At 45.1% G+C, this 144179-nt stretch overlaps 1 protein-coding gene across 1 annotated transcript; it reads left to right on the top strand.

Moving 5' to 3' along the window:
• Positions 1-16100: 16100 nt before the first annotated feature.
• On the top strand, positions 16101-102202 carry LOC141055800 (uncharacterized). Its single transcript, XM_073552513.1, has 7 exons — positions 16101-16598; positions 45135-45277; positions 45407-45586; positions 45661-45784; positions 45868-45965; positions 52977-53067; positions 98920-102202. The coding sequence occupies exons 2-7, from the start codon at positions 45206-45208 to the stop codon at positions 100428-100430; spliced, it is 2076 nt and encodes a 691-aa protein (XP_073408614.1). The 5' UTR covers positions 16101-16598; positions 45135-45205; the 3' UTR covers positions 100431-102202.
• The last annotated feature ends 41977 nt before the right edge of the window (positions 102203-144179 follow it).

Here is a 144179-nt window from a genome sequence, read left to right on the forward strand (position 1 = left end):
GAGTAACAGCAGGAACCAAAGTATTAAATGGAAGATTAGGAATAAATAAATAGTTTGCAAAAATGGACTTTGGGATGTAAAACTTTGTTTGGACTGTGAGGCAGTGACCAGTGTCATATGTGAGGGTCACTATGTGTCCCCCAGGATGCACTCAGAAGTGTATTAGATCCGCTGCAATGCCTTGGCTCACAGCAAGTTGCCTGTGAGTCACAAGGCAGAATAAAAGTGGGTGTGAACTTGGTCAAGTTATTTGACCAAGGAATTGTTCAGGAAAACCAAGTATGGGCTTTTATTTTTGAAACAGACTGCAGGAAGGTAGGGGGGCCGGTCCGTTTCCTCCAGCCCAGATCTTATAAGTGGCCCATGGCCACAGAGTCTGAAGGAAAGGAAAAAAAGACCCTGCAAGAGGGTTTTGGGTGTGTCAATTTTGGTCATGCAAGCAGACAGAGTAGTTGGTCTGCAGAGCACTCCCTTGCAACATAGGGCCAAGTGGAGCCAAAGGGTCTGGCACCCCTTGCATACAAGGCAGTGCGGTTGCTCATGGCAAAGAGTAGGGGGTGGGAGTCTAAGGCCTGAGCCTGCCAAGGTGGAAGCCATTAGCAACTGGTGTAGACCCCAGACTAAAAAGCAGGTACTTGCATTTTTAGGAACTGCTGGATACTATCAAAAATTTGAGGATGCCCTTTCAGCGTTAAAGACCACCCTCATCACTGCTCCTGCCTTGGCTGCCCCTGATTATAAGCGCAGGTTCCTCATGCAGACATATGCATCCACCCAGGGCCGGCGTTAGGGGCAGGCAGATCAGGCAGCTGCCTAGGGCCCCTGCACCCCCAGCGGCCCCCAGCTAGCGGCACATCATGCAGCCGCTATGGGGCCCCTGTGAGGCAGGGGGGCCCGCCTGCCCCCAGCCCCGACTCCCCAGCCGCCGTTCACAGAAATGATGGAGGAGAGAACGTCAGCTGATGCTCCCTCTCCCATCATTCCCTGCTCTACCTCTGACACTGCGGGTGTGCAATGACTTCATAGCGCAATCAGTGTGTACAAGGCAGAGCAGGAGACTGGAGCCGGGAGCAGCGCAGGTGCGAGGAGAAGATGAGGAGAGTGTTTTTTTTATGCAGCAGTGAGTACTGTACCATGTACAGACCATGCAGACCACAACCCCCTCACATGGCTGAACCGCGTATCAGGGGACAATGGAAGATTGCTGTGGTGGAGCTTGTCTTTACAACCCTACAGCTTCTCCTTCCAATACAAGCGAGGAAGCCAACACCAGAACGCCGATAGACTGTCTCAACAAGAAGAACCATAGACTCCCCAGGCCAACCTACCCCTGCCACTGTACAAGGAACTATAAACAATTGAGCAATGTGGACTAAAGTGAGCAGGCCAGAGGTCTGAGTAGACCTCATGGCACGCTCGCTTATTATGAGGGGGGAGAGGATGTGATGGTGTGATATGCTATGTGGATATCATTTTGTGTATATTTCTATTTCACTGATTTTCATAGTGTTTTTCTTGTTGCCTTGTATGTCTGCAGCCTGACTATATCTATGTCTCTTGATGACCCCCTGTAGTATCTTAATCCCCCAGGCACCTTTGTCAGGCATGGGAGGCCTGAAAACCACCCCAACCCATCTGACTACTCCTGGACATAGGGAGGGGGCTGGAAAGGACAGGAGGGGGGAAGTCAGTTCCTGTGTGCAAAGCATCATGGAACACAGAAAGTCAGAGAGAAAGGGAAGCGTATGGACTTTTTATCGGCTGGCTGCTAGATTTTTGGACTCTCTTCTCCCTGGACATTTTATCATGTTACTGAACTGCATACGTGTTCTGGACTATTGTATCCTCAGTGTAGTGGATTGTTCATGGAGCCTTCTAATTTTGCCTATAATAAAGGTCTTGGGATTGTTCACACTTCCCTCGCTCTGTTGATTGTGTGATACCGGAGAAGGAACCCGTGACAATGTACTTCTGAAAGCCCTGGTCAGATTGGAGACACCAGATGAGATCATAGCCTTTTGCAGGTATAGTGGGCATACACACAGGTTATTTGGATCAGCTGCAGTACAATTAGATAATAGAAAAAGGGTAGCATATGGTAATAAGTAAGTGTATTAAGTGATCAATGACAGTAGCTTAAAGGAACAAGGAGATTTACGAGCTCTAATGGAGTTTGGGGAAACAGCCTCAAAGTCATTACATTTAACTATTATATGCCTTGTTCTTCAATATTATAGTTTTTCTCCGCAGTATGATGTTATCATGTATACGCCCCTTTGCTGCAATGTGCTTTCTTTGTCTGTATCATGTATAAAAAGCCCCTGTTACTGTTGTTCGGGGCCATAACATTGCCATTCTGCTGCCATGCCACCAGATATCCCAGCATCACTTTGTTTGTCTGGACTCTTGTTGGTGCCTGCATGCTTTGTCACACTGACTCTCCATGAAACTGTTCTGTTGTGAAATCTCCGAATAAACTGCAGTCTCAGCTTGATAAGAGGATTGTCTACATATTTTTCCCGGCTCTTCCAGCTCTCAGTAATTACTTTTCTTACAGTATTAAAGCACTGAAATAAACTGTTTGATGATATTCTAACTTAGGGAGAAGCATTTGTACTTTTAGAAACAACATTGGCTGTGCCAGACTACAACAAGCCCTTCATGTGGATTTCTTGCCCAACTCGATAGGAACACTGACTCATTATTGTTATAGGCCATTGGCGCAAAAAGGCTACCTCAGACAGACTTTGCACTAGCCACTCCATAGGAATTCTGGCCTTCACCTTTTATACCTTGTACAGGGCGCTACAACAAGGTCCACTGGATTTCATCCATGGAAGAGCTGATGGCTGGAGGAGCGAACCAGAGCCTAGAGCAGACAAGGTAGCAGGGTAAGTTTCAAGAGGGCAGTTATGATAAAGAATCAAAAGACAAAGAATGTTCAGTGGTCACACAACCGAAATTCAATAAGCAAAGCAGGAGCAGATAGCGCAAGATAAAGCCAGAGAAGAGGAATTATCTGGCAGTGAGATTAAGAGGTTTAAATAGATAACAGCCTTACCCAGGGCTCATAGAAAGGAGCTAGGAATTAACTGGGTCGCCCTCACACACCCAGGGCAGCAGGGTACTCGGTACCGGGCCGGTGTCAAGGTGGGAATGTGTCACAGCAGCGGTGACCTGGTCCTTGGCCCTGGGACCCCAATATCAATGACGGTGATGTGAATGGTGTTAAAGTTTATTAGAATAGTTTGTGATGCCACCCGTGGTGTTTGGCAAGTAAGATGTTGAGCCAACGCTGCATGCAGATTCGCTGGGACTGATGGTGTGGTGCAGCAAAGATGGTGTAGCTCCCCACAGGTGGAGCTGTAGTCCCAGGGCAGTGTAGGTGCAATGGATGAGGAGAAGCGCAGAATGGTATAGATGTTGTTACTCAGGTGTAGTGGTGCGGGAATAACTGGAGGACACCAGAGTATGCGGTTCCAAAGCTTTACTCACTGTTTGCAGTTCACTCAACTGCCTGCCTCCGTACCGTGTTCTCCAGGTCAGGGCTCCAGCCAACCTCCAGGCAGGATAGGATTCTCCCTTCCACACTCCGCCAACATGTACCTTACTGAACGACTCCTCCAATGCGCCTTTAGGTGTGAAGCACTCCAGTACTTAGTTACCCTGGAATGCCTCTCTCTAGGTGTTCCTAGACTTTACTTGTATGACAGACAGCTGTAGCCTGCTTCGGGGACTCCTCACTGCGTCCCGGCTCTCTATTCAGTTGCTGTTGTGTCCCAAGTCTATGATGGGAGCAAGGCATTAGCGGCTCACTACTCCGGTGTCTGTTGCCGGACATAAAGATCCAATCAACCTCGGAGACCAGGCCCCGGCCTTTGCGCTCTCTGGACTGGAAGGGTTCTCTATCTTTCTTCAAAAACACTACACCTTAGGAGAAGGTGCAGTACCTCTGTGGCGACTGAAGCCTCAGGGGCGCCAGATAACCCCATAGCTGCCTGACTAAGCAGCACCAATAGATCCAAGAATTAAACAAGACAGTTGCTCCGCATCATCTGCAACAAAGACACGGCGCCTCTCAGTGACCGAAGTGGAAACACAGGGGACAAGTACTGACCTGGCTGTTACAATTAGATCCAATAATAAAAGGTTCCTCATTCTGGATTCAAGCTATGGCTTCACATAAACATAGTTACGGACACCCATTTATGATACAAACATCACATTTAGTCACTGATTTGCTGCCCCTGGTTTGTGCAAAACCTCTCTGTGCTGCTAGACTCACTAGGTATGATGTTAGCATCTGAACTCCCTCTGACAAAGAACACTTCTTCTGACTTTGCTCTTCACAGCCCGTAGTTAGGCAAAGTTTGTCTCTAGTTACAAAGACCCTAAGACAGTCTGCAGGAAATGGGTATCTCTCATTAGCTGAAAATAGATTGTTCCCAGTGGGAGAAATTTAATAGTATGCTTGTAGTTCTGAGAACTTTTAATTGCTAACAGCAATGAAATAAGTGGTTACACAGCAGCTTTCAAAACTGCTTTGGTGTCATCATCAGGCATGTATAACAAAGAATCTGAAGAAACACATATATACATTATATATAAGTAAAGCCTTGGCCAAAAGTGTTGGCACCCTTGAAATTGTTTCAGAAAATGACGTTTTACTCCCAGAAAATTATTTCAATTGTACGTTTTGTTATACACGTTTTCTTGCTTTGTATGTATTGGAAAATGACAAACAGAGGAAAAAAGGCAAATTGGACATAGTTTCACACAAAATACCCAAAATGGGCTGGAATAATTGTTGGCACCCTCAACTTAATATGTGGCTGTGCCCCCTTTAGAAAAAATAACTGCAATCAATCACTTTCTGTAGCCATCAACAAGCTTCTTAGACCTCTCAAATGGAATTTTGGACCACTATTCTCTTGCAAAGTGCTCCAGGTCTCTCATATTTGAAAATTGCCTTCTTTCTATAGCAATTTTAAGATATCTCAACATGTATTCAATGGGGTTCAGATCAGGACTCATTGCTGGCCACTTCAGAACTCTCCAGCGCTTTGTTTTCTGGGTGCTTCTTGAAGTTTGTTTGGGGTCATTGTCCTTCTGGAAGACCCATGTGCTAGGACGCAAACCCAGCTTTCTGACACTGTGTAATACATTGCAACCCAAGATTCTTTGCTAATCTTCAGATTTCATGATACCTTGCACACAGTCAAGGTATACAGTGCTAGATGCAACAAAACAACCCCAAAACATCTTTGAAACTCCGCCATATTTTACTGTAGGTACTGTTTTCGGTATTCAGTAGAATGATTTGCTTTACCAAAATGCGCTATCTTGTTCTCATCTGCCCATAAGATGCTTTCCCAGAAACATCTTGGCTTACTCACATACATTTTGGCAAACAGCAGTCTAGCTTTTTTACATCTCTGTATCAGCAGTAGGGTCCTCTTGGGTCTCCGGCCATAACGTTAAAATTTTATTAAAATGGTGGAAAGTTTGTGCTGACACTGATGTAACCTGAGCCTACAGGACAGCATGAATTTCTTTGTAACTTGATTGGGGCTGCTTATCCACCATCCTGTGTTGCAATGATTCATCAATTTTTCCCTGCCATCCACGTCCAGGACTATTGCAAAAAAAGTGGGGAGACAAAAGCGCAATAGGGTCTTATCCACGTTAAAAGGAAAAGAAGTACTAAGAAAATTGCTCACCTGGTTAGGATGAGATAGGAGCATGTAGAGTCTATTTAAATCATGGTGATGTCTGTATATGATGTGTGGTATTTCCTGACGAAGGGGGCATAGGATCCCCAAAACGCATTGAATAAACCACTGTGAATCTGTAACATTCTCCTGGAATTTATCCTTGCGGCAGCGCGGAGTTATACCACAAATTCCTATTGAATATATATCCATGTCCAGGGAGATTAGCTACAGTGCCATGGGTTCTAAACTCCTTGATTATGTTGCGCACCATAGATAAAAGGAACCTTAAGATCTCTGGAGTTGGACTTGTAACCTTGAGATTGTGGTTTGACTGGCTACTAAAGGTAACATCTTGCATCTTTCATCCAGCCACTGACATTTCTGGATTGTTAGGCATGGGGAAAGCAAAAGAATTGTGAACGGATCTACGGGAAAAGGTAGTTGAACTGTATAAAACAGGAAACGGATACAAAAGATATCCAAGGAATTGGTAATGCCAGACAGCAGCATTCAAACTGTGATTAACAAATGGAAAATCAGGAGCTCAAAACCACGGTCAGGTAGACCAACAAAAATTGTGTCCACAACTGCTAGGAAAATTGTTTGTGAAGCAAAGAAAAGCCCACAAGTAACAGCTGAAATACTGGACTCTCTGATAGCTAGTGGTGTGGCTGTTTCAAGATGTACAAGAAGGAGGCACATGAAGAAAAATGGGCTGCATGGTCTATTCGCCAGAATAAAGCCATTACTAGGCAAATGCCACAAAGTATCACGCCTACAATGAAAAACCGCACAGAGACAAGCCTCATAACTTCTGGAAAAGATAATTTGGAGTGATGAGGCTGAAACTGAACTTTTTGGAAACAACTATAAACGTTACATTTGGAGAGAGGTCAACAAGGCCTATTGATGAAAGGAACACCATTCCTACTGTAAAACACAGAGGTGGATCACTGATGTTTTGGGGATGTGTGAGCTATAAAGGCACAGGAAACAGTCAAAGTTGAAGGAAAGATGAATGCAGCACGTTATCAGCAAATACTGCTGTGCATGGGACGTACTTGGCCGATCCAACACTACAGCGATCCAAAACACATGGCCAAGTCGACCTGTCATTGGCTACAGCAGAACAAAGTGAAGGTTCTGGAGTGGCCATCTCAGTCTCCTGACCTCAATATCATTAGCCACTCTGGGGCGATCTCAAGCGCACAGTTCATGCTAGACAGCCCAGGAATTTACAGGAACTGGAGGCTTTTTGCCAAGAAGAGTGGGAGCTTTACCGTCTGAGAAAATAAAGAATCCCGTCCACAACTACTACAAAAGTCTTCAAACTATCATTGATGTTAGAGGGGGCAATACACTGTATTAAGAAATGAGGTATGTAAACTTTTGATCAGGGTCATTTGGATGTTTTGGGTTGTCATTATGATTTAAAAAGAGAAAACACAGTAGTTTGACAATAAATGGCCTCACCCAACCACTAACCATGAGTGGAGAAAAAGTTTTGGTGTTATCATTCATATTCTCTGAAAAGAGGCCAAGAAAGCAAAAATTCTGCTGGGGAAAAAAAGCTAAAAACGCTTGCAAAACGCTTGTGTTTTGCAGGAAAATGCATGCGAATTCCGCATACGTTTTACCTGCGGTGGGGAGTTGCGGAAATGCTGCGGACATTTCCGCAGCATTTCTGCAACGTGGGCACATAGCCTAAGTGTAGCTTCTGCAGCTCTTCACATTGGAAGGATAAGCTTCTCTTGGGGTATCAGAGGACACTGAGCTTCTGATCATATTATTTCCAGTCAGTCAAGTTTTTTAGCAGTTTTTTCTCAGCACTTCAAGTACACGTCATACACAAAGCTCTGAACTCATCTGACACACTTGGCTACATTTCGCACAAGTTAGCTGTGCTACATACACATTATACACACACGGCTTCGCTCTATTCACTATACACGTCATAGACACAAGCTACTCTGCTTTCTACATGTCATATAAGCCTGGCTATGGTTCATACATGTCGTTCAAACGCAGCTCCGCTCCTTATATGTTGCTCACACACAACTCCACACACATTGTACACATAGGGCTTCACTCCGTACATGTCGTACACATGTGGCTCCGCTTAGTGCATTTAGTACACATGAGGCTTGGATTCATACACACGCCTCTTAGACACAGCTCCGCTCCGAACATCTCGTACACGCGCAGCTCCGCTCCGTACACCTCATACACGCACGGCTCCACTCCGTACATGCACGGCTCCGCTCCGTGCACCTCGTACACGCACGGCTCCGCACCATACATCTCGTACACATGGCTCCGCACCATACACCTCGTACACATGGCTCCGCTCCGTATACCTCGTACACACGGCTCCGTACACCCCGTACACATGCGGCTCCGCTCCGCACACCTCGTACACATGCGGCTCCGCTCCGCACACCCCGTACACACACGGCTCTGCTCCGTACACCTCGTACACACGCGCTCCGCTCCGTACACCTCGTACACACCCGGCTCCGCTCCGTACACCTCATACACGGCTTTGCTCCGCACACCTTGTACACATGTGGCTCCGTACATCCCGTACACCTCGTACATGGAGCGCCCTCACTTACCAGGGCCGTGGGGTACTCGGTACCGGGCCGGTTGATCTTCTCAACAGGGGGTTGTCACGGCAGCAGTGACCCGGTCCATGGCCCTGGGGCTCCATTGCAAAGGGGGTTGCTTCAGTGTGCTGATGGTGGTGAAAGTTTATAAGTGATGCGTGACGCCACCTGTGGTGTTCGGCAATAGAGATGTAAGCTGACGCTGCAGACAGGTCCTCTGGGACAGATGGTGTGGTGCAGCAGTGATGTTATAGCCCTCCACAGGCAGGGCTGTAGTCCCAGGGCAGTGTAGGTGAAGTGACACTTAGATGGTGTAGTGTCAGGCGCAAGGGATGTAGCAGTGCTGGGCAGGTTGGCGCCGGAAAAAGCGGAGGACACCAGGGCATGTAGTTCCAAAGCTTTACTCACAGTCTGTTGCAGGTACAGGTGCCCGCATCCGTGCCGTGTCCTCCGGGTCAGGAGCTCAGCCAACTTCCAGGCAAGATGAAGTACTCCTTTCCAACACTCCGCCAACATATGTGCCTTTTCTGAATGTCTCCTCTTATAGCGCCTAAGAATGAAGTACTCTCAGTACTGAGTTACACTGGAGTGCATCCTGTCAGATGTTCCTATGAACTCTACTTGTACGGCAGACAGCTGTAGCCTGCTTCGGGGACTCCTTGCTACTAAGTCCCGGCTCACTAATATGTTGCTGTTGTGCCCCCAAATCTTGTGTGGGAATTAAGTGGTCACTACTTCTATTCCTCCAGTGACTGCTGCAGGACCATTAATATCCGTACAACCTCGGGGACCGGACCCTGGCCTTGCGCTTAGAACTTGAAAAGGGTTCTCCTCTAACCCTGGTCCTTGCTCTCTTATTCTCCTCACGTTCCGTGCTAATCCTTCTTTCCAATGGAGAATCAAGCTTCCCTTCCCGGTCTCTTTCCTGTGCCAGCAGACCCAGATCACTGTGGCCTGCTGCAGCACTTCCTTCTTCCATCCCTCTCCCGGGGATCTTCTCTGTCTCACACTCCGTCCGTCTACATCCTCACTCTCTGACCAAGTGCAAGGACTGACTGACTGAACTCAACTCTTCCCGCTCTTTTAGGTGAACTAAACTCCACCCACCTCCCTGCACGTTTCGTGTTCCAAGCAGGGAGCCACCAAGGGGTGCTATGCTACACTCCAAGCAGGGAGCCGCCGAAGGTGTTTTGCTACACTACTTTGTGGTGTGGGGTGCAGGTGTTGGAGCGTGGTCAGGTGTCTCCACCTTACCTGGATGGTGGGGTACCACACCTCAGGAGGAGGTGCAGTACATCTGTGGCGACTGAACCCTGAGGGGCGCCACATACCCCCCGTTAAACACAGCACGTCCGTGGGCTGCAAGGAAAACAAAGTTGACAATACAGGAACATACAAAATTTTGTAATGCAAAATAAACAGTTTTTATCTAATCTTCTCAATATGAGAGGCACAGTTTCTTGAACGTTGCAAACAATTTTTAACTAACTATCTTTAAAGTTATGCTTCCTAATTTAAAGTACTATTTCAAGCATTATCACTTCTTCTTACACATTTTCTACTTTCTCTTATTAACCCTAAGTGACAACCGTGGATGCCTGGTTCATCACCTGCATTTCTCAAATCTTCATCTTTATTCGAATTTCTTTATTAAAACATTCCTATTAGTCATGGCTATTAACTAGATTCTATATAAAAGCTATTCTCTATCAATACTGTCATAAGGCACATTATAAAATACTTCACAATAATTCTTGTAAGTGCTGGACACCGCTCCCAGCCGGCATCTCTTGCAGTGTCCTTTTGGTAGGAGCCATGCTCCACGATGAGGTAGTTTTTATTCATAAAAGACCTATGTAAAACCAAGAGAGAGCACCTAAAGAGGTGCAAACTATTTACAACAAAGTTCTGGATCACTCAGCGTCCATGATCTCCATAGTTCAAGTGTAAAGGCTGCCAATCAAATTAGGCAACAACTGGGAAGAAAACAAAAATATGATAACAAAAAGAAGGCACAACGGTGCAAATACCCTCCTGGGTAACGAGAGTTAGTTTAAGTCGACATTATGGCTAGTTGTTCCCTCCTGGGGTTCTGGAAGCTGGTTGCTTGGGCTGCTTCCAGGGGAGATGCTCTGAGTGTCCACATCCTGGTGGGTTGATGAACTGCTGCTCTGGCCCTTGGTCCAACATCTGGTGATGCCGCGGCCTGTTGGCGTTGGTAAGAGGCTACATGGGGGGTTTTGCAGCTGCGGTCAAGGGAACTCATGATGCACTTCAAGATCCCAAAGCTGCCAAGGCCTTTCCAAGTCCTGAAGGTGTCGGATAGTACGTGCCTGCTCCAACCGTACCTTTCTCAACAGGGCTTTCTTCCACTTCCCCATCTCCGTCAGCCTGGTGCTCCCGGATGACTCGTCCAACACCCCCATTTCAAGCTCTAGCAGGCCAGCCTCCGACAATGAGAATTCAGGGGGTAGTCCGTTGGGAGGGCCTGCATCCATACCTGGTAGCTCCCGGCGATGCGGCCTCAGGTCCGGCACAAGCCCGGTGCGGGCCCTGGTGGCAGCGGTGGTGGAGATGGCCGACCAGGTAGATATCGGAGACGGTGGTGGAGCAGATGGCGGCTACGGGTCCGCAGGGGTCTCCGGTGGGACCTGCGCGGCCGCGCTAGGTCCAGACGGGAGCTTCTCTTCCTCCGCTTCAGCTCCCAAAGCTTCACACAGCAGCGGTGGTAACGGAGAGATGACACTGGACACTGCCGGTGACATTTCAGCAGTGTCAGACGCTACATGGTCTTCCTGGTGGAGATACGGTGTAGCGGTGGCAGGTACCGGTGACACGGGTACCGCGGGTGTAGGCCCCTCCTGGGTGTGCTGCAGATTCAAGGTCCACAAGGCTTCCTGCCTCAATCGCAACCAGTGCGTCAGCTGGGCAATCTCGCCCTCCAGCTGCTGTCGGTTCATCCAGGAAGCCGGGTCGGAGCCTTCAGTCATGGCGCCGGGGAGATTCAGCTAAGCCTCCTCGCGCTCCGCAGGCCTCTTCCCTTCTCCTTCCAATATGGCGTTCTGGCGTCCTTCTTCCTGCCTCGGCTCTTTTCCCGCCACTGGCTTCCGCTCCTCCTTCTGGGGGTGGCGTCTTCTTCCAACTCCTCCATACCAAGCCAGTATACGAACCCCAAGGGGGGTTGACCATGTTGCTGTTGCATAGAAGTTCAGACAGGGGAGGCCCAGGACAGTCCGCGCTCTTTTCTTAGGACCACCCATAGTGTCACGCCCTTCTTCACCGCGCTGGCGCTAGGTCTTCTGCACATTTCCAAAAGTTTTAAGTCCAACAAATCTCAGGCACATAGAACCCAATGGCATCGGGTCTCGTCATCCTGTTCGTGACACCAAGTTTTTGGAGCGCCCTCACTCACCAGGACCGTGGGGTACTCGGAACCGGGCCGGTTGATCTTCTCAACGAGGGGTTGTCATGGCAGCAGTGACCCGGTCCGTGGCCCTGGGGCTCCATTGCAAAGGGGGTTGCTTCAGTGTGCTGATGGTGGTGAAAGTTTATAAGTGATGCGTGACGCCACCTGTGGTGTTCGGCAATAGAGATGTAAGCCGACGCTGCAGACAGATCCTCTGGGACAGATGGTGTGGTGCAGCAGTGATGTTATAGCCCTCCACAGGCAGGGCTGTAGTCCCAGGGCAGTGTAGGTGAAGTGACACTTAGATGGTGTAGTGTCAGGCGCAAGGGATGTAGCAGTGTTGGGCAGGTTGGCGCCGGAATAAGCAGAGGACACCAGGGCATGTAGTTCCAAAGCTTTACTCACAGTCTGTTGCAGGTACAGGTGCCCGCATCCGTGCCGTGTCCTCCGGGTCAGGAGCTCAGCCAACTTCCAGGCAAGATGAAGTACTCCTTTCCAACACTCCGCCAACATATGTGCCTTTTCTGAACGTCTCCTCTTATAGCGCCTAAGAATGAAGTACTCTCTTTACTGAGTTACACTGGAGTGCCTCCTGTCAGATGTTCCTATGAACTCTACTTGTACGGCAGACAGCTGTAGCCTGCTTCGGGGACTCCTTGCTACTAAGTCCCGGCTCACTAATATGTTGCTGTTGTGCCCCCAAATCTTGTGTGGGAATAAAGTGGTCACTACTTCTATTCCTCCGGTGTCTGCTGCAGGACCATTAGTATCCGTACAACCTCGGGGACCGGACCCCGACCCTGCGCTTAGAACTTGAAAAGGGTTCTCCTCTAACCCTGGTCCTTGTTCTCTTATACTCCTCACGTTCCGTGCTAATCCTTCTTTCCAATGGAGAATCAAGCTTCCCTTCTCTGTCTCTTTCCTATGCCAGCAGACCCAGATCACGGTGGCCTGCTGCAGCACTTTCTTCTTCCATCCCTCTCCCTGGGATCTTCTCTGTCTCATACTCCGTCCGTCTACATCCTCACTCTCTGACCAAGTGCAAGGACTGACTGACTGAACTCAACTCTTCCCACTCTTTTAGGTGAACTAAACTCCACCCACCTCCCTGCACGTTTCGTGTTCCAAGCAGCGAGCAGCGAGCCACAAAGGGGTGCTATGCTACACTCCAAGCAGGGAGCTGCCGAAGGTGCTTTGCTACACTACTTTGTGGTGTGGGGTGCAAGTGTTGGAGCGTAGTCAGGTGTCTCCACCTTACCTGGATGTTGGGGTACCACACCTCAGGAGAAGGTGCAGTAGCTCTGTGGCGACTGAACCCTCAGGGGCGCCACATACATACGCGGCTCCGCTCCGTACACCTTGTACACACACGGCTCCGCTCCGTACACCTCGTACACAGACGGCTCCTCTCCGTACACCTCGTATACACACGGCTCTGCTCTGTACACCCCGTACACACACAGCTCCGTTCCGTACACCTCGTACACACACGGGTCTGCTCCGTACACCTCGTACACACGGCTCTGCTCTGTACACCCCGTACACACGCGGCTCTGCTCCGTACACCTCGTACACACGCGGCTCCGCTCCGTACACCTTGTACACACGCAGCTCTGCTCCGTACACCTCGTACACATACGGCTCCGCTCCGTACACCTCTTACACACACGGCTCCGCTCCGTACACCTCATACACACGCGGCTCTGCTCCGTACACCCCGTACACACACGGCTCCGCTCCGTACACCTCGTACACACGGCTCTGCTCTGTACACCCTGTACACACACGGCTCCGCTCTGTACACCTCATACACACGCAGCTCTGCTTCGTACACCTTGTACACACACGGCTCTACTCCGTACACCTCGTACACACACGGCTCCACTTCGTACACACACGGCTCTGCTCTGTACACCACGTACACACACGGCTCTGCTCTGTACACCACGTACACACACGGCTCTGCTCTGTACACCACGTACACACACGGCTCCACTCCGTACACCTCGTACACACACGGCTCTGCTCCGTACACCTCGTACACACGCGGCTCCGCTACCTACACCTCGTACACACGCGGCTCCGCTTCGTACACCTCGTACACACGCGGCTCTGCTTCGTACACCTCGTACACACGTGGCTCCGCTACGTACACCTCGTATACACATGTGGCTCCGCTCCGTACACCTCGTACACACACGGCTCCGCTCCGTACACCTGGTACACACACGGCTCCGCTCTGTACACCTCGTACACACACGGCTCCGCTCCGTACACCTTGTACACACACGGCTCTGCTCCGCACACCCCGTACACACACGGCTCTGCTCCGTACACCCCGTACACACACGGCTCCGCTCCGTACACCTCGCACACACGGCTCTGCTCTGCACACCCCGTACACACACGGCTCCGCTCCGTACACCTCGTACACACACGGCTCCGCTCCGTACACCTCGCACACACGGCTCTGCTCCGTACACCCCGTACACACACGGCTCCGCTCCGTACACCTCGTACACACACGGCTCCGCTCCGTACACCTCGTACACACACGGCTCCGCTCCGTACACCTCGTACACACGGCTCTGCTCTGTACACCTTGTACACACACGGCTCCGCTCCGTACACCTCGTACACACGCTGCTCTGCTTCGTACACCTGGTACACACACGGCTCTACTCCGTACACCTCGTACACACACAGCTCCACTCTGTACACCTCGAACACACACGGCTCTGCTCTGTACACCACGTACACACACGGCTCTGCTTTGTACACCACGTACACACACGGCTCCACTCCATACACCCCGTACACACACGGCTCCGCTCCGCACACCTGGTACACACACGGCTCTGCTCCGTACACCTCGTACACACGGCTCTGCTCTGTACACCCTGTACACACACGGCTCCGCTCCGTACACCTCGTACACACGCGGCTCTGCTTCGTACACCTTGTACACAAACGGCTCTACTCCGTACACCTCGTACACACACAGCTCCGCTCCATACACCTCCTCGTACACACGCGGCTCTGCTTCGTATACCTTGTACACCCACAGCTCTACTCCGTACACCCCGTACACACACGGCTCCGCTCTGTACACCTTGTACACACACGGCTCCGCACACCTCGTACACACAGCTCTGCTCTGTACACCCTGTACACACACGGCTCCGCTCCGTACACCTCGTACACACGCGACTCTGCTTCGTACACCTTGCACATACACGGCTCTACTCCGTACACTTCATACACACACGGCTCTGCTCTGTACACCACGTACACACACGGCTCCACTCCATACACCTCGTACACACACGGCTCCGCTCCGTACACCTTGTACACAGACGGCTCTGCTCCGTACACCTCGTACACAGACGGCTCTGCTCCGTACACCTCGTACACACACGGCTCCTCTCCGTACACCTCGTACACACGCGGCTCTTCTCCGTACACCTCGTACACACGTGGCTCTGCTCCGTACACCTCGTACACACACGGCTCCTCTCCGTACACCTCACACACACACGGCTCTGCTCCGTACACCTCATACACACACGGCTCTGCTCCGTACACCTCGTACACACGCGGCTCTGCTCCGTACACCTCGTACACACGCGGCTCCGCTCCGTACACCTCGTACACACGCGGCTCCGCTCAGTACACCTCGTACACACACGGCTCCGCTCCGTACACCTCACACACGCGGCTCCGCTCCGTACACCTCGTACACACGCGGCTCCGCTCCGTACACCTCGTACACCCACGGCTCCGCTCCGTAGACCTCGTACACACACGGCTCCGCTCCGTACACCTCGTACACCCACGGCTCCGCTCCGTACACCTCGTACACCCACGGCTCCGCTCCGTACACCTCGTACACACACGGCTCCGCTCCGTACACCTCGTACACACACGGCTCCGCTCCGTACACCTCGTACACACACGGCTCCGCTCCGTACACCTCGTACACACACGGCTCTGCTCCGTACACCTCGTACACACACGGCTCTGCTCCGTACACCTCGTACACACACGGCTCCGCTCCGTACACCTCGTACACACGGCTCTGCTCCGTACTCCTCGCACACATGGCTCCGCTCCGTACACCTTGTACACACACGGCTCTGCTACATCCCCCCTGTAAACCCCTCCTGACCCCACACAGAAACTTCCCCTCATCCAGCACCATGACAACCAGCACAGCAGAGTCCTGCATACACTGAGGCCCCTGATCATGTGACCCCTGACTCCTCCCCTCCTGTGACCTCATCCCAGGTCCTGTGCGCACAGAGCAGCCATATATGTGGAGTGCGGCTCTGCAGGTGGAGGTAGGTGCTGGGGCCCCGTTATTCTCTCTCAGGATTAGCTGCTGGTCACACTCGGCCATTTTTCCTCCCCATATAATAAATGCTCTTTACCATCTCTGTGCTGTTCCGTTCTCCATGTTTCCCCCCTGAATACACACGTTCTCCCCCGGTTGCTGATTGCTGGGGTCTGACCTGTGACCCGGAGACCCTGAGCTCGGGCTCTGGGGGTCCGGGAGGTTTGTGCTCGGCCTCCGCAGCATTAGGGGAATCTGTCCCCACATCGGCCCTGTGTGAGCCCCTAATCTGCGGGTGACAGACGCTGAGGGCAGGGACCCCCGGGCTCCTCACGTCAGATGCTTTGTTGTTGATAAATCATCTTTTATCCATTTGTATAACTGACGTCTTCCAGGCTCTGGGCGGGACATTGCCCGGAAGATAACTCCGCCCCCGCCATTCATCTCCAGGTATCTCGCCTCCATCAGCGTCGCTCCGTCCCTGTGACGTCCGCTTCTTCAGAGGGAATCTCACGTGGACGAGATTAATATCTTGAAAGGTGAGACTTACAGACATATTGTCACTGCATTTTTTAAATTTTCTTTTTAGATGTGTTCCTTTTAGTTTACCGTTCTATTCTCTTTTATATCAATGTCTTTTTTTTGCAGTATAGCCTAAATGGCTGCCTAACAAAAACACGAAAAGATTCTAGCTTAATTAAAGTGACATTCTTTATTAATGTATATTAAAATAAAAAAAAAACAATGAAAAAACGATAAATAGGCAAAATGACCAAAGTGAGGAAAGGACCTCCTGAGGGGGATGGGACAGAAAACAGGATCAAATGAGAGATACGAATGAATCCAAATCCTATGGGTTATTCATGTATGATTGCCCAAATAAATATACAAAGTGCCAAATACAATGGAAACAAAGACAACATTCCTTTAAAGGCTCAGACTGGCCCATAGGGCAACAGGGGAATCCCCCAGTGGGCCCCTGTGCAGACCTGGGCCCCCAACCCCACTGTATGAGAAGTACTTGGCATAATTCAATTGATTCTGTACAGAAAAAAGCAGCATCTCATCAGTCAGTAACCAAACTACCCAGTTTATTATATAGAGATATACGGTAGGTAAATTTGTGAATGAGGGAAGTGTAATAATTGTATGTAGGTGAAACGTGGGCCCCCCAAGGTCAATGTTACTGGTGGGCCCTTGGCTCCCCAGTCCGACACTGGTATCACCATAGCATATGCTTATCTGCCTATGTTCAGAGTCAGTGGAACATGAATCAAGCTGAGCAGAGTCCAGTAGTAGAAGTTACAGCCGGACCAGCCCAACCCCTACGCCGTTTCGCATTCAAGCTTCTTCCAGGGGGGTGTCTCAAAGGCAGGAGAAAGCAACATTATATAGCGTACTGCATCCAATCAAGAATACTAAAGAAGAATATCCTACAATGTCATCGGTGTACAGGACCCACGTGGTGCGGAGAAAGAAGGAGGGAGCTATATAATAAAGCTATGATTGGTCGGCGCATGACCCGCTTGCCGCATACCTCTCAGCCAAAGGAGACTTCCGGATTAATGCCCCGTGACACACAAGTGGAACGCAAGGGGGTCAACAGAGGCGGCACGTCCTGAAATCCTACCGGTGCGGAAGGCACGCGTGCGCTCCTCTAACTGAGGCTGCCGGAAGTGGAATGCAAATAAGAATTCCCAGCTGACACAGTGTGACGTCCGCGATGTAGCAGATACGGCACCCATCGAAAAAAAAGTAGAATATATAAATCTATATTTACTACCATATTAAAATAGTAATAATGGATCCTAATAAAGAAAGCATAAACATGTGATGGAAATAATTAGTGAAGATAGAGGAGGTTGTGTTAGTAAAGGTAAAAATCAGAGTAATGAATAGTTATTTCATTATATAGTGTTTTAATGTAACCTAAAGAACTGAAACACGATTGGTGACCGGATAGTGAATCAAGCGAAAATCTATTATTTATTTGGTATACTATAGTGCAAATGTGCAAGAAAAAAGTGCCAGAATAGAAAGTGCACACAGTGCAGTGTATTACATCTAATATTGCGCCTTACATATCGAAAAAAAATTCAGGTGCATGCAAAATAGCGTAGCATTTATTCAATAAATTATTGTAAGGACAAAGAAAAATATATACCAATAAGAATACCGTAATTGAAAAGTAAAAAAAAAATATAGTAACTAGATGGTGGCCCGATTCTAACGCATCGGGTATTCTAGAATATGGCTAGCGGGAGACTGACGGTCAAAAGATGGTCCAGGACGATCCACCACGATCGGCGATCTCACAGCTGGGGCCTCGTCACTGCTGCGTGTCACACTGAGGCTAAGTTCCCACGTTGCAGAAATGCTACGGAAATTTCCGCAGCATTTCCGCAACTCACGACGTAGGAAAAACGCATGCGAATTCGCATGCGTTTTCCCTCGGAAAACATGCGTTTTTCACGCGATTTTCGCTTGCGGAATTCAAGTGCATTCCAAGCGATTTGAAGCATCGCTTGGGAATGTGATTGACAGGTTGGTCACACTTGTCAAGCATAGTGTTTGATAATTGTGATCAACTTTTTACTATTGATGCTGCCTAGGCAGCATCAATAGTAAAAGATAGAATGTAAAAAATATTTTTAAAAAAAGGTTATACTCACCTTCCGACGGCCCCCGATCTCCTCTCCATGCTCCCGGCATCTTCCGGTCCCAGTATTGCTTAGCACGAAGGACCGGAGATGACGTCACTCTCGCGAGAGCGCGACGTTATCAGCGGTCTTTCGTGCAAAGTATTACTGGGACCGGAAGATGTCGGGCGTGTGGTGAGAGGAGGGAAAGAGTCCGGGGGCCGTTGGAAGGTAAGTATATCACTATATTTTATTTTAATTCTATTTTTTACAGGTTTATGGTACCCAGGGCCCGGACGAGAGTCTCCTCTCCTCAGGACCCTGGGTACCATCCGCACATTGAGCGCTGTGCTGGTCATGTCCCCTGCAGCCTGTGTCAGAGCGTGGTCTGTGTTGGCACGGTAATAAATTGTGTTATTTCCAGCTTTACAGAAGGACAATAACACCATAGAAATGATAAGAATAATAGGCCTCAGTTACCACAAAGAAAACTGTGGCTGATAGCCACCAATCACAGCTCATTTTTCATCTTTTAAACAGCTCTGGGACAGCGTGGCGAGTTTTGAGTGGCGACTTTTGTGTTTGGACTTTTATGTGGCGAGGTTGGTGTATGTGTGGTGAAATGTGTGCTGAGGTTGGTATATGTGTTGAAGCACGTGGTAGTGTGTGGAGCATTTTGTGTGTGTGTTCATATCCCCATATGTGGTGAGTATCCAATGTCAGGGCCCCACCTTAGCAACTGAACGATATACACTCTTTGGCGCCATCGCTCTCATTCTCTAAGTCCCCCTTGTTCACATCTGGCAGCTGTCAATTTGCCTCCAACACTTTTCCTTTCACTTTTTCCCCATTATGTAGATAGGGGCCAAATTGTTTGGTGAATTGGAACATGCCGGGTTAAAATTTTGCCTCACAACATAGCCTGTGACGCTCTCGGGGTCCATACGTGTGACTGTAGCTGCGACGGTGCGGATGGCAATCCCGGACATACACACCCACATTGAGCTTTATATATTAGATTGGCCAAGTAGATAGTAAATATTCCAATTCATAATAATCAAAATAATCAAACGAAAAACCTACTATTTGCTACCTGAAAATAATTAAAAAAAAAAAGATAAAAATAATTAAAAATAGATAAGTGAATAAATTATGTAGTCAGAACAATTCCCTAATATTCCAAAGGGGGACTATTCAAGCCAAAATAATAAAACAATCCGTTCGAGATCATATTCTCTTTTCCAGTCCATTGTCTTCATATATTCAGCCCAATCTTTCATACACAACAGAATTTTCTTTAAGGCCTCATTCACACATCAGTATTTCTTTGATCAGTATTTCATCAGTATTTGTATGCCAAAACCAAGAGTGTCTTCAAAACAAAGAACAGGAGTCAGTCTTTCAATTATATTTTTTCTCGGTAAGTTCCATTTGTGGCTTTGGCATACAAACAATGATGCAAAATCCTGACCAAATACTGACGTGTGAATGAACCTTAGGGCTCATACTCACTTGCGAGAGACTCTCACGATTCTCGTGTGAGTCTCTCGCATGAAAACCTGGCACTGCTGCCGGCACTTGGACCAGCACATGCAATAGGAGGTCCCCTCCTGAGCCCCATGGTGCCTAAACCGCAGTAACTGGCCACAAGTTTGGCATTTTTGTAGTGGGAAGAGAGCACTTAACAATTTACGGGGTGTGTATCGACAGAAGCACAAACTGGGCACAATGTATGGGAGCTCTACACTGTAAAGGGGCACAACGTATGGGCATTAAACTGGCATATTTTCAATTCTACCAAATAAAGCCTGGCGTGGATGTTACAAAACAGTCACTGCCGCTGTAGATGAATTCATTGAGAGGTGCAGTTTCTACAATGGGGTCACTTTTGAGGTTTTTCTGGTGTTCTTGCACCTTCGGAACTCCACAGAGGTCGCCACAAACTATGCTAGCAAAATCTGTGATCCAAAACCATTTGGTGCAGCACAGCATTCGGGAAAAATTGCGCAATAAATTATGGTGTCCAGTTTCACCTATTAATCCTTGTGTACCTGACAAATTTGCAGCAGATGCAAAAATTAGATTTTTACCTCTAGAATGTCATATTTCCACATCTGAATGTGTCCAAAACGCTCACTACACCCCTATATGAATTTATTAGGCAGTGAAGTTTCCAGTATGGGGTAATCTGGGGCGTTTATGCTGTTCTGGCACCTCAGGGGCTCAGCTATTGGTGTCCACAATCTATTCAAACAGAATCTGCGTTCTAAAAGCCAAGTAGCGCTCCTTACCATACGATACTTGACATATGCTCAAACAATAGTGTACAACCACATATGTGGTACTGCCACATTTAGTGGAAATTGCAAAAAAATTGTGTGGCTTCTATTTCTCCCAAATCCCCTTGTGCAAATGATAAATTTGGTGCTAAAACAGTATTTTGGTGGAATTTTTTTTAATTTTCTCACATGTAAATGGTATAAAGTTTTGTGACTCACCTGTAGGTTAAAAATGTTTTGTGGGGGGGGGGGTTCTGCTGTTTTCACATGTCAGGGGCACGCCAAATGCGACATGGCATTCACAATCAATTAGAGAAATAGCGCTCTTTCCTTTCCAAGCCCTGCTATGTGGCCAAACAGAAGTTTTCGACCACATATCTTCACGTTCAGGAGAAATTGTGTAATAAATTATTGGGTCCGTTATCACCTATGATCCATTGTGAAAATTACAAATTTTGGGCTAAAACAACATTTTTTGAAAAAAAAAAAATGAAAATTTTCAATATGATGACATAATGTTATCACATTTTGTGTAGTACATGTGTGTTCAAAATGCTCACTATACCCTTGTATAAAATCCTTGAAAGGTGTAGTTTCCAAAATAGGGTCATTTGTGGGGGATTTCCACTGTTTAGGCACATCAGGGGCTCTCCAAATGTGACATGATGCCCCCAAACCAATCAAAGTCTCCATTCCAAAACGTCGCGCCTTCCTTTCCGAGCCCTGCCATGCACCCAAACAGTAGCTTTCCCCCACATATGGGATATCGGCGTACTTAAGAGAAGTTGCACAACAAATTAGAAGGGGTTGTCAGCACTGCTACAGTGAGGAAAAGAGGATCGGAGCATTGTGATAGCGCTGTCTCCCTGTGAAGGGGTTGTCGACCCCTGTGAAGAGGGTTGTCAAAGCTGTTGCTGTAAGGGAGAGAGAATCAAAGCATTGTCATAGTGGTGGCTCCCTGTGAATGGGTTGTCAGCTCCATGTAAAGGTGTTGTCAGAGCATTGTTAAAGCACTGACACAGCCATTTGGATGGAGCTGTCCAATCAGCTGGTCTCTATATATCACAGTGCTTGGTGAATGTGCTTCAAGGAGGAAGAGGACGAGGCGGGCCTACTGGATACTGGGGGTTGGGGTCTGTTGTGACATCACCGACCAAACTCCAGACAGGAAAACTCTAGTTGGGTTTTCATCAGCTCCTCCAAAATTAGGAGTGAGGCTGGTCACATGACTTGTTTGTATCTAGGCAACTGAGCAGAATGCTGACGGGGAGTAAATTACAAACTGTCAGCATTCTGCAGCCTAGGTACACACACAAGTTATATTGATCCCGGATAACCACTTTAAGGTCAAAATTGGCTCTGTCACTAAGAGGTTAAAGGTAATCTGTCACCCCATTTTAGCCCTATCAGCTGCCGGCACCGCCATCAGGGGCTTATCTATAGCATTCTGTAATGCTGTAGATAAGCCTCCGATGTAACCTGAAAGATAAGAAAAACAAGTTAGATTATACTCACCCTGGTGTCCGATCAGTGTAAAGTACTGCAGTGCGGAGGCGCGGGACCTCTCTGACCTTTCCCGGCGCCTGCGCACTGCAGTACTTTACTCTGCCCTCAACAGGGCAGATAAAGTACGCCTGCGCAGGAGCTGTGGCAGAAGTAAGAAGGAGGACGTAATCGTATGAAGATGGGAGGCGTCGGAACGGACCGCGACACCCACCGCACTCGAATGCGCCTCCCGGTCAGTATAATCTAACTTGTATTTCTTATCTTTCAGGTTACATCCCCCTGATTGCGATGCTGGCAGCTGATAGGGCTAAAATGGGTTGACAGACTCCCTTTAATTTTGGAGATAAATTCACAAGCTAGTAACATCTCTTCCTATATTTGGGGCGAAAATTTGGGGTGAAAATGGGGCTGCATCTTATAGTCCGAATGTAGCTTACCAGGAAGGGGGCGCAGTGGTGGAGTTGGAGTTGCAGGAGACAGGGTAGGTGCTGCAGGAAGCCAACAGGAGAAGTGGGGCTCATCATTGAGTCAAGATATAAATGTGCATATGCGCTGCCTCGGGCGGCCATTTTCGTTAAGTACACCGCTGGAAAATCAATGTACAGAGTAGACTCCGCTGTTCCCTCATTGCCGACATTTTTTTTGAAGCCCAGGGACCGCACCATTGCATAACTGAGACACCTTCTCCTCCCAGCCCCACTCCTGCCTAGGGCTATGCAGTTGGTAAGCCAAACTTATGACTCCTCAATTTCCACGACTCTGACTTCACAACACTCAGAGCACTCTCAATTCCAGCAATATTTGCGTTCAAAGTCATGGTGCTCCTTCCCTTCTGAGCTTTGCCGTGCGCCCAAACAATAATTTTCCCCCCACATATAGGGTTTTCCATACTTAGGAGAAATTGCACAACAAAGTTTGGGGTCCATTTTCTACTGTTACTCTTGTAAAATGAAATGAATTTGAGGCTAAGGTAATTTTTTGGGGGGTATTTTCTGTCATATAGCCCCTCAAAGTCACTTGAAATGTGAGGTGGTCCCTAAAAAAAAAAAAAAAAAAAAGGTTTTGGAAATTTTGTTGGAAAAATGAGAAATTGCTGATCAACTTTTAACCCTTCTAACTTCCGAACAAAAAATTATGCTCTAGAAGTGATGCAGATGTAAAGTAGACATGTGGGGAAATGTTATTTATTCACTATTTTGTGTGATATAACTTCCTGGATTAAGGGTATAAGAATTAAAAGTTTGAAAATTGTGAAATGTTCAAAATATTCACCAAATTTAACAAATAAACGCAAGTCATAGCAAACAAATTTTGCTACTATCATGAAGTACATAAAAAGGTGTGAATAAACCAAAAATGCAAACTAAAATATATTAAAAAGAAATTTTTATCATAACACTATAAAAAACAATGCCATTGACATAAATAGTATAAGTATCAAAGTTAGCCGTAAGATGGTGCCACGAGTAGTTTACAGGCACAATAAATAGTCATGCATGCAGTAAATATAAACAGAAACCCACACATGAGATGTGACAAAGAGAAAGATGGTGAGTGGTAAGCAGTAATACAAGGTACAAATGAGGTAACCATAAATCATGTGGTGTGTCTCAGAACAAAGGTGGGCAAATACAAAAGGTACATGGGGTTAAATATTTACCAGCAATATACTGTGGCGCCAGGAGTCTCTACGTACGTAGCCAATAAGAATCAATAAACCGGAGAGTTCATAGGGGAGATGTGTGCCACCAGTGTTGATTAGCGCATGGGGACCCCCACTGCCCGCCCATCGCTCTCATTAGCCAGAGCGTCACAGAGGCATCCCGATCACATGACCCGAAGCCGCGCCCACGTTGATCACGTGAGCGGACCTCGGATCTCATCTACCCTATGAACCGTCCGGTTCATTGATTCTTATTGGCTACATATGTATATATATTGATGCTAGTCTCATACTTTAGACACACCCCGGAAAGAAGGCTTGTACGCCGTAACGTACGTAGGGCCATCTTATGGCTTACTTTGATATTTATACTATTTATGTCATTGGCACTGTTTTTTTTTGTTTTTTTTGAGTTATAATAAAAAATACTTTTTAATATATTTTCCTTTGTATTTTGGTTAATTCATACCTTTTTCTGTATATGATTTCTATGTTGTGGTGTAGAACCATCTTTTGTCCTTCATTTTTCACACTGGTTTTTACTTCTGAATTTCACATGATGCTTCATTTTGTTTATATCGTGAAATACAATATGTCACGAAAAAACAATCTCCGAATCAGTGGATCCGTTGAAACGTTCCAGAGTTATTACCTCCATAAAGTGACAGAAATGTAAAATTTGGATCCTGAGGGGGCGTGGCCTGGATCTCATACAGGGAGGACGTGTCTTATGGCAGCTCCCGCTTCCAGCCACAAAATTGCCTTATTTGGCCCGGACGAAAGTGGCAAAAACGAATTTTAGAGTGCCCCGGGCTTGGAGAAGAAGGTGGGGGCGGTGGGGAGAAGAGAGGGGCTGCTGCTCTCCGCCGTGACACCGGAGCGCAGAACGGCCTCGTGGAGGGTGCTGCAGCGCTGGAGGGAGACGGGCGCCATCTTTACATCCCCCTGAGCACAAGGCCTGGAAACCGGACCGCAGGAGACCCTCGATAGAGGCGTGAGACCGCGGAATAAGGAGCGGTCTCGCCCGTTGGAGCAAAAGGCGGTGAGAGGGAGCCCCCGGTGAGCTGTCTGTGGGGCCTGCAGGGGTTACTATCGCTACGTGCGGTGGAGGAAGGTGCTGGCTCTGGGCCAGACGGGTTGTTGACGGCCCCCTGTTTTGCTGAGACATTTCCCAGGGACTGAGTTGTTTTTGGAACGGGGGATATCGCTCTCCCCACATAGAGGTGCTGCTGTCTGCAGATTTATGCGACCTTGGTGAGGAGGACATTGTGTCTTTTCTGAAGCGCCGCGGTGGGGAGTTGGCGTTACCCTGTCCCTACCGGCTCCAGTAGATCCCCACGGATGTTTCCATATATTAACCCCTCACCCTCCAAGTTACATGGGGTTATTTTCATATAGTAAAATGCTCTACTAGACTTTTCTTGACGCACGGGTGGTAAATTAAAGGCACGCTTCAATTAAGCAAAATGGTCAAAACTAACAAAGAGCGTGCAAAACCGTTGGCTGCAGAGTCGTATCGAAGCAAACAGGGTGAAATGGATAAATTTTTGAAAAATAAATCTGCTTCGTCTAAGCCTAATGCTAAAAGGCTCCCTGCAGAGGTTGTGGAGGAGGAGCATGTCGAGGACTCCGACTCCAGTGATGATGCTTCAGGCAGCGATGTCACTCAATCAGACTCTGGGAAACTTTCTAGATCGTTTTTTAAAAAATTATTAGCACAAGCTATAAAACCATTAGTTAATGAGATATCTGGTATGAGAGCGGGCTTGCTACTCATTGGTAATAGAGTGGAGTCTTTGGAGTCCTCTCAGTCCTCTATCATTAGCCACTCCAATGCCATGAGAGAACATCTAGACTACCACAGAGCACAGCTTAACAACTCTTTTCTGGCCCTCGAGGATCAGGAAAATCCGAGTCGTAGGAAGAACATACGGATAAAAGGCTTGCCTGAAAGTGTTTCCACAGAAATATTAGAAAAATCTACGAAGGAGATCTTCGCCCTCTTAATCCCACAAGAAACATGTGATCGAATTGTAATAGAAAGGGTGCATAGATCACTTAGACCAAAGCCGAAGCCAACGGAACCTCCGAGGGATGTGATTTGCGGCCTATTGAGCTATTTGGATACCAATGCTATTTTGTCTGCCTCAAGAGACATTAAAAATCTTTTTTATGAGGGATCTGCTATTCATCTTTATCAGGACGTTGAGCCGTCAACCCTTGCAAAAAGAAGAGTCCTAAGGCCCCTCCTGGAGGTAATACGCTCACGTAAAATCTTATATAAATGGCTGTTTCCGTTTGGTATATCTATACAAGGAGATGGTAGGCAAATAATGGTTCGGACCCCTGAGGATTTAACCAAAATATGGGACGCTTTTGGCATTGCCCCTATGGATATTCCTTCCTGGCTACCTTTGGACATGGATCATCGCACACCTCCCCCTGTCCATGCTTTTACTGGAGGGCAGGGTGACTGGGTCTTAGGAAAGAAACGCTTGACTCCTAAAAGAGGGAAATCTGGAATGGAAAAGGAGATACCCCCCCTGAGCTTTCTTGTGCTTCTTTCGGTTGCATTTTTCCAATACTGGAGCCGGACCCCTCGGTCCACTCGGACATGTTCTATCTTATTTTAGCTTGCTAAGTTTGACATTTACTCAGGTGTTGATATCATTCAATTGCCGTATAAGTTAACATGTGCCACTCGTGTGTCAAAAATGTTATTTCCTGCTCTGTTATGGGAGGTATGTTTGACTCCCTACCTCTGCTACAGACAGGTAGTTGGTTCTTGTTATATTTCTCTTGTTTTATCTTAATAATTTTTAGGTTTTTTGTTATTTTTTTCATCTCTTTGTTTTTTTTTAATTTCGGTGGTTTGATGACAGAGGAATCTTTATTATTACTTCCTTTACCAAACTATGGGTGATAAGGTGAACTTCGCCACTATGACAGTGGCCTCGTATAATGTAAAAGGCTTACGCTCCCCGAGTAAGAGAAGCCAAGTAATGAATCTTTTGCATTCAAAGAAGTCTAGTATAGTTTTCCTGCAGGAGACACATTTTAAAAAAGGGAGAGTCCCGGATATGTCTAGATCTCGCTACCCGACCTGGTATCACAGTGCGGGCGGTTCAGCGTCAAGTGGAGTGAGTATTGCTATAAAGAAAAATGTTCCCTTTATTTTGAGTGATTGTTTATCGGACTCAGAAGGCAGGTACATTATAATTAAGGGCTTTTTGGCCAACACTAAGATTACCCTGTGTAATTTATATGCCCCAAATAGGAACCAGATAGGTTGGCTGTGTAAAACAATGAATGTTCTAGAACTTTTTACTGAGGGTCTGTTGTTGGTGGGAGGGGATTTTAATGTATCTTTGAACCCAGCCTTAGATACTTCGACGGGCAGGTCGGCTCTTTCTCAAAGGGCGCTGAGAAGATTACACCTTTCATTACAAAAATTGCATCTGATAGACCCTTGGAGAACACTTTTTCCTTCGGGCAGAGATTACACTTTTTATTCCCATCCGAATAATAGCTATCATAGAATTGATTACCTATTGATACAAACAGCTAATCTCCAATTACTTAAAAAAGCTAATATAGATATCATCTCTCTCTCAGACCACGCTCCCATTTTTCTTGACATAGAGATAAAAACTCTACCACGGCCGGCTGGGTCATGGTCACTGAATGAGACACTATTGGACTCGGATTCCCACATTGAAAAACTGACAAACACTCTTGACTTCTTTTTTCAAAATAATTTGCACTCAGGCCCGCCCTTGCCTATGGTATGGGAATCACATAAAGCTGTAATGAGAGGGGAATTTATAGCCCTAGGCTCCTATTTGAAAAAAGAGCGAACAAAAAAGGTTGTGTCTATTCTACATCAAATTAGTTCCTTCGAGAGACTACATAAGAGATCTCAAGTAAATAAAACATTATCTGAACTGACAGATCTGAGAACCTCATTAAAAAACCTTTTAAACATTCAATCAGCAAAAATTTACATGAGAAGTAAGCAGAAGTTCTATCTTCATGGCAATAAAAGTAGTAAGCTTATGACATCCCTACTTAAGAAACAAAAAGAAAAGACGTTTATTAGACAACTCAGAGCTTTAGATGGCTCTTCAATTCTCGGGACTGCAGATATTGCCAGGGAGTTTAAAACCTTTTATGAAAATTTATACAATTTAAATACACCGGATAGCATGCAGGAGCCAGTCACAGCCTTGGCAAAAATAAAAGAATTCTTGACCTCGCTACATCTCCCTAAAATAACTCTCGAAGGTCAGTCCTTGTTGACTGCCCCAGTTACCCCCAAAGAAATTTTAGACACTCTTTCTACTATTCCGAACGGAAAGGCACCGGGTCCAGATGGTCTTCCCATTATCTATTATAAAAAGTTTATAAAACCACTGTTACCTCACCTAGTGTCTTTGTTTAATTCCTATTTAGAAGGCCAGCTCCCCCCTAGACAATCCTTAGAGGCATACATCACAGTCCTCCCTAAGGAGGGTAAAGACCCCAACCTATGCGCTAGCTACAGACCAATATCACTGCTTAATGCAGATATTAAGATGTGGGCTAAAATATTAGCGGGCAGATTAAGCAATTTCTTACCTAAGCTAATTCATGCAGATCAAGTAGGCTTTGTAAGAGGCAGGGAAGGGAAGGATAATTCTACTAAAGTCATTCAGTCTATAATGTTTGCTAAGACTCGGGGTATGCCCTTGATGCTCCTGTCGACGGATGCAGAGAAGGCTTTCGACAGAGTGAGCTGGAGGTTCATGGAACAAGTAATGATTAGGTTTGGCTTCCCTCCTCAATATATAACCAGGGGAAGAGTCTTGAGGAGATCATTTGCATATTCCCAGTGCCTTCTGGGATAAGTGAAGAGTCTCCGCGGGCTCAACGATCACTGGGTTTTGGCCGTTGCAGCTGAAAAGAGGAAATCGGAAAAACTTTGGCTCATCTTTCATCGTTTTTAAGAAATCTCAAGATGGAAGAGGCCAGGAGCCATTTGGTGAGCTGCATTTCTTGCTACATGTTCACAGATTTACCAGTGGAAAAGCCAAACTTCACATGCCACAAATGCAAGCTTGTGTCCCTGTTGGAGGAAAAGTTGCAAAATCTCGAAGAGAGGTTAGCTACGTTGAAGATCATTAAGGAAGGTGAAGAGTTCTTGGACAGAGCAGAATTATCTCTTCATGTTACAGAAAGAGAAGAAATTCGAAGTGCACCTGAAGAAACAGAGGAATGGAGACATGTGACCCAGAGAAACAGGAGGATCAGGAGGCAGTCAGTACCCATACTGCTCAGAAACCAGTACCAGGCTCTCACGCAGGAAAACGATGAAGAAATACATCAGGATAAGACTTTGCCCACAAACAGCAACCTTGTACGCCTTCAGAGTCCTCCTGGATGGAGAAAGAAAAATGTTGTGAAGAAGAAACGGAGAGTGGTGGTCATGGGGGATTCCCTGTTGAGAGGAACAGAGGCCGCTATCTGCAGACCGGATATAACTTCAAGAGAAATGTGCTGTCTTCCAGGTGCAAAAATTAAAGATGTGTCTGACAGGATATTAGGACTCTTCAGACCTACAGATGACTACCCATTCCTGCTACTACATGTGGGGACAAATGACACCGCAAGAAATGACCTGGAAACCATCTGCAGAGACTTTGAAGACTTAGGCAAGAAAGTGAAAGAACTGGGAGCGCAGGTGGTCTTCTCTTCCATCCTCCCAGTGGATGGCCATGGAACAAGGAGGTGGAATAAGATTCTGCAGGTGAACAACTGGCTACGTCGATGGTGCCGTCAGGAACGATTTGGATTTCTGGATCACGGAGTGAACTACTTATACGATGGACTACTTGCTAGAGATGGGGTGCACCTTACGAAGACTGGAAAGCATGTATTTGGAAGTCGCCTTGCTACACTTGTAAGGAGAGCTTTAAACTAGAAAAACATGGGAAGGGAAGCAAAAGACCAGAAAAAGCCATACACCTGACAAATGCTATTGAGAACTCTGCTATTAGAAGTGGAAAGGAAGAACAAAGACGAAAGAATCTAATCAATAAAAATATTGGAGAAAGAGAAACCAATCACAAACTAAAATGTTTCTATACTAATGCACAAAGCATGGGCAACAAACAAGGAGAATTGGAACTACTAACACAGGAAAAGAAATATGATGTCATTGGAATCACTGAAACTTGGTGGGACAATACACACGATTGGAATACAAGACTAGAAGGATACAACTTATTTGCAAGAAACAGACTTGATAAACGAGGAGGGGGTGTCGCATTGTATGTTAGAAACGCGTATATCTGCACAGAGATTGAAGCTTCAGAGACTGGGAGTTCTGTGGAAACTGTTTGGGTAAGAATACAAGGACAGAACAATAGAAAGGACACCATTGTAGGCATTTACTACAGGCCGCCTGTGCAAGCTGAAGATATGGATGAACTCTTTATGCATCAAATGGCCAAGTTCTCCAAAAAATATGACATAGTTGTCATGGGAGATTTCAACTATCCAGACATTTGTTGGGAATCTCTCTCAGGCAAAACTAACAGGTCAAGGAAATTCTTATCCTCTCTTGCTGACAACTTTATCTTCCAAAAGGTAAGGGAGAAAACAAGGGGAACTGCTACCTTGGATCTAATCCTTATAAACAGGGAGGAAATGGTTGAGGAGGTAAAAGTGGCTGGGACCCTAGGAGGTAGCGACCATGCTATTTTAGAATTTTGGATAACTAGAGGCGGAAGACCTGTGAAGACTCAGACATCAAGGTTAGATTTCAGAAAGGCAGATTTTAAAGGATTCAGAAAGAGAATTGGAGGGATCCAATGGCTGGATATCCTTAAAGACAAAAATGTCCAGGAAGGATGGGAAATCTTGAAAAATGAAATTCTCAATGCACAGTTGTTAACAATTCCGAAAAGAGGGAAGAATAGGAAGCATTTAAGGAAACCAGAATGGATGAACACAGAACTTAAGCACATGCTAAAAAGGAAGAAAAAAATGTTTATAAAATGGAAAGAGGGAGGCATATCTAAAGAAGAATATAATGCTGTCTGCAGAACCTGCAGGGAACAAATCAGATTATCTAAAGCTGAAAATGAATTGAGGCTTGCAAGAGATGTCAAAAGCAATAATAAAGGATTTTGGGGATATGTCAAAAGTAAAAGAAAAGTCAAAGATGCTATAGGATTTTTACAGGATGAAAATGATGAAATGGTAAGACAGGATGTTGAGAAAGCTGAACTTTTAAATTCCTATTTTGCATCTGTTTTCTCTCAGAAAGGAAATGTAACATCAACTGTTATTCACTGTCCTATTAAGGGAATAGAAGAATCCAGGATATCTATAAACAGAAAGATAGTGAGGAAACACTTAGCTAACCTAAATTAATTCAAGTCTCCAGGTCCAGATGAATTACACCCCAGAGTACTGAAGGAGATAGCAGAAGAAATTTTCGAACCCCTCTCCATAATCTTTGAAAATTCTTGGAGAACAGGAGAAGTGCCAGAAGACTGGAGAAGAGCAAATGTTGTTCCTATCTTCAAAAAGGGGAAGAAGGTGGACCCAGGCAACTATAGGCCGGTGAGTCTGACTTCTATACCAGGAAAGATCTTTGAACAAATTATTAAACAACATGTGTGTCAGTACCTGGATAAGAATGAAGTGATTAAACAGAGTCAGCATGGGTTTGTAACTAATAAGTCATGTCAGACTAACTTAATTTCCTTCTATGATGGTATCACTGATTAGGTGGATCAAGGAAATGCTGTAGATATAGTATATCTTGACTTCAGCAAAGCATTTGACAAAGTCTCTCATACAATCCTTATTGAAAAAATGACTAAGTATGGAATGGACAAGGCAACTGTTAGGTGGATTCATAACTGGCTTAGTGATCGGACACAAAGAGTGGTTGTAAATGGCTGCACATCCAGTTGGAAGAATGTCTCAAGTGGGGTACCACAGGGCTCTGTCCTGGGCCCTGTATTGTTCAACATCTTTATCAACGATTTATATGAAGGAATTGAGGGTAAACTGATTAAATTTGCTGATGACACAAAGCTAGGAGGGATAGCTAATACTAGAGAAGAGAGAGAGAGGATTCAAAAAGATTTAAATAAACTGGAGAAGTGGGCAGCAACTAACAGAATGGTTTTTAACAGGGAGAAATGCAAAGTACTACATCTGGGCAATAAAAATGAAAAAAGCATATATAGAATGGGAGGAGTAGGGCTAAGTGACAGCACATGTGAAAAAGACTTGGGTATACTAATAGATAACAGACTGAATATGAGTCAACAGTGTGATGCAGCAGCAAAAAAGGCAAATGCAATTCTAGGATGTATTAACAGAAGCATACAGTCTAGATCACGTGAAGTCATTATTTCCCTCTACTCCTCTTTGGTCAGACCTCATCTGGAATATTGTGTCCAGTTTTGGGCACCACATTTTAAAAAAGACATCAACAAACTGGAGCAAGTTCAGAAAAGAGCGACCAGAATGTTGACCGGTCTGCAAACCCTGTCTTATGAGGAAAGGTTGCAGGATTTGGGAATGTTTAGTTTGCAAAAGAGAAGACTGAGAGAAGACTTAATAGCTGTCTACAAATATCTAAAGGGCTGTCACATTGTAGAAGGATCAACTTTATTCTCATTTGCACAAGGAAAGACTAGAAGCAATGGGATGAAACTGAATGGGAGGAGACACAGATTAGATATTAGAAAAAACTTTTTGACAGTTAGAGTGATCAATGAGTGGAACAGGCTGCCACGAGAAGTGGTGAGTTCTCCTTCAATGGAAGTCTTCAAACAAAGGCTGGACAGACATCTGACTGGGATGATTTAGCGAATCCTGCTTTGAGCAGGGGGTTGGACCAGATGGCCCAGGAGGTCCCTTCCAACTCTACGATTCTATGATTCTATGATAACAGCAGTCCTCTCGCTTTATTCTCAACCGACGGCCAAAGTCAGAGTCAACGGCACCCTGTCAGATAGTTTTGGGATTAATAACGGGACTAGACAGGGTTGTCCCTTGTCGCCATCTTTGTTCATTTTAGTTATAGAAACTTTGATACAAAGCATCAGACAAGACCAACGTATAGAGGGGTTGTCGGTGGGTCGGAGGTCACTTAAAACTCTAGCTTTCGCAGATTATCTGCTTTTCCTTATCTCCAATCCATCCCAAGCATTCCCAATTATCCTTCAGGCCTTTCATCACTTTGGTCTCCTTTCTAATTTCAAAATTAATTTGTCAAAATCTGAAGTGCTAAGCGTTGGTCTCCCTCACTCTCAGACCTCCACTATTCGTACGCAGATTCCATTCTCTTGGGCCACTAATTCTATTAGATATTTGGGAATAATGATAACTAGAGATCCCGCCAACCTATTCCACAAAAACTACATTCCTTTAATTCAAAAGGTCAAAAGCCTGATGCAGAAGTATAGCCTACCCACTTTATCCTGGATGGGTCGTATTAATGTGTTTAAGGCATATATAATGCCTATTATACTATATACCATGAACATGGTTCCTGTCACGCTCGCGCCTTGGCTGAATGGAGCGAGCCGGGGGTTGTGGCCCCACTGTGCCACAGACCAGACTACCCTGGAAGGGGCGTGACTGCGACAGCTACCTTGGTCTTCACTGGAGCCTCTGATGGTGAGGTCAGGCTTGTGCGGCAGGTAGCTGCCGGGTGCCACTCCAGGGTGGTGTCTGGCTGTGGCTGCTGATCCCACTCGGGAACAGGACACCTGGACAGGTGCGAGTGACAAGCAGGCTGAGACACTGGGCAAGCAGGCACGGCTTGGTACACTGGCAGGCAGGCACAGCTTGGAGACACGGCTTGGAGACACTGGGCAAACGGGCACGGCTTGGAGACACTGGGCAAGCGGGCACGGCTTGGAGACACTGGACACGGCTTGGAGACACTGGGCAAGCGGACACGGCTTGGAGACACAGGGCAAGCAGGAGTGGTATATGAGAGAACCGGTTTGGACCTGTTCACACAGGAGATGCAGGTATGGATCTAGGCAGGAAGGTGTGGTATATGAGAGAACAGGTTTGGACCTGTTCACACAGGAGATGTAGGTAGGCAGAGCCGCAGGAGTGCGGAGCAGGCAGAGCCGCAGAAGTGCGGAGCAGGCAGAGCCGCAGGAGTGCGGAGCAGGCAGAGCCGCAGGAGTGCGGAGCAGGCAGAGCCGCAGGAGTGCGGAGCAGGCAGAGCCGCAGGATTCCGGAGCAGGCAGAGCCGCAGGAGTACGGAGCAGGCAGAGCCGCAGGAGTGCGGGGCAGACAGAGCGGCTAGGGAGCCGTGCAGACAGAGCGGCTAGGGAGCCGTGCAGACAGAGCGGCTAGGGAGCCGTGCAGACAGAGCGGCTAGGGAGCCGTGCAGACAGAGCGGCTAGGGAGCCGTGCAGACAGATAAAGAGGACACAAGGAAAGACACGGCAGGGAAGGAACCACAAACAAGGAGACTGACAGACAGAGGTAAGACAGAGTTCAGACAGAGGCACAGGGACAAAGACTCAGGGGCCAGGATATTCAGCCTCCCGGCAGGCAGACAGGGTACAAAGCAAGACTAGAGAATCCTCCAGAGAAGGAGACAAACAGAACAGGGCCTGGCTAGCTCAGCAGCGGAATACTAACTGAGTATAGACATTGCTCAGGCAATGTTTCAGTGGGAGTGGCGAAACTAAGTAGTCAAGGGCTCCAGGTGGTTGGTCAGGGACAGATTACACAGGTGCACCCAGACCGCATAAGAACCAGAGAGTTCAGGCGCCGCCCCCCTATACACACAGTCAGGAAACATGGAGAGCAAGCAGGAAAACAAGAGGCATAGCACATGGAGCTCAGGGCTGGCAACAGACAGATTTCACAGCATGGTTTGAAGGAGAAAGTAAGTTGGTGCGCTGGGGATGGGAGGCCATGCCGTGATGCCAGCAGGGTTGTTACAGTACCCCCCCCCTTTACGGCCCCTCTTCCTCAAGCCTGCCAGAATGACCTGAAGAAGGAGTATGGGACCACACACAGTCCAGGTTGACACGACATCCTTCACGTAGGGTGGAATATGTGTGCCATCAGGAATCCCAGGGTGCCAAGCTTCTTGGTGCCCGATGGAGTCAGCTTCCAACACCGAGGGTATAAGGACTTGGATCTCTTCCTCCAGAGTGGAAGAAAGCAGGGACCTGAAAGCCTCAGACTTGACCCCTACATCAGCCGGCCAACTAGAAACAGCAGACACCCTCACTGAGTCTAACTTCAGCCCAACATGCCAGAAAAATTGGACCTCCTCCTCCCGATTGGTGAGGAACGGAGATACGTAGGCCACTGTTCCAACCTCTTCACCCACCTGCCAAATGGAAGCTGGAGGCATACATACAGGGAGCCACTTCAGCCTGTTACCCTGAAAAAACTGAACCACATCCTTCTGGTTAGAGGATGAGAGAAGCTCTGTCTTGGGACCCTCACCCCTAGGCCACAGGGGAGCTGAAGGCATACACTCTGGATCCATCTTCAGCCCTTTATCCTGGGGAAGACAATCAAGAGGCAGGGGTGCTCTTGGGAGCAGAACACTGGTATAGTCGCTGGGGATGTGTGAGGAGACTGAGACCGCCTCCCCCTCTTCAGAGGCACCCTCACACCTTGACTCGGCGACTAGCAAACCAGGCGAAGAAGATGACCTTGACTGAATGCGACGCAAGGGAACCAGACACCTCTTGTCACTTGATTGTTTCAAGCACGGTGCCCTGCTAGGTTTCCAGACATAAATGGGTGCTAGAATCTCTGGATCACAATGACCCATGGGCATACCAGTCAGCAGGTGGAAGATGAACTTCTTCGTGTATAAAGCTCCGACCTGGAGCTGTAGTTGTCCTTGCAGGACTAGACTATTCTCAAAGAGGGCTCGGCCACCTTTAGATGATGCCCATGCCGGGTTCTGGAGCTGAAGAATGGAGACCACACACCGACTCTGTGTGGCTGGTGGCTCGAACACCCCAAAGCTCCCAGAAGGCAACGAAACAGTCATAGGCTTTAATGGAGAGGGAGGACTCTCACCAGGGACAGCCTCTCCTACTGGCCCAGGGTTCTGGAGTACGAGCTTCACAGGGCAGAGGCCAGATTCCGGCTGCAACTTGGCCCGCTTCTTCTTCTTAGACCTCTTGGATCTTGCATGGGTGGCCGCATCGGCAGACTGTGGAACGGGTGATGGCTGGACAGTCATAGGAGGTTGAGACGATTCACCCACAGGTTCCTCTTGTCTCTGGAAGCTTGGAGGGGAAGACTTTTCAAGAGCAGCTGGACGAGGCATGTCGAACACTTTACGGAAGGCCACCAGGAAGGCCCCCAGGCTCATGACGACAGGATCCCCTGCTTCCCAAAGGGGACAGATCCACATCAAGGCATCACCAGCTAGGTAGGACATGATGTATCCCACCTTGACCCGATCAGAGGGGAAACAAGCTGCATTCTGCAGGATGTAGTGCAGGCATCTCTTCAGGAACCCTTGGCACTCTTTAGGGTCCCCATAGAACCTAGGCGGGTCTGCTGGGTTGTGCTCTTCATAGGCCAGGAGCTGATTGTAGAGAGCATTGGAGATGATGATTGCTTCAGAGGTCTCCACGATCGATACCACGCAGGACGGAACAAATTCCTCTGGTTGCTCATACTGGCAGGGAGAAAGTTCATCATGCTCCGCAAGCGGAAAGACATGGGACTCAGCGGGGACCATGGCCTGAGCAAACTGTCACGCTCGCGCCTTGGCTGAATGGCGCGAGCCGGGGGTTGTGGCCCCACTGTGCCACAGACCAGACTACCCTGGAAGGGGCGTGACTGCGACAGCTACCTTGGTCTTCACTGGAGCCTCTGATGGTGAGGTCAGGCTTGTGCGGCAGGTAGCTGCCGGGTGCCACTCCAGGGTGGTGTCTGGCTGTGGCTGCTGATCCCACTCGGGAACAGGACACCTGGACAGGTGCGAGTGACAAGCAGGCTGAGACACTGGGCAAGCAGGCACGGCTTGGTACACTGGCAGGCAGGCACAGCTTGGAGACACAGCTTGGAGACACTGGGCAAACGGGCACGGCTTGGAGACACTGGGCAAGCGGGCACGGCTTGGAGACACTGGACACGGCTTGGAGACACTGGGCAAGCGGACACGGCTTGGAGACACAGGGCAAGCAGGAGTGGTATATGAGAGAACCGGTTTGGACCTGTTCACACAGGAGATGCAGGTATGGATCTAGGCAGGAAGGTGTGGTATATGAGAGAACAGGTTTGGACCTGTTCACACAGGAGATGTAGGTAGGCAGAGCCGCAGGAGTGCGGAGCAGGCAGAGCCGCAGGAGTGCGGGGCAGACAGAGCGGCTAGGGAGCCGTGCAGACAGAGCGGCTAGGGAGCCGTGCAGACAGAGCGGCTAGGGAGCCGTGCAGACAGAGCGGCTAGGGAGCCGTGCAGACAGATAAAGAAAACACAAGGAAAGACACGGCAGGGAAGGAACCACAAACAAGGAGACTGACAGACAGAGGTAAGACAGAGTTCAGACAGAGGCACAGGGACAAAGACTCAGGGGCCAGGATATTCAGCCTCCCGGCAGGCAGACAGGGTACAAAGCAAGACTAGAGAATCCTCCAGAGAAGGAGACAAACAGAACAGGGCCTGGCTAGCTCAGCAGCGGAATACTAACTGAGTATAGACATTGCTCAGGCAATGTTTCAGTGGGAGTGGCGAAACTAAGTAGTCAAGGGCTCCAGGTGGTTGGTCAGGGACAGATTACACAGGTGCACCCAGACCGCATAAGAACCAGAGAGTTCAGGCGCCGCCCCCCTATACACACAGTCAGGAAACATGGAGAGCAAGCAGGAAAACAAGAGGCATAGCACATGGAGCTCAGGGCTGGCAACAGACAGATTTCACAGCATGGTTTGAAGGAGAAAGTAAGTTGGTGCGCTGGGGATGGGAGGCCATGCCGTGATGCCAGCAGGGTTGTTACAGTTCCGATTCGGATTCCCCTGACATTTTTTGGAACATTAAAATCCCTTATTGGAAAATTTATTTGGAAATCTAAAAGGGCTAGGTTGCCATATAAGTTTCTTTCTCGCCCTATCTCTTCTTGAGGACTGGGGGTCCCAGACCTTCTTTTATACTATAAGGCTATTCATCTCAGTAGATGGCTAAAGGTGGTGTCCTGTGCTGGAAGGGAAGAGGGGGATAGTGTTGACTGGGCTTTATTGGGCCCGAGAGGTTTGCCGTATCTTTGGACTAAGGCTAAACCGCCGGCCTCTCTTAGGTTGGATGACGTAACTACAACTATGTTGCGTATTAAAAGATTGGTAATGGGAGAGTTCCCGGAAGATACTTTCCCCTCAACATTGACACCGATCGGCTCAATTCCCTATTTGTTAGTTAGATTTTCAAGACCCATATAATTTATGGTCCAACCTCCCTAGAGAAACGTTGAATAGTTTTTATGGTAATAGCATCTTGCGGGAGGGGTCTTGGCCACAGGGTGCGTCGACTCAACCAACAAATTTTCTCCAAAAACAACACATCAGACATACACTTTTACAGTTTGGTTGGAGATTCCCGTCTAAATCTAATTGGTCCTGGTTAGATATTATGATTAAACTTCCATCCCCACGGCTAAAAATTATATCTCGCATTTACTCACATCTCATCTCTCCGACTGTACATTCTAAACCCTCGTTTATACACTCTTGGGAAATGGAACTTAATAACACGTTTACAGAGGACCAAATATCTAAAATGCTGTCAAATGCTCGGGGTTTTTCCAGATGTGTACTTCTGCAGGAGAATTCTTATAAAATATTAACTAGGTGGCATTTAACTCCAGCTAAATTATTCCAGTTAGGCCTCGCGGATAATGACGATTGTTGGCGATGCCTCAATTCTAGAGGACATCATACGCATATATTCTGGGATTGTCCTAGATTGCGAGTTTTTTGGGAGGGAGTTGAACTAGTTCTCAAAAAATTAAGACTAATAAAGGTTGATCTTAGAGCCACGGAAGCTCTCCTTTCATGCCCGTCAAAAGATTTTTTACCAAAAAAACATGGGCTTCTTCCACTGATGTTGAGTGCGGCGAGACAGTTGATAGCTGCCCATTGGAAAGATGTAGCTCCTCCCACGTTGGGAGAATGGTATGCTAAAATAAATCAGATCTATCGCTTAGAGGAGCTGTCAAATTTATAATCATAGAGCTTTCGTGTTGACTTGGGCCCCTTGGAATAGGTATTTAGAAGACAATCCTCTTTAAGGGCACTTTAGAGTTTCTTAAGTTTAACTGAATCAGATGGCTTCTGCTCTGGGGCTCCTAGCCTCACTGCCCCAAACTAGATAGCCCAAATGTAATGTATGGCGATGTGTTATTTTCCGAAGTGCACCCATTCAATGATTGTGCTCATGTTGTCAACCACATGATGTTAATGTTAATGTTGTTGATACTGTATATGAATATGTACCCTTTTTCCCCTTCCCTTTCTTTTTCCCTTTTCTCCCCTACCTATTTTTCCCTCATTTTCTCCTTCCTTCTCGCCCTAAACCAACCATTACTTAACATTTCGCCAACTGTACCTGAGAACTGGTGTTGTGTTTAATGGTGATGTTTAAAATTCCAAAATAAAGAATTTACAAAAAAAAGAAATGTAAAATTTGGCTTGGCCATTATGGTCAAAATTAGCTCCATCACTAAGTGGTTAATTTTGGTGATAAATTCCCTAACTAGTAACCTCTATTGCTCTATTGATTTGTTTCTTCAACCCCATGTACACTCTTCACCCAGCCATCTTAGAGACTACACAAATAATTGAACTTCTTCAAAGTATCACATGGTGGGAATCTTATTATTTCACCACTCTAGATGTGCCAGCATTGTATTCCAACATACGATGTTATTGGGCTCTTATGTATCCAAAAAAGGTTTATATCTAGACACCAGAATTGACATCAACCATAGAAGCTTCATCCTAGAGTGCTCAGAATTTAATTTTAGAAATATTTTTTTTTTTTAATTCCAAGATGTCATCTACCAACAAAGTGAGAGGAACACTATAGGGACACAGATGGCACCTACATATGCCAACTCTTTCATGGGAGTTTTTGAGAGTATCTACATTTATGATGCTAAGCATGTAGAGAATATGAGAATTAAACCACAAGATTTACCATATCACGCTTTTAAAATATCGATTTACTAACGGCACAGGAGATAATCCGCTTTTCCTCTTTCCTTTGGTTATACTAAAATGTTGTTAATAAGAGCCTTCAGCAGGACCAGGGGATCATATCAAACCATTGCCACCCCACAATTGTGTCCTACAGAAGAAATTATAAGCCCCACCAGGAATGCACCATTTAAATGCTACGGTCACGGTCGGAGACTGAGAGTGGTATTTATTTTGATTAAATAGGAGTGAACACGTAAAACTCTGATAAAATAAAAATGTTCTTAGGGCAAAAAGTCTGAAATTTTGCTAAAAAGCACAAAATTTGCACCAACATATCTAGGATACATAAAATGGCTCAGGAGTGAACTGGAGTACATTTGTGACAAAACTTGTGAATTTTTAAAAGTTTGTAGTTGATAATTCAGCCAAAAACACCTAAAACCACAGCGTTATTGGTGAAAGTAAAAAAAACCAAAAAAACAAAGTCTTATTAAATAGTCACTTGCCATACATGTCAGCATAATTTCTGCTCTCGGGGATCGAATATAAAGTCTTCAGTAATTGTATTGTTACGTGGGATTCTTAATTATGAGAAAAGAAAAAGTAGCGCAAATGACAGTGCACACACACCATGGAATAGCAAGTGAAAACGCTTTATTGGAGACACAAGTACACAAAAAAAACACATTAAAAGCTTTTAAAAATCCAAAGACTCTGTAGGAGCATATACAAACATGCCAAGTGGGTCCAATAAACCCTTGTATGATAAATGCACCTCTACTACATATGGATACTACCATACAATGATCATACAGTATAGTATCGGTAAAGCTCCAAAAACCCAAGATATCAATAGTATTGGACAGTGGCAAGATGATAACAAGAAATAAAGATACAGAAAATATGATCCAAAAAATAAATGTAATCTGAGAGAAAACAAGCTGTGTAAGGATGGTAAAAAATAGTAATGGGTACTACGGTATGTAATCAGCTATAGCAAAACATAAATCAAATGCATGAAGTTTATCATATGTTCACCCATATACCATGTAACAGAGTTACACAATAACCCGTCTATAACACATACTTGCATTAGCGTGGAGTACAAATAGCCTGATGAACCTGTCCCAACGCGTGTCGCTAATCCATGTAGCTTTGTCAGGGGAGTGAGGTATAGCCGGTCAAGTCAAGTCTTTTGTACTAGTAGGTGCAATTACTAATGGACCCATGATTGCCATCACCCGTTGGCGGTGATCACAAGGCATTAGCCGGAACTGTCAGCCGTCTGGAGCCTGCACAATAAGATGATATGCATTCCACAAGAAACTGTGATGGTTCCCATGTGGAAACTAATGCCGCGCTTGCGGAAGTGGATGCATGTTCCAGCGGCCCGGAAATCAAAGCCGCGGCTGCGTGGTATGCAGATATGCGTTCCACATAGGTCGGGGGCCAGCAAATGCGTTCCAACCCTGGGCCAGAAAGGGCCAGCAAGTCAAAAAAACTGCAGAATTCATTAAGAAGAGCCTATATAAAAGGACAAGAAAGGTCATATGAGTACACACAATAGGTACAGTCATGGCCAAAAGTATTGACACCCCTGCAATTCTGTCAGATAATACTCAGTTTCTTCCTGAAAATGATTGCAAACACAAATTCTTTGGTATTATTATCTTCATTTAATTTGTCTTAAATGAAAAAACACAAAAGAGAATGAAGCAAAAAGCAAAACATTGATCATTTCACACAAAACTCCAAAAATGGGCCGGACAAAGTATTGGCACCCTCAGCCTAATACTTGGTTGCACAACCTTTAGCCAAAATAACTGCGACCAACTGCTTCCGGTAACCATCAATGAGTTTCTTACAATGCTCTGCTGGAATTTTAGACCATTCTTCTTTGGCAAACTACTCCAGGTCCCTGATATTTGAAGGGTGCCTTCTCCAAACTGCCATTTTTAGATCTCTCCACAGGTGTTCTATGGGATTCAGGTCTGGACTCATTGCTGGCCACCTTAGAAGTCTCCAGTGCTTTCTCTCAAACCATTTTCTAGTGCTTTTTGAAGTGTGTTTTGGGTTATTGTCCTGCTGGAAGACCAATGACCTCTGAGGTAGACCCAGCTTTCTCACACTGGGCCCTAAATTATGCTGCAAAATTTGTTGGTAGTCTTCTGACTTCATAATGCCATGCACACGGTCAAGCAGTCCAGTGCCAGAGGCAGCAAAGCAACCCCAAAACATCAGGGAACCTCCGCCATGTTTGACTGTAGGGACCGTGTACTTTTCTTTGAATGCCTCTTTTTTCTCCTGTAAACTCTATGTTGATGCTTTTGCCCTAAAAGCTCTACTTTTGTCTCATCTGACCAGAGAACATTCTTCCAAAATGTTTTAGGCTTTTTCAGGTAAGTTTTGGCAAACTCCAGCCTGGCTTTTTTATGTCTCGGGGTAAGAAGTGGAGTCTTCCTGGGTCTCCTACCATACAGTCCCTTTTCATTCAGATGCCGACGGATAGTACGGGTTGACACCGTTGTACCCTCGGACTGCAGGGCAGCTTGAACTTGTTTGGATGTTAGTGGAGGTTCTTTATCCAACATCCGCACAATCTTGCATTGAAATCTCTTGTCAATTTTTCTTTTCTGGCCACATCTAGAGAGGTTAGCCACAGTGCCTTGGGCTTTAAACTTCTTGATGACACTGCGCACGGTAGACACAGGAACATTCAGGTGTTTGGAGATGGACTTGTAGCCTTGATATTGCTCATGCTTCCTCACAATTTGGTTTCTCAAGTCCTCAGACAGTTCTTTGGTCTTCTTTCTTTTCTCCATGCTCAATGTGGTACACACAAGGACAGAGGACAGAGGTTGAGTCAACTTTAATCCATGTCAACTGGCTGCAAGTGTGATTTAGTTATTGCCAACACCTGTTAGGTGCCACAGGTAAGTTACAGGTGCTGTTAATTACACAAATTAGAGAAGCATCACATGATTTTTCGAACAGTGCCTATACTTTTGTCCACCCTCTTTGTTATGTTTGGTGTGGAATTATATCCAATTTGGCTTTAGGACAATTCTTTTTGTGTTTTTTCCTTTAAGACAAATTAAATGAAGATAATAATACCAAAGAATTTGTGTTTGCAATCATTTTCAGGAAGAAACTGAGTATTATCTGACAGAATTGCAGGGGTGTCAATACTTTTGGCCATGACTGTACATGAATATGTCAATAAGAGGAAAAGACAACGGTCACTGATAAGAGTAGAAATCCATATTGCAAACCAGATGTAAACAGATTAAGTTTTAGAATCCTCCTAGTCCATGGCTACTAATAGTCTCCTTGATTATAGGAGTTTACATCCAAACCATCTCAAAAGAAGTATACCTGTTGGACAATTTTCCAGACTTCGACGCAACTGCTACTCATCAAGCGATTTTTTTTTTTTTTTTTTTTTTTTAATTTTTTTTACCCAGGCGAAGGATCTTACCAAATGCTTCTGCGCCAGGGGATATCTGAAATCTGTTATTTCGCGGGCCTTTCAGCGAATGAATGCAACTCCGAGGGAAACCCTACTCAATCCATCGCCTAGAAACTCGGTTGATTGCCTGAGATTTATTACTACATTTCATAATCAGTGGGACAGTGAAAACTTTGGAATATTCTCGAAATGGATTTGAGAATTTCTGACTTGATACCTGAGCGCCCAATGTTGACTGCGAGACCTGCGCCTAATCTTCGTGATTCTCTGTCCAGGAGTCAGTTTACTAGGCCAACGTCTAAAATTGGCTTTTGTCAACATTAACGAGGATCGTAGCCATGCGGGATTGCAATGTTTGTGCCTTCATTGGGTGTTATTTTTCTTTTGTTAACCCCGTTGATTAAACTGTATAAGTTTTTTAGGGTCTACATCAATTGTAAGACGCATAATGTGATTTCTGCTCTTGTGTGCCCTTGACCCAAGTTATATGTTGGGCAAACATCACAGGAATTACGCAGACACACACAACAGCATATTTCCAATATTAATTTGGCCAGACAGGATCTGACCAAAGGTCAGACCCTTTCTTCTGTTTTACTTAATTTTCTCCATGTACACTCTGGCAGTACTCGTGGTTTACAGGTGGTGGGCTTACGGAGGATTCCAATCAACATCCGTAGACATGACCGATGGGGTGAACTTTTGAGTTTGAAATCCAGATGGATTTACAGGCTCAATTTGGTCACTCCGCCAGGTCTAAATGAGGAATTATTGTTCACAGGGTTTCTCATGACATAGGTGGTTGCCAATATCAATAAATTCTTTGCTCTATTATCTCGGGACTTATAGTTTCCTGTTTGGAGCCGTTTTTGAGGTTTACACAGCCGCTGATCTATTTTATTCCAATTCCCCTTTTTCTGTGGATTTATGTTGCTTTGTCAAGTTTGAATGATTTTGTCATAACTTGCAAAGTATTCATAACTCTTGTCTATTGGATGAGGCTAAAACTTAATCTGTTTACATCTGGTTTGCAATATGGATTTTTACTGTTATCAGTGCCCATTGTCTTTTTCTCTTATTAACATATTCATGTACCTGTTGTGTGTACTCATGACCTTTCTTTTTTTTTTTTCACTTGGTATTCCATAGTGTGTGCATCATCATTTGCGCTACTTTTTCTTTTCTCATCATTATTGCCTAGCGCATCTGGTTGCACCACTTTTTATTTATTATTCATTATTTAAGCGGTGCCCGCTGTTTTTATTTAACAGATTCTTTATTATGTTACATTGACTCATCTTCTTCCCATTCAGGTCCCTATAATATCGGATCTTCTAAGTGGAGATATAAGAGAATTTTCCTGATTTACCCATCACAGAAGATTATGTACAGGTACAAGGTGTCAGACAGGATATTACATCTCACCCTAGAGATCCTCTTCCGGCTTACTGGAGAGGTGAGAGATTCTGATGACGTCACATTACATCATTCTTATCTATGGGAATAACAGATGGACAGAACTGGAGAGGTGAGGACTCTGGAAATGTCTGTAGTGAGATTTATTCATGTGTCTCCCCATAACCAGGATTACACAGTAGTGAAGAAGACCTCTAGTGAGCGCAGTCAGGACCATGTGTCTGAGGGATGGGGAAGACCCCTGAGCCCAATCACAGGGCTTCCACCTCATACCCTGATACATGAGGACATCGATGACCAGAAGATCCTAGAACTCACCTACAAGATGATTGAGCTGCTGACTGGAGAGGTGACACTGCTGGGACATTATATAGTAATGCTATGAAGGGATCAGGTTCATAACTGTATCATTATATGTGTCAGGTTCCTATAAGATGTCAGGATGTCGCCGTCTATTTCTCCATGGAGGAGTTGGAGTATTTAGAAGGACACAAAGATGTGTACAAGGACGTCATGATGGAGGTTCCCCAACCCCTCACATCATCAGGTAATAGACATGACTTAATACACACATCCTGTAATTATCTCTATGTAAAGAATGAATTCAGTCCCTGTTTGTGTTTCCTCCAGATCTATCCAGTAAGAGGACAACACCAGAGAGATGTCCCCATCCTCTTCTGCTACAGGACTGTAAACAAGAAGATACCAGTGTTCCTCTGGATCATCAGGTAGATGGAGAGAAGGTGTCATGAGATCTGCCCTATGATGTGTTGAAGGTTGTGAAGGTTTTGTGCTTAGTTTTGTTTTGCTCACCAGTATTAGCGTATTTTTCAGACTATAAGACACACTTTTTCCTTAAAAAATTTGAGAGGAACGTGGGTGTACGTCTTATCGTCTGAATGTAGCTTACCGGGGAGGGGGTGGGTCAGCGGCTGAGCGGGGTCGCAGATGCAGTAAGCCGGCGGCATGAGTGGGGCCTTTCATTGAGCCAAGATCTAAATTATTATTATTATTATTATTATTATTATTATTATTATTATTATTATATAGCCACTCCATGGAGCTTTACATATGAGAAGGGGTATACATAATAAATACAAGTACATTAATCTTAAACAATACAAGTCACGACTGATACACTGTGAGAGAGGACCCTGCCCGCGAGGGCTCACAATCTACAAGGGATGGGTGAGGATACAGTAGGTGAGGGTAGAGCTGGTCGTGCAGCGGTTTGGTGCATCAGTGGTTACTGCAGGTTGTAGGCTTGATGGAAGAGGTAGGTCTTCAGGTTCTTTTTGAAGGTTTCCATCGTAGTCGAGAGTCTGATATGTTGTGGTAGAGAGTTCCAGAGTAGAGGGGATGCGCGGGAGAAATCTTGTATGCGATTGTGGGAAGAGGAGATAAGAGGGGAGTAGAGAAGGAGTTCTTGTGAGGATCGGAGGTTGCATGCAGGTAAGTACAGGGAGACGAGGTCACAGATGTATGGAGGACTCAGGTTGTGGATGGCTTTGTATGTCATGGTTAGGGTTTTGAACTGGAGTTTTTGGGAAATGGGGAGCCAGTGCAGGGATTGACAGAGGGGAGAGGCCAGGGAATAGCGGGGGACAGGTAGATTAGTCAGGCAGCAGAGTTTAGAATAGATTGGAGGGGTGCAAGAATGTTAGAGGGGAAGCCACAGAGCAGGAGGTTGCAGTAGTCAAGGTGGGAGATGATGAGGGCATGGACTAGGGTTTTTGCAGATTCTTGGTTGAGGAATGTTCGTATCTGTGAAATGTTTTTGAGTTGAAGTCAGCAGGAAGTGGAAAGGGCTTGGATATGTGGTTTGAAAGAGAAATCGGTGTCAAGGAAAACCCCGAGGCAGCGAGCTTGTGGGACTGGAGAGAGTGGGCAGCCGTTTACTTTAATGGATAGGTCCATTGGGGGGATTGCGTGAGATGGGGGAAAGATGATGAATTCTGTTTTGTCCACATTAAGTTTTAGAAATCTAGAGGAGAATGATGAATTAGCAGACAGACATTGAGGGATTCTATTTAGTAGGGAGGTGATATCTGGTCCAGAGATGTAGATCTGTGTGTCATCAGTATAGAGGTGATACTGAAAGCCGTGAGATTCAATGAGCTGTCCGAGGCCGAAGGTGTAAATGGAGAAGAGCAGGGTCCCTAGGACTGAACCTTGCGGGACTCCAACGGATAGGGGGCGCAGTGAGGAGGTAGTGTGCGAGTGGGAGACACTGAATGTCCGGTCTGTTAGGTATGAAGCTATCCAAGATAGGGCCAAGTCTGTGATACCAAGAGATGAGAGGGTCTGTAGTAATAGGCAATGGTCCACTGTGGACTTGGCGGTTAATAGGTTATTGGTAACCTTAGTTAGGGCAGTTTCAGTGGAGTGGTGTGGCCGGAAGCCAGATTGTAAGCGGTCAAGGAGGACGTGTTGTTCCAGTAGTTTTGAGGCATAGGGGAGAAGTGATATAGGGCGATAGCTAGATACAGAGGATTGGTCAAGAGAGGGCTTTTTGAGGATAGGTGTGATTGAGGCATGTTGAAAGCTTGAGGGGAAAACACCAGGTGTTAGTGATATGTTGAAGAGATGGGTTAGGGTTGGGATGAAGACTGTGGTGAGGTTTCGGATGAAGTGGGATGGGATCGGGTCAAGTGCACAGGTAGTGAGATGTGATCTTGAGAGTAGAGTGGAGAGTCTATCTTCTGTAATGGTGGAGAAGTTGGTTTTGGAGGAGGAGGGCAGGTCAGTTAGGAGGAAGGGCCCTGGGGGTTTTCAACCAAAACTGTGTCTGATGTTATCAATCTTCTCCTTGAAAAATGAGGCAAAGTCTTCAGCTAAGATGAGTGGGGAGGGAGGAGGTACTGGGGGCGGAGGAGAGAATTGAAGGTGTTGAATAACTGTTTAGGGTTGTGAGACAGGGAGGATATGAGAGATGAGAAGTAGGTTTGTTTTGCTGCAGCAAGTGTGGCCTTGAAAGTAGTGAGGGACTGTTTGAATGCGGTGAAGTCCTCATTGGAGTGGGATCTTTTCCATCTCCCCTCAGCAGCACTGTAAGCCCGCCTCAGTTCTTTGGTCAGACTGGTGTGCCAGGGCTGTCTGTTGATTTTGCGAGCTTTGGTATGTGTGAGAGGGGCAACTGATTCCAAAGCTACAGCTATTGTGCTGTTATATAGAGCGTATTTAAGATTTCTGTGAGGGTGTGCAAGTTTGTGGGGTGGGGATTGTGGACCTGGAGAGGAGTGGGAAGAGAATGTAAGTAGGTTGTGTAAGAAAAAGGTCTTATTGAGAAAGCTGCCAGAGAATATGGGAAGCAAGGTGTGCCACAGTCCGCGCTGCTGAGTCCACAAAATCACCTGGGATGCAAGATGTTGTAACAAAGTACTTCTTTATTCCTTCCTACGCGTTTCGGCGCCCTTCCTGGCACCTTCCTCAGGGATGGTATCCCTGAGGAAGGTGCCAGGAAGGGCGCCGAAACGCGTAGGAAGGAATAAAGAAGTACTTTGTTACAACATCTTGCATCCCAGGTGATTTTGTGGACTCAGCAGCGCGGACTGTGGCACACCTTGCTTCCCATATTCTCTGGCAGTTTTTCCACGTTGGAGTGGTCGGTGGAGGTCCTGCAGCAGCTGATACTGTGTTATGTCTTCAAGCCAGTTGTGGGTCACACAACTGGAATAGGTGAGTGGAACTGCATCACACCACTCACATCGTAGTGTCACCAGTGATAGGGCACTATTGCGCCTCTTGTTCCCCCACCCTTTTTGTATTTATTGAGAAAGCTGGACGAGCCGAACAAAACTGGAGACGATTTTCTCGTTGAGCTGAGGTCGAAGTTTATTCAGGAGATACACGGCAAAACAGAACGGACAATCAGAGAAGTTGAAATATGCGGGCAAAAACAGGAATCCAGACGGGCAGAGATTCGCTAGGAAGTCTGGCGATGATAAGGCTCCGGGCTAGACTATGGGTGCCTTTTTATACCTAATACAAACAAAGAACTGCATTTTGCCGCAGAGGGCGTTCATATTATAATTCTGAGGCGTTTACCTGGAAATCTACAGAAACAGGTTTTTTTTAGAATATAAGGATATGACGACACCAATTAACTTTTCTTCACACAACATTAAAACCCATAAAAGTCATTATTATGTATGGCTACTGCCGTTCATCTCATCCTTGCCTCCAGACTTCATCCATAAATTCTGACATCTTGACATTTTAATGACTTTTCTCTTTCTACCAACAATATCACATAAACACACATTGACCATATATTTGGTGACCCTATTCCCCTATTGATCCAATCTTCCTCTATACACATCTACTGAAGTTGGTAGGAGACATGATCTCATTTTCCATGCTCCATTTAGTACATTTTATTAGCTCTTTTGTAAAAGTTGAGTCTTCTCTAACTTTCAACAAGATGGCTGCCTGACTCAACATGGCCGCTCAGTATATTATAGCTGACCATTCTCTTAGAGGTTGTGGTCAGAAAGAGGAAGAGGTGAGTTAAAGAGGCTAGATAGGGAGCAGAGGCGGGTGAAGATGAGGTCTAGTGTGTGGCCATCTTTGTGAGTAGCTGCAGAAGACCATTGAGTGAGGCCAAAGGAGGAAGTGAGGGATAGAAGTTTAGTGGAAGCTGAGAGGGAAGTGTCAATGGGGATGTTGAAGTCACCCAAGATGATAGTGGGGATGTCAGTGGAAAGGAAAGGTAGCCAGGTGATGAAGTGGTCAAAGAAGGTGGTGACTGGCCTGAGGGGCAGTAAATGACAGCTAGTTGGAGGGGGAGTAGATGCGCGCAGAGTGCATCTCAAAGGAAGGGAGGGTAACAGAGGGTGGCAGTGGGAATGGGGTGAAGGAGCAGTTATCTGACAGGAGAAAACCAACTCCTCCACCATGCTTGCTGCTGGGGCGGGGTGTGTGGGAAAGGTTGAATCCACTATATGAGAGTGCAGCAGGAGAGACTGTGTCAGAGGGGGTGAGCCAGGTTTCGGTGATGGCGAGGAAGGAAAGTTTGTTAGTAATAAAAAGTTTGTTGCAGACAGAGCGAGCATTCCACAGAGCTCCTGTTAGTGGGACTGGGGAAGCTGGGGCCAGGCGAATGGGTATAAGGTTGGTGAGGTTACGGAAAGTTGTGATTGAGCGTGGATGGGAGGTAGAAATGACTGTGGGAATGTGGTGAGGAGGACCAGGATTTGGAGACATATCGCCAGCAGTGAGGAGGAGCAGAGAGAGTGTTAGCAGGTGGGTGCATAAGAGGACATGAGGGGGCTGTCTGTGTTTGTAGACAGAGGATTGTATGTTGAGAAACAGATCTGAGGAAGCGGTGAGATGGATGGAGAGGATTGAAGAAGAGATGAACAGTTCCTTGCTTGGAGTAGGAATTAGGGGGGTTAGCAGAAAGTGAAGGATTATAGGGGTGAGCGTGAAAACAAACAGAAACATTGCTTACAGTGACTATCCAGTTACCTTCATTTCCCTTCTGGTTCAATTCTAGATTAATTCATATCATCTCACACTATAGGATACACACTGCAGACTTGTGCTATGCAATATATGTGCTACAAAGTGCATTCAGGTGTGAAGCAGAGAAGAGTGGTCTATGCTCATCTTGGTCAGACAATTAAGAGTGGACCAGATGCATATGATCAAGCCAAAGTAAACAAGGTCATAAATAACACTGGGGTAAAGCAGGGGGTTAGTTGAAAGACATACCGAGTGAATATTAGGAACAGAGTTAAGAAGTCTGTGTGGAAAGCTGAATAACGTACTGAGTGAGTATTAGGAGCAGAGGTAAGAAGTCTGTGTGGAAAGCTGAATCTGCGCGTTCACCACCTCCAGCAGCCCCTTTCATTAAGCCCACCACCGGGAAATAAATGTACAGAGCAGGGACTCCACTCCTGCCTCTTTGCCGACATTTTTCTAAGCCCAGGACCCGCAACCTGCACTGCCGGGACATTTCCTCCTCCCAGCCCAGAGCCCGCCAGAACGCCCCACTCCTGCTCAGAGCTGTGAAATCGGTAAGTCAAACCTCTCTGACTCCTCAATTTCCCTGACTCCCGACTCCACAGCACTGCCTCACTCCTGAGCATATGCGTAAAGTCCCGCACAGATTCACCTCAACTAAAAGCCTAGATGCTTAGATCAGGAGTAGAACAGACATTTATAGGAAATTTCATAACTTTCCCAAATTCTTCTGAAAAATTACAGCACATCCTGCATTGAACTACTGTAAGCAATTCATTATATATTTTCAGAGTCGGTCCATTTTATATGCTTTGACTCCACCAAAATGGACACCAACCCCACAGCCCTGCTCTTGCTGCCTCCGCCGGCTTCCTGCAGCAGCGACCCTCCCGCAACCCCCCAGTAAACTAAATTCGGACAATAAGACAGACCCCTATTTTTATATTACATATATCTTTCTATTTTCCGTCCCAAAATTTGGGGTGCGTCTTAGAGTAAGAAAAATAAAGTACTGTATATACTCATGTATAAGCCAAGATTTTCAGCCCATTTTTTTGGGCTGAAAGTCCCCCTCTCGGCTTATACACGGGTCATATACCTGGGGGTCGGCGGGGGAAGGGGAGCGGGGGTGTCAGAGATTATACTTACCTGTCCTGCCGCGGTCTCTGCAGCCTCGCTCGCTTCTCCACTGTCTCCCTTCCTGTATTCAGTGGTCATGTGGTACCGCTCATTACCACTCATGAATATGCGCATATTCATGAGTGTAATGAGAGGCACCACGTGACCGCTGAAGACAGGAAGGGAGGCAGTGGAGAGGCGAGCGAGGCTGCATAGACCGCGGCCGGATGGGTGAGTATAGCGATATTCACCTGTCCCCCGGTCCATCGCTGCTCACCGCTGTCTCTGCTGCGTCCTGTGTCATTGACGTTTAGGCAGCAGAGGGGGCGCGGTGACGTGATTAGTGCGCGCCGCCCCTCTGCTGGCTGAACAGTCACTGACACAAGAAGCGGCTTCTATGGAGCAGCATATGGGGGCATAGTCTATGGAGCAGTATATAGGGCATATTCTATGGGGCAGCATATGGGGCATATTCTATGGGGCAGCATATGGGGCATATTCTATGGGGCAGCATATGGGGCATATTCTATGGGGCAGCATATGGGGGCATATTTTATGGAGCAGCATATGGGGGCATATTTTATGGAGCAGCATATGGAGGCATAGTCTATGGAGCAGTATATGGGGGCATAGTCTATGGAGCAGCATATGGGGCATAGTCTATGGAGCAGCATATGGGGGCATAGTGTATGGAGCAGTATATGGGGGCATAGTGTATGGAGCAGTATATGGGGGTTTAGTGTATGGAGCAGTATATGGGGGCATAGTGTATGGAGCAGTATATGGGGGCATAGTTTATGGGGCAGCATATGGGGGGCATAAACTATGGAGAAGCATATGGGGGCATAATCTATGGAGCAGCTTATGGGGGCATATTCTATGGAGCAGCATATGGAGGCATAAACTATGGAGCAGCATATGGGGGCATAGTCTATGGATTCCACCCTCGGCTTATACACCGCGAGTCAATCAGTTTTCCCAGTTTTTTGTGGCAAAATTAGGAGGGTCAGCTTATACATGGGTCGGCTTATGCACGAGTATATACAGTATATGTTTTGTGCTTGTGTAATGAGAACGGTGGAGATGGCAGGATTAGAGCTGACCATAGATGTGACTTCTCCATCTGTCTGTGACTTTTACAATATTTGTTTCAGAGTGAAGATCTGACCAATATTAATACTACAGAGACATATGTGAGGGCTGATGAGGATTGTAAAGAGGAGATTCCTACAGATAACCGCCCAGGTGAGTAGTAGCCTCTATTTTCTAATTCAATGGTTGGTACAATTATGTGTTAAATTTTGTAGACTTTCTATTGAATCCGTACTCTGTTCTGTGCACCTACCTCACAAGCTATGCATTTCTCACCAGTCTATTAATGAATTGGTGCTGGTCTCAGAACCTGAACATACACCAATTTGCTGGCAATTGAAGAGGACCTTGCATAATATTTTTTAGTTTAAACTGTATATATCACTAAAAAGGGGCAGTGGGGCTGGTTACAATAGTTTTTTTTCCATCACTGAATTGAGGAGCTATGGGCTATTAAAGTTTAGGGTGCTCAATATATAAATGTCCCCATCAACAAAAGGGTGTTAACAGAGATATCACTGGGGAAGTGGATTACTTTTTTCTTCTGTATGACATTACCCAATCATACGAAGGCAGAGTCATGGAAGGATAAAGCAAACAAAAGCTCAGAGACTGTCAAAACAGGCATTTTTAGTTTGATTTTGCTGATATCTCTTCACCTGCGTTGCTTCCTGTCATTACAACACAGGTATAGGAGAACTTCTTTGTGGAGAGCCTTGAACATTGACGATCATCATGTGAGCAGCATTTATCACATACAGCACTCCGAACCTACTACAGGTATCGGTGCAGCAGGTGCAGAGTGTTTTATGAGACAATCGCTGCTCCCACAATGATCTTAACACCGCTGGCAGCAGTGTGAGTTTTTATATTTTTATCCTGTGTATGGTAATTTCCTTCCCTGCAAGGAGTAGAACAGTATTCCAAATGAAGAAGCAATGCCTAATTTTAGCCATGAAAAATTAAAATTTTGGTGGGAATCTGTTTAATATTATAATTCAATTTTTTTCCTGTGAAGTGTAGGCATCTCTTTCAGGAGAAGGACATTAGGAACCGTGAAGAAGCAATGACTCCTTTTATTCAGTATTATTTAATGGCCTTCAGCACCATCGCAACTTGATGGATGAACGCTTTGTAGGAAGATCGATATTGTGTAAGCCTAGATAGGTCCGCTAGCATATCCTACACCGTTGTATCTTCTTGTTCCTTCTATTCTTCTGACCATGATGTCCTTCAGTGATTGCTTTCTTCCTGTGATGTGTTCAAAGTAGGCAAGTCATAATGATCCTTGCTTCGAGTGACAGGTCTGGATTTATTTTGTTTCAGAATTGATTTCTTTCCATCCATGGTATAGATAACATCCTTCTCCAGCACCACATTCGAAGCCATCAGTTCTTCTTTTGTTTTGTTTCTTTATCGTCCAGATTTTGCATCCATATGTTACCACAGAAAAAGCTAAACTATGTACAAGCCATGTCTACGTCGTCTGTGCAAATTGCCTCTTGAGAGTGGAAGATGACTAGAACTCTAATACCACCTATAGTAAGTAGCAATCCTAAAAGTCAATATTGACTCTGATGGGCAGGGCCAGCGTTAGCACCCGGGCAACTGCCGGGGCCCTAAGCAGGCGGTGGTGTCACTTGCTGTCGGGGACACTGCCGCTCTTGCCCCCCACTTGATCTGGGTTTTGGCACTAGCGATACTTACCTGTCCCCGCTCCACCGCTGCGGTGTCTTCTGTGTCCTCTGACTGTGACGTTCAGGTCAGAGGATGTGATGACGTCACTAGTGTGCGCCCTCTGCCTGAGCAGTCAGTGCAGAGAGCCAGAAGACACCGACGCTGAGGTGTTCGGAGAAGATCAGCTGCCAGCGAGGAGAGGTGAGAATTTCATTTTTTTACATTTTTTTTTAATATTTGCAGCATCTGATGGGGCCAATTATATAGCATCGTATATGGAGCCCATTATACACTGGAGTATCATATATGGGGCTGATCATACACTGGACCATCATTTATGGGGCCCACTATACAGTATATGGAGCATTATATGGGGCCCATCATACACTTGATCCTCATATTTGGGGCCCATCATACACTGGAGCATCATATGGGGCCCATTATGTATGGAGCAATATATGGGACTCATTATTCTGTAAAGAGCACTATGTGGTGCCCATAATACTGTATAGAGGATTATACTGTCCGGTTTCTGAGCTATTGTAGAATTTACAATAGATATCACTCATGAATTGTAAGAATTAAGTAAAATCTTTGGCATTGTACTATACATATATTTCTCTGCTGTATCTGTGCATCATGAATTGTGGTATGTGTTAAAGGTGCCCACTGAGAGTCTTTCGCCCAGGGTAACGAAAACCTGGAGCCAGCACTGCTAACGAGCCTTGTCAAGGCTTGTTGGAGAGTCGATAGTGACTTTTAGGATTTCTACTTCCTCTAGGTGGCACTAGAGTTCTAGTCCTCTTCCTCTCTGAAGAGACAATTTGCATTTTCCCCAGAGGAGCATTGCGGCTTAAAATTTTCGTTACCTCGGCATGCTTGACATGTCACTCTCCGCAAGGAGAAACTTTACCCCTTGAATCTTCGTCACCAGTGAAATGTTCCTTGATTTGAAGACCTTGTCCAGTAACTTAATTCTTGATTTTCCAATAGCAATTCTCTTATTGACTTCCGATGTTGTCACTGCATTTTTAGTGGTCATTGATCTGAGTAGGTTGAAGTCCTTTACAACTTCCAGTCTGTCGGCGTCCATCTCAAATGTGTCCTGGTCTTACCTGGCAGTTGTCAATATGTTTATTTAATTTGTTGAGTAGCAGTCCCATGTGCACGCTCTCCATCTTGACACTCCTTGATAAGTCCTTCATTCCATCTACGCTTGTTTCTATCAATATTGAATTGTCTGCGTATTTTAAGATTTTTTTATAATTTGTCCAGCAATTTTGATTCCTTCTTTTTCGGCAAGTCCAACCTTCCCGAAAATAGTTTCTGCATATAAACTGAAGAGAAGTGTTGACAGGATGCAGCCTTGTCTGATGCCTCACTCTACTTTGATCCATGCCATGTTCCTGTGTTCCGTTCAGATTGTTGCTTTTTGGTTGATGTAAAGGTTCCTAATGAGGCTCATCATATGGTTTGGCACCCATATCCTTCATGGTATTCTGGTGATCAACGCAATCAAAGATTTTGCTGTAGTCGAAGCAAAAATAGATCTTGTATTCTTTGGCCTTTTCCATTATCCATCTAATGTTAGCAATTACATCTCTTGTTCCTCTGTCTTTTCTGCATTCTGCTTGTTTCTCTGGCAGCTCTTTCATCAATGTAAGGTTGTAACCATCTTTGTAGGATCTTCATTAGTATTCTGCTGATACGAGGTATAGCGCAATATTGTTATAGTTTCCACCGTTGGTAGCATCTCCCTTCTTTGGAATAGGCGCATATCTTGTCCAGTCCTTGTTCATATCTGTTGACACAGGCGCGTGATGTTATCAGCTGCTGCTTCAGAAGACTTTATTAGCTGTATTGGAATATTGTCACATCCAGGTTCTTTGTGTTATGTGCCGTGCAGACAGACGCAGCAAAACTGGCACCAAACCAGCAAAGACGCAGCCACAGTCGCACTTAGCGGAATCTACCCATCTAGGCAGGCCCTTGAGGGCCTGGATACTCTTCACCCAGCTCCCAGAAATGGAAGGGAGACTTTGGCAGAGTCCTTCTCAGGCCCACTGTCGTCTGGCATCTGGTGACGTAGTCAGTGCCTAGTCAAGAACCAGGTGGGTACCTCTGCAAGAACCCCTGGGAGTGAAGCCCCAAGAGACAAGGGGAAGAACCCTAGGAAAACCCTGAAAACATAGCGACCTATATTGCCAGCACCACTCACCTCCAAAGCACATTAAGTACTGCAATAAACTGCACAGCCTGAAGCAGGGTAAAATAGCCAGCCTGATGCTGAAGGAACTGATAAGGTGTTGAATACCACCCAATCATCCCCAGATAAGCACTCCCTCCATGGATATAATCCCACCACCATCCTGCCTTGCCTGCCAACCGGGGAACTCAATGTCCCATGTTCCCCGGGCTGAGAAATTTGTGGGAGATGAAGCGTCCCGCATCCCCACACATTCAACTACCCTTAAACACAACACTCCAAGAGATTGGAATGGTTTTCCTGAACGCGAGGTAGCTTGTTCAGTGACTTCTGACCTAGGGGTACATCTTCCAGCAGTATAACAAATTCCATTAGTTGTACTTTCCATTAAATTTTCTTGGCATAGTACATAGGAAGATTGTCAGGCCTTTTTTTCAGCTCAGTAATATGGCATTCATGAAGTAGTCAAGAGGAATAAATGGTGTATATTGTGAATACAAACTGCCTCATTGCGAAAAGTCCTGCTGCCAACGGTGGTGCTGGGCAGTAGGCTTAGTCTGGTACCTTAGTTGAAACTTGTCAGTCTTGGGTGTCCCTGATGGCAAAATATATTGCTGACAGCATAGCTTTCCATACATATCACTGATGCTCACAAATACACAATACAGAGAACAAATACAAGTGGGGAAAATAAGTATTTGATTCACTGACAATTTTGCAAGTTTTCCCATCTACAAAGCATGGAGAGGTCTATAATTACCCTTCAACTGTGAGAGACAGAATCTAAAAATAAAAAAAAGACAATCTCATTGTATGATTTTTACATACCGTATTTTTCGCTTTATAAGACGCTCCGGATTATAAGACGCACCCCAAATTTTGAGGAGAAAAATAGGAAAAAACGTTTTTTTAATAAAATGGTGGTGCTTCTTATAATCCAGGCTTCTTATTGCTTACCGCTCTGTCCCCTGGTACTGTCACCCACTCTGTCCCCGTGTCCCCGGGGTGCTGTCGCCCACTCTGTACCTGATGCTGCCGGGTGCTGCCACCACCGCGCTTGGTCCCCCGGGTGCTGCCGCCGCTGCGCTGGGTCCCTCGGGTGCTGCCGCCGCGCTGTATCCCCCGGTGCCTGTCACCGCCGGGCTCTGTCCCGTGCTGCGTGGGGGGCTTGGCCGTTCCATCCATGCCTGTGCGGTGGATTGCTTCCTGGAAAATGGCCGCCGCGCAAGCGCAGATGGAGGTCTCGGCACTGAAATCTCGGGAGATGAAATTTCAGCGCTGAAATCTCATCTCCCGAGATTTCAATGCCGAGATCTCCATCTGCGCTTGCGCGGCGGCCATTTTCCAGAAAGCAATCCACCGCACAGGCATTGTTGAAACGGCAGAGCCCCCCACGCAGCACGGGACAGAGCCTGGCGGCAGCGGCAGGCACCGGGGGACCCAGCGCGGCAGCGGCAGCACCCGAGGGACCCAGCGCGGCAGCGGCAGCACCCGAGGGACCCAGCGCGGCAGCGGCAGCAACCGGGGGACCCAGCACGGTGGCACAATAAAAGGTACATTTGCATTGTAAGATGCACCCCTATTTTCCCCCAAAATTTGGGGGGAAAAAGTGTGTGTTACAAAGCGAAAAATGCGGTAATTAATTTGCACTTTATTGTGTGAAATAAGTATTTGACACGATAAAAAAACAGAATGCAATACTTAGTACAGAAACCTGTGTTTGCAATTACAGAGGTCAGATGTTTCCTGTAGTTCTTGACCAAGTTTGCACACACTGCAGCAGGGATTTTGGCGCTCTCCTCCATACAGATCTTCTCCAGATTTTTCAGGTTTCGGGGCTGTCACTGGGAAACATTTAGTTTCGGCTCCCTCCAAACATTTTGTATTGAGTTCAAGTCTGGAGACTGGCTAGGCCACTCCAGGACCTTGAAATGCTTCTTGCGGAGCCACTATTTAATTGCCCTGGCTACGTGTTTCAGGTGATTGTCATGCTGGAAGATACAGCCACGACAAATATTCAATGCTCTTACTGAGGGATCTCATCTGACCATATGACCTTCTCCCATGCCTCCTCTGGATGATCCAGATGGTTATCCATACATTGGGGACTTTCAAATGGTCTTGGACATGTGTTGGTAAGAGCAGGGGGATCTTGCAGGAGTTTAATCCATGATGGCGTAATGTGTTATTAATGCTAATCTTTGAGACTGTGGTCCCAGCTCTCTTCAGGTCTTTGACCAGGTCCTCCCGTGTAGATCTGGGCTGAGTCCTGACCTTTTTCAGAATCATCCTTACTCCACGAGGCAAGATCTTGAATGAGTCCCAGACCGAGGAAGATTGACAGTCATCTTGTGTTTTTTCCATTTTCTAATAACTGCACCAACAGTTGTCGCCTTCTCACCAAGTTGCTTGACTATTGTTCTGTAGCCCATCCCAGCCTTGTGCACGTCTACAATTTTGTCCCTGGTGTCCTTAGACAGCTCTTTGGTCTTGGCCATGGTGGAGTGTGATTGAGTGCGTGGACAGGTGTCTTTTATACAAGTAACAAGTTCAAACAGGTGCAATTAATACAGGTAATGAGTGCAGAGCAGGAGGGCTTCTTAAAGAAAAACTAACATGTCTGTGAGAGACAGAATTCTTGCTGGTTGGTAGGTGATCACATACTTTTTTCATGCAATAAAATGCATTTTAATTGTTTAAAAATCATACAATTTTATTTTCTCTTTTTTTTTATTTTTAGATTATGTCTATTACAGTTGAAGTGTGCCTACAATAAAAATTACTGACCTCTCCTTTCTTTGTAGGTGGGAAACAGTGTAAAAATGGCAGTATATCAAATACATATTTTCCTCACTGTACATCAAGTACACAATACACACGGCAAATACCCAATACAGACATTAAATACACAATATAGGTATGAAGTACACAATACAGACAACTATTGCACAATACAGACATCAAATATACACTGCACACAAAAATACACAATATAGACAAAAAGACAATGCAGACATCAAATACTCAATATATACAACAAATGCACAGTACAGGCAAAAAACTACAGAGCTAAAATAATTCAAATATACAGTGAAATGCTATACTTCCAATATACAGTGAAACAACAAACAGTGCCCAAATATATACCAAGAAATAAAGTCAAATTAATACTAGTATTCAGTGCTGAAAAATACCAATATGTAGTCCAATATACAGTGCCCAAATTATGCAGAGCAAAACCATTACACAAGGATAGTACCAAAATACCGTCATCGGCAAATTAATCTGCAATTCTTCTGCTTTGCAGCTTGGAGACTTTCGGCATGTTTGTAGTCTTCTGCCCTTTGTGATGTTCTTGACGGCAGAATGCAAAACCTGCACTTAGACTCAATGAGGCCGTGGTTGGTCCAGCAGTCTTGACCACACATGGCTCTTGTTATTCCTCAGTCCATCCTATCCCTTTTTCCTGGCACTGACAAAGTCAATGAAATGCCAGAGGCTCAAACATGTCTTCCTGCGAGTGGGTAGGCAAAACAGTGTTGGCAGTGTTGGTGATGACATGGTCATGTGTGACACAAGTCTTTGGTCATGGTGGGAGTATATGTACTAGTCAGCGTTGCACACTTCTTGTTTGTAAGTGGAAGCTTAAGTGTCGTCAGGCGGTCGTTTATGCCCTCCTTCATCTGGGAAAGTGTATGAACAAGGTGAGATTTGATAGCAAATCCCACGTGTAATGTCACATGTGACTGGATACACCACCTCCAGCAGGGCGAATTTCTCTAACACCCGTGACCCTGGATACACCTCCTCCAGCAGGGCGAATTTAAACAGAGTTAAGGGAAACACCTGGGAAACCGTTACAATGGAGGGCCCTGCAATAGGGATCGGGGACGTGGAGACCTCCTGCACTCCCCTGAGTCAGTGTCCCTACACTCCTGACGATCCCTAGGCAGGTTCCGCACCTGGCGACGACCTGGATATCTCAAATCCCTAGCTCCCTAGCTCGCCCTGCACCTATTCCTTTCTAGTGAATTGGACGGTGCAGAAACTAATCCCACCACTGCACTAATACACACACAAGGAAAGTAACAAACAGGGAAAAACACCACTTAGCTTTGCTCTGTTGCTATTGCTCCCAGCAACAGAGTACGACACCAAAGTTCAGCTTCACCCCTGAAGCTCGACACCTGAATTCAGCTTCCGCCTGAAGCTATTACACCAGAGCTCCCCTGAGCTACCAGGAACTCCTCTCTGTAGTTCCTTCCTTCACCAGACTTGGTTGGAAATGAGCAATATCACCAACAGTGAGTGAGACCACCTGCTACTCCTTTATAGGTAGCAGCCAGGGAATCACACCTGCTTCATAATCACGTGCAATAACACTAGCGGCCACCGGGGGCAACTAAACTAAAGTAACCAGAGTGCAATGACCCTAACAGCCACCAGGGGCAAAACTAGAACTAAAACAACCACAGTGTAATGATCCTAATGGCCACCGGGGGCAAAACTAACTTTAAGCAAACAGCTTAAAGGAAAAAAAAAGGTTACTTGTGCAAAATCTGTCATAATCCAACCTGGATCATGACACCACACCTGCTTTTTGTCGTTCAATGCTGCCTTCGACCACTCCAGAAAAGCATGTATCCATCACCACTTTCTGTCAGTTGGCTGTTATCTGCTAAGTGCGTTTCACTGAGAGCTGCTATGTCCACTTTGTAGCGAGCTAGTTCCTTAGCAACCTGCACTGTTCATCTCTCTGGTCTGTCTGTTTTGATGTTGTCTAATTATATAGCGGGGGTGTCTCAAACCAATGTCAGATATTTAGAGGTAGCAAATTGGTATATCATGAACAATAAAACATAACCTTTAATGATTCTTTAAAAACCATACATCAAATCAAAACAAACATGTGCCAAAGTGCAATTGTGCAGTGTTCTATTAAAAACAAACCGTTTTGTACTAAATAAGGTACCATATGGCCCTGGATATTAACGTATTTCTTGTCCAGGTGTTTCAAAACCTGGAATCTCCGACCATATGAGCCTTGTATATTTGTAATTGTGTGCCGACCAGGCCTTTATGCCATCAGAATTAATATTACTTAATAGACATATATCCAGCCCGTATATAAATTAGCACAGCATATGTACAGCATCGGTCAAATGCATAAGCATAAAATCACCTCATGAGCAAATTGTATCCATTTATGATACCACTATAGAAACTGAGACCGCTGTACTTATCTTTAAACGCTTCTATAAAGAACGGATGATCAGGTAAGGTCCATCTGAAAACCCAAAATCGTGACCCGATCTCCAGACTTGTCACCCAACGCGTTTCGTCGATGCCTGACTCATCAGGGGTATTGTGACACCTTCTTCTGGCGCATAGCACGCCCGTTGTGAGATAGCTGCCTTTTATAAATCGCGGCATACCGCGGCTTGTTGCCGTTTCCGGTTGCCCCGTACAGTACTTCCGGTTTGCGCATGACGCCGGCATCTGCTCAGGCAACTTGCCCCACTTCCTGGGTTTTCCTAAACAGGCGCCGCTCACTTTATTTTATTGCATCAATCTAATAGTGCGGCTTCATTTAATCAATCATAAATGTTGAATGCGTCCCCCTATCATTATTTATACGGGACCCGAATTGTTAAGTCATTTTATGATTGCATAGGCGTTATGAATCAGTACAAAACGCCAACACCCATATTATGTCAGTCTGTCCCTTACAGACAGTGTACGAGGCGTCCAATGTACGAGACATAACCTGTTCGTTATGCAGGCCTTGGAATAATGTCTCACGAAAAAATTTTTTCTCTTTGATGGCAGGTTCTTCCATCAGCTCAGGGGCACTGCGATGTCGTTTTTGGTGAGCAGGTCGATGTGGCGGAGGACAAAATAGTGCTATGGCTCCGCTACATCGACGACGTATTTGTTATTTGGAGAGGTGATGAGAACAGTTTTAGAACTTTTGTGAAAGATCTTAATATAAATGATATTGGTCTTAGCTTTACATGTGAGGTTAGTGCCAACAGACTACCCTTCCTGGACATAGTCATTAAGAGGGGAGAAAATGACCGTATAGTCACAGAAACATACAGGAAACCTACCTCTACGAATTCCCTTCTAAGATGGGAATCCAGTCACCCAGTCCCCTTGAAAAAAGGTATTCCTAAAGGTCAGTACCTACGCATGAAAAGGAATTGTACTCATCAGAGAGACTTTAAGAGACAAGCAGATGACCTTAGATCTCGTTTTCATGAACGAGGATACCCAGATGACATTCTTAAAGGGGCCTATAAGTCTACGGTAGAGAAGGAAAGAAAAGAACTACTTATACCCAAACAGCAAACCAATGAAGACAATATCATAAGGTTCATCACCACTTTTTCCAATGGGGCAAATGAGCTGAGAGCCATTATGAACCGACATTGGCCAATACTATGTATGGACAAGGATCTTGGAGGCTTGATCTCGGACAATCCACAAATTACATTTAGAAGGGGCCGCTCCTTGAGGGATAGGTTGGTCCGCAGCCATTATACCCAGAAAACCTCATACAGCTCAACATGGCTAGGTACACAGCCGAAAGGCTGTTACAGATGTGGTAGCTGTAAATATTGTACCTCTATTCAACAGAGCAAAGAATTTCAGAGCAATGTTACAGGAAAGATCTACCCTATTGGTCAATTCATTAATTGCAATCTGTATATCCCAAAGGACTGAATGAGACACTATCCTTTTCTTCCTTCTTGTAGGGAGTTTTAATAGGGCTTTTTAGTTCAGGGAGAGCCGACGAGGAGTGGGGGCGCCATTTGCGCAGGAATTTAGGGTGCCAACCTCCGCGTGAGGTAGGGAACAGCTAGTTAGGGACCTATAGGGCCAGATTTAGCGGGCACCCTTTCTATAATTCCTACAGATATATGGAGGTTGGTGGTATCCCCTTCTTATGCATGCAACAAAAATAATTGAATAATTTCCACATCACACATATTTTGCAGTTGGTATCCTGACTCTTTTTTCTGCTTCTTTTCCTATGACGGAGTGTAAAGAATTTGTTTTCATTCACAAGATAATCCCTGACAATGTCCATAATATGGGTGTTGGCGTTTTGTACTGATTCATAACGCCTATGCAATCATAAAATGACTTAACAATTCGGGTCCCGCATAAATAATGATAGGGGGACGCATTCAACATTTATGATTGATTAAATGAAGCCGCACTATTAGATTGATGCAATAAAATAAAGTGAGCGGCTCCTACTGATACGTGATGGTCAGGTGACTGCCTAGACCAATCACGCAATATCTTGATATGCAGACTGACATGCCCGGTTACGCCCAGGAAGTGGGGCAGGGTATGGTCGGTTCCTGTCTCAACATGACGCGCGGCGCCTGTTTAGGAAAACCCAGGAAGTGGGGCAAGTTGCCTGAGCAGATGCCGGCGTCATGCGCAAACCGGAAGTACTGTACGGGGCAACCGGAAACGGCAACAAGCCGCGGTATGCCGCGATTTATAAAAGGCAGCTATCTCACAACGGGCGTGCTATGCGCCAGAAGAAGGTGTCACAATACCCCTGATGAGTCAGGCATCGACGAAACGCGTTGGGTGACAAGTCTGGAGATCGGGTCACGATTTTGGGTTTTCAGATGGACCTTACCTGATCATCCGTTCTTTATAGAAGCGTTTAAAGATAAGTACAGCGGTCTCAGTTTCTATAGTGGTATCATAAATGGATACAATTTGCTCATGAGGTGATTTTATGCTTATGCATTTGACCGATGCTGTACATATGCTGTGCTAATTTATATACGGGCTGGATATATGTCTATTAAGTAATATTAATTCTGATGGCATAAAGGCCTGGTCGGCACACAATTACAAATATACAAGGCTCATATGGTCGGAGATTCCAGGTTTTGAAACACCTGGACAAGAAATACGTTAATGTCCAGGGCCATATGGTACCTTATTTAGTACAAAACGGTTTGTTTTTAATAGAACACTGCACAATTGCACTTTGGCACATGTTTGTTTTGATTTGATGTATGGTTTTTAAAGAATCATTAAAGGTTATGTTTTATTGTTCATGATATACCAATTTGCTACCTCTAAATATCTGACATTGGTTTGAGACACCCCCGCTATATAATTTGTATTGGTTGGACATGGCAGGATTCCTTGTTACAGGAATAGACACCAATCAGTGGATTAATGAAGCGAAAGACGTATTTTCAGATGGTACCTTTACACAAAAAAAGTATATACCCTCTTTCAGTGCTGCTTTTAAAGAGTTGACCAAGGTTTATAAAGAACAAGTTACTTCTTGGTGGGAGGTACAGAGCTTGGAAAGTTATATAAAAGCAGGAATAGTTCCCCGCCATCTTAGAATATCAATTAACTTTGGTTATAGATATAAGAATACAACACTATTGGCCAAATTAGAGAAAGAAGCAACTGATAGTTCGTTGAAACTTATGAAAATACTCCTTGAGGAGAAGTGTATGTTAAGTAATATTAACGAACGTCTGAGAGATCAGATAGAGGTCACTAAGAAATTTTCTGCAGAGGCCGAGTTTACGGTGAAAGAATCTAGTCTACAAAACATTATAGAAAAATTTCAATATCATCTTAAAGAAAGGAAACATAAATATTTTATTCGGGATTTACAAGAATTCAGGGATAATAAAGCATATTCAGTATATTACGGAAAAACTAATAGACCGCAGGAGACTGATATATCATCTTCAGAGGCTGAGTTTTCTGATTCAGAAACGAGATACAAACCCGGAAGAGGGAGAGTAAGGGGAAGGGGGGGTCTACGTGCGGGGAGAGGATCTGGTCGAGGTTCCCCACAGAGGGATCATTTTTTAGACACAAGCTACCCATTAAGAAACAGGTTCAACGGCAGGAACCCCGTATAGACAATCATATAATTAACCTTTCCTCGAAATCCCTCAGTAAAGAACAGATGGCGGTTCTCAGTAAGGGGATGTCTTTTGTCCCAACATCTGATTTTGAATGTTTTGAAACGATTAAGGATTTACAGCTCTTCATCCGTAAACTTAAGTGGAAAAAACACTTTATAAATATGGATAAAAAAAGCTGCGCAGAATTGGGTATAGAGGGAGATTTACTTAATGATGTGAGATTTTTGTTCAATTTGGGGGATATGAATCCCAATGATTTGGGTGAGGGACCATTCACACAATTAAAAAATAAGAGTAAACAAATGCCACCTATTAGCAATGATATAGGGGCCCTTGACATATTTGCCAACTTGGTATCTAGAGATATCAAGGAACTGGGTAATGGGAAAAAAAGACGATTCCATAACCTCACCAAGTCTGAGATGGATGGGCTTCTGGAGCTGGAGAGAGACAATACTCTAATAGTGAAACCCGCAGATAAAGGGGGGAATATAGTGTTGATGGATGTAGCACAGTATAAAACCATGTGCTATTCACTGTTAGATAGATCTATGGGGTATGAAAGAATGGAACATAACCCCACAAACACTTTTTTAAATGATCTTAAGAAGTTGGTGAATGGGGCCTTTCAAGCAAAACTCATTGATAAAAATGAGAAAGATTTTTTGATTCCACAACACCCGACTGTGGCAACATTCTATGCTCTGCCTAAGGTTCATAAAGGCCTTTCGCCTTTGAAAGGCCGACCGATTATATCGGGTATAGGAAGTCTAACCCAAAATCTGGGTATCTATGTAGACAAAATTTTAAGACCATTTGTTATATCACTCAGTTCCTACACAAGGGATACCACCGACCTTTTATTGAAACTTGACCACATCGAATTGGACACCGATATGATATTGGGTTCAATAGATGTAGAAGCCTTGTATTCATCCATTCCCCATGATAAAGGTCTAATGGCTGCGGACTATTTCCTTAAGACAAGAGGCGTCCAATGTACGAGACATAACCTGTTCGTTATGCAGGCCTTGGAATTCTGTCTCACGAAAAATTTTTTTCTCTTTGATGGCAGGTTCTTCCATCAGCTCAGGGGCACTGCGATGGGCAACCCCTGTGCGCCATCGTACGCAAATCTGCTCCTGGGCTGGTGGGAGGAAAATGTCGTTTTTGGTGAGCAGGTCGATGTGGCGGAGGACAAAATAGTGCTATGGCTCCGCTACATCGACGACGTATTTGTTATTTGGAGAGGTGATGAGAACAGTTTTAGAACTTTTGTGAAAGATCTTAATATAAATGATATTGGTCTTAGCTTTACATGTGAGGTTAGTGCCAACAGACTACCCTTCCTGGACATAGTCATTAAGAGGGGAGAAAATGACCGTATAGTCACAGAAACATACAGGAAACCTACCTCTACGAATTCCCTTCTAAGATGGGAATCCAGTCACCCAGTCCCCTTGAAAAAAGGTATTCCTAAAGGTCAGTACCTACGCATGAAAAGGAATTGTACTGATCAGAGAGACTTTAAGAGACAAGCAGATGACCTTAGATCTCGTTTTCATGAACGAGGATACCCAGATGACATTCTTAAAGGGGCCTATAAGTCTACGGTAGAGAAGGAAAGAAAAGAACTACTTATACCCAAACAGCAAACCAATGAAGACAATATCATAAGGTTCATCACCACTTTTTCCAATGGGGCAAATGAGCTGAGAGCCATTATGAACCGACATTGGCCAATACTATGTATGGACAAGGATCTTGGAGGCTTGATCTCGGACAATCCACAAATTACATTTAGAAGGGGCCGCTCCTTGAGGGATAGGTTGGTCCGCAGCCATTATACCCAGAAAACCTCATACAGCTCAACATGGCTAGGTACACAGCCGAAAGGCTGTTACAGATGTGGTAGCTGTAAATATTGTACCTCTATTCAACAGAGCAAAGAATTTCAGAGCAATGTTACAGGAAAGATCTACCCTATTGGTCAATTCATTAATTGTAGATCAATAGGAGTGGTATATAAAATCACCTGTAGCTGTGGCCTTGAATACATCGGCAAGACCAAGAGGGAGCTGAGGGTTAGGGTAGGCGAACATCATAGAGATATAATTCATAAACGTGATACACCGGTAGCCACCCATGTCAATCAAAGACATAAGGGTGACGTGAAGGCAGTCAGTTTCATGGGCATAGAAAAGGTCCCCCAAAATCCAAGAGGAGGTGATTGGGATAAACGCATACTCCAAAGAGAAACCTATTGGATTTTCTGATTACAATCTGTATATCCCAAAGGACTGAATGAGACACTATCCTTTTCTTCCTTCTTGTAGGGAGTTTTAATAGGGCTTTTTAGTTCAGGGAGAGCCGACGAGGAGTGGGGGCGCCATTTGCGCAGGAATTTAGGGTGCCAACCTCCGCGTGAGGTAGGGAACAGCTAGTTAGGGACCTATAGGGCCAGATTTAGCGGGCACCCTTTCTATAATTCCTACAGATATATGGAGGTTGGTGGTATCCCCTTCTTATGCATGCAACAAAAATAATTGAATAATTTCCACATCACACATATTTTGCAGTTGGTATCCTGACTCTTTTTTCTGCTTCTTTTCCTATGACGGAGTGTAAAGAATTTGTTTTCATTCACAAGATAATCCCTGACAATGTCCATAATATGGGTGTTGGCGTTTTGTACTGATTCATAACGCCTATGCAATCATAAAATGACTTAACAATTCGGGTCCCGTATAAATAATGATAGGGGGACGCATTCAACATTTATGATTGATTAAATGAAGCCGCACTATTAGATTGATGCAATAAAATAAAGTGAGCGGCTCCTAATGATACGTGATGGTCAGGTGACTGCCTAGACCAATCACGCAATATCTTGATATGCAGACTGACATGCCCGGTTACGCCCAGGAAGTGGGGCAGGGTATGGTCGGTTCCTGTCTCAACATGACGCGCGGCGCCTGTTTAGGAAAACCCAGGAAGTGGGGCAAGTTGCCTGAGCAGATGCCGGCGTCATGCGCAAACCGGAAGTACTGTACGGGGCAACCGGAAACGGCTACAAGCCGCGGTATGCCGCGATTTATAAAAGGCAGCTATCTCACAACGGGCGTGCTATGCGCCAGAAGAAGGTGTCACAATACCCCTGATGAGTCAGGCATCGACGAAACGCGTTGGGTGACAAGTCTGGAGATCGGGTCACGATTTTGGGTTTTCAGATGGACCTTACCTGATCATCCGTTCTTTATAGAAGCGTTTAAAGATAAGTACAGCGGTCTCAGTTTCTATAGTGGTATCATAAATGGATACAATTTGCTCATGAGGTGATTTTATGCTTATGCATTTGACCGATGCTGTACATATGCTGTGCTAATTTATATACGGGCTGGATATATGTCTATTAAGTAATATTAATTCTGATGGCATAAAGGCCTGGTCGGCACACAATTACAAATATACAAGGCTCATATGGTCGGAGATTCCAGGTTTTGAAACACCTGGACAAGAAATACGTTAATGTCCAGGGCCATATGGTACCTTATTTAGTACAAAACGGTTTGTTTTTAATAGAACACTGCACAATTGCACTTTGGCACATGTTTGTTTTGATTTGATGTATGGTTTTTAAAGAATCATTAAAGGTTATGTTTTATTGTTCATGATATACCAATTTGCTACCTCTTTGATGTTGTCTAGCAGAGTTCTCTCATTCCATGTGCCAAGGTTGAATACCATCATTTTATTTTTTGTGTGTCGGGGATGCCCACCAGATGCAATAGGCTGGCCATGTCAGAGTGAAGCAGATCTTTGAGGCACCTTTTTTAGCCCTTTCCTCACCGGAGGTGAGTAAAGTGATCCTAAAGAGGTCTTCTCTGACACCCAGGGGTATTCCGAACTCCACTGCTGCTTCGGTCCATTGGCAGTAACCCTATGGCCTGGGCCGCCTGGATGCAGGTTTGTGACTACGGCTTCCAGTGACTCCACACCTGCTGCTTCAAAGCTAACCCATCTCATGTCAGTCATGACTTTTGCTTGACTTGAATTAAAGTGAGCAAGAGTTGCGCTAGTCGTCAGCCTTACTTTCTCATCCGTGCCTATCGATTCCCTGTGGAAAACGCTAGTCAAGATGACTGGAGATATATCAGGATGCAAAGGATGGCCAGCAGTGTCCTACTGTATGTGTTCCTTGCTGTACCCTCAATTCATCATAACCCTTTCCTGGGAACCGCTTTTCTGTTCTTTGATTGTCAGATGGTTTCTTCGCACAGTCCGCCGAATCGAGCCTTCACATGCACTGGTAGGCAAACCCTTAGTCACTGTGAGCCTCAAAACCAACAAATACCCTCACCTGGTTTGGCCCGCCTGCTGAAGTGATGTTCCAGGGTGTACCCACTGCTGCATGCTAGCAGTTACTTGGAAGTACAGGTGAGAGTTGATTACCAGATGAGGACAAAAGAGGGTCGAGCGGTCCTAAAAGGACACCATAAGCCCTCCATCAGCGGTTCTACCACTATCTGGTCCTTATTATTATTATTATTATTATTATTATTATTATTATTATTATTAATAATAATAGAATCATAGAATCGTAGAGTTGGAAGGGACCTCCTGGGCCATCTGGTCCAACCCCCTGCTCAAAGCAGGATTCGCTAAATCATCCCAGTCAGATGTCTGTCCAGCCTCTGTTTGAAGACTTCCATTGAAGGAGAACTCACCACTTCTCGTGGCAGCCTGTTCCACTCATTGATCACTCTAACTGTCAAAAAGTTTTTTCTAATATCTAATCTGTGTCTCTTCCCATTCAGTTTCATCCCATTGCTTCTAGTCTTTCCTTGTGCAAATGAGAATAAAGTTGATCCTTCTACAATGTGACAGCCCTTTAGATATTTGTAGACAGCTATTAAGTCTCCTCTCAGTCTTCTCTTTTGCAAACTAAACATTCCCAAATCCTGCAACCTTTCCTCATAAGACAGGGTTTGCAGACCGGTCACCATTCTGGTCGCTCTTTTCTGAACTTGCTCCAGTTTGTTGATGTCTTTTTTAAAATGTGGTGCCCAAAACTGGACACAATATTCCAGATGAGGTCTGACCAAAGAGGAGTAGAGGGAAATAATGACTTCACGTGATCTAGACTGTATGCTTCTGTTAATACATCCTAGAATTGCATTTGCCTTTTTTGCTGCTGCATCACACTGTTGACTCATATTCAGTCTGTGATCTATTAGTATACCCAAGTCTTTTTCACATGTGCTGTCACTTAGCCCTATTCCTCCCATTCTATATATGCTTTTTTCATTTTTATTGCCCAGATGTAGTACTTTGCATTTCTCCCTGTTAAAAACCATTCTGTTAGTTGCTGCCCACTTCTCCAGTTTATTTAAATCTTTTTGAATCATCTCTCTCTCCTCTCTAGTATTAGCTATCCCTCCTAGCTTTGTGTCATCAGCAAATTTAATCAGTTTACCCTCAATTCCTTCATCTAAATCGTTGATAAAGATGTTGAACAATACAGGGCCCAGGACAGAGCCCTGTGGTACCCCACTTGAGACATTCTTCCAACTGGATGTGCAGCCATTTACGACCACTCTTTGGGTCCGATCACTAAGCCAGTTATGAATCCACCTAACAGTTGCCTTCTTCATTCCATACTTAGTCATTTTTTCAATAAGGATTGTATGAGAGACTTTGTCAAATGCTTTGCTGAAGTCAAGATATACTATATCTACAGCATTTCCTTGATCCACCCAATCAGTGATACCGTCATAGAAGGAAATTAAGTTAGTCTGACATGACTTATCAGTTACAAACCCATGCTGACTCTGTTTAATCACTTCATTCTTATCCAGGTATTGACATACATGTTGTTTAATAATTTGTTCAAAGATCTTTCCTGGTATAGAAGTCAGACTCACCGGCCTATAGTTGCCTGGGTCCACCTTCTTCCCCTTTTTGAAGATAGGAACAACATTTGCTCTTCTCCAGTCTTCTGGCACTTCTCCTGTTCTCCAAGAATTTTCAAAGATTATGGAGAGGGGTTCAAAAATTTCTTCTGCTATCTCCTTCAGTACTCTGGGGTGTAATTCATCTGGACCTGTAGACTTGAATTCATTTAGGTTAGCTAAGTGTTTCCTCACTATCTTTCTGTTTATAGATATCCTGGATTCTTCTATTCCCTTAATAGGACAGTGAATAACAGTTGATGTTGCATTTCCTTTCTGAGAGAAAACAGATGCAAAATAGGAATTTAAAAGTTCAGCCTTCTCAACATCCTGTCTTACCATTTCATCATTTTCATCCTGTAAAAATACTATAGCATCTTTGACTTTTCTTTTACTTTTGACATATCCCCAAAATCCTTTATTATTGCTTTTGACATCTCTTGCAAGCCTCAGTTCATTTTCAGCTTTAGATAATCTGATTTGTGCCCTGCAGGTTCTGCAGACAGCATTATATTCTTCTTTAGATATGCCTCCCTCTTTCCATTTTATAAACATTTTTTTCTTCCTTTTTAGCATGTGCTTAAGTTCTGTGTTCATCCATCCTGGTTTCCTTAAATGCTTCCTATTCTTCCCTCTTTTCGGAATTGTTAACAACTGTGCATTGAGAATTTCATTTTTCAAGATTTCCCATCCTTCCTGGACATTTTTGTCTTTAAGGATATCCAGCCATTGGATCCCTCCAATTCTCTTTCTGAATCCCTTAAAATCTGCCTTTCTGAAATCTAACCTTGACGTCTGAGTCTTCACAGGTCTTCCACCTCTAGTTATCCAAAATTCTAAAATAGCATGGTCGCTACCTCCTAGGGTCCCAGCCACTTTTACCTCCTCAACCATTTCCTCCCTGTTTATAAGGATTAGATCCAAGGTAGCAGTTCCCCTTGTTTTCTCCCTTACCTTTTGGAAGATAAAGTTGTCAGCAAGAGAGGATAAGAATTTCCTTGACCTGTTAGTTTTGCCTGAGAGAGATTCCCAACAAATGTCTGGATAGTTGAAATCTCCCATGACAACCATGTCATATTTTTTGGAGAACTTGGCCATCTGATGCATAAAGAGTTCATCTATATCTTCGGCTTGCACAGGCGGCCTGTAGTAAATGCCTACAATGGTGTCCTTTCCATTGTTCTGTCCTTGTATTCTTACCCAAACAGTTTCCACAGAACTCCCAGTCTCTGAAGCTTCAATCTCTGTGCAGATATACGCGTTTCGAACATACAATGCGACACCCCCTCCTCGTTTATCAAGTCTGTTTCTTGCAAATAAGTTGTATCCTTCTAGTCCTGTATTCCAATCATGTGTATTGTCCCACCAAGTTTCAGTGATTCCAATGACATCATATTTCTTTTCCTGTGTTAGTAGTTCCAATTCTCCTTGTTTGTTGCCCATGCTTTGTGCATTAGTATAGAAACATTTTAGTTTGTGATTGGTTTCTCTTTCTCCAATATTTTTATTAATTAGATTCTTTCGTCTTTGTTCTTCCTTTCCACTTCTATTAGCAGAGTTCTCAATAGCATTTGTCAGGTGTATGGCTTTTTCTGGTCTTTTGCTTCCCTTCCCATGTTGTTCTAGTTTAAAGCTCTCCTTACAAGTGTAGCAAGGCGACTTCCAAATACATGCTTTCCAGTCTTCGTAAGGTGCACCCCATCTCTAGCAAGTAGTCCATCGTATAAGTAGTTCACTCCGTGATCCAGAAATCCAAATCGTTGCTGACGGCACCATCGACGTAGCCAGTTGTTCACCTGCAGAATCTTATTCCACCTCCTTGTTCCATGGCCATCCACTGGGAGGATGGAAGAGAAGACCACCTGCGCTCCCAGTTCTTTCACTTTCTTGCCTAAGTCTTCAAAGTCTCTGCAGATGGTTTCCAGGTCGTTTCTTGCGGTGTCATTTGTCCCCACATGTAGTAGCAGGAATGGGTAGTCATCTGTAGGTCTGAAGAGTCCTGATATCCTGTAATAATACTGATGTGCAGTGTCTATTTAATACCAACAAATCAAATACCAACATAGGCTGCCCAAATACTACCAATGTACCAACATATGGTCTCCAAATAATTAACAGAGCTCAATCGTGATAAGCAAGCATACTCGGTAATGCTTGGTACTCGCCCGAGCATCGCTGTACTCGCGACAACATGCAAGGATTGCTTGCCACGCACTCTAAATGCCACAGTCATCTTGGTTGTGGTATTACAGTGATTGGCTGGCCGCACAGCGTCATCAGGTCTATATCAGACCTGGCGCCGCCCTGCTCATTCCAGTCAGCTCCGAAATTGCTTGATGCAGCAATAGGGACAGAATAGGTGGGGTATCAGTTACTGTGGGTATACCGTTGTTGAATCCACAAATCCAGCTAAACCAACATTCCTTCTAAGGACTAATTACGGAGGGGTATATAGATATCAGTGATAGGTAGGCAGACAGTGTATGTGGCTATATATATATCAGTGCTAGGCAGCAGGCAGTGTATGTGAGTCTATAGATATCAGTGCTAGGCAGGCATTGTATGTGGCATATTTTATTGCATACAGCAATAGGGTCCATTCCATTACTATCTGCTGCTGCCTATTACAGATATTGACCGTATATACATAGCCCCAGGTTTCAGTGGCCAGGAATAATTTCTGCATTTTAATCCTGATTATTTTATTCAAAAGCAATCCAGAGCACACGTTTTTTTTTTCTTCTCCATTTGGTTGTTGACACTGCAGAATAAATCCAGATCCTTTTCACAGTACAGCGTGAAAATCCAACTATTTTAAATGGGTTTGCCCGTCCCAGCAACCACATTTGAGTGCGCTGAAAATTCTGCCATTTTTGTGGTACTGTAAAAAATTTTGGGAGGGTCTTATATAATTTCTTGACACCATTTTGCAGCCAAAAATATTCAGCTGCTGCCAAAAAAATATTTAGCTACAGGGCAGATATTTTCCACGGGGTTTTGTCCGCCACACGGATCGCATATCATTGCGGTTAAAATTGTACCATTTCAGGCCTCCATAGAATTGTTTTTGTTGTGGCTTAGCCTACTTATTGACACAGTTTTACTGGCCGAAAAAAAAAATAAAAGGCCACATATTTTACAGTGTGGTATCTCCGTCACACGCTTCATCTATCTGTGGGCTACAAACTGTGGCTTATGAGGCCTACATTGAACTGTTTTTGCTGTGTGCTACCCTATTTAGTGACACTATTTTGCTATAAAAAAAAATACAGGCCACATATCTTACAGTGTGGTACCGCCTTCACATGGCTCAGCTGTCTGTGGGCTAAAAATTGTGGCATTTCAGGCCTACATTGAACTGTCTTTGCTGTGTGTTACCCTAGTTCTTAACACTATCTTGCTGTAAAAAAATAAAAATACAGGCCACATATTTTGCAGTGTGGTATCTCTAGTATTGTGAGGAAAGAGGGAGACATAAGCGCAATATAGGGTCTTATCCCACAAATAAAGTAAGCGGTTTGACAAAAAACTGCTCACCTGGTAGTAGGTATTCAAAGCATGTATAGATAAGGGCTGCCGCAGATCCACAAGTCGGTCACCGACTAGCTGAAACAGAGCTCTGCAAAGGAATACGTGGATTTCGTCCGCGCTGCCCAAATGATGAAATTCCAGAAGGTTAACTAAGTTTGACAGTGGTTTATTCTACGTATTTCAAGGTTTTTTGCAACCTCTTCTTCAGGAAATACCACATGAAGCATACATACGTGGTGCATTAAGTACACAGATTTAAAAAAAAAAAGCTATCTTTGGGCGAAAAATTGTGGTATTTCAGGCCCCCATTCAACTGTTGTTGCTGTGTGATACCCTAATTCTTGACTCTTTTCCTGTAAAAAAATAAAAATACAGGTCACATATTTTACAGTGTAGTATCTCTGTCACATTCCTCATCTATCTGTGGGCTACAAATTGTGGCATTTGATGCCTACATTCAACTTTTTTCCTGAGTCTTAGCCTAGTTATTGACAACAGTTTGCTGACAAAAAAATTGTTACCTACAGGCCAGATATTTTAAACTGGTTTTCCCACACACGGATCACATATAAGTTTGCTCCAAATCCAGCCATATGTAGTGAACGAGGAAAATATAGCCCGTTTAAAATGGGCAAGGCGCGTGGCAAGGGACGAGGAGGTGGACGTGATGGTGCATGCAGAGGCCGTGGGCAAGCTGAAATTGTGCCACAACAAACACTCACATCTTGTTGCCTGACCTTGTCCGAATTACTAGGGGATCGCAGAACACCGCTATTGAAGAGCAGTGTCAAAAGGTTGTTGGTTGGAGAGCTGATAATGCTTTCAGTCACTTTGCCACCACCACCACCCTGTCTTCCACATGGTCAAATCTGAGTAGCTGTGAGTCTGGAACACATATTCCTCATTCTGATTCTCCTTCCTCCCACCATGCCGAGTGCCAAGAGACAACTAATCCTACACTTGGACACTCCGAAGAGCTGTTCACTTTTCCATTTATAGATTCAGGCCTCTCGCCTGGTCCACTTGAAGCAGGGAAAAATGAGATCGCATGTAGCAATGCCCAAATATTTGAGCAGCCACGGTCACACAAAGGTGACGGTGGGAACGTGTAACAAGAGGTGGACGATAATGAGACACAATTGCCAGAAAGTCACGAGGAGGACCAGGGTGCGGAAGTTGAAGAAGAGGTGGTGGATGATATAGTAACTGACCCAACCTGGCAGGAGGACATGCAGAGCGAGTACAGCAGCAAACGGGGAGGGAGGCATAGCACCCCAACAGGCAGGAAGAAGCAGTGTGGTGGCCGCAGACAGAAGGCAGGCAACCATTCCTCGTAACACCAACACGACGGAAGTTGGCAGTACAACTGTTAGATCTTCCCGAGTCTGTTTGTTTCTTAAAGACTCTGCCGATAACCCCAAACAGGCCATTTGCACCACCTGCCATGCCCGCATCAGCAGGGGTAGCAAAACTAACAGCCTGACCACCACCAGCATGATCAGACATATGGCAGCAAAGCACCCGACTTTGTGGGCCGAACCCCAGGGTCCAGGAACACTGTCTGCGGGTGACACCACTGCTTCTTCCGCTGTTGTGCATGGAAGCCAATTCCCATCTGTAACGGGGTCCACCCAAGCTGGGGTACCGCTTTCAGTACCACCCCGCTCTGCGTTGGCTGGAGTCTGAATGAATGACGCTGGCTGGAATTCCTTGGTTACATGGGCGCATATAAAAGATCACTGCTTCTCCACGTATTTCCAGTCTGACAACACTTTACTCACAGGACACCTAATATATCACACAGATACAGAGGGCAGGCCAATAGAAAAGCAGCAGGCCAGACATGCATTACAAAAGCCGCAGGTGGCCGGAGCCTGTCGATGTTGACTGTGGGAATTACAAAGGTGGGGGGAGGGCCGACAAAAGGAGAATATCGTGTCCCCTCTGCCCAGGGGCGCAGTCTGTGGGCTGATGCATTAGGGACATGCATCTCACATAGAACCTATTATACATACATATAACTGCACAACATATTCTGGGTGCTGAGTGGTTCTGTAACACGTAACACCATCCATGGTGCCTGCGACGATGCCTCATACCCTGCACCTCTCAACTAGCACCATCATCAACTAGCACCATCATCAAGCACGTCCTTGTCCCAGTGCAGCGTTCAGTTGAGCATACCCCAGTCTTTTGAACACAAGCGTAAATACGTAGCCATCGCCCCACAGGGCACAGTACTAAATTCACACATTTCTCCTCTGCGCTCGAAATGTTGCCTTTTAGGCTCGTGGAGATGAAAGTTTTCCGCTACCTGATGGAAGTGGCCGTCCCAAGGCACTCGGTCCCCAGCCGCTACTATTTCTCCCGGTGTGCTGTCATGTCATCAATGGCTTTACACAAGCACGTGTCCCACAAGATTACCCGTGCCCTCAGCAATGCTGTTACTGGGAAAGTCCACGTAACGACACACACATGGCAAGTGCTTGTGGGCAGGGACGGTACATCTCGCTGACGGCACACTGGGTTAACATAGTGGAAGCCGGGACCCAGTCAGAACTTGGTATGGAACACGTCCTCCCGACACTGAGGATTGCTGGCCCTACGTCAATTAGGGTTGCCCCCATAGTCTACAGCTCCTGCACCAACTCTTCAGCCTCTATCCAAAATGACCACATCAGTCACAAGCTGGAAGCACTGCAACACTGCCTCAGCCAAGCAGCAACAGGATGTGCTGAAGCTAATATGTTTAGGTGACAAACCGCACAATGCTGAAGAGTTGTGGACAGCTCTGAAAGAGCAGGCAGATCTGTGACTGACACCGATGAACCTGCAGCCAGGCAAGGTCGTATGTGACAATGGCTGGAACCTGGTGGCAGCTCTGAGGCGAGGCGTGCGCATGCACGTACCATGCCTTGCCCAAGTGCTTAACCTCGTTTTTCAACGGTTTCTCAAAAGCTACCTGGAGCTGCCGGATCTGCTTATGGACGTACGCTGCCTGTTTGCCCATTTTCGAAAGTCAGCTAGAGCTTCAGCCTCCTTTGCCGTGCTTCAGCAGCGTTTGCAGCTTCCAGTTCACCGACTTGGTGTGTGATGTCCCCACACATTGGACCTCTACTCTGCATATGCTGGAAAGGATTTGTGAGCAGAAGAGGGCAGTTGACTACCAGCATCAACAAGGCCGTTGGTATTCAGTTCAGACTCCACACATAAGACCTCAGGAGAGGACATGGATGTACCATCCTACAAAACTTTGAGGAGTCCACCAAGATGGTGAGCGGTGATGATGCCATAATTAGCATCACCATCCCACTTCTCTGTATTCTGAAAAGTTCTCTGCTCACAATGAAAGAGGATGCATTGCAGGTGGAGCACGATGAGATGGCACAAGGAACCATACAGGGTGATTACACAGCCCAGCGTCATGACATCCCAACGTGGATTGGTTGACAATGAGGAAGAGGAAGAACAGGAGCTACATTCATGCGCTATAGACGATACTACAAGCACAACTGTTAAACCATCTGTTCAGCGTGGTTGGCCTGAGGACAGGGAGGAGGAGAGCATGGATAGTCATCCTCTTGGTGAGGACACGGTAGTCTTGCGTTTTAAGGGTCTGGCATGCATGGCTGACTTTATGTTGCACTGCCTTTCCCGTGACTCTCCTATTCTACAAATTTTGGGTGACAGTCATTGCTGGTTGGTGACACTTCTAGACCCACGGCTACAAGGAGAACTTTAATTCTCTTCTTCCAGAGGCAGACAAGTGTACTAAAAGTGTACTAAAATGATGCAGTACCAGAAGGCCATTTTTGCGGAGTTATTAAAAAAAATCACATCTGAAAACGTTGGGGGCAGAGGTCACAGTTCTTTGGACAACCAAGGAGTACACTCAAGAGAGACACAATTCCAATTCAGTGGAGGCAGGGGAACACTGGCAAAGTTCTGGGAGAGTTTTCTCAGACCCTCCCATCGCACTGGCCCTGAGGCGCGGGGTACTCTCACAAGGATTGCAAAGTTTTGGAAGATGCCGAGCGAGTACCTTGATGATCGTACCAATGTCCACCGTGATTTCTCTGTGCCTTTTAATCATTGGGTATCCATGCTGGACATGTGGCATGAACTGGCTCTCTACGTCTTGGAGGTCCTGGCCTGCCCTGCCGCTAGCGTTTTGTCAGAGTGGGTTTTAGTGCCGCTGGTGGAATTATAACTGATAAGCGCATCCGCTGTCAACTGAAAATGCTGACAGGCTGACTTTTATAAAAATGAACAAGGGATGGATTGGGCCAGACTTCTCTACATCATCAAATGATAACAGCGAAACATAACCTCAAATCCAGTGTCATTTTTTGGGAGGTATATTCCCATGCACACATGGGTATACGCTTCCTGATTTTGCCTATTTGCTATTATCCTCCTCCTTCTCATCCTCATCAGGTACCAGGGCTGTGGAGTCGGTAAGCCAAACCTGCGACTCAGACTCCTCAATTTTCCTTACTCCGACTCCACGACTCCAACTCCCACATATATTGCTTATATTTAAGTGAAAAGTTTATTGTAGTACAATGTGAACATCAGACATTTAATCATTTTTATGATAAAGTAATCAAGATATTTAGATAGAACATAATATATATTTAATGGAATACAACTTTCAAACACAAAAAACTGTAATAAATTGTAAATACGTATGTAATACACTATGTAATATCGATTTTATATATATAACACTATGTAATTAACTATGTAAGTGGCAAAAAAACGTTTTCAAGAAAAATATACTAAATTACAATGTGAGGTCTATGAATCTGTTCTAAGAAATAGAATTGCCTCCATCAGGTCCTCCTTCATAGATGACCTCAAATCTGACCTAATAATTTTAAGGCTAGAGAACAACCTCTGTACACTAACTTGGGTTGGAGGCAAAGCCGTAACCACATGGGCAACAGCTCTAACAATTTCCGAATATAAAGGAATTGCCTCATGCACAGTCAGTTTTGATGAACGATTGAATTTTTCTATTTCTTTGAGAGCAAGTGAAACATTTTGCTGAAATATGGTCAATCTGCTTGCTATAGGAGACGGAGTGAAATCTTTTTCCTTGCGGCAATGATCTGCCTGCTCCATGTCATCCAAATACTTGTCAAAGTCAAACTCCTCATCTGATGAGGATGAAGATATGGCAGCAGTAGCACGGTCAGGACCCAAGTCCTCTTACGCCTGGTTGTCGTCCTGTAGGCCACTCATCCTAAATGCTACCTCAGTCAGAGCTTCTTTTCCTTTAGTAAGCTGTTGATCATCAATCAGTATACGATGACTTGGGTCCACATAAACAGCTGCCAGAAAAATTTTATTTTCCAATAGCTGTGTCTCTCTCCGTTTCATTGAAGCAGAAATGCCATCTGCGATTAAACCTCCTCTTTGGGACAGACAAAAGAGCAAGTTCTTCCACTCCCTTATGAAAATGCCAGGAGTTAAATCCTCAGCTTGTAATTTTTTAGTCACGGTAAATGGGTGATTAAGCAATTCCTTCAATTCAGCCACCTGTGTCCACTGACCTTCATTTAGGGTTACCTGAGGGTTCGCCATATCTAGAAGAAATGGTTTTAGTTCAAGCAATCGCTCAATCATTAAATATGTGCTGCCCCACCGAGTGGCTTGATCGACAATTGCCCCTTTCCCATCTCAATTTTAGGGGTTCTGGCGGCAATAACCAATTTCCTCACTTTTCCAATCAGATTTCCAGCATGTCCCTCTTGCAGATTATCTCTTATTGCCAGCTGCAGCGTGTGCACAACTTTCTCACTTTCTCCAGCTCGGGGCCCAGGAATCAGATCCTGTTCAGGGCAGGCACCCCTCCCCCTCCTCTCTCTGGTGAAGACGGCAGAAGACAGGACAGAGGAGGGGAGATTGCCCCCTGCAGTCTGGACTGGTGCAGGACGGGAGCACTGCAGCATACAAGTGAGTTTTGATAGGTGCGTGCCCCTGCTTCTAGGGGGGCAGCTGCCCCCCTGCCCCTCGCTGGCTATGGCCATGATTCACACACAGCTGTTATGAATGGGTCACCAAGGAGGAGACCAAGCCAAGTCACAAAAAAACAGAGGTTGGTAACTACGCGGATTGCAGACCCCTGATCATAACCACACAACTAACAGCAGCCGTGGAGCGTACCTGCGATGATTCTAGACGCCTCGTCACAGCCGGAGGACTACATAAGCCTAAAGCAAGAAAAGGGGAAAACTAAAACTGCCCCAGAGCAGACCCCAAAGAAATAGACAGCCCCCACACATGTATTAACGGTGAGACAAGATGAAAACACGAACACAGGTAGGAAAATAGGCTGAGCAAACGATGGGGTCCACACTAGCTAGAAAGGAAAGGAAAGACACTGTCTGCAATCACGCCAAAAAAAACCTGCAAAAATGTCCAACACTTCTGATAGCAAAAATACCCTGAAGTCACTAGACTTCTCCCACTATATCAGCACTCTTGCATATTCTGAGAACAGAGGAAAAAGAGGCCAATCTAATAAGGGACAAAAGGCAAACTGGCATATACAGTGACATAAGAGTGGAAATTCAGCACAGCCCCAGCCGGGGCTGGCTGACCACACAAAAAACTAAATAGACCAAACCAAATCAAATGTGAACATTAGCAAAGACAACTTAGCTTTAGAAGGCATTAATTGAGCTGGAAACTAAGACCTCAGGAGGCAGGAAAAAATCACCAGCATGGGAATAGGGAGTCGGCTGTCTTAAATCCAGACTGAGACTCCAGATGTCTAATCCTCTTCCTCATTATCAGGTGGCAGGTCTGTGTCAATTAGATCAGCTTCACTACCTTCTGCCACCACCAGAGGGAGCCCGGAAAGAGAACTCACAACTCCTCTGTCAGCACAACCAGCTCCCTCACCAGCAACCAGAGGCAGACCAGAAAATGAGTTCACAACACACAGCGCTTTTGCGGATCCGTTTTTTGCAGTAAAATGCAGTGACTCCGGGCAACCCAGCAAAGTCAATGGGTTTCAAGATATGACATGCAGACACATTGTTTTGTGAGGATCCGTTTTTGGGCTGAATGAGCATGTCAGTTTATGTGGCGTTTTTCTAATTTGCTTTTGCTATTGAAAACATTATATCTATGAGCTCAAAAACCTTTCAGGTGATGTGATTTTTTTAAAAAGCTGATCTGCTTTTGTAGCTGAAAAACGTATCCTCAAAAAACGCAGCAAAAACGCTGTGTGTGAATGTAGCCTTAGATCAGAAATAGAACAGCCATTTATAGGACATTTCAGAACTTTCCCAAATTCCTATGAAAAAATATTCAGCACATTCTGCATTGAACTACTGTACCCAATTTATTATATATTTTTGGAGTCGGAGTTGGTCCATTTTATACTGACTCCAACTCCGACTCCACCAAAATGAGCACCGACTCCAACTCCACAACCCTGTCAGCTACCACCAATAGATCACCGTGGTCCGTGATGCAACAGCCACGTTATGGTGTTAAAGGGTGTTTTTGATGTCCGTAAAAATATTTTTTACACACCATGTTGGTGTGTACCCCCCAGGGGGAAATGTTTGGCAGTTCATACACTTAGTGTATTGGCATTACAAGTATAGGAGACCCGCTTCTTTAAACTGGGAAAACATTTTTAGGAGGACATCCTCCACGTCTCTTCCAACACCACCACTAGATCACCAGGGTGAACGTGTTCCGTGATGCAACAGCCAAGTAATTTTTTTCAAGGGTGTTTATGATGCCTGTAGAAAAATGTTTACATGGTATGTTGAGGTGTACCCCCAAGGGAGAAAAATGTTTGGCAACCCATACACTTAGTGTATGGGCATTACAAGTATAGGAGACCTGCTCCTTTAAACTGGGAGAACATTTGTAGGAGTTGATCCTCCACGTCTCTTCCGACACCACCACTGAATCACCAAGGTGAACGTGTTCCGTGATGCATACGCCAGGTTTTTTTTTCAAAGGGTGTTTATGAAACCCATAAAAAAAAGTTTACACAGTATGTTGCTGTGTACTCCCCAGGGGGAAATGTTTGTCGGCTCATACACTTACTGCATGGGCATAAAGAATTTTAGGAGGTCCTCTCCACGTCTCAACCAAGTGGTATTGGGGTGCATCCAAATTTGGAGCAGGCCTTGCATTCACTTCATGGGCAGTCATTATGGGAGCAGAAAATGAATAAAAATGGGAACTTTGGTTTCATGTTGCCATCCAGTACGTTGGTGCAAAGGGTTATAGGGTGTGTGTAACTTTGGGGCAAGGCAGGCCATGCATTCACATCATGAGCAAACATTATGGGAGTAGCAAATTAATAAAATTGGAAACTTTGGTTTCATGTGGCCATCCAGGACGTCTGTTCCAAGTGTTATTGGGGTGCGTGTAACTTTGATGCAAGGCAGACCTTGCATTCAATGCATAGGCAAACAGTTTGTCAGTACCAAATAAATAATAATGGAAACTTTGGTTTTATGTGGCCATCCAGTACGTCAGTTCAAAGGGTTATTGGGGTGCGTGTAACCTTGGGGCAAGGCGGGCCTTGCATTCAATGCATAGGCAAATACTATGGGAGACCCACTTTCTCCTAATGGGAACATTTTTGATGAGAGCCTCCTGTACATCTCTTCAAAGGAGTATTGGATTGGGGTGCATCTAAATTTGGTGCAGGGCAGGCCTTGCATTCAATGCTTAGGCTAACAGTATGGCAGTACCAAATGTAAAAAATGGTGACTTTGGTTGCATGTGGCCATCCAGTACGTCAGTTCAAAGGGTTATTGGTGTGTGTGTAACTTTTTGGCAAGGCAGGCCTTGCATTCAATGCATAGGCAAACAGTGTGGCAGTACAAAATTTCTAATAATGGGAAATTTGGTTGCATGTAGCCATCCAGGACTTCGGTACAAAGGGTTATTGGGGTACGTGTAACTTTGGGGCAAGGCAGGTCTTGCATTCAGTGCATAGGCAAACATTGTGGGAGACCGTCTTATAATGGGAACATTTTTTCATGACGCCCTCCTGTACGTCTCATCAAAGGGGTATTGAGATGCGTCATAATTTTTGGCAGCCCAGCCACTCACTGCCTAAGCAATAACATTATAAGAGACCCACTGTTTAACAATGGGAACAGCAAAGAATAGCCGGCTGATGGCCCTTTAAAAATATTAATGCCGCCTGATGACACTATAAAAATAGACTTTGTGACTTTCAGAGTCCCTCCTTCATAAATGAAACAGGATGTGTCTGATGATGTGTCACACACCACATGGCCAGGTAGGGTTGGTGTTGTGAGTTCATTTTCCCCTTCACCGTTGATGTCTGATGAACTCCCTCTGCTGGTGAGGAGAGGTAGTGAAATTGATTGGGTTGGGAAGAACCTGTCATCTGAACAGGTGGAGCCTGATTGGACACCCGGAATCACTGAGTGGATATAAGGCAGCCGACGCCCTACAGGGGTGCTGGTGATCCTTTCTGCTCTGAGCTCTTGCAAACCAGTTCAGTACCTGTCTTCTGAACGCTAAGTTTTTGCTCTCTTATTTTTCCATGAGATTGTGTCTGTTGACTTAGTGTTTGTGTTCTGCCTGCCCTTGTTGGTACAGGCTGAGCTCCATTTTTGTCTCTGGTCAAGTTGATCTTTTGCTCAGTCTTCAGAATATACCTGAGTGCAGATATAGTGATTTTGAAGTCTAGTGACTTCAGGGCCTTTTTTCTATCAGACGTGTTGGACATTATTTTGGCACAATTTTTGCGGATTGCAGCCAGCATCTTTTCTGTCCTTTCCAATTTAGTTAGTTGGGCCCCATCGTTTGCTCAACCTGTCTTTCTGTCTGTGTTTGTGTTTTCATCTGCTTTTCACCGACAATACATGTTGGGGGCTGTCTATTGCTTTGGGGTCTGCTCTGGGGCAATTTAGATTTACCCTTTCTTTCTTTAGGCTTATTTAGTTCTCCGGCTGTGAATGAGGGGTCTAGGGCTCCGTAGGAACCCCCCACGGCTACTGTTAGTTGTGTGAATAGGATCAGGGGTCTGCAATCCGATAGCTACCAACCTCTCCGGTTTTCTGGACTTAGCTTGTATTTTTGTTTTTTCCTCCTTCGGTGACTCATTCATAACAGGTTGGTAAATGATAAAATGACATTTCCCAGTGAATGCATTTGTATTGGTTGAAAGCAATGCTAAAGTTGAAAAATGCATCAAAAACGCTGCGTGTGAACATATCCCAAGTGGTGGAGGTACATATTTTGGAGAGGTTATTTCTTTTGCCTTACATACAAATCATTACCCTGGAAAGGATGTTCCTTAGCATATTTCCAAGGAAAATCCATTTTGGTTTTGTTTTTGTATGTTTTATTGTGTGCCTGTAAAAGTGGCGTAAGACTGTGACAACGTTGTTAACAGCAGTGACCTGGGAGTCAGAAATGCTACCAGAGGTCTTCCCCATGATGTTCCCATGTCATTTGAGCACTGATCCCATCGACTGCAGACCTTTTTAGACCCTAAAAGGACCCCCGGGGGGTGTTTGTGGCAAGAATGCTCAGGTTTCCCATAGACTAATATTGTGCTCGTTCCTCGGGTCGAGCACCCGAGCATTCCAAGTTGCTTGACCCGAGCAACGAGCACCCAAGCATTTTAGTGCTCGCCCATCACTAGAGCTTAAGTATTTCAAACCGAATAATGACAACATACAGTGTCCAATCAATACTGACAATATAATACAAATATACAATACCAAAATTATACCAACATACAGTGCCCAATTAATTCCGTTTAAGTAACAAAACATTCTCTCTCTTCCATCCTAGTTAGGCTACTTTCACACATCCGGTGTGTGGGGTCCGGCGAAAAGCCGGGCCGCCGGATCTGGCCTGCAGCCGTGACACCAGATGTGTGTGCGGCGTCTGATACGGCTCCGACATGATTTAAAGGAGCCGCAGGAGGAGGTGGACAGAGGCAGCCGCTGAGAGAGACAGCTGCTGAAAGGGAGGTGAGGGGAGGAGAGGAGAGGGGAGAGGAGAGGGGGTGGAGAGAGAGAGAGACATGTGGGGTTAACACTCAGTGTCCAGGCGAGAGAATCTCTCTCTCTTGCCGGGCACTTGTGGGGTTAACCCCACAGAGAGATCTCTCTCTCTCACCCAGACACTGTGAGTGTTAACCCCACAAGTGCCCGGCGAGAGAAATCTCTCACAAGTGTCCGGGTGACAGAGAGAGATCTCTCTCTCTCTCGCCGGGCACTTGTGGGGTTAACATTCACAGAGTCCGGGCATGCGCTGTGGAAAAAGCCGGTCCGGCGCTGACAAAAAACGTTACAGAGAACGTTTTTTGCAGATGCCGGACGGCTAATTTTTGCCGTGTCCGGCAACAACCGGACACGACGCATAACCATCCGGCACGATGCGGCGACCATGAAAGCTTATGGGACAAAACCGATCCGGTGCTGGATCCGGTTATGAAAAATTTAGCCGCATCGTGCCGGATTACAAAAACCGGATGTGTGAAAGAGGCCTTAGTGTAAAACTCCATTTTGATTCACCTGGATCTCTCTGCAGCATTCAACGCTGTGGATCACCAGCTCCTCCTCACTATGCTCCGCTCTATCTGCTCCTTTTAGCCATCCAAAAATTATTCATTTTGGGAAGTTTTTTGTTAGAGTTACCCTGGGCAGGGTTAGGTTCCGTCTCAGGGTCAACCTTCTACTAGCCACCTGGATTAACCCATTGGTTGCTGTATGCATATGAACTATTATAGTTCATATTGTGCATTTATCCTTGCAAAATACTGACTGTTATTCTACCTTCCTGTGTAATAATTTGCACTAGGCTATTCTCTCTGTTCTGGCTCTATGGTTTATCATGTGTCTTCCAGCCAAATGAACCAATACCCTGGGTCCGTGTTCCCACCTTGATTTGTGGCTTTATGAGTCCACCTCCCCTGGTGAGCCTAACAAGTGGTAGGTGTGTGAACATAGATCTACATTATGCTGGATTCATTTTAGCAAAGCTAGGTTTTCCACACTTGTGAAGGACAGTCTTATCTTTTTCAGTGTGACAGTGCCATCTGCCACGCTTAATACCTTCTCTGACATTACATGGTAGGCTGAGCAAGGCAATAGACTAATGGCACACTGGGCCAAATTTTTCTACTGGTACAATTTTTTTTAAGTACAGTAGGTATGGAAAGCATTCAGCCTCCTTTAAATTTTTCACTCTTTGTTTCAATGCAGCCATTTGGTAAATTCAAAAAAGTTAATTTTTTTTCTCATTAATGTATACTCTGCACCCCATCTTGACTGAAAAAATACAGAAATGTTGAAATGTTTGCAAACTTATTAAAAAAGAAAAAGTATTCAGACACTTTGCTCAGACACTCATATTTAAGCCACATGCTGTCCATTTCCTTGGTGTCCTGAAAGCCCACATAGTTTGCTAAAAAAAAAAACACACAAAGGACTCCCAGACTATGAGAAATAAGATTCTCTGGTCTGATGAGATGAAGATAGAACTTTTTGGTGATAATTCTAAGCGATATGTGTGAAGAAAGCGAGGCACTGGTCATCACCTGCCCAATACAATCCCAACAGTGAAACATGGTGATGGCAACATCATGCTATGGGGGTGTTTTTCAACTGCAGGGACAGGACGACTGATTTGCAATTGAAGGAAACATGAATGCAGCCAAGTACAGAGATATCCTGGATAAAAACCTCTTCCAGAGTGCTCTGGGCCTCAGACTTGGCTGAAGGTTCACCTTCCAACAAGACAGTGACCCCTAAGCACACAGCTAAAATAACAAAGGAGTGGCTTCAGAACAACTCTGTGACCATTCTTAACTGGCCCAGCCAAAGCCCTGACCTAAACCCAATTAAGCATCTCTGGAGAGACCTGAAAATGGCTGTCCACCAATGATCACCATCCAACCTGACAGAAATAGAAATGATCTGCAAGGAAGAATGGCAGAGGATCCCCAAATCCAGGTGTGGAAAAACTTGTTGCATCATTCCAAAGAAGACTCAAAAGCTTACTGCAGGTCAGCAGACGTGGGCTGATGAGGCTACTCCTCCCATCAGGCTATGTCTGCTGTCACTGATAACAATGATGGCAGGAGCTACTGACGAAAGATGTAGTCTCGTCAGTGATCACCCTTAAAAAAAACAAAAAAAACACAACTTGTAAAATAATTACATACATACTGAAATAAAAATAATAAACACATTATACTCGCCTAACACCAATCCCTCATGCACTAGTCTCCTAGAAAATATGTAACATAAAATAAAATATACTCATGCCCACGTCTCCTAGCGAAAATAAAAAATAATAAACCACTATATACTCACCTTTCAGTCGTAGTCTACATAATCCCGAGTGTCCCACAGCGATCTCACGTGTAGAACAGTCACGTCGGGAGATGTGACTGCTCTACCCGGCCACCAGTAGAACTTTCTTAAGCGGTAGAACTTTCTCAAACAGCGTTGGTGCAGTAAGGGAGATCACAGGAGCTGATCAGCTAGTGAACTCCGGTGAACTCTCTCACGGCAGCTTAGTGATACACTTTGGGAGCGATTACCTCCTGTCAGTGTATCGCCATCACATGAGTGATTGCTCTCAAAGTTATCAGGATCGTCGTGGGACATTATGGATTATCTTCTCTGAACAGGTGTGGAATATTGCGGTTTATTATTTTATTTTTGTTGCAGGAGACATTGGCGGATTAGGCGTTCTGTAAGTATGGTTTAATTAAGATTCATTAAAGGAGTCTGTCATTATTTCAAATAAAGGACTTTATTCTGGGTGTCTGTTTTTTATACAATATCACTATGGGGTTAGTAATGGATAGGTGTCTTCTAGATGCCTCTCCATTACTAACCTGTGGGCTTGATGTCACCTGACAATACAAAGGTGACATCAACCCCACAAATCTGAACCCCACTTGCCACTGCTAGAGGGCAAGTGGGAAGAGTGAGGCTAAGTGCCAGATTTGGCGCATTTTATAGATGTGCCTTTTCTGGGGCAGCTGAGAGCCTGTTTTTAATCTTGGAGGGGGCCAATATCCATGGCCCCTTTTTAGGCAGCTGTCTGCCTAGCATTTGCTGGCTAGATTTTATAGGGAACCCTATGTCAATTTTTTTGGGGGTCCCCCTGTAAACTAGCCAGCAAAGGCTAGGCAAACAGCTGTAAGCTGACATTAATAGCCTGGGAACCTTTATGGCTATTGGCTCCTTCCCAGAATATTAACATATTAACATCACGCCTGAGTCGTCATCTTTCCCTCTGCTGATTATTAAAATTACGCGGGAGCCCACACAATTTTTTTTTTTTCATTTTTTTCTTAAAATTAAGAGTTGCTGTATGGTTACAGCCTATGTTGGTTCATTCTGTTAACTCTCCTGCATAGGCTGGTGACAATATGTGTGTAGGTTTGTGTTTACTTTTCAGCTTAGTAATGAGGGTGTCGGGCTGACACCTTTTCATTACTAATCCTAGGGCTAGGAGTCAATGACAGCTGCTGTATAGCAAAGATATAGTGCCGTTTTCCTAAATGATCAATTCTATATTTGCTGTGCCCCATTTTTCTTATTGAAATACTACTTAATATGATATTGTGGAACTCATCTTGATGCAGAAATGGCCAAACTTTACTGTAAGCAGTATACAAAACATTTTATGTAGCTTAAGCTGGGTTATCACCCAAAGACCCGAGACTGTCAACCATGACAGAATAATGACGCTGCTTCAAATTAATTTTCAGGTGTCCCGGTTCTCAAAATTTCTCCTTATTTTTGCTAACGAAAATGCTTGCAAAATTACACAAACTACTCCAACCTTACACCTGCTCTAAAGTCATGGCTTCTATGTACACGACCATCCCGCTCCTCCCCTTTGCTTTGTTCTACTTTATCATTGAGTATATGAGACAGACACCACCTAATAGCACTGACTTACAGGTCTCGTTATGATTCTCCACTGAACATTTAATTAGAAAAAAATCATGACTGGCACAGAGAAACATGTAAAGCATTAAAATAAGCTAGTTTCAGGAACCAGCTGGGGAATCACGCCGATATCCCACTACTGCCTCCAAATGTCAGGACAATTACACAATTGCATACATACAGTATATACAAGTGCTTCTCACTAAATTAGAATATCATCAAAAAGTTAATTTATTTCAGTTCTTCAATAGAAAAAGTGAAACTCATATATTATATAGAGTCATTACAAACAGAGGGATCTATTTCAAATGTTTATTTCTGTTAATGTTGATGTTTCTGGCTTACAGCCAATGAAAACCCAAAAGTCATTATCTCAGTAAATTAGAATACTTTATAACACCAGCTTGAAAAAGGATTTTAAATTCTGAAATGTTGGTCTACTAAAATGTATGTTCAGTAAATGCACTCAATACTTGGTCGGGGCTCCTTTTGCAACAATTACAGCATTAATGCGGCGTGGCATGGAGGCAATCAGCCTGTGTCACTGCTGAGGTGTTATGGAAGCCCAGTGTAGTGAAACCTCCACCAGGGGGAGCAGGTGAGGGAAGAGAGGTTACACACTAAGAGTAGCAACACTGAGCAATAGCACAGGTGTGACAGGTAACGAGAGAGAATGGTCAGACGAACCGACTCAGAAACTAGCAGGAGCAGACGTACCAGAAGGAGCAGCAATATTCGTAGTCAAAATACCAAGCCGAGGGTCAAAAAGCCAAAACATGAGCACGGGGTCCAAAACGTGAGGCGAAATACGTGGTCGGGGTACAAGCCAGGAAGTCCAATGCCAGAGAAGGAACGTAGAAGCGGAGACGATTCCCAAGAGACAGGGTCAGAGATCAGTCCTGGTCGTACACGTGGATACTAGTCAGAGGTAGGAGGATTACCAAGGTACAAGGGTCAGAGGCTCTAAACTGGAAGCTTGAGCTATCACTAACACTGGTCAGCAGGCTGTGAGAGACTGAAATAGCCCAGCTGGCTCCAGAACGAGACTGAGGAGATTAACCCCCGCATGACCAGTCCAGAGTGAAGACAGCAGAAAATAAACTCCGGACTGGACCATGACACCCAGGTTGCTTTGATAGCAGCATCCAGTTTGTCTGCATTGTTGGGTCTGGTGCCTTCATCTTACTCTTGACAATACCCCAGAGATTCTCAATGGCATTAATGTCAGGTGAGATTGCTGGCCAATAAAGCACAGTGATACTGTTGTTTTTAAACCAGGTATTGGTACTTTTGGCAGTGTGGACAGGTGCCAAATCCGGCTGGAGAGTGAAAGTTCCATCTCCAAAAAGCTTGTCGGCATAGGGAAGCATGAAGTGCTCTAAAATTTCCTGGTAGACAGCTGCGTTGACTTTGGTCTTGATAAAACACAGTGGACTTACACCAGCAGATGACATGGCTCTCCAAACCATCACTAATTGTGGAAACTTCACTCTAGACCTCGAGCAGCTTGGATTGTGTGCCTCTTCATTCTTCCTCCAAACTCTGGGACCTTGATTTCCAAATGAAATGCAAAATTTACTTTCATCTGACAACAACACAACAACAGTCCAGTTCTTTTTCTCCTTGGCCCAGTTAAGACTTTTCTGGCGATGTCTATTGGTCATGAGTGGCTTTACACTAGGAATGCGACACTTGTAGCCCATGTCCTGGATACGTCTGTGTGTGGTAGATCTTGAAGCAATGAATCCAGCAGTAGGTCACTTCTTGTGAATTTCCCCCAAATTTTTGAATGACCTTTTCTTAACAATCCTTTCAAGGCTGTGGTTATCCCGGTTGCTTGTGCACTTTGTTCTGCCACACTTTTTCCTTCCACTCAACTTTCCATTAATATGCTTGGATACAGCACTCTGTGAACAGCCAGCTTCTTTAGCAATGACCTATTGTGGCTTACCCTCCTTGTGGAGTGTGTCAATGGCTGCTATCTGGACATCTGTCAATTCAGCAGTCTTCCCCATGATTGTGGAGCTACTGAAACAGACTAAGGGGCCTTTTTAAATGCTTAGGAAGCCTTTGCAAATAGTTTTTTGTTTATTCTAATTAACTGAAATAATGACTTTAGGGTTTTCTTTGGCTGTAAGCCATAATCATAAACGTTAACAGAAATAAACACTTGAAATAGCTCACTCTATTTGTAATGACTCTATATAATTTATGAGTTTCATTTTTTTATATTGAAGAACTGAAATTAATTAACTTTTTGATGATATTCTAATTTAGTTACATATTATTCTATAATACAGTGAGGGAAATAATTATTTGATCCATTGCTGATTATGTAAGTTTGCCCACTGACAAAGACATGAACAGTCTATAATTTTAAGTGTAGGTTAATTTTAACATTGAGAGAGAGAGAATATCAAAAATAAAATCCAGAAAATCACATTGTATAAATTATATAAATTTATTTGCATTTTGCAGTGATAAATACCGTATATACTCGAATATAAGTCGAGATTTTCAGCCCAAAAAATTGGGCTGAAAGTCCCCCTCTCGTCTTATATTCGAGTCATATACACCGGGGGGTCGGAGGGGGAGCGGGGGTGTCAGGTCATACTTACCCGTCCTGACGCTGTGTCTTGAGCCCCCAGCTTCTCCCCGTGCTCTCTCTTCCTGCCTTCAGCGGTCACGTGGTGCCGCTCATTAAAACTCATGAATATGCGCATATTCATGAGTTTTAATGAGCGGTACCACATGACCGCTGAAGGCAGGAAGAGAGAGCGCGGAGAAGCTGGGGGCTCAAGACACAGCGTCAGGACGGGTAAGTATAGCGATACTCACCTGTCCTGCGTCCATGGCTGCTTGCTGCTGTCTGTGTCTGTCATCTGTCAGTGACTTCAGACAGCAGAGGGCGCGGTGACGTGGTTAGTGAGCGCCGCGCCCCCTGCAGTCTGAACCTCACTGACTGATGACGTGGCAGATAGCGGTGAGCAGCCATGGACGCAGGACAGGTGAGAATCTGACACCCAGCGACGGAGAGGTGAGTATGTCATTTTTTTATTTTTACATGCAGCAGCAGCATGGGGGCAGCATATGGGGGGCATAATCTAAGGAGCTTCTTATGGGGGCAGCATATGGGGGGCATAATCTAAGGAGCTTCTTATGGGGGCAGCATATGGGGGGCATAATCTAAGGAGCTTCTTATGGGGGCAGCATATGGGGGGCATAATCTAAGGAGCTTCTTATGGGGGCAGCATATGGGGGAATAATCTATGGAGCATTTCCCACCCTAGACTTATACTCGAGTCAATAAGTTCTCCCAGTTTTTTGTGGCAAAATTAGGGGGGTCGACTTATACTCGGATCGACTTATACTCGAGTATATATGGTAATTATTTGATCCCTCTGGCAAACAAGACTTAATACTTGGTGGCAAAACCCTTGTTGGCAAGCACAGCGGTCAGACTTTTTTTGTAGTTGATGATGAGGTTTGCACACATGTCAGGTGGAAATTTGGTCCACTCCTCTTTGCAGATCATCTCTAAATCATAAAGATTTTGAGTCTGTCGCTTGGCACCTTGGAGCTTCAACTCCCTCCATAAGTTTTCTATTGCATTAAGGTCTGGGAACTGGCTAGGTCACTCCATGAACTTAATGTACTTCTTTTCGAGCCACTCCTTTGTTGCCTTAGCTGTATGTTTTAGGCCATTGTCTCACTGGAAGACCCCTCAACAACCCATTTTTAATGTCCTGACGGAGGGAAGTAGGCTGTCAATCAGGATTTGGCGGTACATGGCTCCAGCCATTCTCCCATTGATGCGGTGAAGTAGTCCTGTGCCGTTAGCAGAGAAATGCCCCCAAAACATAACGTTTCCTCCATGCTTGATAGTTGGGAAGGTGTTCTTTGGGTCATAGGCAGCATTTCCCTTTTTTCAAACACGGCGAGTTGAGTTAATGCCAAAGACCTCAATAAAGACCTCAATTTTTGCCTCATCTGACCACAGCACCTTGTCACAATCACTCACAGAATCATCCAGGTGTTCATTGGCAAACTTCAGACGGGCCTGCACATGTGCCTTTTTGAGCAGGGGGACCTTGCGGGCACTGCAGGATTTAAACATTTACGGCGTAATGTGTTACCAGTGGTTTTCTTGGTGACTGTGGCCCAGCTGCCTTGAGATCATTAAAAATTTCCCCCCGTGTAGTTGTAGGCTGCTCTCTCATGTACCTCATAATCAACAATACCCCGCGAGGGGAGATTTTGCATGGTGCCCCAGATCGATGTCGATTGACAATCATTTTGCATTTCTTCCATTTTCTTACTCTTGCACAAACAGTTGTCTCCTTCTCACCCACTGTCTTACTTATGGTTTTGTAGCCCATTCCAGCTTTGTGCAGGTCTATGATCTTGTTCCTGACATCCTTAGAAATCTCTTTGGTCTTGCCCATGTTGTAGAGGTTAGAGTCTGACTGACAGAGTCTGTTGACAGAAGTCTTTTATAAAGGTGACTATGTAAGACAGCTGTATAATGCAGGTAACAAATTGATTAGGAGCATCTAAATGGTCTGTAGAAGCCAGCACTCTTAATGGTTGGTAGGGGATCAAATACTTTCTCACTGCATAATGCAAATAAATTTACAGCTCTGGCAAAAATAAAGAGACCACTTCCAAATGTTCAGTTTGTCTGATTTTTCTCTTTATAGGTATATTTTTGAGTAAAATGTAAATTGTTCTTTTAGTCTACAAACTTCTGACAACATGTCTCTGAATTTACAAGCAAGAAATTTTGTGTTTTTTTTCTGAAAGGAGAAATGGTCAAAATTAAAAAAAAAAAAAACAGTGCTTTCAGACCTCAAATAATGCAAAGAAAACAAGTTCAGAAGTTCAAAATCATTTAGAAACAATAATACTAATGTTTTAGTTCATAAAAAGTTCAGAAATCAATATTTTGTGGAATAACCATAATTTTTAATCACAGCTTTCATGCGTCTTGGCATGCTTTCCACTGGTCTTTCACACTGCTCCTGCCGCAAAAATGTAAGCAGTTCTCCTTTGTTTGATGGCTTGTGACTATCCATCTTCATCTTGATTACATTCCAGAGGTTTTCAATGGGGTTCAGGTCTGGACACTGGGCTGCCCATGACAGGGATTTGACGTGGTGATCTCTTAATTTTTGCCAGAGCTTTATATAATTTATACAATGTGATTTTCTGGATATTATTTTTGATATTCTGTCTCTCAATGTTAAAATTAACCTACCCTTAAAATTATAGACTGTTCATGTCTTTGTCAGTGGGAAACTTACAAAATCAGCAAGGGATCAAATACTTATTTCCCCCACTGTGTATGTGTGTGTATTTAAACACCCATGAAAGGTAGCATAAGGCTTCAGGGAGGTGTGGTTCATAGAGAATCAGGAACAGAACTATCAAATTTTATATATTTAATCCAAAAAGTATGCAGAGTTTATTAACAATATACACAATTTTGACCAAATAATACCGTATAGTCAATTACATAAAGTAAAAAGGATAACAAAAGAAAAGATATAAACTTGTGTCATGGAAATGGCGCAAATCTTACCAGAGGGATACTGTCTTTTAGTAAAATGGTGCAGAACTACAGCAAACTGTCTTCCAGAACTGACAATGACAGTGGTATTTTTCCTATCATGAATTTAGCTTTCCATATATAGGGAACATGGCCTATGTGCTGTTATCCATCTGTCCAGTATTAATCCGACTCCAGAAAGTCTGCTATAATTCCTGTGAAGACTAGAACAGATACCTCCAGAGGTTTTAGATTTGTCACCTGCCAGCCTCTGGTATAGGCTTCTTGTCTGCTCTGCATTAGATAACCCACTCCAATTCCTGTTTCCATCAGGGGGTCATAGTTGAATAGGGATTGGAATGAAGTGCATCATTACTAAAAGGATCATCACCTAGAGCCCCCGTTACACATAACGATGTCCCAGCGATCCCACCAACGATCCGACATGATGGGATCGCTGGGTCATCGTTAGACAGCCCCAGCGATCAGGACCAGCGACGCCGGACGCTGGTTACTAATGTAAACATCGGGTAACCAGGAGTCGCGTGACTCCAGGATACCCACTGTTTACCTTGGAAACCGGCATACACGCTGGTTTCTAATGTAAACATCGGGTATCTAAGAGCCGCGCGACTCCTGGATACCCGCTGTTTACCTTGGAAACCAGCGTTTACGCCGGTTTCCAAGGTAAACAGCGGGTATCCAGGAGTCGCGCTGCTCCTGGATACCCGATATTTACATTAGTAACCAGCGTCCAGCGTCGCTGATCGCCGGTCTCTCGCTGCCACACACAGCTATGCGTGCTGGGCAGCGGGAGACCAGCGACCGAAAAACGGCCCAGGCCGATGCTGCACGATCAGCGATAACCGGCAGGGGGGGCGGTCGCTGATCCCCGTCACACACAGCGATCTCGCTGGTGAGATCGCTGATGGGTCACAAAATCAGCGATCTCGCTAGCGAGATCGCTGTGTGTGACAGGGCCTTTACTCACCCAGTGTGACATCCTCAGCAGAAGCCAAGCTGGGTTCGTGCCAAACCACCGTACTACCGATCACATCTACACCCGGCATAGTCTCATCAAGACCCATGTCCACAGCAAAAAACAGGGGAAAATATTTGCATGCTTTGTGGACTTCAAGAAGGCCTTTGACTCAGTGTGGCACCCCGGCCTGCTTCTGAAACTCCTCGAAAGCGGAATAGGTGGCAGAACCTATGACATCTTCAAGAGCTCATACACTGAGAACCGTTGCAGCGTGAAGGTGAACGGGAAGAGGACAGCCTTCTTCCAGCAGGGCCACAGGGTCAGACAGGGCTGCAGCCTGAGTCCAACTTTATTCAACATCTATATAAATGGACTGGCAGCAGCCCTGGAATCCTCCACCCCAGGCCTCAGTCTGCACAACCGAGAGTTGAAGTTCCTGCTGTACGCAGATGATCTCCTGCTACTCTCCCCAACTGAGAGAGGCCTCCAAGATAGCCTGGCAGTGCTGCAAACATTCAGCACCACCTGGGCGCTGCCCATCAAACAAAAGAAGACCAAAGTCATGGTGTTTCAGAAGAGGAACCAGAATAAAACTCCCACTCCCTCACATTAATTGGTTCCACACTGGAGAAGACCAACAGCTATACCTACCTCGGTCTGGAGCTAAGCCAAAACGGGAGCCTCAAGCAAGCAGCAGAGGCCCTTAAAGGAAAAGCATGCAGAACCTTCTATGCCATCAGAAGTCAACTGTACCATCTCAAACCACCGGTGAGAGTTTGGCGTGAGATATTCAATAGCGTCATCACTCCTATACTGCTGTATGGTAAACGAGGTTTGGGACCCAGCAACTTACCCAGACCACACAAAGTGGTATTCCAGCCCAACCGAAGTCTTCCACCTGGAGTTCTGCAACTGTCTTCTCCAAGTACATCGCAACACCTCAAACATAGCCTGTCGGGCAGAGTTGGGTGGATTCCCCTTATGGCTAACTATAAACAAGAGGGCGCTATCACACAGGCTCACATACAGGGCAGTAAACCCCAGCTCCTACCATCATAAAGCCCTAATGAGCCGAAGCCCAGAGCAAGCCATGAACCCCAGCAGCCAGTCCCGCCAAAGTCAGCAACACACCCTGACAAAAGCCAAAATAAAGAAGATCTCAGAGAGCCGCAAGTTGCAATATCTAGAGCAGTGGTTCCCAAACTCTAGTCCTCGCGGACCCCAACAGGTTATATTTTCAGGATTTCCTTACTATTTCACAGGTGATGGAAGTATCATCAAGGCATCAGGAATTCTCTCACAATGTGTAACACTATGGAAATCCTGAATACATGACCTGTTGGGGTCCGCGAGGACTGGAGTTTGGGAATCACTGATCTAGAGGGTTGGCAGAGTGAATTGGAGAACTCCCAGAAACTCACTATCTACCAGTCACTGCGGAGGGACTATACTCTGGGCCCATATTTGGAGAGGTTACATCACCCCAAAGACAGGCAGACTCTGAGTCTATACAGACTGAGTGCCCACAGTCTACTGTAGAGGTGGAAACAGGACGGCTCCGACAGACATACAAGCCACGGGAGAACAGACTGTGCCAGCACTACCAGCAGGGGGGCACTGGACGACGAGGCACACTTCCTGCTTCACTGCAACAAATACTCAGCAGTGAGGGCCTCCCACTTCCAGAGACTTTCCATTCACAACCTGGACTTCCCATCCATGGACGAGGAGAGGAAACTCTGCATCCTACTGGGGGAAGAGGAATCGACAGTGGAGACTGCCGCCCAATACGTCACCATATGTCATAAGCTGAGAGGAACTTAAAACCCCCAAATGGACTATTTCCCAAATTGTGCCCCCAACACCTCATCCCCATAATCCCCAATCCCCTCCCCTGTCAAATATTTTCCTTGCTTTGGCAACACTAAATGTATTTTGGTCCTGCCAATAAAACCTATTTGAGTTTGAGTTCTTTTTGCCTTCCCAAGTTATAATTAAGACATGCATCAATACTCAACATGAAGGTGACATGTCGCCTCTTACGAGATGACTATGGTTTTTGATCACATTTTACAATTACATCTATGACAGCTAGCATTAGAAGAGAAATTAAAAATTTAAAGAGTACAACCTTTTGGCTTAATATCATAATCTATTAGTCCTCGCAATGACATCAGCTAGTATTTTTTTTAATTTGTTTCATACTGTATATATATTTTTTCTTGGCAGATGACTGTGCGTCAGAGGGACACCTGACATTTACTGATTATGAAGCAGCTGATTATGGTATCACACCATATATATATGAAGAGCATCACATTATTCCAGATTTGCCGCCAGCCCTTCACAGCAAAAATCTATCATCTATTCCTTATCAAGAGGGCCTATTTTCTTTTTCATTACAGACTGTTAAGCAAAATGGAAATAACAAAAAGGATGCTGAACATGAAAAAGCTCACACAGGGGAAAAGCCATTTTCATGTCATGAATATGGGAAATGTTTTACCAAGAAAAAAAATCTTAATGTACATCAGAGAGTTTACACAGGGGAGAAGCCATTTTCATGTCCCAAATATGGAAAATATTTTACCTACAAAACAAATCTTGCCGCACATAAGAAAAGTCAAACAGGGGAGAGGCCATTTTCATGTTCAGAATGTGGGAAATATTTTATATATAAAAGAAGTCTTGATGCACATAAGAAAATTCACACAGGGGAGATGCCATTTTCATGTCCAGAATGTGGGAAATATTTTATATATAAAAGAAGTCTTGATGCACATAAGAAAATTCATACAGGGGAGAAGCCATTTTCATGTTCAGAATGTGGGAAATGTTTTAACAAGAAAGCTAATCTTTCTGCACATCAGAGAAGTCACACAGGGGAGAAGCCATTTTCATGTCTAGAATGTGGGAAATATTTTCCATATAAAAGAAGTCTTGAAGTACATAAAAAAATTCATACAGGGGAGAAGCCATTTTCATGTTCGGAATGTGGGAAATGTTTTAACCAGAAAGAAAGTCTTAATGTACATAAGAGACATCACACAGGGGAGAAACCATTTTCATGTCCAGAATGTGGGAAATCTTTTACTTACAAACGAGATTTTGTTAAACATAAAGTCACTCATACGGGCGAAAATTCATTTTCATGTTCAGAATGTGGGAAATTTTTTAACAACAAAGCAAGTCTTACTGCACATCACAGAATTCACACAGGGGAGAAGCCATTTTCATGTTTGGAGTGTGGGAAATGTTTTAACCAGAAAGAAAGTCTTACAGTACATCAGAGAAGTCACACAGGGGAGAGGCCATTTTCATGTCCAGACTGTGGGAAACATTTTACATATAAAAGAAGTCTTGATGCACATAACAAAATTCACACAGGTGAGAAACCATTTTCATGTCCAGAATGTGGGAAACATTTTACATATAAAAGAAGTCTTGATGCACATAAGAAAATTCACACAGGTGAGAAGCCATTTTCGTGTTCAGAATGTGGGAAATATTTTACATATGAAAGAAGTCTTGATGTACATAAGAAAATTCACACAGGGGAGAAGCCATTTTTGTGTCCAGAATGTGGGAAATATTTTGCCAAGAAAGAAAACCTTAGCATACACCAGAGAACTCACACAGGGGAGAAACCATTTTCATGTCCAGATTGTGGGAAATGTTTTACTTGCAATAGAGATCTTCTTATACACAACAGAGATCACACAGGGGAGAAGCCATTTTGAAGTCCAGAATGTGGGAAACATTTTACCTACAAAACAAGTATTGCTGCACATAAGAAAATTCATACAGGGGAGAAGCGATATTTAAGACATAAATGTGGAAAATGTTTTACTCAAAAAGGAGATCTTGTTAGGCATAAAAAGCATAAAAGTACTCACACATTGGAGAAGCCGTTTTCATGTTCAGAATGTGGAAAATGTTTTACTACAAAATCAAATCTTTCTGCACATCTGAGAATTCACACAGTATAATCCATTTTCATGTTCAGAATGTGGGAAATATTCCTGTAAATCTGCTCTTGTTACGAATCGATGAATGCACACAGAGGAGAAACCATTTTTTCATATTGAGAATAGGAAAATGTTTCACAAAGAAATTACATTTTCTTAAACATCAGAGAAATTACACAGGGAAGTAGCCATTTCATATTTTATAAAATTATTTTATTGATGAATTGTACAAGAAAAGTTACAGTAAAAGTTAAATCACAAGTCTGAAAGGGAAAACAATTTAGAATATTAAATGATAAGGATATGAATTTTATGCAGTGACCAATAACCATCAATAAGTAGAATCTAAGTAACAATCTAATATATAAAGCTCAATTGTCTGGGATTGGCATCCGCACCGTCGCAGCTACAGCCACAAAATTTGGCACAGTCACACGTCTGGACCCCGAGAGCGTCATAGGCTATGTTGTGAGGCGAAATTTTTACCCTGCGCGTTCCAATTCACAAAACAATTTTGCCCATATCTACATAATGGGGAAAAAGTGTGTGTATCAAGCCCCGCCCCTCATTATGATGTCATAATGGTTGCCATGGCGACGCTAATGTCATAATAGGTTGCAATGGCGAAGATGCTGTCACAATGGTTGCCATGGTGACGATGATGTCTTAATAGGTTGCAATGGTGACGGTTATGTCATAACGGTTGCCATGGTGATGATGATATCATAATGGGTATATGGGCACGGGACTATGGGATGGAGGATGTGTTATGGGTATATGGGCACTGGACTATGGAATGGAGGATATGTATGACAGGTATATGGGCACGGGACTATGGGATGGCGGATATGTATGATGAGTATATGGGCACGGGACTATGAGATGAAGGATGTTTGATTGGTATATGGGCACTCGACTATGGGATGGCAAATATGTATGATGGGTATATGGGCATGGGACAATGGGATGGAGAATATGTATGATGGGTATATGGGCATGGGACTGTGGGATGGAGGATGTGTGATGGGTATATGGGCACTGGACTATGGGATGGAGGATATGTATGATGGGTATATGGGCACGGGACTATGGGATGGAGGATAATTATAATTTGTTATAACTAACCACAGTTAGTTACTATGCCCAGGCAGCACCGGGCACTTCAGCTAGTCCTAAATATTTCACCATTTACATAGAATACTTTACAGTTATGTGAACAAAAGATGACCAGTATACATGATCGGGACAGTTGCTGAGGCATATGTATTATTAATCAGATGAGACTAACTGGGGACTGGATGTTTCCTCTTCAACTGTCCTAATCAAGTACAACATAATCTACTGATACCAGACCACATAGAAGAGAAACGCTTCTGATCACCTCTTTAGAACGTGTAACTTAAGATTAATAAACATCTACGGTAGCTTTAATACTAATATTCACCTGTACCTATAGTTTTTATTGTTTATATGTTAAGATATTACCCTAGAACCTGTATAGTTGAGGGAGAGCTGGTATCAGTAAAATTTGTTTTATTTTTTAATTTGTCTTCTCATTTGTTAATAATATATGTGAATATATATGTACTAGATTAAGGCCCGATGCTATCGCATCGGGAGGATAGTGACACACCTCTTGCCATGTTAACCCTCAACACACACCTCCTCAACACACACTCCTCTCACCTTTCACCATCTCCACTCATGTCCCCCCTCTTTCACTCCACATGCGACCCTTTCTCTCACTCCGTCTCTCATACGCCGTCATCGCCGCTGCTCCACGATCCCCGACATCTTCCGCCGGCGCCATCCTGGATCCAGACGTTGTCCACGCCGGCGACATGTTCTTGTGGCGACGCCATCTTGAGTATCGTGAAATCCTGCGATACTCAAGATGGCGTCGCCGCAAGAACATGTCGCCAGCGTGGACGATGTCGGGATCCAAAATGGCGTCGGCGAAATCTCGCGAGGACGATGTCGGGATCCAAAATGGCGTCAGCGAAATCTCGTGAGATTTTGCCGACGCCATTTTGGATCCCGACGTCGTCCACGCTGGCGACATGTTCTTGCGGCGACGCCATCTTGAGTATCGCGGGATTTCACGATACTTAAGATGGCGTCGCCGCAAGAACATGTCGCTGGCGTGGACAACTTCTGGATCCAGGATGGCACCGGCGGAAGAAGTTGTCGGGGATCGTGGAGCAGCGGCGATGACGGCATGAGTTTGAGAGACGGAGTGAGAGAAAGGGTCGTATGTGGAGTGAAAGGGGGGGAACGTGAGTGGAGATGGTGAAAGGTGAGAGGAGTGTGTGTTGAGGAGGTGTATGTTGAGGAGGAGTGGTGTGTTGAGGGTTAACATGGCAAGAGGTGTGCGGTGACGTCACTAGTTACAACTGCACGGAAGTTGTTACAACCCGGAAGCTGCTTAGCGCATTTATTATTATAGATATATACAATAAATTGTATGAATCATACATGGAGGAGAGACTTGGAGCTGCTACGAAATTAGACCATATGTCCAAATTCGTTGAGCCAAAACACATGAGAATAAACTCATATAATTAATCCCTAAAACGATACTTTATTGTTTAAAAACCACGAGTGTGGTACACACCAGAAAAAATGTGACAGAAAATGAAAATTAAAAGTGTTCAAACATAGCCCACACTAAGGTGACACCTACGAGTCCCTAATTCGTTACTGAGCTGTACCCTGCCTGGCTGCGGAGGTTGGCACCCTAAGGGGGGAACGTTGTGGCGCCCCCGCTCACGATGGCTATCCCTGGGGGCCCTAACAAACCCTACAGCCACTAGTGGTCCCTTCTACCCGATACAAAGGGAACCCCTACTTCTAAACAGAGATCAAACCTGCTCTATAGAGGGCCCTGTGTCCCAAGAAAAGAGGTTAAAATAAATTTAGAACACACATGGCATTAGGTGGTCATATTAAAGTCCCACAAAAAAGCAGACAGCCATAAGGCAACACAGTGGGATAACTCAATTCAAATAATGCCTAAATCTTGTACAAAAGATTCATAACCAAGAGAGGCACCTTTTACATTGACTCAATAATAAGCCATAGCCCAAAAAAATGAATATAAAGGCCATCAACAGTACCCCACTGTTAAAAGTATAGGGAACGCAGAGCTGCAACAGCGGTACTTATCTGCGTTTGTCGCCACCTGCCATCCAATAGTTAATGCCTCAACGCGTTTCGCCTTCTAGGGCTCATCAGGAGGCCTGATGCTGCGATAATTTGTGTCCCATAAAGGTGCAAATAGCTATTTGCACCTTTATGGGACACAAATTATCGCAGCATCAGGCCTCCTGATGAGCCCTAAAAGGCGAAACGCGTTGAGGCATTAACTATTGGATGGCAGGTGGCGACAAACGCAGATAAGTACCGCTGTTGCAGCTCTGCGTTCCCTATACTTTTAACAGTGGGATACTGTTGATGGCCTTTATATTCATTTTTTTGGGCTATGGCTTATTATTGAGTCAATGTAAAAGGTGCCTCTCTTGGTTATGAATCTTTTGTACAAGATTTAGGCATTATTTGAATTGAGTTATCCCACTGTGTTGCCTTATGGCTGTCTGCTTTTTTGTGGGACTTTAATATGACCACCTAATGCCATGTGTGTTCTAAATTTATTTTAACCTCTTTTCTTGGGACACAGGGCCCTCTATAGAGCAGGGTTGATCTCTGTTTAGAAGTAGGGGTTCCCTTTGTATCGGGTAGAAGGGACCACTAGTGGCTGTAGGGTTTGTTAGGGCCCCCAGGGATAGCCATCGTGAGCGGGGGCGCCACAACGTTCCCCCCTTAGGGTGCCAACCTCCGCAGCCAGGCAGGGTACAGCTCAGTAACGAATTAGGGACTCGTAGGTGTCACCTTAGTGTGGGCTATGTTTGAACACTTTTAATTTTCATTTTCTGTCACATTTTTTCTGGTGTGTACCACACTCGTGGTTTTTAAACAATAAAGTATCGTTTTAGGGATTAATTATATGAGTTTATTTGAGAACCCTTGAAGGATTATATTTCAGATTGCCAAAACACATGAGGCAGTAGGTTGCACATCCAAGCTAAGACTAAGTGCATTTGACGCACTCGAAACGCGTCAGCTACTTGTTTTTAATATGGCTTGATTTTCCGAAATAATAATTAACTTTTTTATTTTTTCACTTTTGGAGTGTCGTCAACTTCTTCCAGTTGTATGAATCATAACCATCCTTCTAATAAATCTCAATCTAATTACTATAAGAAACCAGAAAAATGTAATGAATATTCAAAATACGAGGTAGAAAACACAGCGAAGGCTTCAACTTTTTTTCAAAAATCATTTCAGGATTAACAGCCAAACCCAACACTAGATGTTATTAATAATTCCTCTACTGCAGTTTCCAAAACCGAGGCTGATCCTACTAACCATAGACTTGATGGTTTTTCTGTTATTAAGGACATTAACAAATTTGTGCGAAATTTGACAATGCTAATGATGATTGTCGCAATGTGGAAATTTCTCCACAAATTCTTTAAAAGGGAAAAATTTTACAACAAATTAGTTTGACTTGTCTTAGGATTTGAATCCACACAAAACTCCATTACAGGATATTAATTCTGTCCCATCCTTTATGATGAAGAATCCACATTTTGTATCCTGCTCAAACACTTACAAATGTCATGGATTGTTTTCAGGTAAATGTGGATAGGGAGGTCAAAAAACTTTTGGAGACTAACCGTTCTTCCATGAAACTTAATTTATCAAAATGTAAATATGATGCTTTGGAAAAATTGTGTATGAGATTGGATATTCTTAAAATGTCTGATAAGGGGCACTCAGCGGTCATTATGAATAAAAGAGACTATGTCCTCTCCATTGAACAAATGTCTGATATTAACACTTACGCTCCCTTATCCCACCAAATCTCTCTAGTCACTATGTCAGTACATTGTTCTTGAAGGTTTTTCTTTGGGTATTTTTTTCACAGAAACAGGTGGACTATCTCATTTTCTCAAAATCCTAAAATTCCTATTTTGTACTCTCTTAGTGGAGTTTCCATGGGTGCAAAATTTTCCCTGTCTAGCTAATTTAGTCATAGCATGTGGTATGGTATGGAAGATACAAAGATGATTTGCTCTTTGTTTGGAACTGTCAAGTTTATGACATACCTCTTTTTCTTGACTATTTAAACAAGAATCAATTCATTCCTCATTTTACTAGTATTCTCCTAGATTCCATCACTTTTCTGGACTTAAATTTGATGGGAAGATATGGTTTTCACACCGATAGAAGAACGTCCTGAAAAGCGACTGCAGACAATACAATTTTACATGCTCACAGTTTTCATCCCTCACATACCATTCTGATGGTTAATTAATCAGGGCCAAGAGAAACTGCAGTAACCCATCTTCTTTTCAAAAGGATTCACGTTCAATACAGCAGCGTTTAAAATTTTTTAGAAATGATGCCCTCTGGTATCTAAATCGTGCAGTCAATATAGTGAACGCTAAAACTAGGCAAGATTTAGAGAAAACTCCTATCAAGAATGATACTACTTCGTAGTAAACCTACTTTTACTTATAACTTCCAGTATTAATTTCAAAGCTATCTCCAATACTGTAAATCTTAACTTGAATTTCCTTAGAGATGATACCTTCTTGCAAAATTGAATTCAGGATGTAATCAGAATTGTTTCCCGACGTGCACCTTCTGTTGGAAACTGTTGTTCACCAAGATTGTACTGTTCATTCAGACAACGGAATCACCTGCTCCGTTAATTAACTACTTCAAGAGTTACTTTAAATGTGACCAGTCCTCATGTACAGAGCTGCTGCCAGGAATTTCAGGACCCCATACTGGCAACATTTTTGGGCCCCTGTCGGACTCCACCCAGCTACGCCTGCACCACAGTTCTGCCTCCACCCCTCGAACCTTCCACAGTCCCACCGCCCACTCTTGGAAAAATCCACTTCTGCACCATGTCCTCACTGTGATGAACAAAGCAGGATTTAGGGCTCCAGTGTTGAATAGCAAGGCCTTTTAGTATGATAATGAGATAAGGCCCAAGACAGCTTCAAAGCTTGAATAGGAGCCACACCAGCATGGGGCAGGAAGGCGCCTGGGGGCTTCAATTAGAATATACCTGTCAGCTAGACACAAATACACATCCATTGTCTCTCCCAGCCGCCCCGACTCCATCCTAGGATCATGGATTATGAGCACATCTTTCGAGTTATGGACTCATGGAAAATATCTGAGTGACCCTAAGGAAATCGCGCATCTGGCAATGTGACTCCTGAGGCGGTGAGGGTTCTGGGGCCTGAGATACATAGATTGGCCCTCCACAGTGACCCAATGGGGCCATGTTTGCGCTCCACACGACAGGCAAAACAAACCACATTCACTGGTACCTCTCATGTCCTGATCCGATCATGCTGTTGAAAGTTACCCCCTTTCTTAGATATTGGGAATAACTTCTGCAGGGAGCTCCAGGGTGGAGATTATTAGCCAACTCTCTGACACAGGGGGAGGGACCTAGTGTGCTTAAGAACTAGCAGTCCATGGCAGAGGGTCTCGCTCACAGAAAAACCAGATGATGTTGATCTAAGAAGGAACTCTGGGGACAGATCTGCCAACGGGAGCAGCGGCCCATGCTTTGGGGTCTGTCCGGCAACTAAGATTCTTGTACCTGTGGACTGCAGAGCTCCCAGCATCCACATGCAACCTACAATCTGGTAAATTGACTTCCAGCTTAATATCTCTAAGTCTTGTACCCTTATTGTTATATTTTACTCTGACTTCAAATCCACTGTAATTCCATTGTATAGCTTACTGTATATTTCTGTAATTATCTAGTGCGCCCTTAAGGCAATTAAACCATAAAATTAATCTTGGGCTGATGCTTTTACTCTGATTACGAATCTTAGAATACCCAGCGGGTATCAGGACATCCTCCCCGGCGGCCATTTGCTCTAGGTGCAGTTCCCTTACTGACCTGAGAGACAAAGGGGGCGCCGGAGAGCTGTGCCTGTGTAGTTACGTCACATTGGTGACATGGGAGGAACGGGTCCTGTTTCCTCCACACTCACCAATCACACATTAACAGTTTCCGTAGATCACCATATCGCATACATAACCAGCCACTTTTGTTTTGGCCAAAACATTTTTTCAAACCACCACCACAAGGTAGACTCTTCTGGCAGGTCCCTACTCTACTCTAAACTATTAAACACTTCTTAAAATACGCAATACTCTTTTAGGTATATTTTTATGTTTCTTTAACGGAATGTGTCACATACATTTTTTTTTAAATCACCAATAATATCACGTGCAAGGGAGAAATAACTTCACACCATGACCAGACCATATTACCCAAATATATTGACCAAATACTACAATTTTGATCATTAGTAAAACAAAAAAAACAAATGCTAAGTGCCATTATACACAGAAGCTCTGTATATGGCATATAGTGTACAGGTAATACAGTGATCATCAGTGTCGTTATACATGAGCTCTGTCAGTGTACAGGTAATACATGGATCGCTGGTGACATACACATGAGATCTGTATATAGTTTCAGTGTACAGGTGTTACAGTGATCACCAGTGACATTATACACAGGAGCTCTGAATATAGTGTCAGTGTACAGGTAATACAGTGATCACCAGTGACATTATACACAAGAGTTATATTATACACAAGAGCTCTGTATATAGTGTGTCATGATCCAGGACGGGATTTCGCTGTGACCCGTCCTAGTTAGACTATGGGTTAATTGTGCTGCCTCTCTCTGGCAGCAGGAGGCTATTTAGTGCTCACTGGACCTGGGTCCGGTGTCAGTTATACTCCTGCCCTCGGCTGAGTTAAGTGACCTCTTGTATACGTGTGCCTTGTGCCTGATATCTTGCTTGCTTGTTCGGTTGTGATCTGGTTCTGTCCCTGTTACGAGTTCTGCCTGACCCTCTTGTACTGCGCTACCTCGTGTATGACTCTCTGCTTGTGACCCGACTCCTCTCTGCTCGTCCCCTTGGTACCACGTCACCCTCTTGTGTATGACCTTTGACTCTGTCTGACTACCCGTCTGTTTGTCGCTCCTGTACCTCGTTTGCCCGTACTGCTGTGACCTCTGTTTTGCCTGACTCTGAGTTGTTTGTATGGTGTCCTGTCCTATCTGAATACAGGACGCTAAGCCCCGCCCCCTTGCAGTCACATGACCATAGGTCCCGTGCAGACTATTCAGTTTCAGTGTCCGCAGGTCCTATGCCTCTTTACCTTCCAGCGCTGACTGGACCCTGACACTATTAGCTTGTAGCACGCCTGGTCACCTCTGCTGCCCTGCTCCCCAGGTAACTCTTAGCACTGCTTCTGTACTCAGGACACGTGCACTGGCTCTATGAGCAAGTGCAGTGCAGTGTCTCTGACATTATAACTGACCCATACCATTTTTTTTTCTCTGCTCCCATTCACCTATGTGCGTGATGGATCCTATGCATGCTCTTTCTGAGCAGGTTAAGCATCTGACGCAGATGTCTCAGAAACTCTTTGGAGAACAAAGAGTCCTGGCTCAGTCTCAGCAGCTGATCGCCGACACTGTGCAGGGGGTTCTTTCATTGGGGGCTCGGGATGTTACATTAATTTCCCCTGAGTCTCCAGTGAAGTTACCAGATACCTTTTCTGGAGATAAAAATGACTTCAGAGTTTTCAAGGAGGGCTGTAAGCTTTTTTTTTCCTTAAGACCACACTCTTCTGGGGATGAAAGTCAGAGAGTGGGGGTCATTATGTCTCTGTTAAGGGGGAGCCCCCCAAGCTTGGTCTTTCTCCCTTCCTACCACGGCCCCTGAGCGTTTGACTGTGGATGCATTTTTTGAGGCCCTGGGGCATATTTATGATGAGCCTGATCGGGTGCGTATGGCTGAGGACAGGCTGATGAATGTTTGCCAGGGGAAACACTCAGCCGAGTGGTTTTGCTCAGAGTTCAGACGCTGGGCTGCTGAGGTCTGCTGGAACGACGCCGCTCTCCGGGGGTTGTTCTGTAGAGGCCTGTCTGAGCATCTGAAAGACGCCTTGGCTCTCCACCCTCCACCTGATGCCCTGGAGGAAGCTATGACACAGGCCGTCCGAATGGATCGCAGGTTACGGGCAAGGGGAGTGATACAAACCGAGACATCATTATTCTCCCAAGGAAGGGGAGCCAGTTCTTCATTGAAAATCACGGCGATGGGAACCATCAACCTTAAGGAGGAAGAAAGGAGACAACGGCACGTGAGAAAATGCTGTGTTCACAGTGGCGAGTCTGGACATTGGAAAAAGGATTGCCCCTCCCGGCCACTAACCAGCAAGCGACTGAGCCCGGGTGATTATCGTGGAGGTCACCCAGGCTCTCAGGTACCCTTTTCTGCATTTTCTAAAATGTCATTTCAAGTGGAACTTTGTTGTGGGGGTGTCTCCACATCCACTTCTGCCTTCGTGGATTGCGGTTCATCATTGAACTTTATTGACTCTGGCTTGGTGGCCAGGTGTAAGTTAGGGACAGTTAGGTTGGAGACTCCGATTCACCTTGTTGCTATTGACAAAACACCACTGGTTAAGAATGACATTGTGTTTTGTATTGAAGAGTTTCTCCTTAAAGTGAGTTCCTTACACCAGGAACGTATTTCATGTTTTGTAATGAACAACCTGCCTGCGGGACTGGTGTTGGGGTTCCCCTGGTTACAGCTGCATAATCCTGTGATTAATTGGGAATCTCGGGACATTGTTAAATGGGGTCCCTATTGCTCTGAGAAATGTCTTGTTTCTGTGTCTGTGTCGTCCGTGGGTCTAGAAGGCATTCCGGAGTGCCTGATAGATTATACTGACGTTTTCTCCGAAAAAGAGGCTGAGGTTTTTTTTTTGTAAATTCTTTATTTTGGAATTTTAAACATCACCATTAAACACAACACCAGTTCTCAGGTACAGTTGGCGAAATGTTAAGTAATGGTTGGATAAAGGCGAGAAGGAAGGAAAAAATGAGGGAAAAATAGGTAGGGGAGAAAAGGGAAAAAGAAAGGGAAGGGGAAAAAGGGTACATATTCATATACAGTATCAACAACATTAACATTAACATCATGTAGTTGACAACATGAGCACAATCATTGAATGGGTGCACTTCGGAAAATAACACATCGCACTACATTACATTTGGGCTATCTAATTTGGGGCAGTGAGGCTAGGAGCCCCAGAGCAGAAGCCATCTGATTCAGTTAAACTTAAGAAACTCTAAAATGCCCTTAAAGAGGATTGTCTTCTAAATACCTATTCCAAGGGGCCCAAGTCAACACGTAAGCTCTATGATTATAAATTTCCCAGCTAGACAGCTCCTCTAAGCGAGAGATCTGATTTATTTTAGCATACCATTCTCCCAACGTGGGAGGAGCTACATCCTTCCAATGGGCAGCTATCAACTGTCTCGCCGCACTCAACATCAGTGGAAGAAGCCCATGTTTTTTTGGTAAAAAATCTTTTGACGGGCATGAAAGGAGAGCTTCCGTGGCTCTAAGATCAACCTTTATTAGTCTTAATTTTTTGAGAACTAGTTCAACTCCCTCCCAAAAAACTCGCAATCTAGGGCAGTCCCAGAATATATGTGAATGATGTCCTCTAGAATTGAGGCATCGCCAACAATCGTCATTATCCGCGAGGCCCAACTGGAATAATTTAGCTGGAGTTAAATGCCACCTAGTTAATATTTTATAAGAATTCTCCTGCAGAAGTACACATCTGGAAAAACCCCGAGCATTTGACAGCATTTTAGATATTTGGTCCTCTGTAAACGTGGTATTAAGTTCCATTTCCCAAGAGTGTATAAACGAGGGTTTAGAATGTACAGTCGGAGAGATGAGATGTGAGTAAATGCGAGATATAATTTTTAGCCGTGGGGATGGAAGTTTAATCATAATATCTAACCAGGACCAATTAGATTTAGACGGGAATCTCCGTCCAAACTGTAAAAGTGTACGTCTGATGTGTTGTTTTTGGAGAAAATTTGTTGGTTGAGTCGACGCACCCTGTGGCCAAGACCCCTCCCGCAAGATGCTATTACCATAAAAACCTATTCAACGTTTCTCTAGGGAGGTTGGACCATAAATTGTATGGGTCTTGAAAATCTAACTCTAACAAATAGGGAATTGAGCCGATCGGTGTCAATGTTGAGGGGAAGGTATCTTCCGGGAACTCTCCCATTACCAATCTTTTAATACGCAACGTAGTTGTAGTTAAGTCATTCAACCTAAGAGAGGCCGGCGGTTTAGCCTTAGTCCAAAGATACGGCAAACCTCTCGGGCCCAATAAAGCCCAGTCAACACTATCCCCCTCCTCCCTTCCAGCACAGGACACCACCTTTAACCATCTACTGAGATGAATAGCCTTATAGTATAAAAGAAGGTCTGGGACCCCCAATCCTCCAGAAGAGATAGGGCGAGAAAGAAACTTATATGGCAACCTAGCCCTTTTAGATTTCCAAATAAATTTTCCAATAAGGGATTTTAACGTTCCAAAAAATGTCAGGGGAATCCGAATCGGAACCATGTTCATGGTATATAGTATAATAGGCATTATATATGCCTTAAACACATTAATACGACCCATCCAGGATAAAGTGGGTAGACCATACTTCTGCATCAGGCTTTTGACCTTTTGAATTAAAGGAATGTAGTTTTTGTGGAATAGGTTGGCGGGATCTCTAGTTATCATTATTCCCAAATATCTAATAGAATTAGTGGCCCAAGAGAATGGAATCTGCGTACGAATAGTGGAGGTCTGAGAGTGAGGGAGACCAACGCTTAACACTTCAGATTTTGACAAATTAATTTTGAAATTAGAAAGGAGACCAAAGTGATGAAAGGCCTGAAGGATAATTGGGAATGCTTGGGATGGATTGGAGATAAGGAAAAGCAGATCATCTGCGAAAGCTAGAGTTTTAAGTGACCTTCGACCCACCGACAACCCCTCTATACGTTGGTCTTGTCTGATGCTTTGTATCAAAGTTTCTATAACTAAAATGAACAAAGATGGCGACAAGGGACAACCCTGTCTAGTCCCGTTATTAATCCCAAAACTATCTGACAGGGTGCCGTTGACTCTGACTTTGGCCGTCGGTTGAGAATAAAGCGAGAGGACTGCTGTTATATATTGAGGAGGGAAGTCAAACCTAATCATTACTTGTTCCATGAACCTCCAGCTCACTCTGTCGAAAGCCTTCTCTGCATCCGTCGACAGGAGCATCAAGGGCATACCCCGAGTCTTAGCAAACATTATAGACTGAATGACTTTAGTAGAATTATCCTTCCCTTCCCTGCCTCTTACAAAGCCTACTTGATCTGCATGAATTAGCTTAGGTAAGAAATTGCTTAATCTGCCCGCTAATATTTTAGCCCACATCTTAATATCTGCATTAAGCAGTGATATTGGTCTGTAGCTAGCGCAGAGGTTGGGGTCTTTACCTTCCTTAGGGAGGACTGTGATGTATGCCTCTAAGGATTGTCTAGGGGGGACCTGGCCTTCTAAATAGGAATTAAACAAAGACACTAGGTGAGGTAACAGTGGTTTTATAAACTTTTTATGATAGATAATGGGAAGACCATCTGGACCCGGTGCCTTTCCGTTCGGAATAGTAGAAAGAGTGTCTAAAATTTCTTTGGGGGTAACTGGGGCAGTCAACAAGGACTGGCCTTCAAGAGTTATTTTAGGGAGATGTAGTGAGGTCAAGAATTCTTTTATTTTTGCCAAGGCTGTGACTGGCTCCTGCATGCTATCCGGTGTATTTAAATTGTATAAATTTTCATAAAAGGTTTTAAACTCCCTGGCAATATCTGCAGTCCCGAGAATTGAAGAGCCATCCAAAGCTCTGAGTTGTCTAATAAACGTCTTTTCTTTTTGTTTCTTAAGTAGGGATGTCATAAGCTTACTACTTTTATTGCCATGAAGATAGAACTTCTGCTTACTTCTCATGTAAATTTTTGCTGATTGAATGTTTAAAAGGTTTTTTAATGAGGTTCTCAGATCTGTCAGTTCAGATAATGTTTTATTTACTTGAGATCTCTTATGTAGTCTCTCGAAGGAACTAATTTGATGTAGAATAGACACAACCTTTTTTGTTCGCTCTTTTTTCAAATAGGAGCCTAGGGCTATAAATTCCCCTCTCATTACTGCTTTATGTGATTCCCATACCATAGGCAAGGGCGGGCCTGAGTGCAAATTATTTTGAAAAAAGAAGTCAAGAGTGTTTGTCAGTTTTTCAATGTGGGAATCCGAGTCCAATAGTGTCTCATTCAGTGACCACGACCCAGCCGGCCGTGGTAGAGTTTTTATCTCTATGTCAAGAAAAATGGGAGCGTGGTCTGAGAGAGAGATGATATCTATATTAGCTTTTTTAACTAATTGGAGATTAGCTGTTTGTATCAATAGGTAATCAATTCTGTGATAGCTATTATTCGGATGGGAATAAAAAGTGTAATCTCTGCCCGAAGGAAAAAGTGTTCTCCAAGGGTCTATCAGATGCAATTTTTGTAATGAAAGGTGTAATCTTCTCAGCGCCCTTTGAGAAAGAGCCGACCTGCCCGTCGAAGTATCTAAGGCTGGGTTCAAAGATACATTAAAATCCCCTCCCACCAACAACAGACCCTCAGTAAAAAGTTCTAGAACATTCATTGTTTTACACAGCCAACCTATCTGGTTCCTATTTGGGGCATATAAATTACACAGGGTAATCTTAGTGTTGGCCAAAAAGCCCTTAATTATAATGTACCTGCCTTCTGAGTCCGATAAACAATCACTCAAAATAAAGGGAACATTTTTCTTTATAGCAATACTCACTCCACTTGACGCTGAACCGCCCGCACTGTGATACCAGGTCGGGTAGCGAGATCTAGACATATCTGGGACTCTCCCTTTTTTAAAATGTGTCTCCTGCAGGAAAACTATACTAGACTTCTTTGAATGCAAAAGATTCATTACTTGGCTTCTCTTACTCGGGGAGCGTAAGCCCTTTACATTATACGAGGCCACTGTCATAGTGGCGAAGTTCACCTTGTCACCCATAGTTTGGTAAAGGAAGTAATAATAAAGATTCCTCTGTCATCAAACCACCGAAATTAAAAAAAAAACAAAGAGATGAGAAAAATAACAAAAAACCTAAAAATTAGTAAGATAAAACAAGAGAAATATAACAAGAACCAACTACCTGTCTGTAGCAGAGGTAGGGGGTCAAACATACCTCCCATAACAGAGCAGGAAATAACATTTTTGACACACGAGTGGCACATGTTAACTTATACGGCAATTACAGTCATATGTAAAAGTTTGGGCACCCCTATTAATGTTAACCTTTTTTCTTTATAACAATTTTGGTTTTTGCAACAGGTATTTCAGTTTCATATATCTAATAACTGATGGACTCAGTTATATTTCTGGATTCAAATGAGGTTTATTGTACTAACAGAAAATGTGCAATCTGCATTTAAACAAAATTTGACCGGTGCAAAAGTATGGGCACCCTTATCATTTTCTTGATTTCAACACTCCTAACTACTTTTTACTGACTTCCTGAAGCACTAAATTGGTTTTGTAACCTCATTGAGCTTTGAACTTCATAGCCAGGTGTATCAAATCATGAGAAAAGGTATTTAAAGTGGCCACTTGCAAGTAGTTCTCCTATTTGATTCTCCTATGAAGAGTGGCATCATGGGCTCCTCAAAACAACTCTCAAATGATCTGAAAACAAAGATTATTCAACATAGCTTTTCAGGGGAAGGATACAAAAAGTTGTCTCAGAGATTTAACCTGTCAGTTTCCACTGTGAGGAACATAGTAAGGAAATGGAAGAACACAGGTACAGTTCTTGTTAAGCCCAGAAGTGGCAGGCCAAGAAAAATATCAGAAAGGCAAAGAAGAAGAATGGTGAGAACAGTCAAGGACAATCCACAGACCACCTCCAAAGACCTGCAGCATCATCTTGCTGCAGATGGTGTCACTGTGCATCGGTCAACAATACAGCGCACTTTGCACAAGGAGAAGCTGTATGGGAGAGTGATGCGAAAGAAGCCGTTTCTGCAAGCACGCCACAAGCAGAGTCGCCTGAGGTATGCAAAAGCACATTTGGACAAGCCAGTTACATTTTGGAAGAAGGTCCTGTGGACTGATGAAACAAAGATTGAGTTGTTTGGTCATACAAAAAGGCGTTATGCATGCGCTGTATTGTTGACCGATGCACAGTGACACCATCTGCAGCAAGATGATGCTGCAGGTCTTTGGAGGTGGTCTGTGGATTGTCCTTGACTGTTCTCACCATTCTTCTTCTCTCCCTTTCTGATATTTTTCTTGGCCTGCCACTTCTGGGCTTAACAAGAACTGTACCTGTGTTCTTCCATTTCCTTACTATGTTCCTCACAGTGGAAACTGACAGGATAAATCTCTGAGACAACTTTTTGTATCCTTCCCCTGAAAAGCTATGTTGAATAATCTTTGTTTTCAGATCATTTGAGAGTTGTTTTGAGGAGCCCATGATGCCACTCTTCATAGGAGAATCAAATAGGAGAACTACTTGCAAGTGGCCACCTTAAATACCTTTTCTCATGATTTGATACACCTGGCTATGAAGTTCAAAGCTCAATGAGGTTACAAAACCAATTTAGTGCTTCAGGAAGTCAGTAAAAAGTAGTTAGGAGTGTTCAAATCAAGAAAACGATAAGGGTGCCCATACTTTTGCATCGGTCAAATTTTGTTTAAATGCAGATTGCACATTTTCTGTTAGTACAATAAACCTCATTTGAATCCAGAAATATAACTGAGTCCATCAGTTATTAGATATATGAAACTGAAATAGCTGTTGCAAAAACCAAAATTGTTATAAAGAAAAAAGGTTAACATTAATAGGGGTGCCCAAACTTTTACATATGACTGTAAATGATATCAACACCTGAGTAAATGTCAAACTTAGGCCTCTTTCACACATCAGGTTTTCACCTTCAGGCGCGATCCGGCGCTTTTGACAGAAACCGGATCCGGCGAAATGCAATGCCGGATCCGGTTTCCCCCCCATTGACTTGCATTTGCGCCGGATCGCGCCGGATGGCCATGCGTTTCATCCGGTTTTCGCCGGATCCGGCAATGTGTCCGGATCCGGCGTCTGGAAAAAACGTCTACTGTAACGTTTTTTGTCTCCGGCGAAAAAGCCGGACACGCCGGATCCGGCGCGTCCGGCTTTTTCACACAATGGAAGCCTATGAGCGCCGCAATGCGCCGAATCCGGCGAAAGCCGGATCCGGTGGCCGGATCCGGTTTCTTTGGTCTGAGCATGCTCAGTAGCCACAAGGGTCAATTTTAAAAACCGGATCCGGCGTAATCCGTCGAAAAACGGATAGAAAAACGGATGAACCGGATGAGACGGATCCGGTTTTGTCTGTCAAGAAAAAGATGGATCCGGCAGAAAACCGGATCCGTCACATCCGGTTTTACAAAACATTTGCCGGATCCGGCGTTCCGGCACGACGCCGGATCGCGCCTGACGCCGAAAACCTGATGTGTGAAAGTAGCCTTAGCAAGCTAAAATAAGATAGAACATGTCTGAGTGGACCGAGGGGTCCGGCTCCAGTATTGGAAAAATACAACCGAGAGAAGCACAAGAAAGCTCAGGGGGGTATCTCCTTTTCCATTCCAGATTTCCCTCTTTTAGGAGTCGAGCGTTTCTTTCCTAAGACCCAGTCACCCTGCCCTCCAGTAAAAGCATGGACAGGGGGAGGTGTGCGATGATCCATGTCCAGAGGAAGCCAGGAAGGAATATCCATAGGGGCAATGCCAAAAGCGTCCCATATTTTGGTTAAATCTTCAGGGGTCCGAACCAATATTTGCCTACCATCTCCTTGTATATATATACCAAACGGAAACAGCCATTTATATAAGATTTTACGTGAGCGTAACACCTCCAGGAGGGGCCTTAGGACTCTTCTTTTTGCATGGGTTGACGGCGCAACGTCCTGATAAAGATGAATAGCAGATCCCTCATTAGAAAGATTTTTAATGTCTCTTGAGGCAGACAAAATAGCATTGGTATCCAAATAGCTCAATAGGCCGCAAATCACATCCCTCGGGGGTTCCGCTGGCGTCGGCTTTGGTCTAAGTGATCTATGCACCCTTTCTATTACAATTCGATCACATGTTTCTTGTGGGATTAAGAGGGCGAAGATCTCCTTCGTAGATTTTTCTAATATTTCTGTGGAAACACTTTCAGGCAAGCCTTTTATCCGTATGTTCTTCCTACGACTCCGATTTTCCTGATCCTCGAGAGCCAGAAAAGAGTTGTTAAGCTGTGCTCTGTGGTAGTCTAGATGTTCTCTCATGGCATTGGAGTGGCTAATGATAGAGGACTGAGAGGACTCCAAAGACTCCACTCTATTACCAATGTGTAGCAAGTCCGCTCTCATACCAGATATCTCAGTAACTAATGGTTTTATAGCTTGTGCTAATAATTTTTTAAAAAACGATCTAGAAAGTTTCCCAGAGTCTGATTGAGTGACATCGCTGCCTGAAGCATCATCACTGGAGTCTGAGTCCTCGACATGCTCCTCCTCCACAACCTCTGCAGGGAGCCTTTTAGTATTAGGCTTAGACGAAGCAGATTTATTTTTCAAAAATGTATCCATTTCACCCTGTTTGCTTCGATACGCCTCTGCAGCCAACGGTTTTGCACGCTCTTTGTTAGTTTTGACCATTTTGCTTGATTGAAGCGTGCCTTTAATTTACCACCCGTGCGTCAAGAAAAGTCTAGTAGAGCATTTTTCTATATGAAAATAACCCCATGTAACTTGGAGGGCGAGGGGTTAATATATGGAAACATCCGTGGGGATCTGCTGGAGCCGGTAGGGACAGGGTAACGCCAACTCCCCACTGCAGCGTTTCAGAAAAGACACAATGTCCTCCTCACCAATGTCGCATAAATCTGCAGACAGCAGCACCTCTATGTGGGGAGAGCGATATCCCCCGTTCCAAAAACAACTCAGTCCCTGGGAAATGTCTCAGCAAAACAGGGGGCCGTCAACAACCCGTCTGGCCCAGAGCCAGCACCTTCCTCCACCGCACGTAGCGATAGTAATCCCCGCAGGCCCCACAGACAGCTCACCGGGGGCTCCCTCTCACCGCCTTTTGCTCCAACTGGCGAGACCGCTCCTTATTCCGCGGTCTCACGCCTCTATCGAGGGCCTCCTGCGGTCCGGTTTCCAGGCCTTGTGCTCAGGCGGATGTAAAGATGGCGCCTGTCTCCCTCCAGCGCTGCAGCACCCTCCACGAGGCCGCTCTGCGCTCCGGTGTCACGGCGGAGAGCAGCAGCCCCTCTCTTCTCCCCACCGCCCCTCACCTTCTTCTCCAAGCCCGGGGCACTCTAAAATTCGTTTTTGCCACTTTCGTCCAGGCCAAATAAGGCAATTTTGTGGCTGGAAGCGGGAGCTGCCATAAGACACGTCCTCCCTGTGTGAGATCCAGGCCACGCCCCCCCAAGAGGCTGAGGTTTTACCACCACAAGGCCCATTTGATTGTGCCATTGACCTGGTTCCAGGTGCTAAATTGCCCAAAGCCCGCCTGTATAACCTCTCGGGTCCGGAACGGGCTGCGATGAAGGAATATATTTCCGAGAGCCTCCGTAAGGGACATATTCGTCCTTCTGTTTCTCCTGTGGCGGCAGGGTTCTTTTTTGTAAAAAAAAAAAGACGGTGGTTTGCGCCCATGCCTCGATTTTCGTGAGTTAAATAAAATAACTGTGAGGAATACTTATCCCCTTCCACTTATTCCTGATTTATACAATCAGTTGTCCGGAGCTAAGTGGTTTTCGAAATTAGATCTACGGGGAGCGTATAACCTTATCCGAGTCCGGGACGGAGATGAATGGAAGACCGCTTTTCTCACTACTGAAGGGTTGTTTGAAAATTTGGTCATGCCCTTCGGCCTGACCAACGCTCCAGCGGTCTTCCAAAATTTCATAAATCATGTGTTCTCCGATTTGATTGGACGTTTTATGGTGGTGTATTTGGATGACATTTTAATCTACTCGCGTGATAAACAGACTCACATTGGTCATGTTCGGGCAGTTCTCCAAAGGCTCAGGGAGAACTGTCTGTTTGCTAAACTTGAAAAATGTTTATTTTTTGTTCAGGAACTGTCCTTTCTGGGGTTCATCGTGTCTGCTGAAGGGTATCGCATGGATCCTAATAAGGTGCAGGCCATTCTCGAGTGGGTTCAACCGTGTGATTTGAAGGGTCTGCAACGTTTCCTAGGGTTCGCTAATTATTATCGGAAATTCATAAGGGGGTTCTCACAGGTGGTTAAACCCCTCACAGACATGACTCAAAAGGGGGCCGATATCAAGAATTGGTCAACCGCAGCGGTAGCGGCATTTCAGTTTTTGAAAAAATGTTTCATGTCGGCCCCGGTTCTTATCCAACCGGACCCCTCTGAACCATTTATTGTTGAGGTAGACGCCTCAGAGGTGGGGGTGGGGGCGGTATTGTCCCAGGGACCCGCCACTTTGACCAATTTAAGACCTTGCGCCTTTTTCTCAAAGAAGTTCTCCCCTGCGGAGAGAAACTATGATGTGGGGAATCGGGAACTTCTGGCCGTAAAATTGGCTTTTGCAAAATGGAGGCATTTTTTGGAGGGGGCTGTTCATCCTATAACGGTAATCACGGACCACAAAAACCTAGCTTACATTGAGTCAGCTAAAAGGTTGACACCCAGACAGGCTAGATGGTCACTTTTTTTTTCCCGATTCAACTTCTCGATCACTTTTCGACCAGGATCCAAGAATATCAGAGCGGATGCATTGTCACGCAGTCTTGATCCGGTGTCCCCCCCGGAACCTCCTTCCTCCATTCTTCAGCCTGGGGTGGTGGTGGCAGAGGTTTCTAATGTGTTGGAACGGGAGATTCGAGAAGCCCAGGCTCTTGCACCTCCAGCTAAGCCGTTGGATAAACTTTTTGTGCCAGCTCAGTTTCGTCTCAAGGTCCTCCAGGAGTTCCATGACTCAGTTCTGGGTGGACATCCAGGGATCTCAGCGACCCGGAAGGCCATTGCTAGAATATTCTGGTGGTCTTCTTTAGCCTCTGATGTTGGGGAGTATGTGTCTGCGTGTGAGGTTTGTGCCCGTGCGAAAACTCCCCATAACCGGCCGGCCGGGGAATTGGTACCACTGCCAATTCCTGAGAGACCATGGACTCATCTGTCCATGGATTTCATCACCAACCTTCCCCCTTCCAAGGGTAATACCGTGGTCTGGGTCGTAGTGGACAGGTTTAGTAAGCAGGCACATTTTGTACCTTTGGCAGCTCTACCTAATGCGGAAACATTGTCCAGATTGTTTGTGGAGCATGTGGTGCGGTTGCATGGGGTACCCCTGAATGTGGTGTCTGATAGGGGAGTGCAATTTGTGTCCAGATTTTGGAGAGCTTTTTGTAGGAGGTTGGGTATTGGTCTGTCCTTTTCATCCACCTACCATCCAGAGACTAATGGGCAGACTGAGCGGACCAATCAGTCTCTGGAGCAAATTCTGCGTTGTTTGACCTCAGCTCGACAGGATGATTGGTGTTCTGTGTTACCATTGGCTGAGTTTGCATTTAACAACCGCACTAACCAGTCTACGGGTACATCTCCTTTTTTTTGCAATTATGGGTTTCATCCTCATTTTGGAGAATTTTCCCGCTTGAATTCTGGGTGTCCTGGGGCAGACGAGACGATCCAGCGGTTGGTGGAGGTATGGCGGGAGGTCCAGAATAACATTACGAAGGCCCAGGACAAATTTAAATTTTTTGCGGACAAAAAACGATCCGTGGGTCCAGTGTTTCAGGTCAGAGATAAGGTATGGTTATCCACCAAAAATATAAGGCTCAAGGTCCTCTGCGAAGCTTGGACCCAAGTTTATAGGTCCCTATGTAATTACCGAAGCAGTTAACCCGGTGGCTTTTCGGTTGAGTTTTCCGCCATCTCTAAGGATCCCTAATGTTTTCCATAAGGCCCTTTTGAAACCTGTGAGGTCCAGTGGGGAGGGATCATCATCTTCTCCGACACCGGTTCTGGTAGATGGGCAGGCTGAGTACGAGGTGGAACGAATTGTCGACTCCAAGTTGGTCCGTCGCGCCCTTCAGTATCTGATACATTGGAAGGGCTATGGTCCTGAGGAACGCTCGTGGGTTCCTGCTCGATCAGTTCATGCGGATCGGTTGATCCGAGCCTTTCACGCCAAGTACCCTGAGAGACCTGGGGGTCCGGTGGCCCCCCATTGAGAGGAGGGTACTGTCATGATCCAGGACGGGATTTCGCTGTGACCCGTCCTGGTTAGACTATGGGTTAATTGTGCTGCCTCTCTCTGGCAGCAGGAGGCTATTTAGTGCTCACTGGACCTGGGTCCGGTGTCAGTTATACTCCTGCCCTCGGCTGAGTTAAGTGACCTCTTGTATACGTGTGCCTTGTGCCTGATATCTTGCTTGCTTGTTTGGTTGTGATCTGGTTCTGTCCCTGTTACGAGTTCTGCCTGTCCCTCTTGTACTGCGCTACCTCTCGTGTATGACTCTCTGCTTGTGACCCGACTCCTCTCTGCTCGTCCCCTTGGTACCACGTCGCCCTCTTGTGTATGACCTTTGGCTCTGTCTGACTACCCGTCTGTTTGTCGCTCCTGTACCTCGTTTGCCCGTACTGCTGTGACCTCTGTTTTGCCTGACTCTGAGTTGTTTGTATGGTGTCCTGTCCTATCTGAATACAGGACGCTAAGCCCCGCCCCCTTGCAGTCACATGACCATAGGTCCCGTGCAGACTATTCAGTTTCAGTGTCCGCAGGTCCTATGCCTCTTTACCTTCCAGCGCTGACTGAACCCTGACACTATTAGCTTGTAGCACGCCTGGTCACCTCTGCTGCCCTGCTCCCCAGGTAACTCTTAGCACTGCTTCTGTACTCAGGACACGTGCACTGGCTCTATGAGCAAGTGCAGTGCAGTGTCTCTGACATTGTGTCAGTGTACAAATAATACAGTGATCATCAGTGACGTTATACACAGGAGCTCTATATATAGTGTCAGTGTACAGGTAATACAGAGATTACCGGTGACATTATACACAAGAGCTCTGTATTTAGTGTCAGTGTTACAGGTAATACAGTGATCACCAATGACATAATACACAGGAGCTTTTTATATAGGCTATAGTGTAAGTGTACAGGTAATATACTGAATCACCAGTGTCGTCTCTAGTTGAAGTCCTTCATCTTTTCTTTTTCATTCAGCATAGACCACCATCACCTCTTCCAGCCAGGACTTGTCTCTGCATAAAATAATAGTTATCTAGAGCTCAGCTTCCAGAGCATATGCCCCAATTTTTCCCTTTGTTCTACACTATGCAGCTGAATACAGAGATGCACCCACCATTAATACATAATCAGTTATTATGCAGCCCACTATTCCAAATATAAATTATGATCCACCACTGCGCCCCCACTAACTATAAATAGTCACTTTCCTCGCCCAATAAATATATAAATTCATTAGCACCTGTAAACTTTCACACAATTCAATACCAGTCACTGCATCCTCAGCCAGGGGCTCCTTCCCTGTCCCTAGGGCTAAGGATGCCATAGCGTGCCCTGTGCCCTGGATTGCTTATGATGTAGATGCCGTGACCCCGTTCCTTGCCTTAGCTCCTGAATGCCATCTCAGTCTGTAACCTTCCCTCACCCAGGGAAGAGGGGGGAGTAGTAGTGTATCATAGTACGCCAACCAGACTAACAAGGTAATACGAACAGGGGTAACGAAAAATGCCAAATATACTCACGCATGTAATAGAGGAATGCATCTAGGAGTGGAAGATGGAGTTAAAACAAAATAGGAGAAGAAAGGGAATTATCACATACTCAAAACCTAGCAACAGTCACAGATACACCTACCAAATGCCTTCTAAGGTAACCAACAGCAACCTTCAGCCATGCAGTATAAGCTTCTCTGACAATGAGCTATAGCCAGGGCCCAGTTTACATAGGAGATGGGAGAAGCACAGCACAGCTGAGAGCCTTAGCTCCAGGAGCTTTCAACAGAGCAGATTAACCCTTGCACTGCCAAAAGATATTTACACATTTTAATAAGATGGTGAAGAGCTTCTAATTCGTGCAGGAGTAGGAGAAATCAGACACTGCAGTTTTCTGTCTCTTCTCTGTCGCAATAAACCCATGACAGTACCCCCTTCTACAAGGGACCTCCGGAACCTCAGAACCGGGTTTATCAGGGTGTGCCACGTGAACAGACCGGATTAGCCTAGCTACATGGACGTCAGATGCTGGGTACCCAAATCCTCTTTTAGGACCGTATCTCTTCGAGATATTGAAGCGAGCAACGAACTAAGCGAGAATCAACAATCTTGGCTATTTGTATGTTTGGTGTTTAGTCTGGTTGGTGGATTATGGTACACTACTACTCCCCTCTTCCCTCTGTGAGGGAAGGGTACAGACTGAGGGCGAATTCGGGAGCTAACACAAGGTAAGTGGCCCTGGCATCTTCACCATCAGAAGTAATCTGGAGAACAGGGAAGGAACCTCTGGTCCCGGGACACCCAGCAACAGATTCGTGACATTAGCTCTGACAATAAATGCTAGCCAGGACCCAGTTTATATAGGAGATGGGAATGGCTAACAGTGCACAGCTGAAAGCCTAAACACTCTAGGAGCGCTCAACAGAGCAAATTAACCCTTGCACTGCCAAAATACATTTACACTATTTAATAAGAAGGTGAGTGCTTTTAATCAGTGCAGGAGTAGGAGAAATCAGACGCTGCGGTGTTCTGACTCTTCTCTGTCGTGGTAAACCGGTGACATTTTCAACTGCTCAAAACTGACTGGCACATCCAAACAAGTCTGAATAGGTACATACCAGGAGCTGCTACCTCCATACACAACATATGAAATATGAATAGCAATATGGCTTTTGAATATTAGGAAAAAATGAATGAGACGCGTTGCACAAACATTGTCCAAATAATGTCTGTCCATCAACCAGCGTCAAGGTGGTCCCTTAAGTCTGATGGGTCCCTATCCAATGTGAATGCCGCTCTAAGGCCATATGCACACATGGAGTATTTTGTGAGTTTTTTTACGCCAGTATTTGTATGCCAAAACCAGGAGTGGAGCAATCAGAGGAAAAGCATAATAGAAACATTTGCACCACTTCTTCCGTTTTCACCCACTCCTGGTTTTGGCTTACAAATACTGTGGTAAAAAACTCACCAAATACTGAATGTGTGCATGTGGCCTAAGGCTAATGTCTGAATTCCTGGGTGAATGTGGAAACCTTTCTCAGTAAAGACTGCATAGAAGTAAATTTTTTTTCATTTAATAATTAAAAATCTCTATATATAAAAGTGAATGAATGTATGTGTGTGTATATCACCAACCAATCACGAAGCATCTTTCATTTTACCAGAGTTGATTAAAAGAAGCTGAGCTTTGATTGGCTGCTATAAGCAACAGTTTTCCTTGCAACCAATCACTAAGCAAAGAAGCTGAGCTGTGATTGGTTGCTATGAGCAATAGTTTTCTCACTCCACAACATCACCTCAGCAGACACTGACATGGTGGGAGAAATCTAGCATCCCCAGGAACATAAGCTCCCAGCCATTGTCTGCCCTCAGAAAGGAGCAGAGAGCACAGGACAGAAATGAATCCCACCCTCCCTGCCCATATACCCATATATTAGGGGTAGCTGTCCGGTGGCTCTGACGCAATGATGTGGGATATTAGAGGTAGTAGTCCGATGGCTCTGGCTGACGGGATGATGTGGGATATTAGGGGTAGTAGTCCGGTGGCTCTGACGGGATGATGTGGGATATTAGGGGTAGTAGTCCGGTGGCTGTGACGCGATGATGTGGGATATTAGGGGTAGTAGTCCGGCGGCTCTGACGGGATGATGTGGGATATTAGGGGTAGTAGTCTGGTGGCTCTGACGGGATGATGTGGGATATTAGTGGTAGTAGTCCGGTGGCTCTGACAGGATTATGTGGGATATTAGTGGTAGTAGTCTGGTAGCTCTGGCTGACGGGATGATGTAGGATATTAGGGGTAGTAGTCCGGTGGCTCTGACGGGATAATGTGGGATATTAGGGGTAGTAGTCCGGTGGCTCTGACAGGATGATGTGGGATATTAGGGGTAGTAGTCCGGTGGCTCTGGATGACGGGATGATGTGGGATATTAGGGGTAGTAGTCCGGTGGCTCTGACTGACAGGATGTTGTAGGATATTAGTGGTAGTAGTCCGGTGGCTCTGGCTGAAGGGATGATGTGGGATATTAGGGGGAGTAGTCCGGTGGCTGTGATGCGATGATGTGGGATATTAGGGGTAGTAGTCCGGTGGCTCTGGCTGACAGGATGATCTGGGACATTATAGTGAATGTGGCTATGTGGAGTGGGCGAGGCTCTACACTCAGCTTTATATATATATATATAAACATTATAATTTGCTATAACTAACCGTAATTAGTTACTATGCCCGGGCAGCGCCGGGCTCTTCAGTTAGTGTATATATAAAGGCAACACTATATGGCACACAGGCATAGGTTCAATTGGGGATGAGGGATACAGAGGAGAATAAAAAACAAACGTGTTTCAAACACTGCACTCTTAGACTCCATCTGAATGAAATGAAAGTAAGGAGAATGGGAGAATAAATATTCTCATGAATCATTAAGATGCACGGGAGGGACAAAAGAGGTGAATGGGATGGACAAAACGGTAAGTGAAATACACATGAGAAAGCATAAAGTGAAAACAACCAATGACATCAGGAATAAAATAATATGTGGCACCCCTGAGGCTCAGTCGCCACAGAGGTACTGCACCTTCTCCTAAGGTGTGGTGCCCCACCATCCGGGTAAGGTGGGAACTCCTTTCCACACTCCAACACTCGCACCCCACACAACAGGGTAGTTCGGCATAACCACATTGCGGCTCAGTGCTTAGAGAGTAGCAGAGCACCTTTAGTGGTTCCCTGCTTGGAACACTGGATGTGCTGGGAGGTGGGTGGAGTTGAGATACATAAAAGAGTGGGAAAGTGTAGGAGTACAGGTCAGTCTGACGGAAGGTCAGTCGGGTAGGAAGTCACTCAGACAGGAGTGAGGATCCCTGGAAGAAGGGATGGAGGAAGGAGTGCTGCAGCTGCCTCAGTGATCTGAGCCAGCTGGCACGGGAAAGGAAAAGAAGGAGAAAGACGTAGAACTGAAATCTAAGCTTCCATAAGAAAGAAAGACAAGTACGGAACGAAGGAGTAGAGTGCACAGAGAGGATGTGGGTTAGAAGAGGAACCCTGCCTATAGGTTCTCAGCGCAAGGCCGGAGCCCGGTCCCCGAGGTTGTATGGACACTTATGGTTCTGCAGCAGACACCGGTGGAGTAGTTGGCTGTAAATGCACTACTCCCATCTAAGACTTGGGGCACAACAGCAATTGGATAGAGAGCCGGGACTCAGGAGAAGGGAGTCCCCGAAGCAGGCTACAGCTGTCTGCCGTACAAGTAGAGTTCTTGGGAACATCTGACAGGAGGAACTCCAGTGTTACTTAGTACTAGGAGATCTTCACACTTTAAGGCGCTATAGAGGAGTCGTTCAGAAAGGTACATGTTGGCAGAGTGTTGGAGGGGAGAATCCTAGCTTGCCCGGAGGTTGACTAAGGCTACTTTCACACATCAGGTTTTCGGCGTCAGGCGCGATCCGGCGTCGTGCCGGAACGCCGGATCCGGCAAATGTTTTGTAAAACCTGATGTGACGGATCCGGTTTTCTGACGGATCAGTCTTGTTCTTGACAGACAAAACCGGATCCGTCTCATCCGGTTCATCCGTTTTTCTATCCGTTTTTCGACGGATTACGCCGGATCCGGTTTTTAAAATTGACCCTTGTGGCCTTCCCAACGGGATTGGCTACTGGAAAACTATATATAGCGTGTTCCTACAGCCCTTCTTTGACAGGTTGTAGAGGAGAAAGTGCAGGTTGGAGAGAAGAGCAAGTTACTGGCGAAGATGGATGTTGTCATTGGAAATATTTTGAAGAATTTGGCGGATTTTATAGCGGAGGCGAATCGTTTGAGGGTGATTGTTCTGGAGAAGGAGAGAGCGAGACAGCAGCGCATCAGGCATCGTAGACGACGTTTGTGGATCCACCCCATCACAGCCAAGAGAATGACGCGTGGGGTCTCTTCTACACTCTGCATGGACCTTCGACGAAACCCGGATAAATTTTTTGGATATGTTCGGATGAAAATGGAGAATTTTGATTACTTGGTGGAGCGCATTGCACACCTCATAAGAAAAGCGGACACCTATTGCCGCTTCTCTGTTTCACCCGCAGAGCGTCTGATGGTGACTTTAAGGTAAGCCACATTTATTGGATGTGATCGCATCAGAGCACACTTTCACTGCAATCTTGTTGGTGGTAGTTTGTATCTCCAAGTGTTATAGCTGAGTTTTGGTATGTGATTTAAAACTAATTGATTGTTTTTTAATTCCCCACAGATTTCTTGCAACTGGAGAATCCCTTTCGTCACTGCATTTCCAGTACAGACTCGGGATTTCCACCATATCTGGAATAGTGAAGTACACATGCCGTGCACTGTGGGACTCCTTAGCTGAAGAGTTTTTACCAGAGCCCACAACAGAGAGGTGGATTGAAATTGCTGACAAGTTTCAACAGATATGTCAGTTTCCGAACTGCTTGGGCGCTGTGGACGGGAAACATATCCGCATTGTAAAGCCAGCCGGATCGGGATCGGAATATTTCAATTACAAGAAATATTTTTCAATTGTCCTCATGGCCATCGCTGACGCGGAATACAAATTTATTGCTGTTGATATTGGGGCCTATGGCCGCTCCAATGACTCTCAAGTTTTCAAACTGTCTGCCATGGGGAGTAAACTGTATGGAAACACCTTCCAGTTCCCACCACCTAGACCGCTGCCGCAAACATCTGGTCCACCTATGCCATTTGTCTGTGTAGGGGATGAAGCCTTCCAGCTGTCAGAACACCTTTTGAAACCGTACTCTAGCAGAGGACTGACAAGACCAAAACGCATTTTTAATTACCGCCTCACAAGAGCAAGAAGAATGGTTGAACGTACATTTGGTATTCTGACAGCCAAATGGCGGGTCCTATTGACTGCGATCAACCTCAAGACAGAAACTGTTGACGAGGTGATCAAAGCTTGCGTGGTACTCCACAATTTTGTTATCTGCAAGGAACCCATTTCCATTGAGGACACCTCTGAAGAAACCACCTTGCAAGATTACCATGACATTACCACTAGAAGTTCTGTGACGGTTTCAGTAATGAGGGACAATTTTGCACTATACTTTATGTCACCTCAAGGCAGAGTACACTGGCAGGATGACAGAGTGTGAAAGATTTGTGCCCTAACCAAACTTGTGTACCTTCTGTACCAACAGTATATACCTTTGCCAACCAAAGTTGGCTATCTTGTCATGGTCTCTATTTTTAGCTTTAGGCCACAGGTGTGTACCTGGTTGTGTTTTATGCAAAGTATTTCACCTTTTAACAAAAGTTGTGTACATTGTTAGGAAATCACCAACAATAAACACAACTTTTAGGTGAAATACTTTGCTTCAAACACAACCAGGAACACAACTGTGGCAAAAAGCTAAAATTTACCCACAGTTATATACCTGGTTTTGAATACCTTTTTACCTTTTAAATACCCTCTATTTAACCTTTTTTTTTAAACATATTTCGCCGCAGAAAGAAATGACAGACAACCAGTGTAAACAATAATTTAACTTTTATTTAAAATATTTTTTTTTTGTAAACTGGTTTTCAAGTTAAAAAAACTTTTTTAATAAAGGTTTGAAACCAAATGGGCATTTTTATTACAAAACACATCATAAATCTGTGTAGTGTGGGGTGGAAATACTGCTGGAGGGGCTGCGGGACACTTCGACAATGGGAGTGTGGAGAGAGGACTGGGATCGTGGTGGGGAAGGAACAGTTAGAGGTGATGGTGTGGAAAAAGCTACAGAATGGGTGGACATGTGGGAGGCAGAAGAGGTGGTGGGCGGTGGAGTGGAGGGTTGGGCAGGGACTGTAGGAGCAGATGATGTTGATGGAAAGTTGTATGGGAAGGAGTTTGGTACGGGGAAGGAGTTTGGTACGGGGAAGGAGTTTGGTACGGGGCAGGTTGCTGGAAGTGGGGAGATGTCTGGTACTGGGGAGGTTGCTGGTACTGGGGAGGTTGCTGGTATGTAATAGGAGGGGGAGGATGGAAAGTGGCTGGAGGGGGTGCAGATGTAATAGGAGGGGGAGGATGGAAAGTGGCTGGAGGGGGTGCAGGTGGAGGAACTACAGTGGTGGGAGGTGGAGGTTGGGAGGTAACCTGCTGTAGAGCACCGTGGCACGAATGCATTACATGCATCTGCTGGGTAGGAGATAGCGTTTCCATGCGCTCCACAACAGACCTGAAAAAGGTGTGGTTTGGCGAAGATCTTGCTTCTGAATGCATGGTTTGCAGAAGTGTCTTCACCTCCAGAATGCTGGAGTTGATCTGCTGAAAGCCTGCGGAGATTTGCTCTGACAAGACTTTTAGACAGTTCTGGAAAGATGCATTCAGATGCAAGAACTCTGGCGCATAACTCTTTTCCTGACCCCTCTGCCGCTGCCGCCCAGTACCCGCAGGTGTACTAGAGGTGGCAGGGGCAGAAGGGTGGGGTAAAGGGAAAGCGATCTCCTCACCAGCAGCTTCATGTAATGTAGGCGGCCATGATGCTCCTGTGCTGGTGGATGGGTACAGATGGGTCGAATGTGTGGGAAGGCTGGGAAGGTGCAGATGTACCGGGGCGGTCGAAGTGTCCCTCGGTGCCGGTCTCCTCAGGGATCGCCTCAGAAGGGTCCAATTGTGCAGGCTCCCGAGTGCTGCTCACCGTGCTGTGGAATAAAGAGAAAAAAAAACAATTAAAATAGTGACATGGTATGGCCCTGGCTGAAAAAAAAAAAGTTACAGCTAAACATTTTTTTGTCACATGTGGTGTGTAATATTTACCTTCTGCTGAGCATTGTTTCCCGGAGGAACGACAGGGCTCGTGCGTACTTGTACTTGCTCCTGCGTCCTCCAGATCCACTCGGGGCCCGCATCTCTTTATTGAACTCCTTCTTGAAACGATCCCTCACAGACCGCCACCGCTTCACAATTCTCTCCCCTGAAACGAGAAAGGACAAAGTGGTTAGTATACAACATCAGTGTTTCCCAAACTCCAGTCCTCATGGTCCCCAGGGGTCATGTTTTCAGGATTTCCAAAGTAAATAGAAATCCTGAACACATGATCCGTGGGGACCACGAGGACTGGAGTTCGGGAAACACTGGTTTAAATCAAGTAACCGGTACTGTATATACTTACGCTCTTTAATCTGGGCCCGAGCTTCGAGGTCCTCCCAGCGGTCCACAAGGAGCGAACATATTTCCTCCCAGAGTCGTCGGGTAACGATAAGGTCAGCATGGCGGCGGTCAGCCATATTCCAGAGCGGCTCCCTTTCTCTGACGAGATCGATGAGGTGGTCCACATCGAGTCCTCCATCCTCACCGTCAGAGTCGGGAGCACGCTGTGAAGGCTGTTAAAGAAAAAGACAAAAATAACATTAGCCTCCACAAAAGAAATGAAATAAAAAGTGCAAAAAAACAAAGCAAAAATATTTATACTTACACGCTGGTGACCGCCGCGTTGCTGTCGCCGACGACCCTGGGAGGCCCTGGGAGGCACTGCGAGGGCCTCTTGGCCGAGCACCAGATTGGGAAGACTAGAGAAGAAAACAAAAAATGTTATGTCTTTGGATGTAGGCATTTGTTTGCTGTGTGTGGTCTGCAGAACATTGTTTTCTATGTGTTGTGTGTAGTGTGATGTTGTGTTTCTGCGTTTGATGCAAAAAACTTACCAATTGTGAGCCCACTCCAAGTGTCTGTCCACCCCTTCCTTCTTCTTCTGGGAGCTCCTCTTCATCTTGTGATTCCTGTTTTGAAATAAAAGGCAATGAATAGACATATATTACAGAGATGATGGATTTTGGAAATAAAAACTTACCGTCAAACGCTGACGATGCGAGGGAGGGCTCCCAGAAGATGATGTGCTGTCTTCCTGGTAGCCAGACTCCATGGCTGTGGGTGGTGTTCCAGCTGCTGCCATTGCTGCTGCTGCTGCTGCTGCATCTATTGGGCGGCTGTTGAATAAAGAGAAACAAAGGGCCAATGAATATCTTGATATTCCATAGACCTAGTTTGGAGGAATGGGGGATTTGATAATTACCGTCTCTCATCTGCTGCTGGACTCCCCTCCCGTTGTTCAGCATGCTGCTCCATTTGGGGTGGTGCTGATGGTGCTGCTGCAGATGTCTGCTGCCTTCTCCTGCTCCTGGTTCTTGGCTTGGGTGGCATGTTGGGTGTGGCTGAGGGTCCCACTGTCTTGCTTTTATATATGTCTTGTGGGCAGAGCTACTGAGCATGCTCAGACCAAAAAAAACGGATCCGGCCACCGGATCCGGCTGTCGCCGGATCAGGCGCATTGCGGCGCTCATAGGCTTTCATTGTATGAAAAAGCCGGACACGCCGGATCTGGCGTGTCCGGCTTTTTCGCCGGAGACAAAAAACGTTACAGTAGCCGTTTTTTCCAGACACCGGATCGCGTCACATTGCCGGATCCGGCGAAAATCGGATGAAACGCATGGCCATCCGGCTCGATCCGGCTCTAATGCAAGTCAATGGGGGGGAAACCGGATCCGGCATTGCATTTCGCCGGATCCGGTTTTTGTCAAAAGCGCCGGATCGCGCCTGACGGCGAAAACCTGATGTGTGAAAGAGGCCTAAGTCTCTGACCTGGAGGACACGGCCCGGAGGCAGGCACCTGTGTGTGTGTACAACGGACTGTGAGTAAAGCTTTGGAACAACAAGCCCCGGTGTTCTCCATTCATTTGTGCGCGAACACATTCAGCACCGCTATAGCTGGGTACCATTCTCCACACCGTCTGCACCTCTCCTCTTCTATTGCATCCACGTTGCCCTGGGGCTACAGCTTCATCTGTGGGGAGCTACACCATCTAGGCTGCAACACACCACCAGCCCCAGAGGATCTGCATGCAGCGTCGGCTTAACACCTCCCTTGCCGAGCACCACAGGTGGCGCCACGAACTATTCCATTCCATTAACCACATTCCCCCATTACTTGGGCGCCCAGGGCAACGGACCGGGACACCGCTGCTGTGACACATTCCCCTGACACCGGCCCGGTACCGAGTACCCCACGGCCCTGGGAGGGTGACCCAAATACAATTATCATACATAATAAATTGCAAATCATGAATTCAAGGAAAAATTGCTGATGTCATCGTTTACGCGCCGGCACATAATTGTGGCCAGGACACCGTAGCTGGACATGCAGGAGATCGTCAGTGCACTAAGTATGAAAAGTTTTTGTCATGCCCGCCATGTTTGTTATGCCGCATGACCCCTGGAGCAGTGTGCACGCGCACCTATCATGTCCGTCATGTCTTTTGTGCTATATGACCCCTGGAGCAGTCTGCACGCTCACCTCATGACTGTTATGCTGCGTGATCCCTGGAGCAGTATGCACACGTACCTCATGACCGTTATGCTGCATGGAGCAGTGTGCACAAGTACCTCATGACCATTATGCTGCTTGACCCCTGGAGCAGTGTGCATGCGCACTTTATGACCATTGTGCTGCGTGGCCCCTGGAGCAGTGTGCACGCGCATCTCACCTCATGACTGCCTGCCGTTGCTAGTGCACACTCGTTCTCCTACTCATGGCTATACGCCACTCCTTGTGCGTACATGTGCTACCTCTCATGGCTGTGCGCCGTTGCTGGTGTGCACGCGCACCTCATGGCTGCATGCCGGTGCTGTGTGTGCGCCGGTCTCTGCTCTGCCTGCTGTGGTCCTCTCTATGGTCTTGGAGGACTCGACCATGTGATCCTCTCTGTGATCCTGGAGGACTCGACCCGGAAGTCCTCCCGTGGTCCTGACCTGGAAGTTCAGGTGCTATGCCCTATATCAGACCTCCCCTTCCTATGGTCGGGGCCTGAGTATCGTGTTGCTTCCCTGCATGGCTGCTTGGTCTGCAGGGTCGCTCCCTGTATTCTGCGCTGCTGCACTCTGCCCTGTTGTGCTTCTCTGCGCATGCTCTGTGCTTGTATTCTGCCTCTTGTCCCGTGCCATGTCTTGTGTTAGTCTTTTGTTCCATGTTTTGTCCTTGCTATCCTTAGCCTTGTAGTACTTCCTATATTTCCCTGTCTTTGCCTGGATTTCCTATTCTGTATCTTTTTGTGCTTTCTAGCACAAGCTCTGTTCCTTTTCTATACTTTGTCCTATGGTGCACTCTAGCACATTCCCTGTCTAGTCTCAAGGTTCTGCCTTGACCCGGCTCTGGGCTTCGGCCTACGTTGCGCTGCTAGCTCTGTAGTCTATGCTCTATCTCTCTGACCCGGCTCTGGGCTCTAGCATACGCTCCACTTCTCTTTCTTGTACCCGGCTCTGTGCTTCTGCATACGTTCCGCTTCTTGTTTTGTCCTTTGCCTAGCCTTGCCATGTTTCTTTGCGTGCCCTTTGCACGCGCCTGGCCTTCCCTCGCACGCCTGTTTGTGCCTCAGCCGTGCCCGCCTTAGCCGTGCCCACATGCTTGTGCCTCAGCCGTGCTCGTCGGCCAGTGACTTAGCTGTGTCCGCCTGTAGTGCCTCAGCCGTGCTCGCCTCAGTCTTGCCCGCCTGTCTGAGCCTCAGCCCGACCAGCTAGCCAGTGCCCCAGCCGTGCTCTGTGCTTCCTTGCACTCACGCTGTCCTTGCACTGTGCCTTTCATGCCCTCTTGGCACACGCAGGCCTTAGCCTGCCCCTTGGCATACCTCCCCGTGCTTCTCTAAAGCATGCACAGGGCCTGCCATGAACCCTGGCGTGCCCTCTAGCACGCACAGACCCTAGCCTGTACCCTGGCGTGCCCTCTAGCATGCAGAGGCCCTAGCCTGTACCCTGGTGTGCCCTCTAGCAAGCACAGGCCCTAGTCTGAATCCTGGCGTGTCCCTTAGCACGCACCCTGACTTGAACCCTGGTGTGCCCCCTAGCACACACCCTGCCTTGCACCCTGGTGTGCCCCCTACCATGCACCCTGCCTTGAACCTGGAACTCTGCCTTGGACCTTGGCATGTCTCCTAACACGCACCTTGTCTTGAGCTCTGTCGTGCCTCCTTGCCTGAACCCTGGTTTGCTTGCCGGATGCCCGGAACCTGCCGATCGCTGCCAGAGATCCTGGTGTGATTGGGGATCTTACTGGTTGTCTGGTGCTAACTACTGGTGTAGTGTGTAATGTACTGTATACACTACTGGTGGTTCTGCGTAGCACAGGAATACTAGATTTCCTAGGAACAGTTCTACTCACTGTGGGCATGACAGATTCACCACTGGCAGGGCGAGGGTTCTCTGGCTCCACTGCTGGTGTGGCATCTGCTGCCTGATTTTCCTGATTTTCAGGATTCTCTTGAGTCACTTCTTCTTGTACTACCAGTTGGGGAAATGTCAACACTGGCACCACTATAGCATCATTTAGAGTTGAGCGAAACGGGTCGAAAAATTTCAAAAATCGCCGACTTTTGGCAAAGTCGGGTTTCATTAAACGAAACCCGACCCTAGGATGAGGTCGGCCATGAGGTCGGCGACTTAAGCGCCAAAGTCGCGTTTCAAAAGTTTGTTTTGCGCTCTTTTTCAGCCAATCAGGATCCACGGACACTGTGGGCAACGTGATGACATAGGCAGGGGTCACCACCATCATTCAGAAGGGCATGCAAGTGATTGGCTTGCTTTGGTGGGCGTCACAGGGGGTATAAAAGGGCGTGCAAGCCGACCGCCATTTTACTCATGCTGATCTCAGAATAGGGAGAGCTGCTGCTGCTGCTGATTTTGTAGGGAGAGCGTTAGGCAGGGAAGAAGACACCAAAAACTGCTTCTGCTGCTAGCGATTTTGCCTGTACAACACACCAGTCACTGTGTGTGCAGTGCAAGTGGAGGCTATATTTTGCTGGATCAGCGGTGTTGGTTGTTAGGCTGCCTTCAAAGGCTTCCTGACGGCTGCATTGCTGTTTACCCACTGCTCTGCAAACTGCTTTTTTAAAAGCAATCCCAATTTTTTTATTTTGTCCTGGTGAGGTACTGAGTGTGCATTTTTTCACACCATACAGTGGTGCACACTCCTCACACAGTACCGTGTAACGGCTGTTATCACAGCCACAGTGAAGCTGTGTGTCACTCTGTAAGGATAAGTCGAGGACATGTTCCGTTCTTACAGACCTGCACCTTCTAGTTTTGTCTAGTTTTCAAACAGTTAAATATATTTGCTGTTTGATCACATTCAAAACTATAGAGAGACAGCGTGTGTCAGTCCGTATACTTAAAAACACGGAGCTTGACAATTTTACGTACACCGGACAGCCGTGTACGTGCACGCTCCTCTCTCAGTACCGTGTAACGGCTGTTATCACGGCCACAGTGAAGCTATCTGTGTGTCGCTCTGTAAGGATAAGTCGAGGACATGTTCCGTTCTTACAGACCTGCACCTTCTAGTTTTGTCTAGTTTTCAAACAGTTAAATATATTTGCTGTTTGATCACATTCAAAACTATAGAGAGACAGCGTGTCAGTCCGTATACTTAAAAAACACGGAGCTTGACAATTTTACGTACACCGGGCAGCTGTGTACGTGCACGCTCCTCTCTCAGTACCGTGTAACGGCTTTTATCACGGCCACAGTGAAGCTGTGTGTCGCTCTGTAAGGATAAGTCGAGGACTTGTTCCGTTCTTACAGACCTACACTCTAAGTAGATTCCTATTCTGCCCAATTTTATATACACCTTGTAGTTTGTCATACACTAGCCAATTTCTGCCTGTGACATAGCACTGTGATATTCAGTGGGCCTCACACAATCCAAAAGTGTCCAGTGTCCACAAGTGTGTGCTGAAATTCAAAATCTCCGTTATCCTCTAGTCACATTTTTCACACCTGCGACATCGAGCCTGTGACATAGCGCTGTGATATTCAGTGGGCCTCACACAATCCAAAAGTGTCCAGTGTCCACAAGTCTGTGCAGAAATTCAAAATCTCCGTTATCCTCTAGTGACATTTTTCACACCTGCGACATCGAGCCTGTGACATAGCGCTGTGATATTCAGTGGGCCTCACACAATCCAAAAGTGTCCAGTGTCCACAAGTGTGTGCAGAAATTCAAAATCTCCATTATCCTCTAGTGACATTTTTCACACCTGCGACATCGAGCCTGTGACATAGCGCTGTGATATTCAGTGGGCCTCACACAATCCAAAAGTGTCCAGTGTCCACAAGTCTGTGCAGAAATTCAAAATCTCCGTTATCCTCTAGTGACATTTTTCACCCCTGCGACATCGAGCCTGTGACATAGCGCTGTGATATTCAGTGGGCCTCACACAATCCAAAAGTGTCCAGTGTCCACAACTGTGTGCAGAAATTCAAAATCTCCGTTATCCTCTAGTGACATTTTTCACACCTGCGACATCGAGCCTGTGACATAGCGCTGTGATATTCAGTGGGCCTCACACAATCCAAAAGTGTCCAGTGTCCACAAGTGTGTGCAGAAATTCAAAATCTCCGTTATCCTTTAGTGACATTTTTCACACCTGCGACATCGAGCCTGCGACATAGCGCTGTGATATTCAGTGGGCCTCACACAATCCAAAAGTGTCCAGTGTCCACAAGTGTGTGCAGAAATTCAAAATCTCCCCTGTCCTATAGACACCTTGTACCTTGTTTTACATTACTATATCGTTTGTTGGTTTTGTCTACATTTCTACCAAAAATGAGGAAGGCTGGTGGAAGAGGCCGTGGAATTGGGCGGGGATTGGCAGCTGGTAATGATGGTGTTGGTGGTGGATCTGATGGTAGTGGCAAAAGCAAAATAGGACCGAATGCAGGAGGTGTTGAGCCTGCGTCATCGTCTGGCTCCACAAGGCCTCGAAGGCTTAGTTTTCTAGGAGTTGGCAAACCGCTTTTAAAGCCAGAGCTTCAGGAAAAAGTTTTGTCTTACATTGCTGACTCAGCCTCCAGCTCTATCACCTCCTCTTCTGAAGTTGTAAAAAATAAAAGCACTGAGTCGTCATTGGAGGCTCATGTTCATGAACCACACCTTTCCTTGTGTCCTTCACCCCAACCTAGATTGAAGGATGACGCAGGCCATACTACTGATTACTCCATGGAGCTGTTTTCACATACCATGCCTGGATTATCAAGTGAAATGGTGAATTACCCAGGCCAAGATGAATCTGACATGGAGTGCACTGATGCACAGCCACTGATAGATGATTCTGCTGGTACATTCACTCAGAGCACTACATTGTCCTCGCAGTGTACAGAGCCAGATTCTGACTCTGATGAGACTCAGGTGCCCCTTCCCACACACTATACCACCATACACGGTGACACAGAGGAAGGTGCACATGACATTGAAGAGGAGGTGATGGATGACCCAGTTGTTGACCCAGATTGGCATCCATTGGGGGAAGAGGGTGCTGCTTCCAATAGCTCAGATGAGGAGGAGGAGCATCCACAGCAGACATCGACATCGCAACAGCTGTTATCTGGCAGGCCCGGAGCACTCCAAAGACAGGTTCCAAAAATCAAAAGAGTTGCTGGAGAGCTTGTCCAGAGGGTCAAAATATCACAGCGTGCTAGGCCGCAAAATGTCTGCCAAAGTAGGAAGAGTGCAGTGTGGCACTTTTTTGAACAAAATCCTCATGATCAGGCCAAGGTTATCTGTAAGAAGTGCGCAAAGACCTTTAGCCGAGGGAAAAATCTGAAAAATTTGAATGCCAGTTGCATGCTTATACATTTAACCACCATGCACTTGCAAGCGTGGACACAACACCAAACCTCAAGTACCACATGTGCAACTGATCACAAAGGCTACTTTCACACATCAGTTTTTTGCCGTCAGGCATGATCCGGCTTTTTTTAGAAAAAACGGATCCGGCATAAATTTTGGAGAACTGTAGAAACGGATCCGTTTTTTTGCTGGATCCGTCTCTGTTCCTGGAGGCTGGCCAATTGGATCTGAGCATGCGCAGACTTAAAAAAACCGGATCCGGTTGCTGGATCCGTCTTTTTCTGGATCCGGCGCATTCCGGCGCTCATAGGCTTTCATTGTATGAAAAAGCCGGACACGCCGGATCTGGCGTGTCCGGCTTTTTCGCCGGAGACAAAAAACGTTACAGTAGACGTTTTTTCAAGACGCCGGAATGAGACAAGTTGCCGGATCCGGCAAAAAACGGATGAAACGCAATGCCATCCGGCACGATCCGGCGCTAATGCAAGTCAATGGGGAAAAACCGGATCCGGCATTGCATTTTGCCGGATCCGTTTTTTCCAAAAAAAGCCGGATCGCGCCTGAAGGCAAAAAACTGATGTGTGAAAGAGGCCAAAGAAGGTAGTCAGCAACGCTACATTGTTTCCCCCACTGTAAGCCCACCGGTTAGCACAGCAGCAAATGTTGAGGTGTCGTTGCAAGGCCACAGCAGTCAGGGAATCCCACTGTTATATCAACGAAAGACTGAATCTAGGCCATCAGAAAGAACACCAACTCCATCACCATCATCAACCCTCTCTCAGTCCGCCCTGTCCACCGCTACTTCCACCATATGCAGCTCTCAAGTCCAGCTCACCCTCCCAGACACTATGAGTAGGTCAAGAAAGTACTCAGTCTCTCATCCGCGTACACTGGGTTTGAACGCCCACATTGCCAAACTAATCTCGTTAGAGATGATGCCCTATCGGTTGGTGGAAAGCGCAGCTTTCAGCGAACTCATGGCCTATGCAGTACCACGCTATGACCTACCCAGTCGCCACTTCTTCTCTCGCAAAGCCATCCCAGCCCTCCACCATCATGTGAAAGACCGCATTGTCCATGCACTCAAGCAGTCAGTGAGTGGAAAGGTGCACCTCACAACTGATGCATGGTCCAGTCAGCATGGCCAGGGCCGTTACGTGTCCATCACTGCGCACTGGGTTAATGTGGTGGATGCAGGGTCCACAGGGGACAGCGGTGGTGGGACAGTGCTACCTAGCCCACGGTATAGGAAACAGTTGGCTGTAGGCGTTCGACCCTCCTCCTCCTCCTCCTCCAGAAGCGAAAGCTCGTCCACAGAACGCAGTCGTATGAGCACTCCATCTGCAGCTGCCACTGTTGCACACGAGGTGTCCCCCTATTGAGCAGCTAGTGGAAAGCGTCAGCAGGCTGTGTTGCAGATGATGTGTTTGGGCGACAGACACACCGCCGAGGTGCTGGCCGAGTGCTTTCAGCGACAAACTGAGTCATGGCTGGGCAGTGTACATCTTGAGGCAGGCAAGGTAGTTAGTGATAACGGCCGTAATTTTGTGGCAGCCATAGCCCTTTCAAAACTGAGCCACATACTTTGCTTGGCTCACACCTTGAACCTGGTGGTGCAGTGCTTCCTCAATAATTATCCGGAGTTAACAGCCCTGCTCCAGAAGGTGCGAAGACTGTGCGCGCACATCCGCCGGTCGCCTGTACACTCCATTCGTATGCAGAAGCTGCAGCGATTGCTCCACCTTCCCAACCACCGCCTCATTATCGACATTGCAACAAGGTGGAACTCCACCCTGCACATAGTTGAGCGGCTGTGCGAGCAGAGGCAGGCCATAATGCATTTGTGGGAGGATACTGTTAAATATTAATAATCCGTTAATTTCTTATAAGACCCAGTTCTGTAGAATGCTTTAGCTTACATGACATAGGCTATTTTTAAGCTTGGCTCATGGTAGAAAGACAGCTCCATATATGTAGAGACCACGTGCTTTAGGAGACGTATATAATTCATGGCTAACTGTAGAGGTCGCTCCTCTTCTTCCCTCACCATCATGAGAGACAGACGCAAGATGACATGACATAACAGCTGGTATATTACTTGACGGCGATGTGAGAAGCCGAACTGAGACACAGCAGCCATTTGCTATTCAGGATCTCGGAGAGAAGAAGAATACATGTTGCTTTTGCCATGTGGGATCTCAGAGCATGATCTAATGGACAATATCTCTTTCACTTATTTTTATTCACCTGTTTTTCTGTAATAACCTTTCTTTGATGGAAGAAACCAAATAAACCACTATATTTTTATCTGGTAACTAGTCCTGAGTATTTTACAGGATATGCATTATTTTACATTGGAGAGCCAGCCAGATCTGAATTTTTGTACTTTTTTGCGGATTTCCCTCAACTTGCACACACGGGGGATTGGACTTTGCTAACGTCAAATCATATGTGCAAGTTATCGGGAATTCCACTACTTACAAGAATCACATAGAACCTAGAAGTAAGAAGTACCAGATAGATTGAGAAGTACTACAAGTGCCAAAAGTACCAGACCTAAGCCAGACGTGTGAAGACAGGAACCCAGCGTTGTCCATCAAAGGAGCTGAGACATTTCAAGGTAAGATAAAATGGATGTCATTAATTGTCTTGCTAAGCAGAGTAAATTGAAATTTAAGTCTGTAGACAAATCTAATTCAGAAGTTTTATGGTTAAGTTTATATGCCGAGTGTGAACTCGAGAATCAGAGGTTAGATTCTAAGTTTTTCAATAGAGAAAGAGAGAGATTAAAAAATATTCTACAGATGGTAGATATATTTCATAGATCTGTGTCAGAGAAATCCAAAAATGATTGTTGTGATGTTCTCGAGATTGGCTGTAAAGTTAGTGAGATTGACTATAATCAAGTGTCTGTAGCAGCCATTGAAGGTGACCTTGCAGACGTGGAACAAGATGGAGAAGTAGGAGGAGACTTCAGAACTGACGTAGAGGACGTACAAGGGAAAGACGTACCACTAAAAATAGAAGACTCACAGGCCCAAATCCGAAGTAGCGTGAGGAAGGATTTGATAAAAATATGCCAAATAATTCCTGCTTATGACAACAAAATAGATGTTTGTAGAAACTCTGAGATCTTTGAAAGTTGTTCTGATAACTTTGATTTATCTAACGAGGAGAAGAATCAGTTGTTCAAAATGTGGATCCCTGTAAATTTTGCTAGGAGATTGTCTTTAAAGTTATCTGGTGAAACACATGAGAATTTAACTGATAAAGACAGATTAAAAATTCTCATTTTTTGTTCATCAAATGAAAATCATCCAGATATTGATATTCTTCAAAAATTAAGGATTGGTCGGAAGGAATGTATTTTTACGTTCATGTCCATATATGAACGTTTGTACAAAATGCTGAGTGAGAATGTCAAAACACCGTCCCTCATAAGGAGTTTTGTAAGCAAATTTTGGTTTCTAAATCCTGCATCTCGTGTTATTGCGTCACAAAAAGATTCATTGTTTGAATGTGCGCAATCCCTTGATTTTGCCAGAAAACACGAGAATCGTGAGAGGAAAGTAAATTGTGCTAATTTTGTAAAGACAGGCAGAGTAAAATCTTATCAGAAGCCGGTATTAGCAAAACCTTCTAAAATGAGATTTCCCCAAAATCAAATCTACGAAGAAAGAAAAAGAAAATCACATGTTTGTTATAAACCATATGGAATGATGCAAAAGAACACCGAAAAGACACAAATTGAATTAAGAAAAATGATGAGTTCTGATTTTCTTTCTGTAACAAAGATGGCCGAATTTAACAGACAGAAACAGGTGGTGAGTGACATCATGGCCTGTAAACTGAATACTCTGCTCCAAGAATCTATCAGCTTTAAAATGGCAAGAACCTTTCAGGATATTTTTTGCAGAGAAATAAGTATGGGTGTAGGAATTGGCTAGGAAAAAAGTAATATATATTGTGTAACAGTGTTATACAATTAGTGAGTTATAGAGTATAATCCTGTAGTTTTATGGTTTGTGGATATATACATAGTCATACAGTATATATATAGAGTGTTTGTAGAAGTAGAAATAGTAGAACTGTATTTTTTAATGAAAATTAAAATCTACATCAGTAATAATATTTAGAATATGAATATGATATTAACCTTATTTTTTTATGTTTCCTTAGAATTTTCATTTCAAAGCAGGACTTAATCGAGAAAAATTCTCTTCCAAGGATTTATGCCTTTATTTACACAGGAAGTTGCAATATTGCATGATTTTTTATATCTAACCCTTAAAAGGAAATAACTAATTGCTTTTTAAAATGTTCTGGGTGTGTGCTTTACTGCATGGTTTGAATGACAACCACAGCAGGGGAATTTGAACCTTGTTCTAATAATACAAGTATACCAGTATACTATGTCCCTGTTCCTTAGGGAAAGAATTTTAAAGGGGGTCTCAACTTTTGCAAAGCAATGGAATTTTTTTTTTCCAGGCCTAAATGTCAAGTATAGCTATACATATATTTATGTCATGTGTATTTGGGGAATATTCAAAGAAATATTAAGAGACTAAATTGAAATAGTTTACAATGCATTGATAATTAGGATAATTTGGGTTAAAATACGTGTATTCATCACACCTTCATATGTGAGGTATTTGGTTTAAAGTTAATATGTGACACAGTCTGAGTGACAGTGACTGAGTGTATGAGCAGCTGCTGAGCGAGTAATGTGATATGTTTGTGAGACCTCAGGATTCTATAAGAGAGAAAAAAAAAAAAAAAACCCCAAAAGCTTTTATCTTTAGGAGGAAATATGCAGATCAGTTAAATTATTAGAATACTAGGATATATATAATGAAATATTATCTATACAACATATATTTCTGTATTTCTATAGTAATTATTTCTTGATTTAGTTAATTGTGGATAAGTGCAATCGCACAACAAAATAGAAAATAGTTTAGGAAGAAAATCTATTCTTTCCTTATCAGCTTTAGCTCTTTTAAACAGGCACCAGCACAGAGCCTGGTATTCACCAGCTGCATCTGGGAATAGTGGACCTTCCTTCTCTGTCCAAGTGTGTTAATCTTAAACTACATTTAAATTAATTTTTCCAAAGGATAATTTTATGATATTCAAATTAATTTTGATGGTTACACATCTTCAGACAAATAATGGTATAAGCAAGTATAAATTCACATAATTTATACATTAATTATTTTTAATTTTGGTTTTGATAAATGAATTATTTCATGAAACAATATTTTTTGGTATTAAGGGGGAAATATGTTTTTTATCCTGACTACATAATCACATTTGATTAATACCTCTTCTTCACACATTTTAATAGGAAAAAATATTAATAAGGTGCAATGGTATAAGTATTGGGTATAATAACAAGTATTATAAAGAGTCATTTCTTTACACTAAGAGGAATTACATGCAAAGTTGCATAATTTGAATATTTTGGTAACACAAGTTTATGACAATTATGAAATAATCCAGATCATGGAAATATTAAGGGTATATGTTACTGAAGACATAACTACTCTGCATCAACATAAAGGCCTTATTCTTATTTTTATTTTTAT

The sequence above is a fragment of the Dendrobates tinctorius genome, unplaced genomic scaffold, assembly GCF_039654945.1.
Source record: "Dendrobates tinctorius isolate UK_male_01 unplaced genomic scaffold, ASM3965494v1 ptg000192l, whole genome shotgun sequence".
Classification (NCBI taxonomy): Eukaryota; Metazoa; Chordata; class Amphibia; order Anura; family Dendrobatidae; genus Dendrobates; species Dendrobates tinctorius.

What these genes read in the sequence shown, in the direction of transcription:
- LOC141055800 (XM_073552513.1), top strand. Translation starts at nt 45,206, where the DNA reads ATGTACAGGTACAAGGTGTCAGACAGGATATTACATCTCACCCTAGAG. An exon ending in CCAACCCCTCACATCATCAG is followed by an intron (nt 45,785 to 45,867) that starts GTAATAGACATG and finishes TGTTTCCTCCAG; the next exon opens with ATCTATCCAGTAAGAGGACA. An exon ending in GTGTTCCTCTGGATCATCAG is followed by an intron (nt 45,966 to 52,976) that starts GTAGATGGAGAG and finishes TATTTGTTTCAG; the next exon opens with AGTGAAGATCTGACCAATAT.